Genomic DNA, 144,179 nt, shown 5'->3' with positions numbered 1-144,179 from the left:
GCTTAAACTGCAGCAAGGGAGGTTTAGGTTGGACATTAGGAAAAACTTCCTAACTGTCAGGGTGGTCAAACACTGGAATAAATTGCCTAGGAAGGTTGTACAATTTCCATCATTAGAAATATTTAAGAGCAGGTTGGATAGACATCTATCAGGGATGACCTAGATGGTGCTTGGTCCTGCCATGAGGACAGGGGACTGGACTTGATGATCTCTTGAGGTCCCTTCCAGTTCTAGTGTTCTATGATTCTGTCTAATTCTGAACTCTTAACTCCCTGACAATCTGGGCTACTATCAGGAATGCTTGGAGCTATGAAAGCCCCTGGGAGAGTCTCTTTATTTGAAGACTAATACAAGACATTTTTTTCAGATTGCTTTTTTTAACAGTGTCGCTAGAACTCAGTGGGGATAATCTTGATTACTGGGAGGAACAATTGGCAGAAAAAATCCCTAAGGCAGCGGTTGTGCAAGTTGTTCTGATTAAAGAGTTCACAGCAAGGGCATAATAGAATGTCATCTTGGGTTCTGACTAGTAACTTACTGTGCTAATAGTTCCATTGGACTAGATCGTCTTACTTGATTGAACAGGCAATAGGGATCCTCTCCTGTTGCCTGGGTGACTGAGACCTAATTGGTTTGTGGCTCTGCCTGAGGGCATAGCCTCTGCTCCCCAGACATTCTCTTCTGTCCCACTACATCTGAGAGCAAGAGGGCAAAGAGGTATAAGCAGTGGGTGGAACATTGGTCACAACCTGGCCCAGTCCCCTGTTCTGGATGGACACCAGTCTGTTGTGAGTGGACACAACCATTAGATCCTCTGGGCTTCTGAACCACCTCCCACTCTGGGCCCAGGCAGAGGCTGGTGGTTCTAGCTTTGGGTCACTTGGGCACATTCCCAGGTGCAGACCCTGTATCTGACACCCTTCGGGGGCAGTGAGATGCCATAGTCCAGTTGCCATAGATCCTGCAACCAGTGTCCCGCCCTTTAAAACCTGCCGTTGATTAGACATGTTTTCCCAGAATCCACCTGGTTATGTGAGTTCTGGTTTCTAGGTAAAGCCTTTAGAGACAAAGGGGAGCAAAGCCAAGAACAAGGCTTCACTAGGAATTTCTAACTATAGACACTTTACTCTTAACCAAGCACACTAGTGTGACAGCTCTTTGAAAAACAACTAATAGCCTAGAACATTCCCTCAACCCTAAAATTAATACCTATTCCCTCCTCCCGGTAAGTCCTGGTGTTAGTGTGTGTCCTTAGGCAAGGCAGTCCTTCCTGCCTGCCTTAGCCTGGCCTTCTTACATATATGCCAGTGTTCTGGCCTCTTGCTTAGAGAAGCAGTCACCTTTTAAAACAGTCTCTCCCATCTTTTGTATGTGCACCTAAATTGGCAGAATTCTGGGCTCAGTAGCCAGCCTCTTACTCCCATTAGCATCTCTGCAGAGTCATTCAAAATCATTGGCCCTACCCATAGAAAAGCCATTGTTCCAAGTGGGAAAAGTCATTCAGTTCTGACATGGCTCTGCCAGAGATTTTCAGATGTTGGCTATGTATACAATACCACTTACTCTGGTATAATTACATCCCTTGTGGTTAAGCCACCCTCTGACAGACATATTACATCAACCTAAGTGACAGTGTAGACAGAAGCTCTTCTGCTGAGGTATTTACTTTTGCTCATGGTCGCTGGAATAATTAAGTTGATGGGAAAGTTTTCCCATCAGTGGGTGCAGCTACACTGCTGTAAGCTCTATAAGTGTAGCCATAGCCATAGTCTGTCTACTCAGTGTCAAGCATCTGCCACAAAATGATGCTCTAATTCACAAAGGAGGTTGCAACACACCATCTAGATCACACTTTCAAATGAAGGTGAAACAAAATGGAATTCACAAAACGGAGCTCATAATCGGACACAGACATACCTATCAGGTCTTCTCTACTTGCAGGCTAGAGCTGCTAGCCAGGTGTGAGGAGAGAAATTAATTGGGCCCTTTCAAGATCTGCAGTAATTTCCTTCTCCCTCACCCCTCCTCCATCCCCATGAGATGATGGCAAAGCCAGTCTGTCTTATGGCCTTCTTATTGATGGACTGACACACTATTTCTTTCTCAAGTGAGTCCTAATCTCCTCTTATGGCACACGTACGTCTACTGTGATGAAAGTCTACAGCCTATAACACCTGATCAGAACAATTATTAAGTTTGTTATCCTCTAGGTAGGGATTTTGTCTGAGGCAACTCTGGATCCTTGGAGCTGTAGGATTCAAAAAATGCAATGTGATACAAGGGAATCATGTGGTGTTCTGGAATTATGTTTATGTTTTTTGCATTAAGTAGCTCTGGGTTTATGTACTTTTTTCATCTTGTGTACAGCTCAAGAGCTGCTTGTGGTAAGGATTCCAAGAGCTACGTTTTGAGAAGTCAATGGGTATTCCAGCATTTCTCAGGTTTCGCCCCATGGAAATTAGAGATCAATTACTTAGACCATCCTTTTAGCATTAAAGGATTATTCCCTCTATGTGTTCTCCACTGCTGTGTCCAGTCCAGTTTGGGATGATAGCAAGCCTAGCCTTAGGGCAAGTCAAGCAACGCGGTGGCCTTTGGCCCTGCAACTTCAGGGCCCTGTGTTGCCCGGTGCCTGCCTGCCGGGCTGCTCCCTTGCTTAGAGACAGCCTCAGAAATGTTTAGGCACCTAATTTCATTGATTTCAATAGGAGTTAGGTGCCCAAATACATCTGAGAATCTGGCTCTAAGTGACTTGCCCAAGATTGCACAGGAAATTTGTGGCAAATTAGGGAATTGAAACCCAGGTCTCTTATAATCTAGGCAAGTTCCCTAAACACTGATCTCTCCTTCCTTTCTCCTCCATCTCAGGGGGTCATCAAGTCCAACCCCCTACCCAAAGCAGGACCAACCCCAACTTTGTAAAGCCAGGACTTAAAAACCTCTAGGGATGGAGATTTCACCACCTCCCTAGGTAACCCATTCGAGTGCTTCACCACTGTCCTAGTAACATAGTTTTTTCCTAAAATCCAACCTAGACTTCCCCCACTGTAACTTGAGACCATTGCTCCTCGTTCTGCCATCGGTCACTACTGAGAACAGCCTCTTTCCATCTTCTTTGGAACCCCCCTTCAGGCAGTTGCAGGCTGATATCAAATCCCCCTTCACTCTTCTCTTCTGTAGATTAAATAAGCCCAAATCCTTCAGCCTCTCCTCATCAGTTGAGTGCTTCAGCCCCCTAATCATTTTTGTTGCCCGCTGCTGGACTTTCTCCAATGCGTCCACATCCTTTCTGTAATGGGGGACCCAGAATTGGATGTAATATTCCAGGTGTGGCCTCACCAGTGCCGAATAAAGTGGAATAATCACTTCTGTACATCTGCTGGCAATGCTCCTCCTAATGCACCCTAATGTGCCATTAGCCTTCTTGGTTACAAGGGCACACTGTTGACTCATATCCTGCTTCTCATCCACTGTAATCTCCAGATCTTTTTCTGCTGAGCTGCTACTTAGCCATTCGGTCCTCAGCCTGTAACAGTGCTTGGGATTCTTCCGTCCCAAGTGCAGGACTCTGCACTCGTCTTTTTTAACCTCATTAGATTTCTTTTGGCCCAAACTTCCAATTTGTCTAGGTCACGCGGGACCCTATCCCTGCTCTCCACCCTATCTACTTCTCCCGCTAGCTTAGTGTCATCTGTGAGCAGATCTCTGTGAGTAATCACCTATTTTTCCTCATTATACCTCCTCCAAACTCCACCAAAGAAGTCCTCTCTTGCTTATACCCTTCAAGTACTAGTAGACAATGATCACTGGTGATGAAATATTTAAAGATTCAAGCCCTAGCTCCTTGTTACATTCAAGCACAGCTGAGGTACAGCACAGAGCGGTGGCTGCAGGGAGCTGACTGCAGGTACTTGATTCAGGACTGCCTGGCTCTGGTGCACATTAGGGCTTCACAGAGGCAGTGGAGGATTGATCATAGTGAAGCTTTGCAGTGTCATGGCTCCTCCCTGCCCAGGCCTCACCCCAGGAACAGCCTTGACAAAACAAAATTGATGTGTCCCCACTTCCCTTTGCTGTGGATTGGAGTGGCAGTGGATGCGGGTAGTAGCTAAGCCGTATGCTCATAGAGGGAAAGGCTGCACAAGGGGACTTCTCCGCTGCCTAGGTGCTATAAGGTCACTTTGTGCTCCTTAAGCATTGTGGTGTTAGCAGACAAGAGAATCTGGTTTTAGTTCAGTGGGCAAACTTAGTAGGACTGCTGTGTAAATAGATATCTGGTGAGTGAAGTGATAAGCTCAACCTGCTATTTTTCTCCCCTCCGTTCCTTCCCCACTCATGCTTCTTTTTCTCTTCTCACAACAGGCATCAGCTTTTTCTAACTAGGTGATAGATTTTCTTAGTGGGCAGAGATCCTGCAGCCTGCTCCAGTGTGCTTCTGCCTTTTAATGTCTGGTCTCTTCTTCAGGTGACAATTGGCTGATCTTCAGGGATCTATTCAATCAGAGGAGCCCTTTCATTGCATCTTAAGGTGGCTAGTCTGCAAGTTCATATTCTTGTAACCCACCTTCTTCTGGTGATTGGCTGGCCTGTTTCCTTCTCCAAAACATTAGGAAATCTCTAGTTATCCTAGCTACTGTATTTGTCGTGGTCTGGTAGCATAGGGATGATTCTTATCTCTTTTACAATGGGTCTAAACTAGTGACGCTCCACTGGCTTCAGTGAAGTGACTCCCAATTCATTCTAGTGTAACTGAGGGTAAGGTTTAGCCCTGTTTACTGGATTATCTTTACTTTTTCTTATAAATAAATCCCTCTCGTCCCTTGTATTGTTGCTTCTTTCTGAACACACTCTGTTTTGTTGGAATTTTTTTCTGAAAAACCGCCGCCCACCTTAAATGGCTATGCTTATACAGTTGTAAAGTAGGGACATGATTGGTTAACTGGTTAACCAGTAAGATTACCCAGCCCAGATGGTAAACATTACCCCAGCTAGCCAATGCTTACTGTTTATGGTTAACCAGCAGCTTGTCTGGGCACGGTGGGGAGGAGGACAGACCTACCATGCCACGCCACAGGTGGAGGGTGCTGCAGTCTAGCTGGAGCAGCCTCCACCTTGCCCACCCCACTTAATTCGTTAACCAGCCAAACATAAGATTGAACTAGTTAGCTCGATTAAATGGGATTTTACAGCCCTATTGGAAAGAAGCATGAACCTGACTGACAGCTGGTAAAAGGAAAAAAAGCAAGACTGGGGTTAAAATATGGAGCAGGCTATCATTCTCTTTTTCAATTTGAGCACACGTGAGCATTATTCATGGTCCAGTGTCAGAAGTGCCATCCCAAAAAGGGATTATTGCTTCCCTGATCTATGACTTGAGGATTCTGAGTATGTAACCCAAAATAGTATTGGCTTTTTTATTTCCATATATTTTTGCTGGGGAGGCAGTGGCTTGTGGGTTTGGCTATTTAATAAAGAGAGCCTTATTTTTTCTACCTCTCAGTGAGAAAAAGGAGTGTTTGCTGATTTTATTTTGGCAACTTGTATGCATGCCCCCTTCATTTTGTGGAAAGTACATTTAAAAAAAGCTAATAAATGTTGCATTGCAAACTCATGTCTTCCTGTCCATGTTTACTTATAGGTATCTCCCTTTAAGTTTGGCTGAATATATATTCCACATCAGTTTCACTTACAGGTGATTTTTTTCATCTTATAATATGCAATATGCAAATGTTCTTGCATAATTTGTTACTTTGCACCTCTTAAAAATGATAAAAATGCTAAGGGTAAATCAGAGTAATCTTTTGGGATGCTGTTAGATGGTGCACCACGGAGTTACTTGAAAAGTCAGTTGCTTGAACAAAAAATTCAGTTGCTTGAAAAAAGATCAGTTGCTGCAATTATCTCATCTCAGACATTCTTAGCTATTGCCCTACAATTTTAACCCTAATACTTGACTGCTTATTGCATGAGCAAACTATACAGTGCCTCAAAAGTGGCTTTTAGTTTTATGTATAAGTGCTTCAACTTGTTTTTTAAAATTTTAATATACTATTTACTGACATTTTTATAACAGTTTGTTAAATGTATTATTAGTGTTTAGGAATTGGGGATGAATGTGGCTTTGGGTTTATTTCAAGTGTGTTTCTGTCAGTTTTACAGCCTTCCTCCTGTGTCTCCGTTCCTTCACCTTTTGTTCACGTTGGATATCTATGTTTTTCAGAGTTGCTTGACTTTTTGGACCTGGTTCTAGGGCTTTACTCATCGTGCTTATTCCTTAAGTAGACCAATTGACTTCAGTGGTATAATTTTTGGGCTAAGTGAGTAAGGGTATCAGAATCTGCCCCTCAGAGCAGAAACTAGGGGAGAAAAGCCGGTAATTTGTTCTGTAGAGTAAGTGTCACTCCTCTTTATGGGCTAGACTTTGCATTTTGAATAGCTTTGAACAAGAGGTGATGCACCATTCCAGGAGTGCCCCAGAGAGTCATAGGTACTCAGAGAAATAAACCTGAGCCCCAGAGGAAGTAATTTGCCTCGATCATGCACTTGCAGCAAATTACAGCACTTTCAATTACCGAGGCCAGTGTGTATGTGTGTGTGTGTTGGCTGTGTAGCACCTGAATAGTCTGGGAAGTTAGTGTAGGGATGCATAGTGTGTTCTTAAACTCTCTCAAGGTATTTCTCCATTTGGATCTGAGGTTGTGAATCCCAGCTCGAGGAGACATGCCCATGTAGTTGTGTTCAAACTACATAGCAGGCTAAAAATAGAATGTAGCACTGGCAACACAAACAGTGGGAGGGGCTAGTTCCCCAGAGTATGAGCCTTTAGAGACCCGAGGTGTGTACTCATGACAGCATATCCTACTGCGCATACTCCCATGGCCTCACTCTATTTTTAATGTACTAGCTCAGAAGTCAGGTGAGTATGTCTCCTTGGACTGGGAATCAGCCCTCCAGCCCCAAGTGCAAACATATCTTTGCTTCCTTGCATACGGCTGAAATCTAAGCCTCAACTAAGCTCTACATATGTCCTCACTGCCTCTAAAGGACATCTCGTCTCATAAATGGGCTGATTCTGATATTCATGCTAGCGCTGAGTAGCATCTTATTCTACAAGTAGTCCTGTTGACCAAAAATGAGACTACAGGTAGTCCCCGGGTTACGTACAAGATAGGGACTCTAGGTTTGTTCTTAAGTTGAATCTGTATGTAAGTCGGAACTGGCGTCCAGATTCAGCCGCTGCTGAAACTGACCGCCAGTTCTGACTTACATACAGATTCAACTTAAGAACCCCAAGTCAGCTGCTGCTGAAACTGATCAGCCGCTGATTCCAGGAAGCCCGGGGCAGAGCAACTGTGCCTCGGGCTTCCTGTAGTCAGCGCTGGTCAGTTTCAGCAGCAGCTGACTTGGGGACGCCTGGGGCAGAGCAGCTGGGGTGCTGCTGGGTTGCTCCAGTAGCGCCGCTCCTCTGCGCTACTGGACCAACCCAGCAGCACCCCAGCTGCTCTGCCCCAGGCGTCCTGATTCAGCCGCTGCTGAAACTGGCCAGCAGCGGCTGAATCAGGACGCCTGGGGCAGAGCAGCTGGGGTGCTGCCGGGTTGGTCCAGTAGTGCCCAGAGCGGCGCTGCGGGACCAACCAGCAGCGCCCCAGCTGCTCTGCCCCAGGGTCCACAAGAAAAGCCTGGTCTGCTGGGAGGGGGGGGCCACACTAGCTGCGCCCCCCCCAGCAGACCAGGGACACGGGGAGCAAAGCCGCAGCAGCAGGGTGCCTCGCCTCTGAGGCTTTGCTCTAGCGCCGGACCCGCCGCCTCTGCGGCTTTGCTCCCGGTGCCCCTGGTCTGCTGGAGATGGTCCCCAGCAGACCAGGGGCACCGGGAGCAGCTTTTCTCGCCCCGAAGGTCGAGGTGGCTGACCGCTGCCTGTGAGCTCCGGGGCGAGAAAGCCCCGTTCATAAGTGCGGATCCAACGTAAGTCGGGGACTGCCTGTACTTACTCTGTAAAGAGCTAAGGAATATTAGTAGGGGAATCTGGCCCTTAATAGTCTGACCTGTACTGAGATGCGGAGGCCAGCTTTAAAGACAACTAAGTAGAATGATTTTTGTGTAAGTATGTAAAAAATGGAGATTTTAAGGCCCTAACTGATGGAGGAATATGATTCCACTATACACAGATGCATGGATTCTAAAGCCACAAGAAACCACTGTGATGTAATTTGACCTCCTGTAGAACACAGGCCATAGGCCTTCCTGCAGTCTGTTCCTGTTTGAATTAGAGTAGACCTTTAGAAAAATTTTCAGTCTTGATTTCACAATTGCCAGAGATGGAGAATTCCCCCAAATGATTCTTTGGCTTAACCATAGGTATGTGCTATGGCAGTGGTCCCAAACACGGTGCCCGCGGGTGCCATGGCGCCCGTGGGGGCATTTGTGTGCGCCCGCCAAGTGCTTGGGGCTGGCCCGGCCCTGGGCACGTGGCGCATGCACAGTGCCGGAGCCGGCCCCGGGCGCATGGTGAGCGCCAGCCCCGGGAGCGCCGCGAATTGGCCGCCCGCGCTCTGGGCGCACGGTGCTTGGAGGAGGCGCTGGCCCCGGGCGCGCGGATATGGGGGGCCCCGTCCTCTGGCGCTCGGCAGGCGAACGGCCATGTCCCGTGGCGCCCAGCAACCTCCAAAGGTTGGGGACCACTGTGCTATGGTCTCCAGATTTACCCCAGGCCTGCTAAGGATGGGCACAATCCTGCAAGGTGCTACAAGTCTTCCACTCTCTCTGAAAGAAATGGAATCAGAAACAACATAGACTCATGGATTTAAGGCTAGAAGGAACCATCACAATCAGTCTGACCCTCACCTGTAACTGTAGTTCAAATAAACAAGTGAAACTTTGATGCCCAGAAAGGTGAAAAAGCCACAGGGTCTCTGCCAATCTGACCTGAAGGAAAATTCTTTCCTGACTCCAAATATCAGTTAGACTCTGAGCATGTGGACAAGACTTGCTAGCCAGATTCCTGTAGTAACAGAGCCCTGGTCTACACTAGGGAGTTATTTCAAAATAACTCCCCTTATTTCGAAATAATAAGCAGAGCGTCCATACTACCATGCCTGTTATTTCAAAATAAGGGGCTGGTTATTTTGAAATAATAACTCTTGCTTTCCACAAGCTTTTTTCAAAATAGTTATTTTGACATATAGTAGTATGGACGCTCCACTGCTGCTATTTCAAAATAACAAGTCCCCAGAGTCATTCAAAGTAATTACTCCCCAGTGCTTCCTGGGGTTGTACGTTGAGGTATCATGTCCACATTAAGGCTATGTCTAGACTGCAGGCTTCTTTCGAAAGAGGCTCTTTCGAAAGCATCTTTCGAAAGAGCCTCTTTCAAAAGATCGCGTCTAGACTGCAGGCGGATCTTTCGAAAGAGAAATCCGCTTTTTCGAAAGAGAGCACCCAGCGAGTCTGGATGCTCTCTTTCGAAGACGGCCTCTTTACATTGAAGAACGCCTTCTTTCGAAAGAGGAACTTTCGAAAGAAGGCGTTCTTCCTCGTGAAACGAGGTTTACCGCCATCGAAAGAAAAGCCACGTTCTTTCGAAATAATTTCGAAAGAACGCGGCTTGAGTCTGGACGCAGGGGAAGTTTTTTCGGGAAAAGGCTACTTTTCCCGAAAAAACCCCTAAGTCTGGACACGGCCTTAGGGAGCCTGCCTTGGACTAATTTCAAGGCTTTGCTGTAGTGTGAACACGCTATTTCGAAAGAGTTATTTCGGGATTTATTATTTCAAAATAAATTAATTTCCTAGTGTAGACATGCCTTTAGAGCCCTCCCTAGCTAGTCTTACACAACATCTCATGGGATCAGAGGTCCTGTCCCTGTGTTCATGAGAAACAAGACCCTTTGGAGCAAATGCCTCCATTCATTTCTGTTATTTAAATAACATGACATACACTCACCACTGACATGCTCCTTTCAATGCCCTTGATTGTGTCCAGTTCTGAGCACTCCATCCCCAATCTAGCGAGAGCTTAATTTCAAGCACATGCTTAAGGGCTTCACTAGATTGGAGCCTGAGCATTTGGCAGGATCACACTTCCCTGGGTCAGTCCCAAGGGAATGTGCTTGCATTCTATGAATTTTCTCTCACACTTGGCCGGTGAGCTCCCTTCACCAGGCAGGTGTGAGAGGAATGCACGGAATGCAAGCACTTTCCCCTCACTCCCTTAGCATCTGGGGAACGGGATGAAAAGCAAGCCGTGTCCTGGAGCGCATGGCTGCTGCCCCCCTCTGTGCCCAAAATGGTGCCCTTGGTCAATCCCATAGTTAAATTTTGGACCCACATCTTCCCTCTATCCACACTGCTATAGTGCTTCCCACCTTTGGGATGGAGGGAAATCTTAAGACCTCTCTGCAATGGATGAGGAGATTGAGGCACAAAGAGATTAATTATTTACTCAAGGTCAAAAAGCTAATCAGAGATGGAGCCAGGAATATAATCCAGTTCTGAAACCCAGTCCTTGTGCTTTGGTGGTGTGATGGTGCACATCCACCCTTTGTTGGTCTGGCTGGCTAGTATCACAAGGCTAGAACTATAAATGTAAACCCCACTTAAATTACTAAATGATGTGCACCTTCCTGCCTTATTTTTTTTTTTTTGCCGTTTGCCCCACCTTTTAGAGGACAAGTGTCGCAGAGCTAGTGAGTAGGCTTTTAATCTAATTTATGTATCTCTTTATTAAAACGTAAACTGCTTCCTATCCTCTTTGGAAAAAACCTACTCCTGGAGATGTAGTAAAGTCATGGTAATTTCCCCCCAATTGTACCTCCCTGACTTTGTGTCTCAGCATCATATACACCATAATTTATAAAAGTGTGAGCAACTGCAGAATTGTTCTCCTAATAGATTCTGAAGATTTCAATTTCTGTTCTGCCACACAAGACTGAAAATCCACTTGTGCTCAGTTATCTGTGTCTTTGCCTCATCCTTATACTGCATCAAAAATCAGGTTCAGGTGCAGGTTAAGAGCATGCATTTACCTCAGGAATATGGGACTTATTAAATATCTCTATACAATTAACATCACCATATCAATAAGAATTATCATTATGTCCTGTCAATCAGATGCTGAATTTCGCTTCAGGGAAACAAAACAATTTAAATTATAGCAAATACACCCCTTCTTTTTTACATGCTTCTCTTAAAATTGGATAATTATGTGGCTTTTCATTAGATCCTTCTAAGCGTAATAGATCACGATATTCACCCTTTGACCTTGGTGATGAATGTTTCTGGTGAAAACATGTGACAAGCAGTGCTCTAATGAGAATAAAATACTGACTAACGTGGAATCTCACATAATGAAAGAACAAAGCAAAAAAGAAGCACAACTACTTTTAAGGTTGCAATGTAAAATCTGTTCATGAAACAATTATGGTACAGATGCAAGGAGGAAACCCTTTTAAATTTAATTTTAATAGACAGTAGCAACTAACTTCAGTATCAGGTCCAGACACAAAGAAAAAAAGACAAAGGGAATCTTTGTATTCTGAATCTATGGAAACATGCAAAGTATTCTCTTCAGATGGTGTATATGCAAGTCAGTAGATAAGGCTCTGTCATTCCATTTTTTAAAAATACCTCAAAACAATACCCATCAATTTACATTTAAAATTACCATAATTTTTTTTAGAGACCAATATAGAGTGGCACTCAGAATGTTATTAAAAGACGCTCTGGGTCACATTATTCATTGGCATAAGTGTACTGCAGGGGAGCTATAACGGATAAATTTGATCCAGTATTTTATATAGTCAATGGTTTTTGACCCAATCATTTTATTTTGATAATCAAGTAGTGAAATGCCAAAACCAGAACCTTTTATCAATGCCCAAACGTTGTTAATTGGAATAAAGTGGAGCTTTAATGCAAACTTTCCCTGGTTTTCATTTTGCAATACCAAGAGCAACTTGAAATTTTTGCTAAATCAAAACTATAATACAGTTTTTGTCTCAAGCTATACAGAATCGGATCCTGCTTGAGAAAAGGACTTGTGAAAGCGTTCTAGTTGATTTATGATGTTCCAATTTTATTAGGTTGTTTGTGTTTATTTTATTTTTGGGAAATGTTTGTGAGTGTGAAGATTAAGAGACTATTATTTCTCGTAAACAAGTTCCCTCTCTACCATTGTCCATGAACAATCTGGTGCTTTCCAGTAAAGGCTGAGCAAATATCACATCTCTTTGTAACATCACCAATTTGCAAAATATTTCTTTAAAAGTCAATAGACTGCTAATTTTTCACCTTGTGGCTAGGATTCATGTCTGGTTCAAGCATCTTTCTTCTCCAGAGCGTATGTTAGAAGTGGTTTCTTGACCTTGGTTGAAACCCTGGCCCCATAAAGTCAAAGGGTATTTTGCCATAGACTTAATTGGAGCCTGGCTTTCACTCTGTGCCAAATTCTCCTTTCAGTTACTCCACAAACATGCTTTGAACACTAATCCCAATATTTAGGTGCCTAGGTAGGTATCATTTTTAGGCACCAGTGCATCCACAAAACCCTGCTTGGCTGCCATCTTACCCTGTATGTGCCAAGACTTGCTCAGTGCCAAAGCTTTTGCAATGAAAGTTCCCTTGATATCCACATTTTTGCCACTATAGGCGTCTGGGTATTTTATTTCACATATAAGCCCAACAGGATCCATGAACGGGGAAAAGATAGACATTCCCAAGTCTGTCTTACTTAGAATAATAGAATCATAGAACACTAGAACTGGAAGGGAACTTGAGAGGTCATTGAGTCCAGTCCTCTGCCCTCATGGCAGGACCCAGTACCATCTTCAGCAGTTCTCAAACTTTTTGGGATCTGAAGCCCTTTACATGCATAAAAATTTATGCGGAGCCCTAGCGGTCCACTGATTGTATGTGTTGTACTTATCCATGTTTCCAGTTTGTCAACCTCACGGAGCCCCTGGAGATGTCTCATGGAGCCCTGGGGCTGTGCGGAGCACTGTTTGAGAAACACTGATCTAGACCATCCCTGATAGATGTCTATTTAACCTGCTTTGAAATATCTCCAGAGATTTAGATTCCACAGCCTCCCTAGGCAACTTATTCCAGTGTTTAACCATCCTGACAGTTAGGAAGTTTTCCCTAATGTCCAACCCAAACCTTCCTTGCAATTTAAGCCCATTGCTTCTTGTCCTATCCTCAGAGGCCAAGGAGAACAATTTTTCTCTCTCCTCCTTGTGACACCTTTTTAGATACCTGAAAACCACTATCATGGCCCCTCTCAGTCTTCTCCTTTCCAAACTAAACAAGCCCAATTCTTTCAGTCTTCCTTCATAGGTCATGTTCTCTAGACCTTTACTCATTCTTGTAACTCTTCTCTGGAACTTCTCCAATTTCTTCACATTTTTCTTGAAATGCGGTGCCCAGAACTGGACACAATACTCGAGTTGAGGCCTAATCAGCGCAGAGTAGAGCAGAAGAATGACTTCTCCTATCTTGCTCACAACACTCCCATTAATGCATCCCAGAAACATGTTTGCTTTTTTTGCAGCAGTGTCACACTATTGACTCATATTTAGCTTGTGGTCCACTCTGACCCTAGATCGCTTTCTGCAGTATTCCTTCCTAGACAGTTGCTTCCCATTCTGTATGTGTGAGACTGATTGTTCCTTCCTAAGTGGAGCACTTTGCATTTGTCCTTATTAAACTTCATCCTATTTACCTCAGACCATTTCTCCATTTTTTCCAGATCTTTTTGAATTATGACCCTATCCTCCAAAATAGTTGCAACCCCTCCCAGCTTTGTAATATCTGCAAACTTAATAAGCGTACTCTCTATGCTAATATCTAAATAGTTGATGAAGATATTGAACAGAACCGGTCACAAAACAGACCCCTGTGGAATCCCACTTATTATGTTCTTCCAGCAGGATTGTGAACTGTTAATAACTACTCTCTGAGAATGTTTATCCAGCCAGTTATGCACCCACTTTATAGTAGCCTTATCTAAGTTGTATTTGCCTAGTTTACTGATAAGAATATCATGCGAGACCATGTAAAATGCCTTACTAAAGTCTAGGTATACCACATCCACCGCTTCTCCCTTATCTATAGGACTCGTTATCCTATCAAAGAAAGCTATCAGATTGGTTTCACATGATTTGTTCTTTACAAATCCATGCTGGCTGTTACCTATCACCTTATTATCTTCCAGGTGTTTGCAGATGAATTCTTTAATTACTTACTCCATTATCTTTCCTTGCACATAAGTTAAACTGACTGGTCTGGAGTTTCCTGGGTTATTCTTATTTCCCTTTTTATTCCCTTTTATTTTTACTTGTGGGGCCTGATCTGGTAGATATGCTCTGAGGTTGCCTATCTCCACACAAAACAGTCAGAGTGGTGGTGGCAATTTTGGGCTATAGAATCAATCTCACACTTTCACTGATCCAATTAATAGTTAAGTAAAGTCAAACAACTTCAACTGGAGAGATTGAGGGAGACCCACATCAGAATGTCTCATGTAGCCCCATGGTAAGAGTTCTGTCCTTAAGCAGCTGCAAGCATTTGGCTATATTCTGTTCTTTTTATAATCCACTCTGTGTAAAGTGCATTGCACAGGTCCTCCACCCCACCCCCTGCACCACTGGAGCAGCCAGGGAAGGAAATACATCTCAGCAAGGCATCCTTCAATGCTTCCCTCTTTGTTCCAGGAGACTAGCAATCTGCTATTGGCTCTTTTCAGCTGCAGGTTACTATCCTTTCCCTTCTGTGCTGGCTCAGTACCACTGGCTAGCCCATGGAGGTGAGACCAAGTTTCTTTCTACTCTCCATCCCTTTCTTCCCATCTAAGTGGGGAAGAGCAGAAGAACAGAGAACAGGCAGTGTCAATTCAGCCCTGTGGAGCCAGTCCCAAGGCTGAGGCTGACTGTGAGGGTGGGGGCGGAGTCTTACTTCATTGACATGCTTGTGTGGTCATGTAGGCCTGCCACAGTGTGGCCCACTGTGTTATTAGTATTTTGAATCATTCAAATGTTTGGTCCTCTAAGACTTGAGTGACTGCTTCATCAGCCTTGAAAAGAGCAGGAGGTAAAATGCGTGTCTATGGTAGGCAATGCTAGTGAAGAAAGCAAATTTAGTTTCTCGGGCTGGTGGATCAGTAAAACAAGATCATCTTATTGACTCTTTGTTACAGTTGTCAGAATTTGAAAGTGACATTGCTGCAACTTGAACCTTCCAGCAACTGATGTGAGCACAGAAAAGCAGACCAGGAGCAGAATAAAAAAGAATCACTTTTAAGAAAATTACCACAAATACAAAAGTTAGCATCAGAAGCAACTCAATAAAAATATACTACAAATGTTATCTATTTATCCAATGTCCACTATTTAAATTTGCCAAATTTCTTTCTTTCTTTCTTTCTTTCTTTCTTTCTTTCTTTCTTTCTTTCTTTCTTTCTTTCTTTCTTTCTTTCTTTCTTTCTTTCTTTCTTTCTTTCTTTCTTTCTTTCTTTCTTTCTTTCTTTCTTTCTTTCTTTCTTTCTTTCAAAAAAGGAGGGCCCTGATCCTGCAAATACTTATAATGAAAACATAAAAACGATCATACTAGGTTAGACCAAAGGTCCAACTAGCCAAGGATCCAGTGATCTGAGAAAGGTCAATGCTAGGTGCGTCAGAGGAAATGAATAGAATAGAAAATTATCCGGGAATCCATCCTATGTTGTACACGTCTAGCTTTTGGCACTCAGAGGCCAGGGACGCTCACCGCATGGACTTGCAACCTTGACCATCTTGGCTAATAGTCATTGATGGACCTATCCTCCATGAATGGTATCTTGTTCTTTTGTGAGCCCCATTATAGTTTTGGTCTCACAACATCCCTTGGCAGCAAGTTCCACAGATTGACTGTATTATGTAAAGAAGTACTTCCTTTTTTTTTCTAAACCTGCTGCCTATTTTCTAAACACAACTGCTTGTTGTGTTATGTGAAGGAGTAAATAACACTTCATTATTCATGTTCTCCACACATATCACAATTTATAGCCCTCTATATATATCCCCTCTCAACTGTCGCTTTTACAAGCTGAAAAGTTCCAGTCTTTTTAATCTCTCATATACTGCACCCTTACTCCTAATACTTTTTGCTGCCCTTTGTTTTCCAATTCTAATAGATCTTTTTTGAGAAGGGGTGACCAGAACTTCACGGCAGTATTCAAATGTGGATTATTTTTCTGCTCTTTGCCCAAGTAGTTCATTTGCTTTCTGTCAACTTGAACATAAGCATGTGGTCAAAGAGGCTTTCATGCTGGTCGAGGATATGTTCCCAGTGCTGCATAACTAGCTATTGGATGTCTGAAGTGTCTCCTTTCTGGAAATGCTTTGAGCTACTGTGATGGACTACTGTGAGAAACACAAGTCATGTGCTGGATTGACCAAGAGTAAATAGTGGATTCTCTGTAACTTGAAATCTTCAAATCAAGATTTGAGGTCTTCAGTGACTCAGCCAAAGATTACAGCTATAATGCAGCAGTGGGCAAGTGAGGTTCTATGATCTGCGATGTGCAGAAGATCAGGGCAGATGAGCATGATGGTCCCTTCTGGCCTTAAAGTTGCCGAATCTCTGAAGATATTAATTTGCTTTCTATCAATTCCCAGATGCAGCATGGGACGTCGAGGGGATGGATCTTCTAAGCCCTCAGCTGCATTTGCCCAAGGGTCTGCTATATTCGTGGTTTGAGGACATGGGGACAGCTGTTTCAGGAATAGAAAGGACGTACACAGAGGATGGAATCAGCCATCTGTTCTGTTTCCCTTATTCTGTAGGCATCTGAGAATCAAGGTGCTTATAGCAAAGCTGCTTATAGCCAATTTAAAAAAAATTAAAATAAAACAGCATGTCCCCTTTGGAAAGATGGTTAGGGGTTATTGTGAGTCAACAAAGCTGATGGGCTTTGTTTCATCTATGTTAAACCTATTTTGGGTACTGCAATCAATTTAACTCTGGGTGAACCCTACTTTCTTGCTATTAAGGTTGGCATTTTGAAGGATTTAGGATTGGTGTTTTTGATTTGTGGGGCCTGGAAATAATCATAAATCCTTATTAATAAATACCAATGGATCATAAGATAATAATAAAATTACCAGTAAATATAATTTATACTCTGTTGCACCAGACCAAAGCTTTTAGGGTAGTGCAACTAACACAAACAAATATAGTAATGGGAAAACAAAACAGCACACTTCCAACTGAAACACGCTGAAAACAACAGAGAGGGTCCAATATAAATATAAGGAAATAAAGAGTTTGGGAAGGTGATAAATTCAGGGCTAATAGGGATTGCTTTGGAAACACTCGAGAGAAACAAACACTTTCAGGGCATGTCTACACTAGGAAATTATTTTTAAATAATATTTTTTGAAATAATAACTCCCAAAATAACTATTTCGAAATAATGTGTCCACACTACAGGGAAGCCTAGAAATTAGTCTGAGGTGGGCTCCCTCAATGTGGATGTGCTACCTTGACTTAGAGCCCCAGGAAGCACTGGGGAGAAATTATTCTGAATGACTCTGGGGAGCAGTTATTTCAAAGTAGCAGCAGTGGAGCATTCGTGCTACCGCTATTTTAAAATAAGCATTATTCCTTGTGGAAAGTAGGAGTTATTATTTCAAAATAACCAGCCTATTATTTTGAAACAACGAGCTTGGTAGTGCGGCTGCTCCACTTGTTATTTTGAAAAAAGTCATATATATAGTAGCCCATTGTCTGTGAGTCTGTAATGCTGACCTACACAGCCACGCCCCCTGGCCGGGTACGTCAGCGCCCCGTCCCCCTTTCCCCTCCCTCCATGGTTTAGCTGAACGCTGCGCCGCTCAGCTGGGCCCCGGTGAGGGAGCAAGGGGTGCCAAGCGGCTGTTTGGGGCCCAGCTGGGCCCGGGTTGGCAAGCGGCCGCCGCTCAGCTGGGCCCAGTGGGAGCGCCGCAGCACACCATGGGAGGAGGGGAAGGGGGGCGGGGCGCCACGCAGGGAGGGGAAGGGGGTGGAGCTGGCCAGAAGGGGGGCAGGAAGCAGAGCTGGGGAGGATTGGGGGCTGTGGGGCTGGAGGGGGACCTGGAAGAAGGGGGGAGGGAAGCAGTGCTGGCTGGGGGGAGGAAGGGAGTGTCCGGGGGGCCGTGGGCCTGGCCGGCAGGAAGAGGGGACGGGAAGCAGAGCTGGGGGGGATTGGGGGCTGTGGGGCTGGACGGAGGAGGGGAGCGGGATGCAGACCTGGCGAGGGGGAAGTGCAGCCACTGGCCACAGCCGGACCCCAAGCAGCCGCGTGCCACCACTTGCTCCCTGGCTGCGGCACAGCTGAGTGGTGCTGGTGCTGCACCGCTCAGCTGAGCCCCGGTGGGGCAGGAAGGGCGGCAGGGCGGTGATGTACACAGCGAGGGGATGGGGCCATGTACATCACTGCCCCCCCTTCTTCCTCCTGCCGTGGCGCTGAGTGGTGCGCCCCTCGGCCGGGCTGCCACAGGAGTGGGGAGGGCGGGATGGTGACATAGACTGCCCCACCCCCTGGCCGTGTATGTTACCGCCCCGCCCTTGCTCCCCTGCGGCGGCCCGGCTGAGTGCGCAACACTCAGCTGAGTTGCCACGGAGGGAGGGGAATGGGGCGGGGTGGTGACATACACAGCCCCGGGGCGGGGCCATGTACATCACCGCTCCCCTTCCCCTCCCGGTGTGGCACTCAGCTGAGTGCTGCGCCCCTCAGCTGGGCCGCCAGGGGAACCAGCAGCACAAGGGCCTGTTTGGGCTCCCCCAGGGTGGGAGGGGAAGGGAGCGTGGTGACGTACCCAGTCCCGCCCCCTGGCCGTGTACATCACCGCCCCGCCCCCTTCCCTCGTGGCAGCCCGGCTGAGCAGGCAGCACTCAGCCCAGTCCACGGCGGGAGGGAAGGAGAAGGGGACGGGGAGTGGGGAGAGACAGAGGGGAGTGAGAGGCAGGAGAAGGAGGAGAAGAGAAAGGGAGAGTGAGAGGCAGGAGGGGGAGAACAGAAAGAAAGAGACGGAGAGAGAGGCAGGAGGCGGAGGAGAGCTGAGAGGGGTGGGAGAGGCAGTAGGAGGAGAGAAAGAGAGAGAGAGACAAAGTGAGAGCGCTCAGGAGAGAAGACTTGAAAATCCCGTCTTATGACGGGCTAATTGGCTAGTTTCAAAATAACTCCCTAATGTAGATCAGGGCTCAACTACTTTTTACAAGTGGCAAGAGCAGAAATGAGACAAATTTCAGAGGGGAACAAGTTGTAAACTGTAAGGTCACTACAGCAAAAGAGAGATGGTAAAGACATTGAGATATAAGGCCCTATGCTTGTTTAAAGAATAGTGATATTCATATGCTAGAAACATGTTTTAAACAATGCTGAATGCTGCATTGAAAAGTAAGAAAAGTTAAAAAAGAAGGTGTAATTCTAAACTGGACCAATAGGGAAACTGTTAATTGTGGGTGCTATTTTATAAGATCAAAATGCTGCTCAGGGAAGTAAGAGAATCGGTGGGAAACCTGTTCGGGGTAGAAAATAGATATGAAACAGAAAGGTGTATCAGATGACCAAGGCCTTCAATATGACCATAATTCTGCTTCCCTGTGACGGGGCGCTTTGGCCCTGCATGGTAGATCAGTCTGTGGGCTGGGCCCAGCTGGCTGAAAGTGCCCCTCCCCTACAGCCTTGCCGGGCATGCTCACTGGTGAGCTAGAGTATAAGAGGCCCAGTGGAGTGCTCTCTCTGCAGTGCTCTGAAGCAGAGGTAGTCCCTGAAGCCTGTAGACTAGCTCTCAGGGCCGTATTTACCCCAGTAGGGGAGTGCTACAAAGACTAGGCTTGAGGACCGCATTTACCCCAATAGGGGAGCCTTACAAGGACTAGGACTCAGGTCCATATTTACTCCGATGGCAGAGCGCAACCAAGACTAGGCTGCAGGCCCATATTTACCCCAAGAAAGGGGCCTGCACTACAGACTGAGCTGCAAGGCCGTATTGACCCCGATAGGGGTGCATCACAATTACTAGGCCGCAGGGCCGTATTCACTCCCAGAGAGGGACTTGTTTTAGAGACAGTTACAGGGCTGTATTGACCCCGATAGGGGGGAATCCCAAGGACTAGGCCGCATGGCCATATTTACCCCAAGAGAGGGGCCTGCTTTAGAGACTGGGCTGTAGGGCTGTATTGACCCTGATAGAGGGGGCACCATAAGGACTTGGCCTCAGGGCTGTATTTAACCCCAATAGAGGGGCATCAGAGACTCAGACACCGGCCATTGGGCCGCGCAGACCACAGTAAGTGGGCCCGTGCAGGATTTTAACCACGGGATCTTGCACAAGGGGAACACACTCCTCGACACTCTCCTCAATTGATTACTTCCCTAAGAATTCCACCAGCAGGCTTTTCCATTGTTACCACTTTCTGCTGGGCCAGGGCCTCCTCCTCTTTATTGTCAGCCACCTCTTCCACCTCTCTCTAGCTCTAAGTGTAAGGGTATGTCTACACTACAGTGCTAATTCAAACTAACTTAGTTCGAATTAGTTAATTCGAACTAAGCTAATTCGAATTAGCGCAGCTAGACCTAAAAACTAGTTCGAATTAGCATTTTGCTAATTCGAACTAGCATGTTCACATTGAGTGGACCCTGAACAGAGGTTAAGGATGGCCGGAAGCAGTGCCAGCAGGGCATCAGAGTAGGACTTAGAGCGTGGAGCTGCTGTCTCAGGCTAGCCGAGGGCTGTGCTTAAAGGGACCCGACCCCCACCCCGGACAGACAGTTCTCAGGGGTGCCCCGCTTGCAAAGCAGTCCTTGCTTGGATTGCCCGGAGTACTGGGAGGGGGGCAATAGAGTTTCCCTGGTGTTGGCCAGAGTGGCCACCAGGGAAAGCTGGGGAGGGCTAGCCTCCCACTAGTTCGAATTGAGGGGCTACACACCCCTTAATTCGAACTAGTAAGTTCGAACTAGGCTTAGTCCTCGTAAAATGAGGTTTACCTAGTTCGAACTAAGCGCTCCACTAGTTCGAATTAAGTTCGAACTAGCGAAGCGCTAGTGTAGCGCCTATCAAAGTTAATTCGAACTAACGTCTGTTAGTTCGAATTAACTTTGTAGTGTAGACATACACTAAGAGACTTTGAGAAGAAATACCATAAGCTACATTGCAGTCCTACAGCTTCAAAATTCATGAGTCAGATCCTTCTAAAAAACCATGAGTTTGGCTTAAAGTGCATAAAGCAATATATTCCAGGGTGTGTGAGACAATCTCCTGATTTTTTAAGGCTTTAGAGGGAAAGCCCAAATGTTTCTACTGTAGTTAAAAACTAAACCTTAAATGCCCACACGAGGCATTTGCAGACCACCTTGTTGGTTGTATTGTGAAGGAGTGCTTGTGGGGTGAAGAGTTTTTCACTTTCCCCTAACTTCAGAGCCATAAAAGTTGTCATTGTGGTGTTCTCCATACATGTCCCCTATCACAGACCACCCTCCTTCCTATCCAGCAATCCTTTCTCCTTGGTGTCTTGCCCACACTTACTCATCTCTAACTCCGTTAGTCTGCTGTCCTTCTGTTCTTTCTTATACTTATCTGTCAGATTTCATCTATTCTGTGAAAATTGCCTGTTGCTGACAACTGGTACAGATGACTTGGTGCTAACATGATCTAACTGCATATGAGGAAAAAGGCAAAGTGCATCTTGTTCAGAAGCCAGGGATTCATCCAGTGTGCATTGATTTAAATCAAAGCAATTTAAATGATCAATTTGAATCATGATATAAATAGTCAAGCAGGAATCCTACATTTAAATCACCAATTTTAACTGTGTTTTGCATTTTAGCTGTTTACCTGAAGAAAGGTGTAATTGGTTGATTCTCACTGGTAACCATTAAAATCTGTTGCTTTGCAAGTACTGTAAACTTATTCTTTACATTTAATTTGGTGGAGTTTTTTTGCTCACCCGGAGGATATATTATATGCCCATTTATTTAAATAACAACTTACATGTTATTCAGATGATTATTTTTTACATAATTAACTATTTTTGGAAATAGTTTATTATGCACTTCTTATTTACTAGATTATTAATTTTTTACTTGTAATTTGTGTCAGGCTCTATTTGGATAGAAATTCAAATAAATTAAAAATGTGCAGAACAGCAGTCAGTTATTTTTTATTAGTTAAATCAAACTACCTCCAATGTGCTGGATACATAAGAAAAAAATCAAAATGTTTTGCTTTTAAGACCAATTAAATTATCAAAAAAGGCAATATTATCCAGCACTGGTAAAGCAAACAGGCAGTTTCTGTTCACCACATCTTTCAAGATTTTAGAGGTAGCAGATCTCATCCTCATACACCTAGGCTACGTTTAGACTGGCATGATTTTCCGCAAATGCTTTTAATGGAAAAGTTTTTCCGTTAAAAGCATTTGCGGAAAAGAGTGTCTAGATTGGCACAGACACTTTTCCGCAAAAGCACTTTTTGCAGAAAAGCGTCTGTGCCAATCTAGACGCGGTTTTGCGCAAGAAAGCCCCGATCGCCATTTTCGCGATCGGGGCTTTTTTGCGCAAAACAATATCGCGTTGTCTATACTGGCCCTCTTGCACAAAAGCATTTGCGCAAGAGGGCTTTTGCCCGAATGTGAGCAGCATAGCATTTCCTCAAGAACACTGACAATCTTACATGAGATCGTCAGTGTTCTTGCGGAAATTCAAGCAGCCAGTGTAGACAGCTGGCAAGTTTTTCTGCAAAAGCAGCTGCTTTTGCGGAAAAACTTACCAGTCTAGACGCAGCCCATGTGTTTATTCATAATTTGGAAAAGGAAAAACAAGCTTTTTTGCTTTTTCCGTTATCAAATGGATTCTTAACTTTGAATGTATTACTCAATGAACTGAACTAGGCGAGTAAACTAAAATGAAGAAAACATTCTAACTGCATCTTCAGAAGAAGCTCCTGCTGCTAAAAGCTAGTTTAGCCCTTCAGTGAACTTTGGTTGCAGGTGTTTAGCCAATGACTTCCACCAGTTCAGTGCTTTTACTTTGTTTAAAACTTGGCAGCAAACATATACTGCTTACTATGATTTTTTGTATTTCATTTACTTTATTTTAATATAAGCTGGGCCTTAAAACAAGTTTTCAATTTCATATTCAATTTTAAACAGGATTATTTAAAAAAATACATAATTTTAATAATACAAAACTTAAACACTCCATTTTATTTTTTTAAATAATTGATTTTTTGTTCATTCTGGTTAAAACCTGCCAGTGTAAATAAAAATTTATGTTTTGTGCCCCATACTCTCCCTACCTAGCCCCCAACATTTCCCTGTCACCATAGTTGCCCTGCCTGCATATCTTTACCTGAGGGTATCCCAGCCTTATTACTACTGGCAACAGGAGGAGACAATGGCCATCTTTAATAGGGGCAGCCTATCTTCTGCAAAGCCTTGCTAAAGGGCTACTTGTGGCTTTAGGATTATTGACAATAATAGGAGACAGTAGCTATATTTGATTAAAGCAAAACATTAGATTAATGAATTCATTAGTATCTCTGTGCCAAACTTTAAAATTCTGAAGACAAAAAAGCAGTGACTCTCCTCCACCACTCTGTGATAGCATTGCTCTTCTGCATATTCTCTGCGCTGTAGCCAACAGGAGCATTTCCACCACAGTGCTCAGTTACTGGGTTATACTGGTATCTGTGCTATGTGATTTTCCTGGGGTATGGAGCCTCTTCATAAATAGGTTGTTTGTGTAATCAAGCAGTTTATTCTATGCACATTTTCCTCAGTGGATAATTAATGTAATGAGACTCTGACACAGTGCAGGCCCGCAAAGGTATTTGCACACCTAACTCCCATTAAAATCAATGGGACCAGGGCCATAACAAGGGTGAGGCGAGTGAGGCACTTGCCTTGGGTGCATAGCTGAGAGGGTGCAGAAAAGACAGCTACTATGCTGTTTTCACTTGTGCCTCGTGCCACATCAGCACCCCCGCCTGTGCCGAGGATGGTCTTGCCTCAAGTACCAAATTAGCTAGTTACAGCTCTGCAATGGAAATTAGGTACCAAAATACCTTTGAGGATGTAGGCCCAGGATACTCCTGCTCCCCTTTATACTCATAAACCCCCACCATGAGGTTCTGATTCTGCTGTTCTGGAGAGAGTTGGGACAGGCTGGTTTCCCTCTTATATCTGAGGGAAAGCTGGGTCAAGTGACACAGATTCTAGCTCGATTTACTTGTGTCAAGCTTCCCCTTCACCTGAGAACCTTCCCATCAGGGGGATTCTGGGGGCAAGCATGGTAGCAGAAGCCTGTGGGGCACCTGCAGAGATGCTTCTGCTGATTTCCCTTGGGATTGTTCACTAGCTGCTTCTCTAGGGGGAAAATCATCCCTCCTCTCTCCTACCTTCAGCATCAGAATGAATAATAATCTCTGGAAGTTGAAATGCATAGTGTTTTCACTCCCCTCTATGGGTTATTCCGTATAGGGAACAATGAGTTCGTTGTTCTCCAAGCTTCCCATTGCTTCAGGGGCAGATAAGCCAGCCTCAGATGACTTTACCCCTCTTTAGTCTCCATAACCATCAGGTCTGATCTGGCTTGTTAAAACTTGCACACTATTGCACACATTGCACCCAGCATTTGCAATGTGTCTTTTTCTATAAGAGCTTACGTCCTCCCTAATCCCTGTAGTCAGACCTGGAACATAGTCAGCTCCTGTGGCCTCAGAGAACTCCATCCGTACAGTCAAGAAGACGCAGACCTCATACAAAGAAGGATGAGTGCTCTTGCTAAATGTCAAGAGCAGTACATTAATACAATATGGATTTGAGAACGCTAGAGGGAGCCGAAGGAAGGAGTCAAGAAGTGAGGAAAGAAAAGGGCAAGATGATGGAGCTCTGTTATCACTTGTGAATTGGTATAATAAACAAGGAAAGGTTGATCCTAATGACAGCTTGCTTACTTCAGCCACAACACACCATGGAGCACCGCCAGACTACATTGAAATAAATGGCAGCTGCTAAGATCTCAGAATCTTCCAAGTGTTATGTACCCTGTTTCAATGAAATCTCAAAATGATAAGGGCATCTAGTCTCTCTCAAACAGAGCCCACCAGGGGAGCAGGGGAGGGAGGAGCCAAAGGTATAGATAGTGAGATAACAGTTATATATCACCAGGCCAACACATGGTCAGCTATTAAATAGCTTTTGTGGCATTAGAGCTATCTTTGCTCTAGATTAGCTCAGAATTTTAGAGTATTGTTAATTATCTATACCAGGAGATCAGCTTTCTGTCAACTTGAAGGTGAAAGAGCATGTCAGGTGTGGGGAGACTTGCTAAAACTTGGTACCTGACAGCTCTTCTCCCTGCTCAAAGTTTCAGCCAGCTGGCAGACTTTGGGATATAATAGCTGTTAATGTTCCATCCTCCTAACTTGTCCTCACTTTGGCTCATGTGACTATGTCACATGGGTGGTCATGTCACCAACCATTCACTGCTGGCATGGGCTCCCAAACAGTTTGTCTGGAGTTGGGGTTTTGCTTGAGTCAAGGATTGGTGGATGTTAGTCATAATATGGCAGGGTACAGGCTGGGTTTAGTGAATGGGATAATTGGTAAGAGTTGTTTTAAAGTGTTCTGTTAACTTTCACAAGTAGATTTTGAAATAGTGGCATGGAAAGTTGTGCTGCAACATCTATTAAAGTTACTGTACCAGAGACTTATGTTATTCATAATAAAAAAATAGGCTTGCCCTAATAGTATAGCTTTATCTCGCTCACCATCAGAAATTGGTCCAATAAAAGATTTGACCTTATTCCCTTGTCTCTCTAATATCTTGGGACCAACATGGCTACCACAACACTTCATACAACATATAGTATATAGCACCTCTTCCAATCCTGTGTCCAGCAATTTTTTCCTCATCATTCTTCCTAACTAAAGGTAACAGTTATGCCCACTTTGGAAACAGTTTTGCATAGACTAAGAAGCTGTCACAATTTTTAAGAGAGCTGCAGCTTGAACTAGATTTCATCTTTGTGTATCACTGCTCATGTCAAAGTATAAATGTGCTCAGACATAAGAGTTGTCCTGCTTTCATCAAGGGAGCCAGCCTGCCTTTGCCTAGTTCTGCTTGGTTAAGCTTGTTATTTAAATTGTTAAAATTGAGACGTTGGCAGTAAATTTCAGAGAAGATATAACAATTATTAGATACAAGCAGGGCTCTTGTACTTGGGAGCATATCAGTGGCCGCCATCCACAGCAGAATTAGCTGCAAATAATTTACAACAGTTTCTTTAAGAAGTGTGCCCTGTAGTACTTGGATGACATTAAATCAGCGTCATTCCCCAACTGGATCATATTTCCAAGTGTAAGAGAGATTTGAGGCAAGTCAGCACAGTGGCTCAGCACTCCAGGGGCTACCTTTTAAAGCTGATGACTCTCGAAGAACGGCACTTTGATTCCCGATGCTGCCTTCTGGCCAGGAGCGGTGAGCCTCTGTGTCTTTGATATGTCAGGCAAGGGAGCCACAACAGTACAATAGCCCCTTAGGGGGTGGGGAGTAGAAAACAAGGAGGGTGTCTGAGTGACCTTGTGCCGTTCAGCTCTCACATGACTATTACTGAAAACTGGTTGACACTGGGGGCGAGGGAGGGCCATGTGGGGAAGCCTGAAGTCCTGCAATATATAGGCCAGGGTTGCCAAAAGGTGTCACTACTGGTGCTAAAAGAAATAAGCACAGTGGGAAGGGAGTGGAGAAAATAAAACTGGAGTAACATCAAATGAAGTGCACAAACGTCTAATTTAAACAAGTGACTTGTTGGGCTCAATCAGTGTCGGCTGTATAGGAAGAGGAGCATTTTTGCCAAACAGGCTTCATTTCCCTGCAAGGGAAATGAATTTAATCTACTAAAAGGCAAAGGCTTATAATATAAATGGACTAAGGAGTCAAAAGCAAGGAAGTGAAAATACGTATGTTAGAAACTGAAAAGAGGAAGAGGTGTGCATCACAGGGGTAGGGAGCTCTCATGCTGCTTTCTACCCCCTTTGGGTCTGTATGATGTTTCTTTAGACTGTTAAGTCTATGATAATATGGGGATGAAGAGTGCAACATAAAAACGTCGAGACATGCAGTGGACCAGTAAGGGCAAAGATTTGTCTTATTGCGTGTTTGTAAAATGCTCTGAATGCTTTTGGGCACTATGCTCTCAAACCTGACTTCTGCTGTGTGCCTGTTTAGGGGAATAAGAGAGAATGTGATGTCTCTTTTCATGCCTTCCGGGGGTTCACACACAGCTGGAGCCAACCCAAGAGGCAGCGCCCACAATCTACAACTTCTTTTCTTTCCCTTCCATGCACATAGGTGAAGAGTAGAAGGAGACTTAGTTCTACCCTCTCTCTATGCTGGCCAGTGTACTAGAGAGGAAATGATCTGTCTTAGGAAAAGGACTAGTGCAGATTACTTCCTCCCTGGAACAAGAGGGACCAGCCTGTGACTCTGAAAGTGCCAGGCTAGTTTCTGCTCTGCTCCTGCCCCTTACTCAGGTTGGTTTGTAAGGTTTCAGCCCAACCCTCTACAAACAAGCACCAGTAACACTGAAACAGAATGTTAAGCTTTCCATGATGAATTGTAGCAAATCCCTTCTCATAAGGCTTAGCAATGAATTTCAGGGAATATTTTGAGTAGTTTGAGAATCACTCAAAGTCACACATGTGAGGTTTTTACTTAATGCACAAGAACAAGAGTGATTCTTTCCTCATTTTTTGGAGCCACCCTCTTCGGCATCTGGTTCTCCTTCTGGTCCCAATGATTAATGGAAAGCTTTGGTTCCAAAGACCTGCAAACTTTGAGAGGAGTCAATTTCAATAATACTGTGACAGGGTCAGAGCAGCAGGTTACAAAAAAGTAGTAGAGGGGAACCTGGAGGGGGCAGGTTCCCCTCAACACCCACTTCCCCAATGCAACGTGGGGAAAAGACTTGAAGTTAATTCTCCCCTTATATCATACTCTAGCCAAAGACAAAAAGAACTCAACAAACATCAAACTAACTCCCTACAAGTGGTGCCTAAAATTGAGGGCTGCTGTGAGCCTCTGAAAGCACAAGTCCCACCGAGTTTAAGTAGGAGCTTTTTCACAATACCTAGCTCTTATCAGAGGATCTCAAAGCTAGAAATATTAAATGTGATATTCTCATCAAATTCCAGCTAAGGTAATTATCCTACCTACCTAATACTCCTTGAAATCAGAGTCTTCTTCACACAGAAATTCTTCACTCATCTGAAGTCAAGACTTTTAAATAATGTTGCTCTGGATTGTTAAGTTATTGTATTTCATCCCAGAGGTGTCTGCATTGCCATAGTAAAAGAAATGCACATTTATTAAGTTTGCAAGGTGTTTGTGAACTTTCTATATCAAAAGAGGTTTTATTTCAGAAAGTGTGTGGATGTATTTATATGCATGAACGGTGCGAGCATTTGGCATCCTGAAATCAGGCTGAGTTTGGGCTGTCTTGTTGGTGAACATCAGTGCAGACTCAAGAATAAATTAGGAACCTGAGTTGATGCTGATCACATGGCCCCGTTGCAAAATATGCTCCTGTGCATTTCTCTTTTCATCTCTGTTGTGGGATTTGATGACCCCTATGTAGTCTTTAAGGAGTGACAGGTGGCGGCTACTTCTACTTCATCTTCCAAGTGGCCACCTTGCAGAAGCCAGTCCCCCTCTGCATGATGAAATATGTCTTTGAAGGGCAGGATACAACTCATTTTTATTATTTTTAATTGAATGGCCCCAAATGTGTTAGAAGCCTAAACAACAAACAAACAGAAAAACCAGACAAACCCCAATCCCAAGTCAAAGGCACATACTCCAGATAGTTTACCATGTAGAGTATACATGACACACGAGGACCACAGGCCAACAAGAAAAGGGAGAGGGATGACAGAGGTGACAATAATAAGATCATGTGGGTCTCTAGGAAGGCATGAATACATTTAGATAGATGGCTCCATTAAAACTTGTACTGTTGTTCCCTTTTCTCCCCACCTACCTCTCACAGGTCTCACAGGGGACGGCTTGGGAAGTAGGAGGTGCTCCAGGCATAAGGGACAATATGTAAGAAGACCCAGAGATGGTAAGATAGGGTCACAGAAGCTGGTGTCATTGCCAGAGTAAGGTGGGAGGGTGACAGCCAACAAAAGGAGATCAGGTCAGAGAGCGAGGCAGTGGTTGCATGGTGCAGGTCCTTGAAGGCATGGACAATACCTTTGAGTTTGTTGTGATACATAATGAGGAACCATTCAGGGATCCACTGGGAGGACAGGTAGGGGCATGGTTAAAGTAACAGACAAGACAGATGACTTTGGGTGAATGGGAGGGGACCCTGTATGGAGCAGTTGGACTGCAAACAGCCATAATTTGCTCTATTTCCAGATTGCAAAACAGAGGTCTGAGAGGTTAAACAACTGGCTTATGGTCACACAGTGAGTCAGTGATGAAGCCAGGGACTGGATTATCCTGTCTCCTGGAGCACAGTACAGACCACTGGCAGAAAAAGTGTTTCCCTACTTCCTTTGCCCTCACCCCTTTCTACCCTCTCCAAAGACCCTTGTAGGGACTGAATAGGGGAGAAGGTGAGTGATCCCTATCTAGGAACCTCCAGAAGAACCGGCTGTGGGGAGTGGCTATTTGTACTTTATAGACTAGAGATATGCAGAGTGGAGCGGGTGACCTAGCTACAGGATGAAGAATGAATTAGGAGAAAGGCTTCTTCTCAAAGCCAACAAAGGTAAGGTAAGGAGAGGTACTGGAGGCAGAGGGAAGGGAAAAGCATGGATGTATGTTGGTGAAGAGGGGCAGAGGGAGAAGTCCGAAGGGAAGAAATGGTCATCTGGCCTGTGTGGGGCATTCTTGGAGGGTTAAGTGTGTTAGAAGTTGACCCTCCAAGGGACCCTGCAGTGTTTGATTCCCTGGCAACCCCTGTGAGTGAACCTTACAGGATTTGTGCCAGTTTCCAGAAATGAAGCTGATGATTTTTGCTCCTGAAACAACCCTGCCCACTGGACTAACTTCACCGGAGGTGCGTCTAGACTACATTCCTCTTTCGAAAGAGGAATATAAATGAAGAAAATAAAAAATGCAAATGAAGCACAGATTTACAAATCTCACGCTTCATTTGCATAATCGCATCCTATTGCTTTTTTGAAAAAAGTTTTTGTGATAAAAAAAGCAGTCTAGACATGGTTCTTTTGAAAAAAAATCCCTATTTCGAAAGAACCCTGTAAACCGCATTTTTTCAGGAATAAGGGTTCTTTCGAAAAGGCATTTTTTCCCAGAGAACTGCATCTAGATTGCTTTTCTTTTAATTGAAAAAACCTTTTTCGAAAAGGTGATCAGACATGATTATGCAAATGAAGCCTGAGATTTGTAAATCTGCGCTTCATTTGCATTTTTTATTTCCTTCATTTACAGTCGTCTTTCGAAAGAGGAATGTAGTCTAGACGCACCCCGGAGAGCATAACTCAGAGATTCCTTTCTGAACAGATTGTGCACTGTATATTAAATAGGAAATGTCAAATATACATATATTTTTAAAATATGCTTTTAAAAATTGCCCACAAAACCCCCCCAACTGTCATTCTGAAGGGAAGGTGCTGCTAACGTGGTCTGGAAATGCCACTGTTCTCAGTTTCATCTTTTTCTCTTGGTGTGACTGTGACATGTGCTGGTATTTCCTTTGCAAGATAACAATAGACGCAGGACATTTCAGGAAATACAAGGAGACAGCTAACCATAGTATCTGCAGCATTATCAAAGCTGGCATAATGCTGGGCGGAATCTAACCAGAAGGCTGCAGTGGCCCAAACTGGACCCATAACTTCAAAAATGTAATTTCTCATCAGCAATGTGACTGGTCAATCCTTGGTTAAAAGTGTACAGGCAGAATGCAAAGCTGTGCTCTCAGCATACTTAATATGTGTTTCCAGAATAAGGAACCTTTTTTAAAAACACCGTGTGAACCAAATATGAATGTTGACAGCAGTCCAAAAATTCTTATTGCAGGATGGCATCTGAATGGAGAGTGAAAGCATTGGTCTCCTTTTTTCTGGCTGGCCTTCCTCAGCATTGTCTTCTCAGGGAACACCACAGCGCTCTAACTACAGCCTGAGAGCCAATAAGCACATTTTATGATTGTTCGCTAGGTTCAAAACACTTGAAACATTTCAAAGTGCCTGACATCCTTTCAAGTTAGCTGCTATAAAACCAAGTGCAAATAGAGTGGGTTTCAGAGAAGCTCTGTCAATCAGCGCTCAATCTGTATGTTCTCCAAGACATTCCTTATCCTGGCTGATTTATTTCATATTAAAAGGGCTGTCAATCTGTATCACAGGAACAGGTTGAAAAAACGTGAGTGATGTTTGTGATTTTTATTTTGTTTTGTCTCTCTCTCCCTCTCTCCTTCCTTTACCCATCCCCCCCCTTTATTTTTCTTTGAGTATGGCATTGATGTTGTATACCACATGCATTTAAATTGGAAATATATTTTGCAAAGCTATAGTAGACCCTTTTTTATTATCAATCAAAAATATCCCTTTTACCATCTGATGGCTTGGCAACAGGATCATCCCTCTTTCAGTTAAAATAAATGGGCCAGGAAAGTGGTGGAATATTCACAGTGCTGAAAAAGGCTTTACACTGGTTAATGTACATTGTGTGGTGCAGGCTTCATTAGAACAGAATACTAATGATGCACTGTATGTCTCCCCATGGTATCGCTTTATTGTACCAGATGCATTATTGTTTTATATTAATATATTGATTATTGTCTTATTGTCTCATATGTGTTTTGTTTCCTAATTTTTGCCTGGTATTGTTTGTCTATTTATTGGGTAGTTTGTTAATACCACATTTTCATGACACACTTTTGGAACAAATTTTGAGGTGAACTTAAGTTCTCATTTTGGCTCCTGCAATTTTCCCCTCACAAAAAAGGGGGTAGGGTAGAGATCCCCGTAGTGGTTTTGGAGCCAAGTGAGGGTATAATGAGCTCCTCCAAAAGGCATAGCACTTTGCTGGGTTTGGTGCCCCTGAAAGATACAAGTCACCCCCCAGCTATTGGGGAAGGTCCCTCCCACATGATTTTAAGTGTAGAAATCTCCTCTGCAGTAGGGGAAAAATATTTCCCCCCTCCCCTTTGTTCAAACTGTTTGCAGATGAAAGGATTGGAAGTAACATACCTTTTCACTAATTGTTTATCCTGATACTCAGAGAAAAAGGTTCTTCAGAATACCCTCTTACACTAGGTTTAAAGAAAAAACACCATGTTGCTATGTGATAGTGACTGGTTCCACTGGACACAGCGATATGGAGGTAAGTTCGAATGTGAAGCTCCAAAGGATTTTCCATTACAATCAGCTGGCTTCATACGAAAAACGAACATACAGTGGTTTGCACCACTTTGAAATATAAATAACATACTGGAACAGTGTGGCCATGATAATCATGGATCTTGCAGACTCTGGATCCGTTTTGTGACATGGTGGTTGTGGTGGGGCAAAGCACTGAGAATAAATCAATGAACAAGAATCAGAGGCTTTTCCAAAGGATGTAGCTTCTTCTACTATGAAATAACACTTAGGAGCTGAAAGCCAATAAATTAACTATTGCATTGGGATTATAAAACTGAGGGGAGCACAAAAGGCTACTGTCCAATGAAATACGAAGTAACTACAAGAGTGTATTGTGAGCTCTCGTGAAAAAGTATTTCCATTTAAATGATATTCCGTATGAGTTTGTTTTGGAAAAAGGAAGGGGGGGGGGGTCGTCTCATGTGAGGAGGGCCCTGGGGTTCAGTTTCTGGCTCTGCCACAGACTTCCTGTTGATTTAAATTAATTCATTTACTCTTTCTAGGGCAGACCCACACAGGGCACAACTGAAGTTAGCCTGGCAGATCCTCAGTTGATGTAAACTGGTATAGCTCCATTGAAGTCTATGTCAATTTTCACCCATGGAGGATCTAGCTTTCTCTGCCTCAGTTCCCCAGCTGTCCAGTGAAACTATTGATTTCTTTCTCCCACCCTTACTGTCTCTTGTCTGTTTACATTGTAAGCCCTTTCAGGCAGAGCCTGTCATTTATTATGTCTTTGTACAGTGCCAGGCACAACAGGACCCTGATCGTGGACCTCTAGAAACCACTGTAATTCAAACAATAATTTTTTACATGGCCAACTCTCCTTTGGATATCATTCTGCACCCACAAATAATTGCAGCCCCATTTCTGCCTCCACAATGTGAGTGAGCACAAATGACAGGTTATCCATATCTGCTTAACTGATTTGTGGACTCAGGCACATAGTTCACCTGTGTCTCATTCGCATTTGTGCCGGTGGTGTCATGATTTGTGTGCACAAGGCTTGCACCCACCAAATCAGAGGCCATTTACAAAATCAGTCCTTTAATTTATATTGTGAATTGTGAATGTGTGAGGTCTGATGACATATTATAAATTCAGTCCAAAATACCAGCGGGCAACATTAGCAAGGAGCACAAAAGTCAGAATTGGACTGCAACATTTTACAATAAGGACATAATCACTGTGATAGTTCCTAGTTCCTCACTAATTCCCATGGAACTTGCTCACAATAACATTTCTCACAATTACCTCATTTAGTATTAATGTGAATGTAATATGCCATTCCATAGGAATTCCTTTGTAATTTAGCATTCATTAGTGTCCATTTATTGAAAAGTGTTAGTGAAAGCACTTTATTACCTGCAAACTGCAAAAAGCAATTTTTTTATTGTACATTTTTTCCTTTTTAATGAGGTTCTTGTGATCTTGAACAGTGCTACTAAATAAATATATCCTTCATGGAAGGTCCCAAAACATAAATCAAGCTGGTAGCACAAATGGTGGTAGCAACACTAGGTCAAACGCTTTGTATAATGGTTCATCTAATTACTTTGATCCCTTGCCAGTGCCAAACCTAGACTTTGCAAAGCTTTGTTTAAGACCCCGTGGAGTTGGTACAGTGCAAGCCTTCTCCTCGGTGGTTTGTTTACCTAACTCATTTCAGACACAGGGACTACCGATTCCATCAGTTTGTCATTTTCCACCCTTTAATTTTGATAGCCCTTCAGACATGTAGCTGCATCTTACCATCTGCAATTGCTTTCTTCCTTGTCATTCCTGAACACTAACTGAGCTAAGACCATTTGAACTCATTCCACTTATGAGCTAGCAAATTTCTATCACAATAGTTTCAGCTAGATTTAAGAGCCAAGGCAGAGGTAAAAGTCAGTGTAGCGTGGCAGCGCATTAATCTACGGTGTCAGTCTTTCCTGGTGTGGCTTTTTTATTTCTACAGCTTGATAGACAATTCATTTATGGGCAATAGGAAAAATTTACTTTGCTTCATGCTGCACATTTATAAATGCATCATAAAGAAATAGATTTAAAAAAGGTTATTGCTGCTTTGAAAAAATATCCCAGATTTAGCTTCATCCGTTTGATACCGTTTTCTCTGTGATGTAACTGAGTGATTTTGCAGCAGAAAGCTCCAAAAATTAAACCTGAACTTTCCAAATAGCTTCCTAATAACCGTTGCCCAAATCAATGGGGCTCCATGAATATTTTGACACAGTTTAAATGGGTTTGTATCCTCACCATTGAGATCTGGTGATTTAGCCTGTCAGGTTGCAAATGTGGAAATATCACCTCTCACTGAGCAAAGTCCAATATCTCATTAGAAATGAAAATAGAAGAGAAGGAAAGCACAAATGCTGTCAGTGGCAGTGAGGAAAGAAATTAAACCTCCGGAGGCCTGTATATCTTATACAAAAGATTATGCACTGCCAGGCTGTATAAATCATGCCAAGGCTCTGGGGCTGCAATGGGCTAGAAAATAAAAAACCATAAAAGTGTCATATTGAAATACAGTCACTGAGAATTCTTTTATGATGAGTCTAAATTTGCCTGACATTCTCGCAAATTCAGGGGCCTGCTTGGATTGTTTATACTCAGACTTTTGCTGTCAGTCACGAAGTCCCAGTTTCCACAGCAAATTATTCTAAACAGGGCTTATTATCAAGGCATAAAAAAGTTAAAACACAGATGGCTGGAGAGTTCCTGTTTAATTTAAATGCCCTGTGGCCCACATCAATGTGAGTCTGTCTTGTCCTAGATTTACTATCAATAAATTGGCTACACTTATTAGATAGCAGAGTTCTAAAATGATAGTTGGGAGTATTTCAAATAGAATTAACATGAAAAGCTGTATAGCAGTATCCTATCATCTTTGAAATATGTATAACAACAAGATGTATATAAAAAGGTCTGATCGTTTATATACACGTGCAGATGAAACCAATGCTCAGATATGGGAAGAAAAGAGCCACCCATACTGAAAACTATCATTCAAAGATTTGGAGTCCAATTCTGCTCTCATTGAAGTCTGTGGCAAAACTCCATTAACTTCAGTGGGAGGAGAGGCAGGCTTTTAACAAGGCAAGTTGTCATTATTATTTTTTTCTTTTTTAATGGAAAGGAGAGAATCTGAAATTTCAGGGAGATTGCTAGAACATTATAGTCTCACATATTGCTACATACATGTTCATCTAGCACATGTAGAACATAGATTTAGTATACAATGTAAAATAATCTTTTACTGGACTAATGTCTGCCATTGTTTCCGTGAAGTGCAGTATAACAATATATACCTGTGCAGGTGGACTGGCTGGGTCATAGCTTTACACTGGAACATAGCTTCAGATTTTAATCTTGATGGTTTGAGAAATACGGTTCTTTAAAATGGTCCCTTGCACCTAGTATAAATACAAGTCATTATAGGCAATTTGCCAAAGCAAATCAGTTGACATCAGTTAAATAACACTGGTGTAAAACTGATGTAAGTGAGAGGAAAATCAGGCTTGTGAAGTTCAAAAACAGATCAGGAGGCTGGGGGTGTTCAGATTTGGGGGGTTGATTCAGGCCCATCTTTTATTAGAGAAAGATGGGAATTAAGAAGAAGGCGGCTCTGAATTCTTACAATGCAACAGCCCAATTTTGTGGGTCCCTGAAATTCCTTCTAAAATCAGCAAAAATGTAGACTCAGTACAAACTTCTGTACAGTTTTTATTATATACTGTAAAAATTACATAATTACAACTCCCCTCCACCATGTTGGGATCCATCTTGAAGAGTAAGGGGTTTTACTCACATCGGAGGCAATTGCACAGTTAATGTATTGGAATTCTGTTAAGAAAATAATGTATTTTTGAAGGATGTTCTTGCAAATGTGCATCTGAGTATATTTGACTTGGAGCAGCCTAGACCAGAAAAATGTTAAGATTTTAAATTTCTTCTGCTAGTAACAGTGAATTGCTAGTGGCTCATCTTATTAAATACAGTATTGTACAATCACTGATACATGAGGGTATGGGATAGTATATTAATGACTAGTTGCATGTCTATGAAAGACGTGCAGTGGATTATCATACCAACTGGACTATCCCACTGTAAAACATTTGAGCTTTGTAAGGATAGCCAACTGAAACATTTCTTCATTCCATTTTTAATTTGTAAGAGACATGTCTTTTCAGCATATTGCAATTAATTGTATTGATAAACCCAGTCATGAATCTGGTATTGATTCTGTACTAGAAAATGTACCGTCAGAAACAAGCCTGATTGGTAGGGATATAGACTTGATTATCTAATTCAGCAATGAGCAACCAAGGCTAGTGAGTGGGTCGCATGAGTGGCCCTCCTCTATCTCAGTGGGCCGCAAGATTGAAATTTGGCATGCGCACTAACCATGGCCCCAAGATTAAATACACTGTACTTGATTCTCCTTTATCATGTCTTTCCAACATAAAGTGATCCATTGCTGAGGCAAATTAAATTACCGGCAAAAGTAACATAAAAAAGCAGAGGGAGTACACAACTCTCACAACGTTGTGTGCAATCAATGGGCACCTCACACCTGCCCTTGATTGAAATGGGTGTCACTTCTCATTTTGTCAGAGACTGGTCGACTCTCTCCTCTGCAGCAGGCCATGCCCCCCGCCCCATCCTTTCCTTCAAACCCTGTCCAGCCTTTTTTCTGCCTCCTCCCCTGTGCGTGCCCCATCCCTTCTCCTTTCCCTTCTAGCATTTCTGGAGCACCATGAATCAACTGATTCATGTGCTTGGAGGGAGGGGAAGAGTAGGTAAGGCAAGTGTAGGTCATGCAACAAGTACTGAGGAAAGGGGCAGAGGGGAGTTGTGTGGGCCTCATGTCAAACCCTGATGGGCTGCATACGGTCCAAGGGCTGCAGGTTGCCCAACACTGATCTAATTGATCTTTTCCATCTCTACTTTCTATGATAGTGCATTGTCCAAAACCAACCCTGACTGGTACTCTCAGTCCTTCTGAAAATACACATTATATATTGAATCAGTGCATGTACCATGCGGCTATGTCTACACTGGCATGATTTTCCGGAAATGCTTTTAATGGAAAAGTTTTCCGTTAAAAGCATTTTCGGAAAAGCGCGTCTAGATTGGCAGGATGCTTTTCCGGAAAAGCACTTTTTCCGGAAAAGCGTCCATGGCCAATCTAGACGCGCTTTTCTGCAAAAAAGCTCCGATCGTCATTTTCGCGATCGGGGCTTTTTTGCGGAAAACACTACTGTACTGTCTACACTGGCCCTTTTCCGGAACAGTTTTCCGGAAAAAGACTTTTGCCCAAACGGGAGCAGCATAGATTTTCCGGAAGAGCACTGATGATTTTACATTAGATCGTCAGTGTTTTTCCAGAAATTCAAGCGGACAGTGTAGACTGCTGGCAAGTTTTTCCGGAAAAGCTGCTGATTTTCCGGAATAACTTGCCAGTGTAGACACAACCTACATGTACAATAGGCATTGTTAGATTACATATCTGGGACACCCACATATTCAGTGTGTTTACTATGTTTGCTGTTGTATATTAATATTTTTAATTATTTATACAATGCCTTCGAGGTGATTGGTGCTTAACTGACAATTTAAAAATGACAGAAAGACCCTGCCCTGAGATGCTTACAGTTTTATTTGCTGATCTGCATTTATTATTCATGCTGGGATAGCAAGTGCATTGTCCTTTTCTTTATATGTTGGTTACATATTTAAAGATTCATTAAGAATAATTTTTCAGAAGGATATAGTCTGGGAGAAGCAGGCAGATTCATCCAAGGGTATTTTCATCGGTAATATCTTTAAAAAAAAAAGGGGGTTTAGGAAGTCATGTTTCATTCAGGCCTCATTGCGAAGGTATATTTGATGTGTCCCTTTTGTGGGATACATCTGAAAGCAATTCTTCTTGCCAACTATAGAAATAAATGTTTACATGACATGGTAGAGGTCTAAAGGACAGGCCCATGTCTTCATTAATACTCCATGTCAGCTGGGATAGATTGTTCGCGGACAAAAAATGTATGTTGCTAGACATCAGAATTTATTATATTTCACCTGTGTGGGCTATTCATTTTGAGGCACATTAAAAGAATGTAGGGCAGAAGAAGAATCACATCCCTTGAAATACAATTGGTAGGATTAATTTAAATAGAATCCATTCTATTCCATTCTATTCAGGGTTTTATGCCATGCCCCTTCCTGTGCTTTCTGACTGTTTTCAAGCCTGCAGGCTGTCTGTGTCTCCTTCACTCCCTTTGTCCACCATTCTCTTCCTTCATGAAGCTAAGGGCTCTCCTTGCCATTGATTTTCTGGGAGAGGATTGAATTTAACTCTAGCCACTCTTGAATCCTAAGTTCTAACAACCTTCGAATCATAGAACACTAGAACTGGAAGGGACCTTGATAGGTCATTGAGTCCAGTCCCCTGCCCTCACAGCAGGGACCTTGATGAACCTTTGTTTCAGTGCTGGGGTGCAATGAGGCTGGAGGCCAAGCCTCCAAACCCCAGTTGGCTGGCTCTGAATAGAGACCCAGCTATGCTACCTCCCTTCCTGGCCATGCCCAAGACAGCAGCATGGTGGCCTCTTTGTGTCTGGGGACTCACTGCTCACATAGGAGGTAATGGGCTGGGGCACCTGCATTCATGCACTGAGGACTGGGAAAGGAGGCCCTGGCGCTTCTCTAAGCCCCATGCTGTGGGCAGGGTAGTAATGAAGATGGAGGTTACAGCCTGAAAGATAGGGGAGGGCTAGTTCTGTGCCGGCGGGGCTTCAATCTGTGCACTCCAGGCTGCAACCCTGCCCTGACCCCAGCAGTCCAGGCTCAGCACATCACAATGCTTCCTTCCCTGCCTGCAGCTTCTCTGCAAACCTACCTTAGGCTGGGTCTGTCCTCTGAGAGCCATGAACAGAACATGTGCCCACAGAGCACCTTGTGCCCCACCATCTTCTCTGCCTAGGATGCCTAGGTCTTCTCTCTGGGCCCCCTCCTTAGAAAAATTCTGGTTGAGCCCCTTGTTCTGTTGCTGTGCAAGGACTCACTATAAAGGATAAAATCCTGTCCCCGCAGAAACTGAAGGCAAAACTGCTATTGATTTCAATAGGGCCAGGATTTCACCCCTAATGCTGAATTACTCTCCTAGCAGATGAAAAGACAATGTTTAAATTAGAACCCACACAATAGTGCAGAAGTATCCAGTTCCACTGTCTATTATGCTTTGAACTTGACTCTGTTTCACTGGATAACCTTTAGGCTGGTTATCTCATCTTAAATTAAAAAAAAGTCCTTGTTATGATTGTCAGATCTACCAGATCACACTACTTTTCCTATAGGTCTATGGCTTAATGTGCCATTATAGTGGGGATATTAGGGGCAGTGGATTAGAAACAAGCTTGCAATGCAATATGGCAACCAAGAAGCCAGGTGATTGAGCTGCATGTAGCAGGGAGGTAATAGTCTGTCTTGCTAGAGTTCTGGCAAGACTGCACCTGGAATACTGCCTTTAGTCCTATGCAGCATTTTACTTGAAAGATGTAGACAAATTGGAGGAAGATCAGAGAGAATAACAAAAATGATTAAGGTTAGGCTATGAGTAAAGAATATAAGAACTAAAGGTACGTCTACACTGCAGGCTAAAGTCAAATTAAGATACACAACTTCAGCTACGTTAATTGCGGAGCTGAAGCCCATTATTTAAAAATTATTTCAAAATAACGGGCTTGCTGTGTAGACGCGCACTCTGTTATTTTGAAATAACGTGAGTTATTTTGAAATAATGCTGCTGTGTAGACGTGCCCTAAATGTTTATAGTTGATGCAAACAATCATTAAGGAGAGAACACAATGAGTTATATGTCAACAGTGTAAGAACCGAGGAGGAAGAGGGAGGAACTATTTGGCTTGGCACAAGAGAGTGTAGGAAGGAAAGGAAAATGTACACAGCAGATCATTTTTTTTCCAGGGAATGAGTTTAAAGTTTTGTATAGTCCTCCAAGAAAATTAGTGGAAGCTTCATCTGGAGAGATATTTAAACTTGCATTGTGAAGGGATGGGCCACAAGATTTAACACATCTTTTCCATTTCTAATTTGTATAATTCTATGGCTCATTAATTGCACATCATATAAATACAGTAACATTTGATGGGGATTTTTAAATGAATGCGCACGTTGAGGGAAAGCTGCCAAACCAAGAATAGACAATACCATAGTCCTAAAAACTCAGTAGACAAGTACATCTCTCCCCAGTGTAGTTATTATTAAAGTCATTCTATTCATATTTGTCTTTATGATTTGCATGTTGTGTGTCACTAGCTGCAGGTTGGCTGATGGTTTCTGTGAACCCACCTCATGTAGCACAATTGTACGTGGTAATCCACAGTGGTATCTAATCTGAGGAATTCAGGGGGCACCTAAAATTTGCAAGAGTTACATGGGACTCAATCATGTTCCCATCGCAGACAATTGCAAAGCTACTATTGATTTCAATGGGGGCAGGCTCCAGGCCCCAAGGAGGACATGGTTAAGAGGTCTGTCTCTTGTATTCAATGTTAAAGAAAGGAAGGCTGAGTTGTGGCTCAGTCTGCATTCCCAATATACCTGAATGAGAGTGCTGGGAACACATGGTCCAGCTCTGTACTGCCTCAAGACTTTGGTGCTGAGGTTTTACATCAGAAAGCTCTTGCTAGCAGCTCCTATTTCTTTTTTGACTTTCTTGTCTAGGTTCTAATGTTTAAAGAGGAACCCGGTTGGATACAGCTGGCCAGTAACTCAGCTTTATGACATCTTTGCTGAAAATTGAGTGGCAAGGCGTGGTGGGCTGTACTAACATCATATACATAATACATATCATTTCACTAACATAAAACTCATCTGGTTCTGCTGAAAGTTAAGTCTGTCCTCTTAATTCTGAACCTTGGTCTATTAACTGTCTCCCTTATGAATCTTCTCCCTGCCCACATAAACAGTATGTGTTCCTCTGAACTTTTTTTTGTATTTTTTTATTTCCCATCCCCAAAGATAGACAGATTCCTCCAATATTTTAGTGCTAAGGGCTGCCTTAAGAAATGTTATGATAATGCGATAATAATGAGATAATCCTGAAGCTGGGTAAAAGTTTTTAGTCTGAGAATGACACAGCATGAAAGAGCCCTTGTTCCGTAGTATTACATGATCTTCTGGCACTGGCCAGTACATAAAACAGTAACAACTATATACTGTAAATAGGAAAAACTCATTAGATCTAGTGATTGTCCAGGGAAACCACTGGCATGAACATATTCAACAATTGCTCTCTTGTTGGCATTTAAATAAGGAACTGATATGTAAGAAAAGGGAAATATCAGTGTAGCTCTCAGTGGGTATGTCTACACTACAGCGCTAGTTCGAACTAACTTAGTTCGAATTAGTTAATTCGAACTAAGCTAATTCGAACTAACGCATCTAGAACTAAAAACTAGTTCGAATTAGCGTTTTGCTAATTCGAACTAGCAAGTCCACATTGAGTGGACTCTGAACAGGGCTTAAGGATGGCCGGAAGCAGTGCCGGCAGGGCATAAGAGGAGGACTTAGAGCATGGAGATGCTGTCTCAGGCTAGCCGAAGGCTGCGCTTAAAGGGTCCCGACCCCCACCCCGGACACACAGTTCTAAGGGGTGCCCCGCTTGCAAAGAAGTTCTGGCTTGGAGTGCCCAGAGTACCCACACTGGGCACATCACACCACTCGGCCATCAGCCCGGCTGCACTTGCCGCAGGCTGCCATCTGGGGAGAGAGGGCAATCGGGGGGGCTGCAGGAGAGCTTCCACCCCCAGAAGCCCGCAGAGCCAGCCCAGTCCTCCCCATCGGGGGCTCGTACCCCATTCCTCCCTCACCTCCTTCCACTTACCCTTCCCTAGCCCCCCTTCTTATTGATGTACAAAATAAAGATAACGTTTCTTCCAACATTGACTCTGTCTTTATTGAACAAAACTGGGGGAGACTGGGAAAAGGAGGTGGGAGAGGGGAAGAGAAAGGCTGGGAGAAGGGAGGGCAACTAACATGATCAGGGGTTGGGAACAGGTCCCAGATGAAGAAAGGCTACAGAGACTGGGACTGTTCAGCTTAGAAAAGAGGAGACGGAGGGGGGACAGGATAGAGGTCTCTAAAAGCAGGGGTTGGGTGGAGAGGGTGCATTCAGAAAAGTTCTTCCTGAGTTCCCATAAAGAAGGACTAGAGGACACCAAAGGAAAGGAATGGGTAGCAGGCTTGAAACTAGTAAGAGAAAGTTGTTCTTCTTCCCAAAGCAAATAGTTAACCTGCGGAACTCCTTGCTGCAGGAGGCTGTGAAGGCTACAACTAGAACAGAGTTTAAAGGGAAGTGAGATCAAGTCATGAAGGTTGGGTCCATGGAGTGGTCTTAGCCAGGGGATAGGAGTGGTATCCCTGCCCAAAGTTTGTGGAAGGCTGGAGAGGGATGGCACAAGACAAATGGCTTGGTCACTGTCTTCGGTCCATCCCCTCCAGGGTCCCTAGGGTTGGCCGCTGTCGGCAGACAGGCTACTGGGCTAGATGGACCTTTGGTCTGACCCAGGACGGCCATTGTAAGCTCAGGGCTCAGGGTCGGGGGTCTCAGTGGACCCCCTTGATTTTCATGCCAACCTGCTCCTGGGTGGCCAGGCTGGCAGCTATCCTGCCCTAGACAGCCACTTTCCTGTGCCTAGTGCGTAGATCGTGGACAAGGTCCACGATGTCCGCACTAGCCCAGGAAGGTGCCCGCCTCTTGCAGTCCAGGGCAAGCTCCTGGGAGCCACCAGCCTGGTCCCAGGAAGAGGGGGTGGGCTGGGGGGCATCGGGTGGGTGGCTCTGTGCCGTGCCAGGTGCAGGGTCTGCTGGCTGGGTGCTGGCAGGCTTGCACCTGGCACAGGCACTGTAGCCAGCCCGTGCCCCTTTAAGAGGTCCGGGGCCGGGAGGGGGGCATAGAGTTTCCCTGGTGTTGGCCAGAGTGGCCACCAGGGAAACCTGGGGAGGGCTAGCCTCCCACTAGTTCGAATTAAGGGGCTACACACCCCTTAATTCGAACTAGCTAGTTTGAACTAGGCTTAATCCTCGTAAAATGAGGTTTACCTAGTTCGAACTAAGCGCTCCGCTAGTTCGATTCAAATTCGAACTAGCGCAGCGCTAGTGTAGCGGCTATTAAAGTTAGTTCGAACTAACGTCCGTTAGTTCGAACTAACTTTGTAGTGTAGACATACCCAGTCAGTGTACATACACTACATAGCAGCTGGGCATCAAACATAACAATAGGCCAGCTTTGAGGAGCTGAATGGATTATCCCGTTTAGAAATGTTCTTCATAAGCTTTAAAGTTGTCTGCCTTGTCACACAGAAAGCGTCTGCTCTAAACTGTGGCCAGTAGCCTGGTGGGCTGAGATTTTGAATCTTCCTTGGTGTACTTCCAAGCTGGTTATATACGACAGCATTGCTACCAGACCATGACTACTTGTGTTTTGTTAGAGAACAATAGTCCAGCAGCCCCACTCTAGCTATGGTTAAGAAGGCATTGCTATAAAATATTTGCTTTCAAAGGCCTGTAATGTTCGGCAAAAATTACCTTTTGGCATGAGGTTTCAAAAGCCCATTTTCAACACAAAGGTGAATTATTTTTCTCCCCATTGCTCCTGAGCCTTCCTCCGCATTCATCTGTGGCTCTATTAGTCCCTCCATGGTCGGCTCCAACTCTTTCCTACTCACATTCGCCTCAATTTGGAGTCTGTCTCTCCAGAAGAGAAGGGAAGGGGTGATGAGCAGGGGGTTGGAACAATGTGTAAAGTGGGGATGCTAAAAGTTATTGTACCAAACTATAAATCTTGTATAAGATGGAAACTGCTTCAAGCCAAAGAGTGCTACAGCAACACCAGCACCTCTAGTTCCAGTACCTATGGTGATGAAGCCTTTTTTTACAGCCTCCTCACTATCCAGCATGGATGGCACTGCGCAGACTCTCTAGAAAGGGGTTGATTTCACCCATAATCTGTGCGTGATTGATGCTGAAGCTGTTTTGTAAAGGGGAATTCTGAATGCAAAAATACAAAAAATACTAAAAGGCAGGCAATTCTGAGTTTTCCCCCACAGCACCCACAAAGCACACATACACAGCCATCCTTGTTCAGCCTGAAACATTCATCGTTAACTTCAGTAAGTATATGCAGAAAAGTCATTAGCCTATACAGTAATGATAATCACTTCATGAGCCAGTCGTCACTCAGCCCTTACTGAAGTCAGTGATGGCAGTTTTGGATGGAGTGAGGACTGCAAGAATATGGCCCCTTATCTACAAGTGGCTAAGTTATTCTGGCAAACTTTAAGTTCCTAAAGGCTAAAGCCTGCCTTTCCATTATGTGGGTGTGGGAGTTAGGCACCTCCACCTCCTCTCATGGTCCCATGTAATGGTTGGGCAGAAGTGCACGTAGATAAGCCCAACCTCGGGACTTCTCCCTAATTTCTCCCCTGAAGGCAAATGGAATCCTAAAGAGATTGGGTAGGGCACTAGTGGAGAGAAGGTGGAACCTTCATGACAGCCAGGAGCACTGGTCAGCCATGTGTCAGGGAGCATGGTGGACCTCTTACGCCAGGCTACTCAACTTTGGAAGCCCCGGAGGCCACAATGATACAGCACATGCCGAGGGCCACAACTTAAGTTTGGTTGCATATACATGCAAATATATACAAATAGCTTCTTTCACACTGACAGGCACGAATACAAAGCACTTCCTACAATGCCCCAGTGCTCCCAGTACCTCCTACTTGGGGGCTAGAAATGCCAACACCCTGTACCCGTCTGTTCCAGCCAGACCGTCCGCTTGCATCTTTCAGTGCTCACTCCGCCTGGGAGACTCCTCACCATTGTGGAGCATGTTCCCAGTGGAGGCCATGTTCAAAGGATTCCACCCATGTGCCGCGTGTTGAGCTGCGCGTAAACCTTAACCACCCCGCATATTGAGTAGTCCTGTCTGCCCCTTACACAACGCTCTGCCTCCAAGGCACAAACCGGCTCCACTCAAATCATTAATGCACTGTTATAAAAAATTAATAAGGGTAGATGAAAAAAATTGATGCTTCTACAGTTACGGGAGCTGAGAGGTGCTAGAGTTCCTCAAATCCCTCAGGTGTTGTAGGCACTAGCACTGGTGGGGCCCAGTAGCCACTCAGACACAGTGAAAGAGCTTGTGACTGGGGCTGGCAGGAAAGGGAAAGGTTGCTGATACTGTAGGCATAGAGACTCAAACAGTTTAAAGTGAGCAAGAGCAGTTATTGCTTGAGTCCCTGGGCAGGCCAATTGCGAGCCAGGGGCTCTTCAGGCCTAGTGCCTCGGGTGCCCTCTCCAGTCCAGTCTCTATTCAACAAATAGGAGCTTGTCTCTTATTGGGTCCCCTCTGCCCTGGCTCCCTGCCTAAGTGCTGCACACCCCCACAAGTCCTGCCAAGACCTGCACCTGGTTCTAATGTCCTACAGTTGCAGCCTGCTGTACACATGGATTTGCAGGCAGTTCCTGGGGAATCTTTTCTGCATGCATCAGGCTTCTCTGCAGCTCCTGGCTAGCTATGCAGCAGCTGCTTCCTAACAGAGCCTAGCCACTTTGTGATTCAGGCCTTACCTGGCCAGGAGAAAGGGAAATGCAGTGGAGTCCCCTGCTTAGTGGCATCTTGGATGGTGAGGACCACAAAACTGAAGTAGACCCAGCATTGTTATGTGGCTTTTCAGACTGGTTCTGCCACCCTTATGTATGGTGAGTAGTATCTTACTCCAGGAATGGTTTCATTGAAATCAATGGGATTGCTTAATGTGAATAAGGGGGTTAGCGTTAGGCCTTTCATGAACATGTGGGTCTCAGGTTCATCAAACTCACGGACACAACCAACTGAAACCACAACCAACTGAAACTGCATCCTGTTGGAAGTTGGCAAGTCTTTCCACCTGCTACACATCAGTGCCTTTCTGCTCAACCCCCTCTCTTTACTTGGCAGTATTACAAGATGGAATAAAAACATACAGTTCTTCCCAAACCCCTGACTGCTTTCATTTACATACAAGATTAAATGCTTTTTGCGTTGTTATGATTCCTCTTGTCTTCCTATAGTACACGTTGTTTTAGGCATAAATCATTTATAGCAGACACACTGCTTTTAATTTTCTCCAGAAACCAGTAATTTCTCATGCAGTAAATTCCATATAATTTATAGCAGAAAATGCCTTGGAATTGCACATTCTTCACATACAGTCATAAATGGCTGTGTGTGTTTTACCTCAAAGGTGGCTTCATTTCAGTGAAGTGACTAACCAAACAACCAGAAAGACCCATCTATTTGCACATTATGTTGGGATCTTCCAGATTGAAGGAGGCTGCTAATTTGTGTGTCTGTGGGATCATTTTATATGTTGATTGGATGTGAGATGGCCCCTCCCTCTCCCCCTCAGTTAACTCATGATTTAAAAAAATTTCATGTGCCCCACATGCAGCATTTATTCGAGGAGACAAATAACTTTCTCAGTCACATATGGTGAATCCCTGTTTGCTTTTAGCTGTATTTCAGAATTCTCTGGGGTATCTTTTTGGTGGTAGTCTCCTGTAAAAACACACATTTCATCCTGATTTATCTGAGAACTTTTCATGGCAGGCCTGAAGCTGTTCAGCCATGCTTCTCTTGTATCAGTCGTCCACTTGTCCAGTCAAGTGATAAGCCGAAAGCTCTTGACTTGTAATAATTGCTACAGAGGCTACTACTCTTGGCAGCTTTGCCAATGTAACAATACTGGTATATTTTATCAGCAAAGCACGCCCAGCCCAGACACAGTTTATTCCAGCCAATCGGTGCTGCTCCAAGTGGTGGTAAGTGAGGGGACTGGGTTGTACATTGCTGCGCTGGTGCAGATGGGTGAAAGTGTTCATGCTGTCGGCTGCAGGGCTAATGCTGCTGTGGAGAGCAACTCCACAGGCCTCAGCTCTGACAGTTGTGGAGCGTCTCTGTGAGAGCGTTTGAAGCAGGCTCTATAGCCCCGTGAACTTCTGCTTCCCCAGTCTGGGCACTGAGTACGGGTGGGTGGGGACAAAGACAAGGAGGCAGGTGCTGAGGAGCTGCTCTGAGGACTGAGTTGCTGGTGGGAGGGGTTCAGCCGTGGGGGAGCCACATCAGTGGTAGCAGTGATAGTTGATCCTTCCCTGCCTGTGATACGATTGGCTCCTAGACATCCAAGGGTCTTCTGCTCTCTCAGACACAGGGCCTCAGACCAGGTTTGGGAGCCCCCTTGCCATAGAGTTCCCGGTTGCAGCTCAGGTGCTAAGAAATGCTGCTGGAGAGCACTGCTGCACGACTGACCGCCAAGAGGGTAGAGTCCTGCATAGCTGCTCCATCTCTGGCTCTCCTCACTCAAAGGAACTAAGCCAGTTCTGCTGCCTTTCAGCCCTTTACACAGGCTGCAGGATGTAGTCAGTAAAGGTGGTTTCCAGCTGGTCTACAAAGCAAGTGCCTTCTCCCTGCTTTAAGGGTCACTTCCTCCACACAACCTACCAGAAACTTAGCCCTGGTTCAATCATCTAGTTATCAAGTTCATTTCCCTATCTGATGAGTGAGCAACTCATCTGGCTGACGGGCAGGGTTTGAAGACAAGGGAGCTCAAGGTGGAGCTCAGCCTCAGGGAAAGACAAGAGAGCTGAATTGCAGAGGAAGGGTGGTGGAGGGACATGCAGCATGTTTTAGCTCAAAGAAGCCCACATGCACTGACACCACCAAGAATTAAGATATGTGCCTGTCACACTGCCAACCACAGGCATTCAGAAATCACAAGCCAGACCTCAAAATCATGGAAACATCAAACGATGGGATATTTTTTCTAACAACTGCTTTCAGGTTTGGGGTCTATATGAAAAGTCTCCTATCTGGTGTGTATGAACATTTCATGCTCAAAATGTAATCTGAAATGTGACAAAATTGTGGTCTGGTTGTGGAGGGAGGGCTTTCCTGCTATTCTATCCCTTTCCATTTCCATTTCCAATTTAAGCTAACACCCTCCCTAATCCCTGACCAGGAACTTTCTATCTACTACCCAAAATACACAAACCTGATAATCCTGGAGGGCCCATCATCTCCAGCATCAGCACACTTACCACAGGATTATCCGGCTATATCGACTCCCTCCTCAGATCCTATGCTACTAACACTCTTAGCTACCTCTGGGACACCACTGACTTCCTGAGGAAACTCCAAAACATCAATCACCTTCCTGAAAATACCATCCTGGCCACCATGGATGTAGAAGCCCTCTACACCAACATTCCACACGAAGACGGATTACAGGCCATCAGGAACACCATCCCGGATAACAACACTGTACACCTGATTACAGAGCTCTGCGACTTTGTCCTCACCCACAACTACTTCCAATTCAGAAACAATTTCTATCTCCAAATCAGTAGCACAGCTATGGGTACCCGCATGGCATCACAATATGCCAACATCTTTATGGCTGACCTTGAACAACGTTTCCTCAGCTCTCGCCCCCTAATGCCCCTACTTTACTTACGCTACATCGATGTTATCTTCATCATAAAGACCCACGGAAAAGACACTCTCAAAGAATTCCACAAGAATTTCAACAACTTCCACCCTACTATCAATCTCAGCCTAGACCAGTCCACAAGGGAAATCCACTTTCTAGACACTACAGTACAGTTGAATAATGGACAAATTTCCACCACCCTATATCGAAAACCCCTCTGACTGCAACACTTACCTTCATGCTTCCAGCTCCCATCCCAGACACATTTTTCAGTCGATTGTATACAGCCAAGCCCTATGATACAACCGGATTTGCTCCAACCCCACAGACAGAGACAATCCCCTACAGGATCTTTACAGAGCATTCCTAAAATTGAAATACCCACCTGGGGAAGTGAAAAAACAAATCGACAGAGCCAAAAAAATACCCAGACATGAACTACTTCAAGACAGACCCAAAAGAGAAAATAACAGATCTCCTCTTGTTGTTACCTACAGTCCACAACTCAGACCCCTCCAACGCATTATACACAATCTACAACCCGTCTTAGAAAATGATCCTTCACTCTCAGAGGGTATGTCTACACTACCCCGCTAGTTCGAACTAGCGGGGTAAATGTATGCATACCGCACTTGCTAATGAAGCCCGGGATTTGAATTTCCCGGGCTTCATTAGCATAAGCGGGGAGCCGCCATTTTTAAATCCCCGCTGCTTCGAACCCCGTGCAGCACGGCTACACGGGGCTCGAACTAGGTAGTTCGGACTAGGTTCCTATTCCGAACTACCGTTACTCCTCGTGAAACGAGGTGTACCGGTAGTTCGGAATAGGCACCCTAGTCCGAACTACCTAGTTCGAGCCCCGTGTAGCCGCGCTGCACGGGGTTCGAAGCAGCGGGGATTTAAAAATGGCGGCTCCCCGCTTATGCTAATGAAGCCCGGGAAATTCAAATCCCGGGCTTCATTAGCAAGTGCGGTATGCATACATTACCCTCCTAGTTCGAACTAGGAGGGTAGTGTAGACATACCCAGAGGCCTTAGGAGAAAAACCTATTCTTGCTTACAGACAACCCCCTAACCTGAAACGTATTCTTTCTGAGAACCATGCCACACAACCACATCATAAGCCTCCAGGAACTCAGCTCTGCAACCAGAAAAGATGCCAACTCTTCCCACATATCTACACTGACAAATTCATCACTAGAGCAAACAACATAAGCCACAAAATCAAAGGGTTTTTTGACTGCACATCTAGTCATTTGATCTATGCAATCAGATGCCAGCAGTGCCCCACTGCTATATATTGGACAAACTTGGACGGTCTCTGTGGGAAAGAATCAATGGACACAAATTGGATATATGTAAAGGGAACACAAAAAGCTCTTGATGAACATTTCTGCCTACCTAGCCATACTTTAACAGATCTGAAGGTGGCTGTCTTGTCACAGGCCAGCTCCACAAGCCAAATACATAGGGAAGGACTGGAATCTCACTTCATCCACAAATTCAATCACTTGCTAATAGACTCAATCAAGATATGGGCTGGTTAGGACACTACCTACTTCATAACCACTGAAGGTGCTAACAACCCTGTCTTAGCATCTATATATTTACTTTGATCTGGTTAGGTTTAAGTACCCATTCTCCAGATACTTTAATGATATCATTTGTTGTTGCCCTTCTTCGATTCCCCTCCTGTTCATGCCCAGTCTTCTCCCCCCATTTATAGCCTCCCGCCTTGTTGCTCCACAATCTCCTGTCAGCAGCTCACCCCCTGCATTCATTCCCACTCTCCTGCTCTCCAAATGTTCCCTCTGAAACACTGATTCTCCTACACAGGAATGCGACTGTGGTGAGATGCAAAGTCGTAGAAGTGATGAGACAGATGGTGATCCAGAAGGCTCTAGTCTATCCCATTCCTGTCATGCCAAAGTATCCCAATGGTGCGATCTTAGTATAGGCCATAGTTAGCTCTCTTATAGAGTCAAGGGGACAGATACCATGAATATTTCTGGGTATGTCTACACTACCCCGCTAGTTCGAACTAGCGGGGTAATGTAGGCATACCGCACTTGCAAATGAAGCCTGGGATTTGAATTTCCCGGGCTTCATTTGCATAAACTGGGCGCCGCCATTTTTAAATCCCTGCTCGTTCGAACCCTGTGCCACGCGGCTACACGCGGCACGAACTAGGTAGTTCAGACTAGGCTTCCTAGTCCGAACTACCGTTACTCCTCGTGGGGTCGAACGAGCAGGGATTTAAAAATGGCGGCGCCCAGTTTATGCAAATGAAGCCTGGGAAATTCAAATCCCGGGCTTCATTTGCAAGTGCGGTATGCCTACATTACCCTCCTAGTTCGAACTAGGAGGGTAGTGTAGACATACTCTCTAAGAATATGCAGCCTCCTTTGTCCACAACTAACTTTGTCAACCTAATATTATTGTTGGGGTGCCATTATCCTGTACGTTAGTATATTAATTATCTCAAACTTATTAACATACATATCAGCTGGTTCTAGAGCCATCTTGTGGCTGAACATCTGCTGATCCTATCTTCAACATCCTACCTAAAATACCCCAAACTGACATCAGCTGATTACTCTCTGTTACCTATCAGCAGTTAAACATACTAGGTTATTACAGCAGTATGTTTTGTGTTATCTTGTAACTTAAGGTCACTTCTAGTTAGCTAACTTATGCTAAGGCCTCATGTGATAAGTTATAAGGTAATATCTTGAAGGTTTGAGTCTGTAGGTTGCTTGCATTACTGTCTTATACTGATATATCTTATAGTTATAGGCTGCAAAGCAGTCATAATGAAAAGTCCAATCATCTTCTTCACACCCTCACCAACCTATTCATCTCATTCCTTTTGCTAGCTGGGTCAGCTTTTCTGCCCCACCCCATTTTCTTATGGTCTATCCTTTTCTGTGTTTGGAACACATCTTATCTATTTTGTATGCTATTATAAAGAATGCAGCCAGTCTGGGTCCCAGGGCAAAGTCTGTGTGGGACACCTCTGCACTCTTGAAAGGGGTGGGGCTTCACGTGGAAGGGATGGGACTGAGGAAGCTTGCCTTCCCCCCCCCCCAGCCTAAAAGCTACCTCTGTCATAGTAGCAGAAGTGGCCAGAAGCCCTGGACCCCTTAGAATTGCGAGGGCAATTACCCTTCCCCATCTCCATCAGTGGGCCTGCCCCCACTACTCTCCTATGTGGCAAAGCTCTAGAAATCTTGCTGCTGTTAGTCCTCCATGCAGCCCTGGGGCTTAACTTGGCATCTCTCAACTTTCTTGGTGTAATTCACTTGTTTACTGCAATATTCACCATATGCAACAAGGATTTCCCTACACCCCCCCGTGGGGGTGTATACCCCCCTGAATTTCCCCAACCCCCCCCAGTTTTGTGAACTATGGTGCCATACAGCCCACCTTCACCCTCACGGTCTCACCCCTCATCGGCCCTGACACCCCCCCTTGTAAATTTGAACCCCCCCCCCAATTTCAGTTCCTGGGGAGGCTACTGAATGGAAGCTCCTCGAAATGTCAGAAGTCACATATGATTAAAAAATAAAACATGGGGCTCCCAGATTATGAGACTCCTGTGGCAGCCATGACAAAAATGCATCCTTAATCATGTAATTAATTATTTACTTTTGCCCCATCAAAAGGAATGCCGTGTAATGAAGGGCTAGCTCTTTAGCACACCTTTTCAGATCAGGCATTTTTCTCAGTCCTGTTTCTGCAATATGTTTAAAGAATCTTCTCTCTTCTTATTTGTTTGCAAAATGTTTTCCATTCCAGTATTAAGACTCAGATCACTGCATATTCTCTAATACTGTCTGGCGCTCTGTAATAAATGTCACAAGAAAAGGGATAAGGATGTGGAGGCTTTGATTTGAGCTGGTTAAGAGGATGGTTTGATTTTAGTTTACTATAATATTTATACACTAAACTCAGAACATCCTCTTCTTCCATTCCTTCCAACAGACTTTATACCAAATTCTTTCAGGTATGGTGATATAAATCTATAGTAACTTCACTGAAGTTAATGGAGTTACCCGGCTTATAAGCAGGAGCAGAATGTGGCCCCTTTTGTCACAAAAATAGCATGAATTAGACTTATTTTCTCCCCAGCACTTTTGAAACTGGGGGATCTAAGCATTTTAAAGGAGATTCTCTGTTTTGTTGCTAACACCTTTTTATTTGATACATTCCATGGTTTGTCTATGAAGCCTAAAAACATTTTTTTGCAAATACTGAGGCCAAGATTTTAAAAAATAGATGCTTAAATTCAGTGTCTAAATCCATATTTAGGCACTTCCACAGGAGCTCCTAGGTATTCAACAATTTTGAAAATCAGTTCACTCTTCAGGTGCCCCGGGTGGTTCTTTCAAAAGCACCTAACTGGCTTAGGCACATAAATCTTACTGGAAGTCAGTTAGGCACTTCTGAAAATCCCACCCTAAACATGGGTTTAGGAGCTTCACTTTAGTCTCCTATTTCTGAAAAATCTTGGTAGTTTTCCCTTTTTCCTACTAACTGGAAATGGGCATGCGATGTTGTGAGCATGTTGTTGTTTGCGTCATTTTGGAAGCTATCATCCATACATTGAAACACAGAGGCATTGTGAGAGGTGGTGGTGTGAATCCGTAGCTTAGACCTCCAGTGGGATCTGGCAGCAAAGGCCTGGCAGAGATGTACAAGTGCTGTTTAGAGTGGGGGAGAGTGTGAAAGGCCTGGGCAACTCTTCCTGCTGAATGCTCCTAATGCTGGTGGGTTTGGACCCACCTGCCAGACCCGTGTACTTTTTCTAAGCTCCCTTGGATCTAGTTAGGTTTGAGGCCCTGTCACTTTCTTTGGCCTCTAGGTTTATTTTCTGGGCTTAGACTCTCTGTCAGATATCCCCACTCAGAAGTGCGACCCCTTGTGGTCCAACTACCTTAGCTACAAGACCAGTGTCGCACCACTTAAGACTCCCACATAACACCCTTGCCAGTGCTCCACCCTTGTGGGATACTCAGTGTATAGTTTAACCCTTCAAGGACATGTGACAGTGGACACACTTAAGACAGACTTTGCAGAGGAATTTCTAAACTAATCCCTCCCTCCTTCAGACAGTACAAGAGCTATACAGATCCATGCAAAATAAAATAAAAAATCTGTACGCAGTTCCTTCCCTCCATTTTCTCACTACTCCTGAACATTCCCTAAGATTTGGTCAGTGTCCTTGCATGGTCCTAGGTTCCCGCTCTTGCATTTCTCTCCTTCAGCTCAGGATTCTCTTGCACATAACAGAATCTGCCCTCTGACTCCTGCAGCCAGCTCCCTTCATCTTCAGCCTCTTGGGGCATCAAAAGGTTCCCTCTAGCTGAGAAAGTTTGCCCCTTTGACCTGACCCTCCCAGCCTGTGTTTTAAAACTCAGCATTACCAGGGTGTGTCTAGACTACAGGGTTTTGTCGACAAAAGTGTCCTTTGGTCAGGGGCTCAAGTAGGCCACCTCCAAGATGTTGTGTTGGCCCATTTACAGCCATGTGAGGAAGCAATGGCACCTCCCTTTCAAACGGCCGAAGGCGCATTCCACCTGGATGCGAGCCTGGCTAAGATGCGTGTTGAAAAGCTCCTTGCTCACATCCAGGTGGCCAGTGTAGGGCTTCATGAGCCATGGCATCAGGGGGTAAGCCGCGTCGGCCACTATGCACACTGGCATCTGCACGTTCTCGAGTGCAAGGTGCTGCTGGGGGGAAAATGTCCCTGCCTGCAACCTGCGGTACAGGTGGGAGTTGCGGAATATGCGGGCATCATGTGCTCACCCCGACAACCCGATATAAATGTCTGTAAAGTGTCCCCGGTGGTCGATGAGGGCCTGCAGCACCATGGAATAGTAGCCCTTCCAGTTTATAAACTGGGCTGCTCGATGGGACGGTGCGTGGATTGCGATGTGTGTCCCATCGAGGCTCCTCCACAGTTTGGGAATCCAAGGGAGGCAAACCCGGCAATGATGTTGTCCAGGTCCCCAAGACGGATGAACCTCTTCAACAGTTCCACATTGAGGGCCCTCACCACCTGCAGCATGAAACAAATAGACAGACAGAAACCAGGGAGTTAGACAGGTTACCTAAGCACTTGGGAAGAGAACCCCCCCCAACCCACCCCTTCCCTTGTCAGGATGCCCCCCTCCCCTGCATCAGTGCAGGGGTGGCCGAGGAGTGGCCTCTGAGTGCCACTCATCCCCCACTCCCTCTTGCCCTTGCCTGGCAGTCCCCCTTTCTCACCCCCCCCCACTCAGCAGGGCCTGTTCCCAACAGTGACATACCTTCATCAAGACGGCCCCGCCGGTAGACCTCCCCATGCCAAACTGGTGTCCCATTGAGCGGTAGCTATCGGGGGTGGTCAACTTCCACAGGGAGATTGCAACCCGCTTCTGCAGGATGATGGCGGGCCGCAGGTGGGTGTCCTGGTGTTCCAGAGCAGGGGCAAGCCAGGCACACAGCTCCAGGAATGTGGCCTTCCACATCCGGAAGTTGAGGAGCCAGTGGTCATCATCCCAGAGCTGCATGACGAGCCGGTCCCACCAGTCCGAACTCGTCTTGTGCCTCCAAATCTGCCTGTCCCCAAAAAAGTTTGGGAGCAAGGGCAGAACTCTTGCATCCCAGAGGAGAATCTCCTCGGTGTGGTCTCGGTCCATATGGGGCAAGAGATTCATGACAGAGTCATGCAGATGAGCAGTATGGCAGCGTGGGGCCATCGCCTGCCTATGGGCAGCTCAGGCTCCATGGCCAAATAAAAGGTGAAAAGCAGAAAAAAACCCTGCAAATAAACTGCTGTGATGTCCGAGGAAGCAGGGCAACCAGAGCAAGCACTGCAGCAGCCTTGCTTTCCCTCTAGAAGGTAGGCAAGCCCAGAAGCAGGAACAGAGCAATTGCTGGTCAGGGGGATCCCTTTAATCATGCGTCTCTGCAAAGGGCATGCAGCAGCACCTGGAAATAAAGGCTGCCCCCATGCCTTGCCAGCAGCACTTCCGGGTGCCTTCTTTTGTGGACAGAGCACCCAGCAGTCTGGATGCTCTTTTTCGGAAAAGTGGATCGATTTTTCGATCCGCATAATGTAATCTAGATGCTCTTTTTCGACAGAGGCTTTGTCGACAGATACTGTCAACAAAGCCTCTGTCGAAAAAGGCGTGCAGTCTAGACATAGCCCCAGGTTGGTGCTTTGTTCCTTCCCCTGATGTTCCATTATTCACCCTTTTGCAGACAAGCCGGAGAGAACTGTTCTACCCAGGTAGCAGCTAGTAGGACTGCAAGATACCTCCTTGCCCATGAGATCACAGTATAGAAGAGCCACATTTGAACTTATGGTCAATAAAATCTGTCTTCCCTCAACAGCTGATACCTTACTTATGATTTCGTGGTTTATACATAAGTAAGCAAGCAAGCTAGTATCTGTTTATCTGCAATCCTTGCAATGATTTTCACAGAATCCAATGGATCCTCAGGTACAATTACTTGCTGCAGTTTCCTTGTGTGCTATGCAATGAATGCTTTGTCTAATGAAAAGGGTGATGCTTGCATTAGCTGGTCATAAACAAAATCAGGCGTAAAAGTGGAATGAAAGTGAGGGACTACCGATTCACTACTTCTGTCTTTTTCTTGAATGCCCCCAGTTGTTTTCCCCCTCTGCGATCCTTATCTTTACTCTTCTCATCTTTTTCTCCTCTGCCATTTTCTGATCCATTGGCTTTGTCCCCTGTAGTGCACAGCATCACAGTGGCTGTGAAGTAGCTCTCTTGTCACCCTGTGACCTAGGGAGAAGATTCCTTCCCAGCCCAATGCCACAGATCCCTTTGGGGATAAGCCCAATCCTTGTGCTTAGTACGGAACTTAGTACTGGGATGATATGGCCTGATGTTTTATGGCCAGCTCCGAATATAACTCAGATGGTGCTCCTATTTCCACTGATAATACATAATTCAGAATTTAATGGTATAGCAGAGATGCTCACTCTAGTGGAAACTGGCTCCCACTGATTCCAATTGACGATGCCATGGGTCTGTTAGTCAATTGGCTCCGGAACACTGGCTCTCCATCAAAAGCCAACAGAGACCAGCTGGAAAAGTCTGATGGAATCTATTAGTATTTGTAATAAGAGGTATATGGGGAAATATTAATCTTTCATTTTTAAGCACCCACAATGTGCTAGCTGCTTGGTGATCCACTGTACAGTTTCCAAAGTACGGACAGTGTCTGTCTGGAAGAATTTGCATTTCTCAACAAGACAGACATAGGCTAGACAGAATGTACCGGGAAGAGTGGCTGCATTAGTAAGGGCATTCATTTAACTCTGTTGCATGGGGGATGCAATACTGAGGACTCAGCAGTTGCTAATAGAACTAGCGTGAGATCATTATATGAACCAAAAGGATTGTGCTAATTTCTGGCCTTTAGAGGTTACTTATTGATTAGACTAGTAGTCTATTAAAGAGTTATGATAACTATTATGGCTTTATTAGCTCTTTCTTGCTAAAGTTACTATAACTACTAAGCTTTTATGTATTGTTATAATTTTGCGCAAATACTCAGAAAAGTCCAAACCCTAATTTAAAAAAGCAGAAAAAGAACGTGAACATTTGATGGTGTCCTTAGCAAAGCCCAACATGCTCCCAAAAGCACTGTGTGGGGGTGGGCCCACTGAAATATATGTTGATGTTTTCTACTGATTGGTAGTGAATGTTTCCTTTACATTTAGAAGGGAAAAGAGATAATCTCTTGGCTTGGGATGTGGCAAATGGTGTGAGGCATGGATCTACAGCTGGACTGCTTACCTATACAATTTCTTTTCTGCATGACAGAATGTCTGTGCTGCAGTTGCACATGGCTTTCCTTGCTGCCCAGGTGGTGTGTCTCTGGGGTGGAAATGATAACATGCTATGTGGATAAAGTAACGTGGCAAATAGGCCTGGTAAAATTGGGCAATTGTGCACCTCTCAAAGGTATAAATAACTGTTTCTCAATGGACATGTTGGGACTATAATATATATCTGTTCTCTTGACCAAACTCCAGCAACATGCATCAATCACAGTGTTCTTGACCTGCTTCCTGTGTGCAATCTCAATGGGAAAGTGGCAGGATGTTCCCTCCAGCCAATTCTCTGAATATTAAGCCCCAAATGAATATTCACAGTAGAAAAATGATTGTATGTTATGAAGATTCTACAGCTTCAGTCCTTCCATGGGAAATCTGTCAAGGGCAGTGTGGGAAATCAAGGCACAGGAAAGAGACACAGAGACCAAGTGATATCATACTTTGTTTAAAAGGGAGCATGTTCTGTTCAGGTAAACAGGTGTCCAGAGGGCATGTCTTGAAAAATGAGGATGCTATTTTATCATAAACCTAAAACCGGACATCTTGATGCTGGGTTGAAGACTTAGGTTGGATATTTCCCTCTGAAATACATGATGAATTGTTGCTTTCCAAGTAAGACTGGATAAAATCACAAAGATCTGGAGCTCCCAAAAGGAGTAAGACTCTCTGAAATGAACAAGACTTGACAGATTTGCTAAAAGGTTAATAATCAGGAGAGATACAAATATATATTTGTTGAGACAGACCTTTGATGCAATAAGACAAGAATTTTGGATAAAATTAATGTCAGTGATACACAAAAGCCTGGGGGAGAGGAGGAAGAAGCACCAGAATATAGAATTCAGAAAAAAAAATCAGTGAGCCAGATATTTGATTGTCCTCGTTTTCATTATGATTTTTGGTTGGGTTTTTCTAGCGTTGCTGGTGTGTGTAACACAATCATTCTGGATAACAATAATACTGTACTTTCCCTTTGCAAAACCATTTCCTTTCAAGGATGTGAAAGCACATCATGACTGTGATGTTGTGTTTCCCCACACAGGTCCGAAAAATGGTCCGTATGGGCCTGAGGGTACTTTTATGGGGCAAGCTGCAGCCCATGACACCATGCCTCAGAACTCTGGTCTACACGCTTGGGCTTGAGCTGTGGTGCTAAGAACAGATGTGTAGACATGAAGTCCAGATGCTGATGTGAGAGAGTGGGCTTCACAACCTGACTGCTAATGTCAGCACACCTATTTTAGCACTATCACAAGAATCCCTGCAGGAAAGGGCCTTTAGCAATAGGCAGGTCCAAACCTGCCCTTCCCCAGAGCCTCAGTAGGGATAGCACAAGCACCACAGGCCCAAGTCTGGAGACTGTTGGGAGCTGCAGCTTGCTGGATAAATGTACCTGGGGGTACGTCTACACCGCTCGGCTATTTCAGGATACTGGAGGTATCCTGAAATAGCTACCCTGTGTCTACACAAGCAGCCCATTATTTTGAAATATTTTTCAAAATAAGATAAGAGGCACGATATTTCACCATCCCGGTTAACCTCATTGCACAAGGGTTAAGGGATGGCTCGAATTAGCATGTCATTTTGAAATTTGGTACTGTGTAGTCGTGCCAAATTTCAAAATAAACTATTTCAAAATAGCTTCAACTTAAGTTATTTCGACTTAAGCTACTTAATTGATGTAGCTGAAGTTGCGTAGCTTAATTCGGTTTTAGCCCTGCTGTGTAGATGTATCCTAAAGTGCCACAAGACCACTTGTTGTTTCCAATTTATAAAGGCACGTTGGAATTAGACAAGACATATGGCTCTAGGTAGTAAGGGGGCTAAAGACAGCCCCTTGAACAAACTGTTGTCTTTTTTTCCAAATCCATTTTCTCATGGAGTGGGCATCTTAAAGCTGAGTTTAAATGCAGTGGAAGCTCAGTACGTGAAGCTCTTATCTTTTACCTGTGCGCCGGACTCAAAGTTCACTCCTGTCCTAAGCAATCTGAACTTGGTGATCAGTCCCTATTAACCACTGATTCATGTCAGAAAGTCTCCCAGCATAACTCAGCAATTATTTGGCATTGTTGTGAGGCTAGTTGGCTTCAGGAAATGCCCCTGGCTATGGTTGTATAGACCTTGAATGTATGCCATTGAAGGAAAAGCTGAGTCCAGCATAACAGAGTCTTTTGGATTGAGTAACATCCTTTGTCCTGGAGCCAACAACAAGTTTTGTGCCTCAGCAACCAGATATTCCAGTTTAACTCACAGTGATGGCTCCCTATTAATAACTGCTTGTGTATGTCTGTGGTATTGTGATGAATGTGCCCTTTGAGTGTGCGTTCCTTTAAGGGAATCCTTTGCCTCTTACTAGCATTGTGAACTTTGCCCTTGAATGCTGCACGAGGCATGAGAAGCCAGTAAGAATTGGGCCTAGGGCAGGGTTTGTGTTCTTGTGTAGCTCATTATGCAATACTTTGTGTGACTGTTGAACAGTTAGTTTGAATGGCAAATGTGATAAACCATAACCTGCTAATATAAGAACCTGAAAGTAATGAAGGCTTGGTTCTGCTTATTCTCTTGTCGCTTGGGTGATAGTCCAGAAAATCTGCTTTATCCAGGACATGGCCAAAATCCCATGCCTTACAGTGCATGTGAGCCTGCATGTGTGAACGCTAGTAAGTTGCATATGTAATTGCCTCTGGATGCAGACAAATGCCTTTGTCTTTGCCTCAGAATCTTCACTTCTGTTCCTAGCAACTATTCCAAGGGGTCTGTGCATACACTTGGGGATGAACCCTCCATTAACCAGGAAAAAAGAAAATGGGAGCATCTGGGTTAAATATTGCAGAATTTCTGCCGGCCTCAGCAGTGCTGCTGCTTTAGATGAACAAAACAGCACTTCAAAAACATCTCAATTCTCACTCCAGTGTTGGCCCTCCCCTCTAGTTAATTAATCAATTTGGCTTAGAGACTAAGTGAATTTGGAGAATGAGCAGAATTGGGTTCTCCTAGAGTTGCATACATTTGCCATTTGTGGTTAGGAACAGAACCCAGAGTCTGTTTATTTCATGCTAGGAAAAACAGTTTTTACTTTTCTTAAACACAGCCCACTAGTTTATGGTTCCTGGCACGAGAGCAGTACATTTGAGCAACTAGTTTGTTTGCTCCAGCTAATTTATAGAGAGTTACGCCAATTTTCTTTTCCCCTTAGAGGGGTTCTGTCATGCAATATAGTCCCCACATTAAACATTGCTTACTCCTTATTCTCCAGATTCCAAATGGCTAGAGTGTGCTAAATCCATCACTTTAGCGACAAGATATTTAAAGCCATAGCTACTGCTCTGTTCCTATAATATTTTAGTTTTCCAGCATAAGAGGCAACAGAGGGGTCCAAGATAATGAACAAATCTCCTTCTAAGCTTTGGGCCACCATTATTAAACAAATCTTTTGACAAGCTCAGGAAATCAGGAGGGTTGTTTTATCTGCCTAGTTCTCACTGGGTTGTGTCAGCAAGAACTAGATGGATAAAAAATGTTGTGTCCAAGTAGGCATCTGAAATTAAAACAAAAGCTTTTTTTTTTTTTTTTTTTTTTGCTTCAAAATTGGCCATGGAGACTTGCTTCTGTCCTTCCCCACATTTTGGATTCCTCCCATTTGAGGGGAATCTAACAAGTGCTCTTTAAAGGATTAGCTTTATAGGTACTGTATGTAGGTAAAGAGGGGTTTTCAGTAAGAAGAATGATGTTTGTAAAGACTTGAAGGGGGTTTCTCTGCTGAGGAGACAAAATTCAAAATAGAGGCAGGTGGGTTCCAGAGGACATGGTAAAACCTTGCTGCTTGTCTCATCTGCCCACAGTGCAGGACAATGTAGCACTTTAAAGACTAACAAGATGGTTTATTAGATGATGAGCTTTCGTGGGCCAGACCCACTTCCTCAGATCAAATAGTCTATTTGATCTGAGGAAGTGGGTCTGGCCCACGAAAGCTCATCATCTAATAAACCATCTTGTTAGTCTTTAAAGTGCTACATTGTCCTGCATTTTGCTTCAACTACCCCAGACTAACACGGCTACATTTCTATCACTATCATCTGCCCACCTTATCTTACAACTGACTGCACCAGCAGGCACTGTATCTTGACTGTCCCTTTCACAGTTGCTTAAATTAGGTCACGCTAGATAGAGCCTTCATGGTAACAGTAGGCAGGGCAGGCACCTGCCTCGTTAGTCTGGGAGCTAAAGATGCAGGGAGGATTATAGACCTTGACTATACCTGGCAGCCAGAGCAAATTAAGAAAATAACCAACCAAAAACCCAAGCTTGCTATTCATCACTTATCTTCTCCAGTTAGGGTTGCCAGATGGTTTCAACAAAAATACCAGACACATTTGACATTATATCACAATCTACATTACAACTTACTTAGAAAATACCAGACATTCATATTTTCTCAATTTGTTTCCTGAACAGAAAGCTCAAATACTGGACTGTCCGGTTCAAAACCAGACACCTATCTCCAATGTGCTTCTCCACTGTGAATAGCACAAGCAGAACGGTCTCTGAACAGAGAGCCCTCCTCATCAGGTCATGGTGCTTCTCCGATGAAGTGAATGAGATGTTTCCCAAGGGTACCCACGGCTATGAGGAACCTCACTACCAGATGCAATTAAGAGCGGAGACCTTGTGTGCGCCTGCCATGGGTCAACTCCCCAGCTGCACTGGCAACGGGCAATGCAGGCCTTTCCTGTAGGCCTATACAGGCCCTGCTGTTACCCTGCAGGTTATTGAGAGGTACAATCAAACCTAGAAACCCTCTGAGCATCTCTCTGAGCATGCAGCCCTTCTTCTGCTGGACACTTACTGTGTTCATACACTCGCTGTTTCCAAAAGAGTACAACCCCCCAGCTTCCCAGTTCTCCCCTCTGACCAGGTCTTTTGTTATTAAAGGGTGGCCCGCAGAGCATCCTCTGAACCCTTCCATTCACCACCTACCAGACTATGGGTGAGTTGGAGCTCAGGACTTCTGCCTTGCGGCAGGGTGGTGGGGTGAGGACTTCTGCCCAATGGAGATGGGGGACGTGGGGTTTCAGCCCCATGGGGCACACCTGCCAGGGTTTGGGGCTTCAGCAGATGCAGGGCAGAAGCCCCAATCCTCAACAATCCTCCCGTGGTGCTGAAGCCCTGAGCCCCAGCAGGTGTGCCCCGTCTCTCAAACTTCTGAAGATTGTCCACTGTGGTTCAGAGGGTCAGTAAGCTTGGCCAACCAGGCCATAGAGGTTTAAGGACTAGCAAGTAAAAGTATGGGAAGCAAATGGTTACCTTTAAAAGAAGATCAAAACATACATTCTATAACCTTGACATGCCAGAACTCCTCTGCATGACCATGACATGCAATCGCTAGGATCCTGAGAAACTGATCTTGCCTGGTCAATGGGAACTCTGCCGGCCTTTATCAGGATTGGTGAGCATGACACTGTATGCTTATCATGGATATTCTGCTTGCTTGGTAATTGTCAATAAATAGAGAATAAGAATATTGTTGTGTAAGGCTCTTTCAATGGCAAAAGATCTTGCAGCCTCACTGGAAGTTATGCCCTGAGCTCCAGGAATTGGGTAAGGGTGGGTGTTTAAATTAACAGGGTTGCACCTTGAGCCCTAGGAATTGGGTAAAGGTGTGTGTCCCTGAAGAGTGGAAGGGATTGAGAAATTTGTACAGGTAACACCTCAGTTTTTGTGTTTTGCAGACACACATTTTGGTTTTAACACGGGCACATGGAAGCCTTTGCATTTTAAAAATCCCACTGGCCTCAGAAATGCTTCATACCAAGCATCATAAAATGATGAGGATGAGGAAAGAGGAATGCTCTCTCTCTCTTTAGCATTTGGTATAGCCATACAGCAAGGCAAGAAAGGTGAAATCCATGCACAACGGCAAAGAAGGAGAAAAGAAAGAGCTGGATGTGTTGAGGGGGGAGGAAGGAAAGGTTTCTAGAAGAGCATTTTCTGTGAGGCATTTGCTTTGTTCTCCATCTTCAAGAGCCTGGATTTGTTGAACTTCTAGTCATGCTTCAGGGCCCATCTGTCTTTCTTGGGGCCAGGCTGGTTTGAGGGTGGAGAGGATAATGGTTAAATGAAAGGGACTGTTAGTTTGAAGGTGATGGTATGATGAGGGTATCTCTTTTGACTGAGGATTTATTTTGTCCTCTGCTGGGGAATATTTTAAAGTACGAGCAACAGTGGAGAGGCATTTAAATCAATTGCATTTGAACTGAATGAGTAATAGGGAAATAAAATAATTACCATTGTCTGGTTTGGTGATAAATTGTATGTGCGCGTATGTGTGTGTGTATGTGTGGGAAGCAGCAAAGAAGTAGCTGTTTCTAGTGTAACACTTTATTTAAGCGACTTTATACAAAGATAACCCTGTATGCCAGTTAAATCAGCAGCATGTCAGTCAGCACTTCTGGTTACTGACGCTTCCAGAGCCATTCATCATTCAAAGCTATAAAAGCCATTTAGCCTCGTTCAGCCAACCAATCAGAATCAAGAGAAAATGGAGCAGGAAAGAAGCACTAATAATTGTCCTTAGTTTCCTCTTAACTTCAGTAACAACAATTCGATACATCCTGTGTGGTGGGATAGTGGAGAATTTCCGCTGAACTAAGCAGCTTCCTTCACTAGGTCATTTGGGTTGGGGGTGGGACAAGAGAAAGCAGAAACTTAACCCCTTGTGTACCAGTTTCACTCTCATATGTTTGGTTTATAAGTTGCCTTATACTAAATGGGAGTGGAATCCAAAGCCCTGTGCATCAGTTAAAGTCTGATTAATTCCATGGGGCTAATTCCTTCTCACTGTGGTACATGAAAACTCCAATTGATTTTCATACTGGGCACACGGGGTTTTCGGAGGGTTCTGCACTGGGGTGATTTTCACCTCCTAGAATCCCACTGGCCTCAGAAATGCTTCATACCAAGTATCACACAATGATGTGGATGTGTCAAGAGCTCTCTCTCTTTTTGGCATGAGATTATTCTTTGTGGATGTTCTCTGACTGTTAAATATGAAATAACAGAGGTTGGCAATTACAGCAAAGCTCAGCATGCTTCGCAGCTTCATCTTTAAATGATTGCAATAGTGAGAGGTGGCAAATATCCCAGGGCAGTCTTATCGTATTTAGGAATCCTTACTTTATTTGATGTCTAACTTTAGATAGTTTCTTCCTATTGGCACTGATGCAGAGCCTGGTCCTGCGACCCTTGCCTTTCATGAATAGTCTGTTCATATGCGTGAGGAGAAAGTATGGGATCCCAGAAGTATCAAAATAAAATAATATGCAAACCTAATCAGTTCTCCCTTGCAGGGAAAGTGTTACGCACCTGCAACCCATTCAATCACACAGAGGGCCCCTGGACAGCGAGAGGGCCCTGACATGGTGACTCAGCGACAATTGAAAAGCCAATCCCATTCAGCTACGCAAACTCCACCCACCAACGTGGGCAGTAACACTAGGGACCCTGGAATTGAGGTTTGACAGACGTCACTGCTCCTTTGAGTTTATAGTAACAATTCTTTCACCATAAGTACTGCACTGTGTGAACAAGAAGAAGGCTGTCTGGCAAGATGATGTTAAATGGACACATCTAATTCCATTTTGAATATCTCTTTTTTTATTTTGCTAATATTGTATGTGCTCTCTAAAGCCCAACCCGTCCCTTCACATTTATTATTAGTTATCTATTTCTTAATGGACTTCTGCATTTAGGAATAAAACTCAACAGCAATTAGAGCCCCAGTGGAGTCCAGTACAGCGCCCATCTGCTCTGCTCCTTGCTTTCTGTATTGACATTCAGTACGACTTCCAGCCTCTCTCGTCTTAACGGGCTAGGATCAATTTTCCAGTGGCAGCTTGGAAATAATAGTACAAAATATATATTAATACAGAAATATATTGTGAAACTGCCCTTAAACAAACAAATGAGCCACTTTAAAATATTACAGCTATAAATGACCATGACAGTAGCACAGCACATATAATAAAAAATAACTACTGAAGAGAAGCTGCTGAATTACTATAGTAATAAACCAGATGTGATTATTATCATTTAACACGGTCATTGAATACCATGAATCCCTGAAGCCATTAAAATATTTATGATTAAACATTTGCTATTCCTTATAGCAGAACATATAGTCTGGTACTAAAAGAACTGTTAAAGTATTGTTTTGGCTAATATATGCCAATGCTGTAATAGAGGTCACTGACACTGTCCAAGCTTTGTGAGAGGAAGAGCTAACAGCTGGGTGGTTTTCTGATTTTTTTTAAATAACCAGATTAACTACATCTAAATTATACTGTTGCATATAGTCAACATAGCTATGAGCAAGCAAATGCATATATCTGGGTTTTATTTTGGGGGAGGTAGTGGATTTATTTGCAAGGATCGGTAAAAAATACCTTTTGCTAGGAAAAATATTTGAGGATGGACAATGTTCCTATGCAAAGACAAATTCTAATGGTCTCCAAGAGTCTTAGCTTGTAGGGATCATATTATCTATATTCTGAAATCATAAGGGTTTCCCTGCCTGTTTCTTTCTGATATTTAAAAGAGCTCTTGTGAGCTATTAAGTGATATCATGTATCTTACATTGTAAGTGAAGGATTCCTGATATAGGTGCAAAAAGTGAATGAAAGGATTGTAATGAATTGGCTAGTCATTTGGGTAGGGATGGGACACTCAGGGTGGGGGCAAGGGAAAGGAAGAGATTAAACAGCCTTAAGGAGGCAGAAAGCTAGCTCACCTGTATAGTCAAGTAGTATGGGCCCTACATCCCTCTGTTGGATGGCATAATTGCTCAGCTGTGTTTCATATGGCTAATATTGCCACCGGCTACTGGGGATTCTCTTTGATCTCAAATGTTAGGAATCTGCACCATTGCAACGGAGCATCTGAGCATTATGTTGTTACTGGGCAATTTTGAGAGGCCGCTGTGGGCATCATGGTGAAGAATGTGAAGTCCTGCATGGTCACGGTTCTTTAGTATGTGGTTGCTTACCCAAATGGGGATTCTGACATTCTACAGCAGTGTTTCTCAGCTGTTTTGATACCAGGGATTGGCTTGCTGCCTTCCTAAATTATATCAAGGAAATCACAGGGACCAGCACCAGTCCACAAACCAATCGTTGAGAAATATTATTCTACAGCACCAGCAGTTAAAAATAAATCAATCCCTGAGACCCACCTTTTTTTCCCTTCCCAACAATTAACAATTATTCTGTTCGATATTTCAGTATCCAAGGTAGCACCTGCTCTTAAAATAAGAGTCGGAATGGCTGAAGAGTCTTTGAATGAAATATCAGAAGGAAGGTGGACATAGGAGGAAAAGTCATATGGGGAATTTCAATTTGGTTTGACTACCATGAGTCTGAATATTAAAACAAAAAGGAAATCACTTGAGCTTGGTTTTTTTTAATAATTAACTTGTACTAGGGTAGGATAGGGTGAACCCCTTTCCATGCCGTATGCAGAAGACACCTCCCTGTCCTGTCCTCTCAGTGTATGCTCACTTTGCATGGCTCTGTGCCTGAACTGTCCCAATGTGGAGTTGAGGGTGTGGAGGACGTGGGTGAGTTGCACCCTTAGCAGTGGTGTCAGGAATGTTACTGGGAGCACTAAAAATTGACAGTGCTGTAAGTCTTTTTTCTTCACTGTGGCCTGATGTGATGTGGTGTGATGTGTGTACCCCACAAGACTTCAAAAGAGGTAATGAATGTGGGCCATTGAGGCCAACCAGCTGCGACTGAAGGTGGAGCTAGACTTAACAGAGGACAGAAGCCTGGCTGAGAGAGGGCTGTAAACAGTGGAAGCGGAGAGCAGAAAAGGGTTGCTGGGACAGAGTCTGCAGTCACTGTCTGGTATTAGAGAAAGCAGAGCTATCAGGAGGGTCAAGAAGGAAGCCCAGTTGGGGTGGCGGGGGGCAAGCCCTAGGATATTCTCCTGAAGTCTGGCAGGAGACCAGGAGAGAAACAAAGTAGCTACTGAGAAGGGAGCAGGCAGATGAAAGGGCATGGACTGTACTTCTAGGTGGAGAGCCTTGGGAGGTGATCAGTTCAGAGGCAGCAAGGGGAGTTAAAGAGGCGTGAAAGGCCAAGCCTGAGGAAGGCAGAAGTTGCTTTGCATATGTACGGGTACGTCTAGACTACAGGCTTCTGTCGACAGAAGTTTTGTCGACAGATACTGTCGACAAAACTTCTGTCGACAAAGCGCGTCTAGACTACATTGAGTTCTGTCGACAAAGCAAGCTGCTTTGTCGACATGGTAGTGTAGATGCAAAGGACAGTTTACATGCAATAACACCTTCTGTCGACAGAAACTCTGTTGACAGAAGGCGTTATGCCTCGTAAAATGAGGTTTACCAGTGTCGACAAAACTGCTGAGTTCTGTCGACGTTATGTTGACAGAACTCAGCGGTAGTGTGGACGCAGGTATAGTTTTGTCGACAAAAGTCCATTTTTGTCGACAAAACCCTGTAGTGTAGACACACCCTACCTTTTGATTCATTAGGAGATTCCAGGGGAGGGTTCTGAGAATCCCAGTCCTGAGAGATGGGTGAACTTAATCTAGAGGCTGTGGGTAAGAAGGCATGAGAAAGGCAGGTAGGAACAAACCTGGGGAAATAGCAGTAAGCGGCTGGGCTAAGTAGACCTTGGCTGCTGGCTATAGGGTCCCTGACTGGATGTTAATGTAATGGGAGGGCTCAGGTTCTTCTGTCAGCCACTGTTGAAGCAGTATGAGGCCAGAGAAGGGGATGGGGATGAGCGAGAGCCCTGAGAAAAGGAAGCGAGGACCATGGAGCCCAGAGCTTGGACCAAAGACCCGATACAAAACGTGAATATTAATTTGTTAGACTTTGTTAACCTGGAAGAGGTGGATTTAAATTCTCATGAGGAGAGGTGGTCCAGTAAAAAACAGAGCAGTGCTCAGCAGGTGATGCCAGATGAGGAAAGAGCCCTTGTGTCCCATCTGACCACAAGGTGGCACTCCAGCAGTTGATCAACCTCTGTAGAAAAGAACAGAGGGGAAGTCAGAAAGTGGGCTTGGTGAGAGTGGAAGAGGAGGAGGGAGAGGAAGAGCCCAAGAAGTTGTAAACAAAGAGCGTAATGAAAGAACTCCTGGCAAGCAGATTCATTTAGCAAAGATGATTGCAGGTATGGGATATATAAAAATGCCAGTGTTTTAAGTTCTGCAGACTAGAACATGTAGAACTTCTGAAAAGCTCTACAAGCTTCACATCGCTCCAAACTTCCCTGATATCTCTAAAAGGAACACACATACAAAAATGCTAACATGTCTGTAGGTTTTACTTGAACTGTTTAGAACAGATTTAGGGGGCCTTGTTCTCCTGTCCTTACTCAGGCACACCTAGGGTTACCAGGTAGCTTCAGAAAAAATACTGGACACACTTGATGGGGGTGGGGGACAGTGGGAAAGGGACCAGCTGGGAGGGGAGCAGGGCTGGCCGGGGGGGGGGGGAGGATGAGAAGCAGGCCTGGTGGGAGGGGAGGGCCTATCAGGGCCAGCGGGATTGGCCAGGAGAGATTGGGGGGGTGGGGGCGGCCGACGGGAAGCCAAGCTAGTTGAGGGGGGTGTCAGGGGCAGTGGGGCTGGCTGGGAGAGATTGGGAGGAGGAGAACCGGATGGCAGGAAGCAGGGCTGGCTGGGAGGGGGTCGGGGGAGCAGGGCTTGTTGGGAGGGGTCAGGGGAGCGGGGGTGGCCAGGGGAGGGGAGCGGGGGGGGGGGAGAGAATTGGCCGGCGGGGAGCGGGACTGCACATGCAGATCCCAGGGTGCTGCCTGTCCTGCGCATGGTCCTGGTGAAGCGCGAGCAAGTCCGGCTACAGCTCCACGACATGCTTAAACAGCGCTCAGGAGCACGGACAGGGCTTCTCCTCCTCCCCAAGGCGTCACTCCTACGTCAGACGCAACCAGAGACTCCCAGCGCCGATCATGCCCCGCCTCCCAGCCACTCCCCCTACCTCCACCAGGCTTCCATTGGGCACCCAAACGGGTAAACCAGAAAATACCGGACATTGCACATGTCCAGTAGTTTCTGAATTTTTTTACCAGACAGAAGGCCCAAAAACCGGACAGTCTGGTTGAATACCGGACACCTGGCAAGTCTAGGCACACCTCTTGTCGAAATGGGTGTTTTTCAGCAGTGGTAAATGCAGAGAGGACCTGTTCTAGGCAGGGATTCATCTTTCACAAAGAAAAGACAAACATTATCTAGGTGAAATTCTGCAGAGCACAGTGAAACATAAATAGTCTAACTACTTCTTCTCCATCTGGTATACAACTTCTGTGCACTGCTTCAGAGGATAGTCTTTTTCAGACCAACTCCACAGTCCACCCTGTGCTTGGATCTCAAATTACTTTATTCTGTATGCCACCAGGAAGAGCTCCTAATGGTCCATGAAATGGCCTGACAATAGCTCGTTAAGGCCCCATGTTATTTTCTCTTTGCAATGTTGATTGGTCTGCTATTTAATTCACCAAATAAACTTCATAAAGTTTCATTTGTCTGCTTTTCATTGGTATTATCACCAGGAGCTTACCTCGATGAATTTTAACAAAGTACATATTGTTGAATCAAGATATTATTACACTGGACCAGGAAGGCTAGTCCATGTGAAAGATGATACTGCCTCTAAGTTTTAGCCATCTGTAAATAAGGATGGTGGTAGGCTATGGAATAGGTTTAGCTTAGGGCTTCTCAGTTTGGGTTTAAGAACAAATCAAGGAGATGTTCAGGTAAACTTTGGATGATGAAATCTTCCCAACTGTTCAAAGTTTCAGCCTAAATTATCAGAAATCTCATATTAACAGATCTCATGAGACTTTCACTATTTTGGATGAAAATTTCACGAGAACCTGCAAGATTTCAGCTGCCTCCAACATACAAAACAGTTGCTTCCCAGTTATACTCCCATCCTGGAACCAGTTGCTGTTTGGCAAAATCCAGGGAGCTGAATCTAAATGACCCTGGCTCACTTCCTTAAAATCTGAAGGAGGCCAAAGTCACTTTAGCCTCCTGTAGCTAAAATCTGAGCCAAATTCTCCACTGAAGTAAACAGAGGTGCACGAGTTAACACCCACTGCGAATTTAAGCCTATTTTAAATAGGGATGTTAAAAAATCATGTAATAAGGTAACAATGTAATCAATGAAAATATCAGTGGTTACACAGTTACTTGTGCTGTGGGCTCTGCAGTATAAAGCTGGGACTGGACAGCCCTTGCCTGCCTGACTCCCAGGAAGAAGGCTTCGCTGCCCTGCTGCGGTGAAGCTGCCGCCCTGGGAGGCTGAGTATAAGCGCCACAATTAACGGATAAGCATTAGTCTAGCTCTAGCAGTTAAACCATTAGTCATTTACATTCTTCTATCCCTAACTTTAAGAAGTCACCACACTCTCATGTACCTCTTTTATTAAATTGAGAGATATACAAGGGTATGTCTACACTGCCACCCTAGTTCGAACTAGGATGGCTAATGTAGGCATTTGCACTTGCAAATGAAGCCCGGGATTTAAATATCCCGGGCTTTATTTGCATGTTCCCGGGCGCTGCCATTTTTAAATGTCACGTAGTTTGAACTACCTGCCCACGGCTACACACGGCACGGGCTAGGTAGTTTGAATTAAAGCTCCTAATTCAAACTACTGTTACTCCTCCTGCAATGAGTAGTAATGGTAGGTCGAATTAGGAGCTTTAATTCGAACTACCTAGTCTGTGCCACGTGTAGCCGCGGGCAGGTAGTTCGAACTACGGGGCATTTAAAAATGGTGGTGCCCGAGAACACGCAAATAAAGCCCAGGATATTTAAATCCCGGGCTTCATTTGCAAGTTCGAATTCCTACATTAGCCACCCTAGTTTGAACTAGGTTGGCAGTGTAGACATACCCCAACAGACTGAGGGTATGTCTACACTACAAAGTTAATTCAAACTAACAGGCGTTAGTTTGAATTAACAGGCGTTAGTTCGAATTAACTTTGATAGGCGCTACACATGCAAACCGCTAGTTCGAACTTAATTCGAACTAGCGGTGCGCTTAATTCGAACTAGGTAAACCTCATTCCACGAGGACTAAGCCTAGTTCGAATTAACTAGTTCAAATTCAGGGCTGTGTAGCCACTTAATTCAAGCTAGTGGGAGGCTAGCCCTCCCCAGCTTTCCCTGGTGGCCACTCTGGGCACCACCAGGGAAACTCTTCTGCCCCCCTCCCAGCCCCGGAGCCCTTAAAGGGGCACGGGCTAGCTACGGTGCCCGTGCCAGGTGCAAGCCTGCCAGCACCCAGCCAGCAGACCCTGCACCTGGCACGGCTTGAGCCAGCCACCCGCTGCCACCCAGCCCTCCGCCTCTTCCCGGGACCAGGCTGGCGGCTCCCAGGAGCCTGCCCAGGTCCGCAAGAGGCGGGCGCCCGCCTGGTCTAGTGCAGACATCGTGGACCTCATCCACAACCTCTGCACTAGGCACAGGAAAGTGGCCGTCTAGGGCAGGATAGCTGACAGCCTGGCCACCCAGGAGCAGGTTGGCATGAAAATCAAGGTGGTCCACTGAGACCCCCGACCCTGAGCCCTGAGCTTAGAATGGCCGTACTGGGTCAGACCAAAGGTCCATCTAGCCCAGTAGCCTGTCTGTCAACAGTGGCCAACACTAGGTACCCTGGAGGGGATGGACCGAAGACAATGACCAAGCCATTTATCTCGTGCCATCCATCTCCAGCCTTCCACAAACAGAAGCCAGGGGCACCATTTCTACCCCCTGGCTAATACCACTCCATGGACCCAACCTCCATGACTTTATCTCACTTCCCTTTAAACTCTGTTCTAGTTGTAGCCTTCACAGCCTCCTGCAGCAAGGAGTTCCACAGGTTGACTATTTGCTTTGTGAAGAACTTTCTGTTGTTAGTTTGAAGCCTGCTACCCATTCATTTCATTTGGTGTCCTTTAGTCCTTATATTATGGGAACTAATGAAGAACTTTCTTTATGCACCCTCTCCACACCATTCATGCTTTTATAGACCTCTATCCTATCCCCCCTCAGTCTCCTCTTTTTTAAGCTGAGAAGTCGAAGTCTCTTTAGCCTCTCTTCATATGGGACCTGTTCCAAACCCCTGATATTGTAGTTGCCCTCCCCTCTCCCACCCTCTCTCTTCCCCTCTCCCACCTCCTTTTCCCAGTCTTCCCGAGTTTTGTTCAATAAAGAGAGTTTCTATTTTTGAACACACATGTCCTTTATTTTATACATCAGGAAGGGGGGCTAGGAAGGGGTAAGTGGAAGGAGGTGAGGGAGGAATGGGGTTTGAGCCCCCGATGGGGAGGACTGGGCTGGCTCTGCGGGCTCCTCGGGGTGGAAGCTCTCCTGAAGCCCCTTGATTGACCTCCCCTCCAAATGGCAGCCTACGGCAAGTGCAGCCGGGCTGATGGCCAAGTGCTGTGATGTGCCGAGTGTGGGCACTCAGGGCACTCCAAGCCAGGACTGCTTTGCAAGCGGGTAACCCCTGAGAACTGTCTGTCCGGGGTGGGGGTCGGGTCCCTTTAAGCACAGCCCTCGGCTAGCCTGAGACAGCAGCTCCACACTCTAAGTCCTAATCTGATGCCCTGCCAGCACTGCTTCCGGCCATCCTTAACCCCGGTTCAGGGTCCACTCTGTGTGGACATGCTAGTTCGAATTAGCAAAACACTAATTCGAACTAGTTTTTAAGTCTAGATGCGCTAATTCGAATTAGCTTAATTCGAATTAACTAATTCGAACTAAGTTAGTTCGAATTAGTGCTGTAGTGTAGACATACTCTTATTTCCAAGATTTAATGTCTCCAGGAAAATGGCATTGAGTCCCCCCCCAAATCCCCATCTGTCCTGTATCTAGTGTTTGGAAAGTATGAGTTGTGATGTTGTCCTGAGTTTTAGGACTAAGCAAAGAGTTGCTTGTAATTACTGGAAGGTAACCCTGACAAATCAAGTTGTGAACTATAATCTCTGTGCGCTTTTCCTGTTTGGACCATATTTTGATCCCTGTTCTGGCATGTGAGAGTGTGGTGCTTCTTCAGTGGGGCTTCACATAGGGGCAGCATCCAAGCCACATTTTTCTACCTGCAGTATCAGGGCCCTGTGTATTATTTAAAAATAAATAAACAGACCTTACCCATTTACATTCATCCAGTGTTTATATGTACAGATACAGTCCCTGACCTACTCTGGCTTCTGCTGGCAAAGGGACATATACTCAGTGGCAGAAAATTCTGCAGGAGGAGAGCTTGTAATGGAGTTAAGCATCCAAATCCATTCCTCTAATGAGGGAGTGAGGGACAGGCATGTCATGGATGTACTTAGTCAGCACATTCTCACTACAGTCTCTCCCTGCAGATCTCTGCCAGTGGAAGTTAAAGCTACTGCCCCAAAGTGCAACCCCCAAAGAAAAGCAGTAGCAGAAACATCACATCAGTGGCGGCCCATCAATACAGGTGAACTAGGCAGTTGCCTAGGGCGCCAAGATAAATGGCCGTTGAGGGCTTTGGAGGTGGGGGCACCGATCGCGCGTTTCGCTTAGGGCTCCAGTTGCCGGCAGCTCGTCTAGGGCTGATTCTGCATCACATCGCTTATTTTAGGGCACAACAGCTCTTTGTGCCAGCAGTGTTCAATCTGTTCCAATGTCTGAAACCCATTTTCTGAACACCGTTAAAACGTCTACAGTAGTCAGAGTAGTAGTCAGAGACAGCAACCTACATAACTCTGTGTGTTTGGAACAGAGAAGCTGGGTTAATCACCTATTTTGTTACAATCAGACAAGGACACTGGTCAAGAGGACCAGATGCAGCAGCAAGCAGAGCTGTCAGAGTGAGGGGATTGTGGATTGCAACCTGAACTGTGGGACCACCGAGCCCTTTGTCCTACCAATCCGGTGTGTCCCTCTTATGCTGTGATGATGTTGCCAAGCTTCACATCTCTGGCAGCTGCTGCAGTTATGCAGACATCCAAAGGCAGGGACATAACAAACTGAGTTGCATGAATGATTCTCAGCCACTCATGAACCATCAATAAGGAGGCTCCAGCCAGTTTTCACCAGCTCCCCAGCTTGAACCCCAGAACTCAACCATCTTGCACTAGTCTGAAGCCTGGCCAGAGAAAATTCATTACATGGTCTGCCTGCCCTCAATGCGGAGAGCACATGCACTATCCTTTGTAAACCTGGGCTGAGATTTCCCAACCAATTCAATCACAACACAGCGTGGCAGGTAAAATATGGAACAGGTTCAGGCCTGTACGCAGGCGGGTGTGAAAGCACCTCCCCTCCATGATCCCCTAAGTAAGGCTATGTCTACACTGCAGGCTTCTTTTGGAAGAAGCTTTTCTGGATGACATCTTCCGGAAAAATTTCTTTCAAAAGAGAGCGTCCACACTACAAAAGTGCATCGAAAAAGCGATCTGCTTTTTCGAAAGACAGTGTCCTCATTGATTGGATGCTATCTCGCATTTAAGTTGTGATTACTATGAACGGAGTGGCCACCAGGGCACATGTGCTTTTTCCTGGAGCCTCTCGTTTAAAAAAAATCCCTCTTCCCCATCCACACACCCCTTTTTCCGAAAGAGCTCTTTCAGAAAAAGGCTTCTTCCTCATAGAAAGGGGTTTACCATTGTCGGAAAACCCCCTGTGTTCTTTCGACTTTCTATCAAAAGAACGCAATTGCAGTGTGAACATAAGTGTAGTTTTTCTGGAAAAACTCTGCAGTGTAGACATACCCTGAGCATGCTCCAGCTGGCCAGAGAAAGGCAGGAGTGGCACGCTGTTCAAGTCTCCCACCCCCATGCTCTGGCCGGCCAGGGGAAGGCTGGGGCTGATTTCCCTGCTTAGTTGGGCAACTATTGGGGGTGCATTCACACCCTTGTGGTCCACATTTACAAAAAAGCACCTCTCCCCCCAACACAGAAATTCCTGTGTACGGACCTGAGGTTGATAAATTACAAAAAGCGCACAAGTAAGTGATCATAAGTAGTGAGCATAGAGATCAAAGCTGGTCACCTAAGAAATAAAATAAATTTGCTGGCTGAGTTCCATAATTGAAACAGGATTTGAATCAAGCAGTGGCTCATCCTGACAGATGGTATAGGTCCTCAGTACTTAGGCTGGGACGCTTTCCTAGCCTGGGACCACCCTCCCCCATCCAAAGTCTTTGTCCTCCAGATGTTTCTTCAGGTGTTGAGTTATGCATGAAGTGAGGCCAAGTCATGATGTCATTTTCCCTCTCATTAAGATGTGGGGGGTCTGACCCCACTGGTCAAGCAGACTCCGTTGCCTATGTGTTCTCTCTGCAAAGTCTTCCAGGATGGCTGTTGGGCAAGTGGAGTCCCTTTAATGGGCCATAATGGCTGCACATGTTGTAGCTATTTCAGTAACATACACCCAGCAAAATGTCCTAAATTCCCATGCAATGATAGCATGTGCAATCCAACAGAATATTAGTGTTCAACAGATCAAGACTTTTAATAAGATACCTCCTTAGGCATGCTGTATATGAAACATCACAGTGATATGACAGAGGTGAATATGGGGGATCCCAGGTGCTGCTTCGAGGTACAGAGTGCAACGCTCAGAAAAATTCAACAGAACTATTTTCTACTGGAAAATGCATTTCCATCAAAATGGAAATGCTTTGTGACGTGTTAATTTAACCACTGCTTTGCTTCAGAGGAAGTTTTGTCATCGGCAAAACAGCCCGTTTTGACAATTTCAGAACAAAACCTGCGATTTTCTTTTCTTTTTGAAATATAACCATTTGTTTCAAATGTTTAAAATATTTTATGTTTTATTAGGTATTAGATAATGTCAAAACCACACAAAATGTCTTTACATTTTCTTTTGAGACATCAGAGTATTACTTCAGAATTGACTTTTGTGGAGAACTTTAAATTGTTTGGCTTCTGTTCCAAATTAAAACAAAAACATACCTTGATCCTTTGTGAAACAGAATTCCATTCTCCTCACAGTCCTAGTAGCAACACTGATTATAGACAGTAACTTTAAGCTGAAATGTATGAAAGGTGCCGGACCAGATTGTCCGCTGTTAATCAGGATCACTCTACTCCAGTCTATTTAGTAATTGAAGTGTTACTCCCTTTCTTTTTACTTCTACTGCACTAACATATGTATAAAATATCAAAGAAACAATACTCTAACAAGCTGGTGTATCCAACCACTTATTCAAAAGGATGTTATTTTCTGAGTGATATTTTGTGTTATTTTCAGAGTAATTTGGAACAGGCAAGCCTGAGCCCACTGAGAATTGATTTTTGTGGCTTCAAATATTTAGAATTATAAGAGGAAATAACCCATTACGTGATAAACAAGGAAACATGGATACAATTACTTTCATGGTGTAATTTTATTCATTCTAGTTGCGCAAATGAGGAGCGAATACTGCCCTGAGCCCTTCAGTTCTGAATGCAAACTGTACAATCTATTATTAAACAAAGTCAAAAGCAATGTGAAAGATCTTGAATCTATTCAAGGCATGCACCTCATTACAGACTTAGCAAATTAAAACACAAATAGGATTAGAAAAGAATAATGTAACAATCTCCCACTATGGTCCCTAGAGCATTAAGTCATAAATTGGGTTTGCATTAAATTGTGCCTGCAGTATTGAATTCAGGAAAAGAGCTATACTCTGAAGATAAACCTTGCTGGGGAGCCAACGCTGGCATAGTGATGTGTTTTTGTGACCATACAGTACATTAGTTATCAACTAGGAGGACCCCCACAAAAAATTAGTATTGCAGATTGTAATTGGAATATATAGGTTATGTATAGCAATCATTGGCTGCAGATTTGTTAATCCAGTCTCTCCCTTGGCTGTTTTGCTGACTTTACTTCTCAGTTAAGATGTAAAGTGTAAATACTTTTCACTAGATCAACCCATGTGATGAACTTTACAAGCTATCTGGTTTGCATGAGTTCCTGCTACATTATCAGCTCTTCTTACCTAGAGGAAAAACATCATAGGCCAACCATAGGTCTGAAGAGAATGAGTTTCCGCACTATTAGATGTATTCTGTTGTTATGGGAACTAAGTGATGTAAAAAAGATTTAGCTAATAAAGATCAGTCTTGGGCAATAGCTATACAAAATGTAACAAGGCCTTTAAAAAGTACTAATTTCTTTTTAAGAAGATACAGATTTTTGAGAAACACCATCAAGAAATAAATTGGGTCAGATTCATCCATGGTGCAGCTGAAATAAAGGCTATGGAGTTATGATAAGGATGAATTTGATTCACTTTTATTAAACAAGGATACCAGAAATATCTGTTTTTTACCAAAGAGTGCAAATAGCGACTCCTACATTTAAATTGCCTAATATTTTCCAGTATAAAGGATTCTTGTGTCCTTTTCTTCAAGAAGCTCTCACAACTCCATATTTTGTCTCATCCTTTTGATGTTTGACAAGAAAAATGCCCTCATGGTAGGGAAGTGCCTTTTCTTTGACCCGTGAATTTCCATGAGCTTTTGCTGCTACAAAATGTTAACAATCACCACTTCCCTTCTCTCATTTGCATTGGTCAGGAACATGTTGGCACCATGCTACAGTGAGAACCACATGTCTGAACATTCAAAATCTAATTCTGTGCCACCGTCAAAGCAGCAGACACTGATATGAGAATGTGTGGGAGCAGCCAGAGCATCTGGAGAGAAGCTGGTCTGAGCATGATGAACAAGGTATGTTAGTCTCCATGGGATATATAAATTGTCTAGGCAGCAGGCAGACCAGTACTGAAGACAATTTTGCACTTACTCTATTAAGTTTAGCCAACATAGCTATATCGGGTAGGATGTGTGTGTGGGAGCGGGGGGGAGGGGGGGGGGGGGGGAGGGAATGGAATCACAGCACTAACTGACATAGCTATGTTGGCAAAAGTCCTGATATAGATGCAGCTATTCAAACAGAAGAATGCTTCTTCTGGCTTACTTAGTTAATATGTACAAGGAGATGTAGCTATGCTGTGTGATCGTACCTTTAACTTTTCTGTTTCTCAGGTTAGCCGCCTGAGAAGGTACAATCATAATAAAGCCTGCTGCACAGGGGTGGTTTGGAAACTACAGGCATGTCTACACATGAACCTTCACCTGTAAAAAGGTAGGAGGTATATTTAAAGCAGATTATCTGTTTGCACTGATGTCCCCGGCCCAGAACTATGCAAGTCTCTCCCCGTGTTTTGCTGCAGGCATTAGCCTAAATACAAACTCCTTTGTAGATAATAACATCCAGGCAAAACAGGAAGCAGCGATAAACTTTCTAGCTTCTGATGGCTAATGCTGCATGTCCACTAGGGGGATTCTGCTAGCATAGCTAATACTGGCATAACTATCCAGCCACAGGAGTTATCATGTAGGCAAGTTCTCCATGTCTGTAGGTGGGAGGTCACAATGCCGGGGCAGTTCTTCTCGGCAGTGTCTAGACTGCAAGCCTCTTTCAAAAGAGGCTTTTTCGAAAGATACTTTCGAAAAAGCCTCTTTCAAAAAAGAGCGTCTAGGCTGCAAGCGGAACTTTCGAAAAAGCAAGCCGCTCTTTAAAAAGGCATTCTTCCTCATGAAATTAGGTTTACCGCCGTCGAAAGAAAAGCCGCGTTCTTTCGATTTAATTTCGAAAGAACGCGGCTGCAGTCTAGACACAGGTGAAGTTTTTTTCGAAAAAGGCTACTTTTTTCGAAAAAACCCCTGAGTCTGGACACAGCCCTCTAGGCAAGAGACAGGTGTCTCGAGCAGCTAGGCACAAATTCTGGGCCCATGTCAGAACATACCTATAGTAACCTCACGAAGCTCTAGAGGTGGGAAGCAGTGCTTATAGCAACCAAAACAAACAACCCAGGACTTGGATCACTAAGTGGTTTTGCTGTGGTCTCTTTCCTTCTCCCCTGGATTGCCAGTAGGGAAATCTTTGGCCGGATGGGGCTGTCTTTCTTCTCCCACCCCTTGGCAGACAGCTCCCTTTTGGAGCAGCCTTTTAACATTTTTCTTGATTTTCTTAAACAGCGAACATTAGACACATTAAGAACAGCAACAACAAAATCATTAAGCACTGTAACATTCTCCTAGGAGCCAGTCTTATCCTTTAATCAGGTTATGGAAAATTCATTCCTCTTCTAGCCATTTATCTTCTTTGTTTATGCACACACCAAGTGACCCACTTCTGAGCAACAGAAACAACAAACAATGAAAGATTCACTATATATGGATTTATGTTCTCTTTGTTTTGTTTTATTGGGAGCCAAATAATCAAGTTCATCCATTCTAATTAAACCTAGCATGTGCTAATTATCTATCAATTCTATCATAAAGCCTGATTCTCTCCCGCTGAAGTCAGTACGAGTTTTGCCAATGACCTCAGTGGGAAAAGGATTGAGTTCAGCTTCTTCTATAATGATTGATTATTTATATTAAAAGGGAGAAGCATGGGCTGAAAGCAGAAGTACGTCGGGCCTGCGAATAGAAGACATACGCTCCAACCAGAGTCTGCAGCTAGGAGGAGTGGCTGCAGAACAGCAGTGTACTCTTGGGGGAATGGGGTAAAATGGGGACCAGCTAGTACCACTCCTATCCCCAGAACTATGCAGTGGAGACTCCCAACATCTGGCGAAACTAGGATTCGGGCGGTGTCTCTTCCTTCCTTCTTTCCTATGACACGTGGTAGGATGGAGGAGAGGGGAGGGGAAAAGAAAGTGCAAAAAGAAACTCAAAAAGAGGCTCAGGAAGCCAAAGGCCATTCAGAGAACTTTCCACAGTTGTGCCCTGACATTCTCTTCCTTGTGCTGTTTGGCTTTTTGCTCCAACCCTCTTGCTCACGTCCCTTCATTTCAGCTTCACTTCTCACCTGCCCATCTTACCCTTTTCTCCCCATCCCCATCCCACTCACCTCTCTTGCCTTCAGCGTCACTTGCATGTAATTTTAGTAACACTGATAGGAAAAAAACTAAGCGGGGGATGGAAACAAGCAGGATCTGGCAAACCTGTGTGTGGGCAAAATACCTTGCATGCCATACATAGAACCCTGTGGGCCACAGGTTGCCCAGCGCTGATTTAAACATTGCAGCATCATGCTAACTAACACATGATGAAGCTAACTAGTAACTGAGCATAAACACAACTGAAATAGATAAGTATCTGAGAGAAATGCAAAAAGTAAACCGCATAAATGGAGGGAAAGTAATTTTAAATTGTCAATACTGATAATAAAAATTGCTAGTAAATAATACAAGTAAGTATTAAAAAAACCTTGAGTTTACCTTTGTTTAAATGGAATATATTGTAGTCTTTTGCAGTTTCCTTGTTGCTCAACATTTTCACAAATAATGAATTATAGTTAGATTTTGACATTTTTGGACTAAAGATGAACTTCTGTTGTAGCCAGTGAAGGTCACCTCAACTGTTTAAATTTTTCATTCTATTACAAAAACTGAAATGTTTGGGGTTTTTATTGTTCCTATTAAATTTTTTTGTTCAGTCCAAAGAAAATGAAAGTTTAAGTTGACTCACTGTTAAGTGTGACTAGAAACCCACCAGTGGCTGATATACAGTATTTAGAGTTGTTGAAAGAGAACAGTAAGAGAATATCAGTAGGATAAAAGAAATAGAGCAAACCCTGGAACAAATAAAACAAATAAAAGGAAGTTCTTCTTCACACAGCACACAGTCAACCTGTGGAACTACTTGCCTGAGGAAGTTGTGAAGGCTAAGACTATAATAGGGTTTAAAAGAGAACTAGATAAATTCATGGAGGTTAAGTCTATTAATGGCTGTTAGCCAGTATGGGTAAGGAATGGTGTCCATAGCCTCTGTTTGTCAGAGGGTGGAGATGGATGGCAGGAGAAAGATCGCTTGATCGCTACCTGTTCTGTTCACTCCCTCTGGGGCATCTGGCATTGGCCACTATTGGCAGACGGGACAGTGGGCTGGATGGACCTTTGGTCTGACCCAGTATGGCGATTCTTATGTTCTTATGTTCTGGAAGATGAAGAAGAATAAATGATGAATATTGGCAAGGGATAAAAAAGGTTTTTTGTTACCATGTATAATATAACCTTGCATTGGCAGTAACTTGGCTCCCAATAAGAAGCTTGTGCTTTTCTTTCATGCTTTATTTAATATCTCCAGAACCAAGTGCATTTCTGAAACTTAGCATATAGGATGCCAAAGTATTTATCCATGGGGACTGGCACTGATGACAGTGGCTTAATCAGTCTCTCTCCTCTAGCAGAAATTTTTCAGTGCAAGGTCTGAAGATACTTCAAGTGGATGCATTTTCTATTTTTATTTCCTGAATTATTACTGGATGTGAATGTCAATAATAGATAAACATATCGCAGACAGACTCAGCAAGTTCTCACTCAGCTGCCCCTGGAGAGCCACCCCTCAAATGATATCTCAGTGAGGGTGACAGATCTCCCTGGAGGGGGAAGGGAGACAAATATCCCTCCACTTGACCAACCCCTGACCTGAATTATCTGATGAATTTACCGTCTTCAGTGCAGCTAGGGGAACATAATTAATTTGTTGCTGAGGACCAGTTACTGTATTTACAGCGAACATTAGAGTAAATCTTTTCACAAATGAAATAATATTGTTTCCTAACAGGAAAATGAGTGCATATTGCATATCAGCGTCCAGCAATTGTGGCTGAGCAGAGCTGGGAGTTGGGGGAGATAATTAGTATTTAATTTAAATCACTAAGAATAATTTGTTACTTGACATGTATTTCAGGATTGGAGGGACTTTTAAAAACTGTCCATGGGAAACTTATTACATGGCTGCATGAAAAATAAAGGTACCAGAAGATGACACGAGAAGGGGTCTGCACTGCAATTGAATCCAGATTCCTATGCAAGTAGCATCCACTGTTCTATTTAAATAGCAATGCAAGGGTCTGTGCCTGGACTCATCCTGATTTACAGAACCTCAAGATCTGGCCCGGTGTTTTCACAGCATTTTCCAAACATTAATTCATTAATTCTCGCAACACTGACATGAGGCAGGAAAGTAGCGATTGTTATCCCCGCTTTACAGATTGGGAAACTGATGCAGAGAACTTAGGTGGTTTCTCAGGTGGAGGCTGGAGCCATGTGAGGATTGTGCCTATGCTGCAGCTGATGGGATATTGCAGCTTGTGGCTAAGCTAGATAGCATGGCTAGAAATAACAATGATACAGTGGCACAGACTCTGTGCAGGCTAGGAGTGTGAGTTTGTACTCAGGTTCCTGGGCCACTGCATTATTTGGCTGCTCTAGCTGGATTAAAGCTAGTAGTGCCACTGGCTGAACTGCATTAAAGACATACCTTTAATGTTAGCAGGCAAAAAGTGCCTGAGTTCCAAAATGCCTGCAGAGTCATTCTACAGCAGCAGGTAAAGATAAGAATGTGTCAGCATCAAAATCAGGCAGGCAAGCCTGGCTCTGAGGGGTCTCCTCTTGATTTGTCCAAGGCGATAGAAGAGGTCAGTAACATCCAAGGTGGGATTAGAACTGAGCAATGCCTGTCAGGCTCCACTGCCAAGCATTATGCTCAGCTCACACTGCCTGATTGATAAGGGTGGTGTATTTAGCTACCCGAAGATGTTTTCTGTGAACTACACTTGGAAGTGTATAGTGGGTCTGTTAGCCAGTTTCCCGTATGACTTTGTGCTTATGGAGCAAATCCCACACACTATGCTCACACATGGAGACTTTGTATTTGTTCTCATTTATGCCATTTCCCTTAACCTAAAAGAAACTAGGCTGAAGTTATATGTTTACTAAGTGTCTATGGAAGAACAACTTTTCTCTCTGCCTCCAAGAATAAGAAATTATTCTATTTTACTTTGTACATTTTTGATAGGAAAATCCATTATAGAAGAACTATGAAAGAGAAATTTTAAGGAACAGACACCCCAAGCCTGCCACATTTGGGTACTTGTGATAATAGTGTAGTTGTGTATGACACATTCAAAAGGAGCCTTGATCTATCATCACCGATGTAGTCAGTACGACAGTGCGTAGAAAGGGAATAAACTATGTGGGATTTATGAGAAAAATATCTGTGGTTTTCAGCATGTGTTAGTATCTCACAGTTATTTAGCTCCTTTCATCAGGATGGCTATGTCTCAGGCCTGTGGGGTCAACATGCCACCTTCATGTGGAATTATGAATAGGTCACTAGTTCACTTTAGACATAAAACATCAATATAGGGAAAGGAACAGTAATATCAATGGAAGAAAGTGTTTTGATTTCGTTTTCCTTCTGGTACCATTTTGGCTTTGAGAACATCAGTGGCAACTTTCCAAGAGCCAGGGTAACCCCCTTGTTTTATTGTTCTCCCTCTGTGCCGAATACACAGAGGATATTAGTTAGTATGGCCTTGGTTACAGAGGTGAGGCCCTATAGCTCAAGCTATAAGGTTACAACTACATTGCAGCCTACGTATGTGCCTTTTGAGCATGCCTGTTATTTCGAAGTATAATGGACTCGCTATTCCGATGTCCCTGCAAACCTCATTCTACGAGGAGTAAGGGACATTTCGGAATAACGATTTATTTGAAATAAGTACTGTGAAGATAGTGCCAAATTTTGAAATAAGCTATTTTGAAATAACATTGAAATAAGCTACACAATTTGTGTAGCTCATATTGCTTAACTTATTTCAATCTACAGTGCAGTGTCGATGCACCCAAAGAGTTTATATTTTTAGCTTTGAAAGGCCCCAATGTGTTGACCCAGATGGTGGCTGTCACACAAGCAGAAGTAGTCCAGCTTCTTGGGATTTCTCACCAGACTGCAGAAGCTTATTATAGGATGTGGTGTGGAGACCTCATATTTATGGAAGAGAATAAGGAGGAGTAAGAATTTCCTTGCATCACAGTGAAGGCTTCCAGTACCTTGAGTCCAAGGGCATAGCTGCATCCATTTCTTTATTCCTGGAGCAACCTGGGTTATGGGTGCAGCCTTGGTTTTATCCATCCTGTTGCTGGTGTGTGCAGTCAGATTGGCAAAGAAGTGTCATAATTTGATTATGATATAGGTCAATAAAAATTATCCCTCTCCCACTCCTCCCAGGAGCAAGATGGAAGAAGGGGAGGATTTATGACTCATGTTACATCTCTACTTACTACATGCTCCCATAGCACAGGTACAAATAGCAGTGTAGACACAGAGGCACGGCTTTGTTGAGTAGAATAAAGACATGCCAGAGTCATATGGTATCTACACTATATGACTTGCTATGAGCCCCATAGGTGTCTCCTCTGATGTCATTGCTATTTTAGCAGAGTAGTGTCCTGCTGCCTTCCTGCTATCAGAAACTTTTCCCCGCTGGGGGAAAGGCTCTAATGAGAGATGGTGGAAAGGAATGGCTCCAGCAAGTCCACACTGCCCCCTCCCCCACTTAGAGCCTTTCCTAACCCCAGTTAAAGGCTTCAGCAATGGAGAGCTGCTGGAGGTGTTCCCCACAGCTTAGCCCCTGCTAGAACCTTTCACTGACATGTGTTAGCAGCACAGTGTAGTGTGGAGGCAGGCAGCCTGCTTTTTCATACACACCCCACCAGTGTAGACAAGACATTAGAGTGGGGTCTCTGAGGCGAAAGATTGTGATGGGTCAGATCATAGAAATCCCCTTGGGATTGTGCCCTGGTACGCTGACTAAGCAGCTGAGCACATCTTCCTGCTCTCTGGGGGTCCCCACCATCCTGTCCTGCTGGGCCAGAGGCTCTGGTCTCTCGCAGGCAAGGCACAGAGTTGGGGTTACTGCCCCCAGCAGAGCAACACAGACGCTGCACTAGCTCAGCTCTGGGAGGGCTCAGCTATAGGGCTGTTGGCAGCACCCAGGAACCCAGCTCCCAAAAGGGACCAAAACCCCAAATAAATCCTTTTTAACCTTTATAAAAGTTTTATGGAGAAAGTTCATAAGGTCATGCCCCTTTATCCATGAAAGAGAGATATGCACAATGGTTGCTCCCCCACTTCCCCAGTAACAATTATTTACATTGTTCTTGATAATAAATAAAAGTGTTTTATTAAGTATAAAAAGTAGGATTTAAGTGATTGCAAGTGATAACAGACAGCTCAAAATAAGTTACCAAGTCAAAATAAAGAAAACACTGTAGCTAATCCTAATACACTAAGGGGTGTGTCTAGACTACAACTCTCTGTCGACAGAGAGATGTAGATTAGGCACATCGAAATTGCTAATGAAGCAGGGATTTAAATATCCCATGCTTCATTAGCATAAACATGGCTACCGCTTTTTTCAAAACGGAGATTTTTCGAAAAAAAAAAACCTGGCAGTCTAGATGTGGATCTGTCAAAAATAAACCCTTTTTTGACAGATTCTGTAAACCTCATTTTTTGAGGAATACAGTATCTGTCAAAAAATGGTTTATTTTCAACAGATCCGCATCTAGACTGCTGGTTTTTTTTCGAAAAAACTCAATTTCAAAAAAAGCGGCGGCCATGTTTATGCAAATGAAGCATGGGATATTTAAATCCCTGCTTCATTAGCAACTTTGATGTGCTTGATTTTGCATCCTTCTGTCGACAGAGGGATGCAGTCTAGACATAGCGTAAGAAACTTGTTGCATGCAAATACCTACCCAAACAGTTATTTTAATCATTTCCTTCACAAGCTAATCAGCCTCCTAGCTTGGGCCTGATCCTTTGCCTTATTCAGTCTTAGGGTATGTCTACACTACCACCCTAGTTCGAACTAGGATGGTAGTGTAGACATACCCATAGATGTTTCCAGCAGGCCTCTTCAGTGGTAAGTGCAGGGTCTCCTGACGTCTTCTTGGTTCCCCCCTTTATATCCATAAATTTTGCCCAAAAGTGTGAATTATTTGTAGTCAGTTCAAATTTCTTCTCACTTTGAGTACCAGATCCAAAATGGGTTCCAACACTAGGTGGCCTGGCCACATATCTTTGTAGGACCAATCACCGGTTGGGCTTACAGGAAAAACAAAACCATTCACAGGTTGTTGATTTGAATGTCAACAAGTTCCTAAAATATCACTAATAGCTTTTACTAGAATACATTGACTAATAAATCAGGTTTCTACTTAATATTTTTAACTTCACATACAAGAAAGAAACATGCACAGAAATAGGATACACAGAGTCAGTGGATTACAACTCTTAAAATGACATGTTACATGACCTGCATTGCATAAAGAATCTTTGAGTTATGCATATTCATATTCATAAGCCCGTTCTCATAAAGCATGGGGCGGCCTTGATAAAGGCCTCCTGGGGTTACTCGTGGAATTGAGGAACACATGTATTGTTCAGGGCTTTGCCTAAAAGCACAGTCCAGCCCATGATAAATAGGGGGCTGAGAATGATTTAGAAAATAACTTGAAAGGACATCCTAGTCAAAGCAGGTGTGTGTGTGGGGGGGGGGGGGGGGGAGATAGAAAATGTACAAGAGGGTAAGAGAGGCATATAGTGCGGTAATATGTCACCTTGATTAGTATCAGAGTTAAATGGTAAAACTGAGGGGGAAAATGGTGAGGAAATTAGAAATACAAAGAATGTTGAAAATACACCATCTTAGAGCAAAAACTTCCACATCTGGATACTTCACAAGTGTTTCTTCAAACTTCTCTCTCTTTCTTTTTACAATTCACTCTCCCCCCCACTTTGTCCATAATGAAGATGGGATGGTCTACAGCTTTATGACAGTTCCATTTATTTCTACCATTTTCATATAAACCAATGCCACAAGCAGCAGGTGTTCGATAAATGTCAGTATTAATTAAAAATTTTCAGCATGGGAGTGTTTGTTCCTCTCCCTGCACCAGACTGACAGAGGAGCTGAAGCCTGACTGGCAGCCGCAGCTGCAGAGCTGTTGACTGGAAATGTTGTCACTGAACATGAGGCACAGCCGCAGCAGTAGCCTCTTTGACAAAGTATTTTGGAAAGAGTGGAAGCATTTTGTCACTTGCAGCGGGCTGCCACTCAGCCTGATGCAGGGGGAGGGGTTTGAGTAGTAGTCCTGAAAGGAATCCTTTGCTCCCTTGGCTAGGAAATCTGCAGAAGCAGCTGTTTAGCCCACACAGAGGAGAAAGCGCTTCCACCATTGTTATCTAATGTGCCTTCCCTGAGGGACTGGAAGAGTAACATTGGCAGCTCTGGGGAGAGCCCTTGACTTGGGAGGGAAGATCACCCAAACATGTTGCCTGTGAGGCTGCAAAAAGGGAAAGGCTCAGAGGATCCCACTCAAATTCCCCATTCCAAGTTGTATTTATGTTCTTTTTCCTTTTGGATTGATCCTCTGCTCACCACAGGCCCTGTACCCCACACCTAGCTGGTCGTGGATAGCTCTGACAACCACTGGGGTTACACTTCAGTTGTCTCAGCCATGTTCAGTGCCCTTCCAGTTGTGGCAGGCTCCAGAGTCCTGTGGACATGATGTAAAGCACATCTGATCACTACACGTTTTAATGGAAAATGCTGAGAATTCTTCTGATTCCAATATATTAAGAATATAGGATGGACATTTCAAAAGTGTGAAAGTGACTCAAAAACACATGTCCTGGGGGTTGTGCTCCTTTAGATGCTTTTTAAGTATCCCACCTCTAATGAGGTCTTTGGTGTAACACATGTACAAAAAAAATGTTTATTAAACATTTGTAATGGCTTTTTACCAGCAACTTGTTTAAAAATGGTTGAACTGATTCTCCAGCCTCTGTAAGCTTCAGAGGGAAATAGAAAGGGAAAATAGACAAGAAGACTCCCTTTCCAAAGCAAAGGGTAGGCTCTGAACACCTAGAACTCCCAATGAAATTGAAGAGTCGATGTATGATGTGTAATGAGCTTCTGCTTAGGTTTTCTTTCAGGTTTCTGGTCCCCCCAAAGCAGCAAATGCTGCCAACTCTAGGCCCTTTAGGATTACTTACATGTGTTTGTTTCTGTCTGTTGAGTCTGTATGTCTGTATATCTTTCAAGTATCTTTCCAGATGAGGGCCTTAGGTCAGGTCTACACTAAATGGGAAAATCAGCTTAAGATACGCAACTCCAGCTATGTTCATTATGTAGCTGGAGTTGACGTAGCTTAAATCGCGTTTTTGTGCTGTCTTCACAGTGGGAAGTGGCTTCCATCAAATGCTCCCATCAACTTCCTTTGCTCCTCATGAGGAACAGAACTACAAGCACTGATAGGGGCACCATCTCAGTTTGAATTAGCGGAAATCGAACCCCGGAAGATCGACAGTGGTAGCATAGATCGTCCATGGAGCATAGACATGGCCTTACAATGCACACAGAACACTAGGGTCTGGCTTCTAGTCAAATACTTTGCACAGCCCTATTCCTCACTCCTATTTCACTAAAGCATCCAGCTTCCATTCATTAATTACATTGGCAGTACTATTTGTTGTCTAGTTAAAAGTTTGAGCTGACAAAATAGATTTCAAAAGACAGTGGAAGTTATTGCTGCCAAAAATACATTAGTTGCACCAATTTCATTGTGCATCAGTTAAAAAAAGTTTAAATAGAAATGTCTTTTTGCCAGACTAAAAAAACAAAAACCAAAAACAAACAAACAAACAAACAAACTCCCACAGCTTCCCTCTCCATTCATTTTCATGATCTAATCTTACAATTGGTTAGAATCTCTGTCTATTGGTTGAAGGAAAACTTGGTTTCAGTAAATTTGTTTTTAATAAAAATGTGTTATCTATGATAAATATAGATTGCTTAAGTCAAATGAAGCTGATTGTGAGAACATATTGAGCAAAAGTATTGGTGGGATTTAATTTCATTGCTTTTTTAAAAAAGCTATTGAATGCTGGCTTGAATTAAATTCTATTTGTTTTAATAAAAGTGTAGTGGCCTGAGTGTACATATATTTGTTTTAGTGCCAGTGCATTGGATCCAATAAAACTATATTGGCTTCACTGCTTATGTCTCCTTTTCAGAGAAAATGGATTGAATGGGAAAATGAAACAGGCATGAATCAGCCAGCCTGCAGGTCTCTGCTCAACTCTGGCATCCAAATAAACTAGAAAAAAATACTTTATTACAAAACATTGCTTTTAAATTTAAATAAGCTTTAATGTCAAGGATGCACATGAGGAGCTTAATTGCTCCCATAAAAGACTGCGATTTCCTGAACCAGGCTTTGCTGTGGACAAACTGTGCAACTGCTTCAGGCTACATCTGCAGAGATTCCACAGTCATTCAGATAACAGGCTGGCTTCTGCTCTCAGTCACTCTGGTGTAAATCAGGCTCATTCTCAATTTGAGGCAGAGACAGTGACACACTATCTTCAAGCATATATGCCAGTGTATGACAAGAGCCACTGACCTCAGCACATTGGGGCTACATCCAAGTGTGGACACTTGCTGCACCGATATAAGTCATGTCTTATAGCTAAAACTCTACTGGTCTGTCAGCAAGGCCAGAGTTCAGTGTTTTTTTTCTTGTAACTCTCTCCTAAGTTTTTGCACATAATCCCAAAGAGAAAATTGGTCCTGTTAGCTGAAGACAGATTTCTGTCCTCTTAGGGAACTTTACACCTGTTGTATCTGCTTGTCACATGATTGGCAGTCCAGGTATCGTTTATCTAACACACCTGAAAATTTTGCTTAGATCAGAAAGGCCGTTCAAACCAAAGGCCTGAAACTTAAGCTTGGGGTTTGTACACAAGGGATTTATGGAGTGGCACCCTGTATAGAAAAGAGAGTGCTCATTGAGGGGTGAAAAGAAAGCAGAAGAGTGTTTTAGTCATTTGTTTTTTTAGTGAAAAACAAAATATTACATGTTTTAACCATTTGGAAGAAAATATCCTCATGAGCAAGTTTGGTCCTGCTTGAAGGTGTGTTGAACCATCTGAATTCAGATCAATAAACTGTGAGGTGCAGTTATTTGTATCATAATTTTCATCAAAGTAACGAAACCACTGGGAATGGCAATAAACAGCCCCTTGTGTTACTTAAACTGGATGGAATAAAAAATGTTTCCTTCCTTTTCACAAGCATGCCAGTGCACCTACTGTACCCAAGCCAAATCTCATCTGATAAAGTGGATCTTATACACCATATACTGTATATTTTCATTAGCCTTTAAGGTGCCACAGGACTACGTGTTGTTGGAAAAGCCCGTGATGCAACAAATCCCCAGAGGATTTTAAACGAACAGTTCACTCTCAGTCTTGTTACTGTAAGACAGCTTCAAGCTGAAAGGACTGAACTGCTGTGTGTCTAAGTTTTTATATATTTAAATATACAGTATTAAATCCCCGTCACCCTACAATGCTCCCTGAAGAGAGTCCTCTCTGTGTAGCTGTGCTTCCTCAGAGAGAAACCAGATTGTGTTTCTGAGTCTGAATCTGCTTCCCACTCCCCTCTTTCCCGGAGGGAGAAGGTAATCTGTTGCAACTCTTTTCTATCTAAGGGACTGGTGCAACTCTCTCCCCTTTCTGCTGTGGTTAGGATGCAGGTTTGATGCTGTGTGTAGCTGCTGGACGGCTGGAACCAAGGCTTTGTGTTGCTGCTAGCCTACACCTTGTTTACTTGCTTGGGACTGGAGGAGCAACCAGTCACAACAGATCTCCTGATCTACACAGGCTGTGGCTCTGTACGTAGCCTATGCAAAGGCCTAAGGGGGCTACTTCTGTCCCCTCAGTCCCTTGCACAGACACTAGGACAACTCTCGTTTGAGTCTAAATATGTAGTACTTAAGCTTTGATGATGGGCTTTTTTTGCAGTGCCTGAATCTTTGTTAGATTGCTTTTCAGGGACATAATTACCACGATAAGTTGTCTGAACCAGTTCTTTATTAGTAACCCTGACACCAAAACACCCCATCATGTTTTCCTTCATGGGCAAACTCCATGGCTACGTCTAGACTGGCATAATTTTCCGGAAATGCTTTTAACGGAAAAGTTTTCCGTTAAAAGCATTTTCGGAACAGAGCGTCTAGATTGGCACAGACGCTTTTCCGCAAAAGCACTTTTAGCGGAAAAGCGTCCGTGCCAATACAGACGTGCTTTTCCACAAAAAAGCCCCGATCGCCATTTTCGTGATCGGGGCTTTTTTGCGGAAAACAAAGCTGAGCTGTCTACACTGGCCCTTTTGCGCAAAAGAACACTGACAATCTTACATGAGATCGTCAGTGCTTTGCGGAAATTCAAACGGCCAGTGTAGACAGCTGGCAAGTTTTTCCGGAAAAGCAGCTGATTTTCCAGAAAAACTGGCCAGTCTAGACACAGCCCATGTGTAAGGTTCCTTGCCCCGTGCCATGGGTTCTTTGTTTGTGATCAGTACCTGCTCCTCACCGTTATCTCCTCACAAGGCTTGTACTGATTCCCTTCTGAGCTAGAATGCTGGCTAGTGGCTGCTTGTGACATTAGCAGTGGTTAGTCTGTTCTGCAAAATCCACTAATGCTCTCAGGGTGATTTGAATTTGAACAAGGGCTTAGACTGGTACATGTAAATGCTGCCTGTGCACAGAAATTGAGGGGTCTGCCTGTTGCACAGAACAGAAGGCCCCAGGCGCCATTGTTTTGTGTCAGGCCGCAGCCTGCATTGCATTCTAGCTCTCTGTGAACAGACCAGCATTTGGATAGACAGAGTCACAGAATGGCATTACTTTGCATGCAGCTTTCGTGATCAAGCCATCAGAGGAAGAGTGTTTATTACAACTGCAGAAGGTCAAGATAGTGTGTAGGTTAACCCAACACGTCTGGCGAAGGAGTTACAGAGAATAAATTACCAGTGGCCTTTTATCTTGTCCATTTAAGGAGGCAAAGAAGAAAAGTGACGAGGAAAGAGATTGATACTCAAATGTTAAGGCAGAAGTACTGTGATGGTGTTGGTAACTGATACCAGTAACTCCAGACAAGTCTGGATTCAGGGAGGAGTTTTGACTACCCCAGGCAGGGATTTGAGGGACAGCTGTGAAAAGCTTTGTCAATGTTTCTGGCAGACAGTATTAAAGCAATTGGTCACTGCCTCTGTTTAAACCATTAGTTAAAAGCTTTCTCACGCATCCCATCTGAAAGTTCTCGATGAGTGCCACGGTCATCGTCAAACTAATAAACTCCCAAAGCTGCACTGGAAAGACCAGAATGTAAACAGAGAGCAAAGTCAAAAAGCCGCAGTCTATTATGCCACAGTAATATCAAATCAATGAATTCACAGTTTGACTGCTTATGGCAGATGGATGAACATTCAACGGTTACCTAGTGCTGAGTGAGAGACAGATTTATTTCCAGAGCTTGTTTCTATCCTTTCTCCTGACTGATGCTGCAAGGCAAAGTGTGCATCTGTGAGTTTTCAAATGGGAAAGATCCCCAACTATTTTATGGTGAACCGCAATGAACTCCATTGGCAAAACATTCTAGGACTTTGGGCTTATTTTATTTAAATAGGAAAAAATGAATAAGCCCAGCACCCTAATCTGCCACTGGCAAAAATATTTGCAACAGCTTCTCTCTCTGCGGTATGAGAAGCTCCTGGAGCTGTTTTCGTGAACTGAGTTTTCAGAGATCAGCCACACTGTGGGTGGATGAAAAGTTGTTTTTCTATTCACAAGACATTTGAAAAATCAGAATCTGGAGCAATGGGGCACATAGATCTCCAATCCTAATCATACAGGAAGGTACGGATTGCTATAACTGAGCAGTCCATCTAGCCCAGTATCCTGTCTCAGACAGTGGCCACTAGTACCAGATGCTTCAGGGAAAGGTGTAAGAAATGACCCAATAGTCAATTTTTCAGATTTATTTAATTAGGGTGGCTTACAAAGAGAAAGGAATGTATTTGTTATAAAAGGAGAACAATTGCATTAACCTCTGCTGTGTATCAAAAGTGTACACTTGGTGCCATCTTACATTTGTTCAGCAGCTTCCACAAAAAGCATTGCCAAGCTCAGTCTGGGACTTGCAGGTCGGTTTCAGCATTAAGGAAAGGGTAGCATTACAGCCAGTACCAGCCGGCATGAGTTCTTAGCTTGAAACAAGTTTAGTCTTGGTGAAAAGTCTGAAATTGCCCAGTAACCTGAAATACTTTATTTGTTAGTGATGAGCCAGAACCAAGCTCAAGGATTCAGACTAAGGATGTTAAAATGTGGTTAATTGACTAGTCGACTGGTTGATGGAATTTCTGCTGGAGCTCTTGTACATTTCAAAGGAGGAATGTGGAACTCCGCATACAGCCCAGGACCAGCGGGAAGTCCCGCTGACTCCAGGCTGCATGTGGGTGCCTGCTTTGAAATGCACAAGAATCCCCAGCAGGGGCTCTTGTGCATTTTAAAGCCATGGAACTTGAGGTCAGCAGGGGACTCAGAGTCCCCCACTGATCCTGGGCTCCATGCTATGCTGCATGTCGCTAGGAGCCTGGGGTTAGCTGAGGACTCCCCAGCTGACCCCGGGCTCCCCACAGCACTTCCCCAGAACCCACCCTAGGTTCTGGGGAAGTGCTGCACAGAGCCCGGGATCAGCTGGGGAGTCCCCAGCTAACCCCAGGCTCCACTGCCCCTTTGAAACGCGTGACATTTCCCCAGAACTTGGGCTATCTGGGGATGGGGAGGTGTCACATGCTCCCAGCAACTCTGAGGGGTGGCCACCGCAACCCTGTCCCTTCCACCTTGCTATGGGACCCAGCAAGTTTATCAGCCCCACTCCACCTTGCTCAAGGGCCCAGCAAGTTCTTGAGCCCAGCTCTGTCACTTAGTCATCCACATGTCAAGATTGTCTGCAGCATTGCAAGTTTCCCCGCATGGTCAAATCATTTCTTTTCCCCTCTCAGCCTCTCTGCTTCTCTTCTAATTGAAAAGAGGTGCCCACAGAGGAAGGAAGAATGCTGGCTGCTGGTCTTTTTGCAGACACTCTGGTTGCCTTGTTCTTGTGCTGTCATCTAGGTAACATAACAATGAGACTAGGACTGGATTAGGCAGACAAGATCATTGCTGGGCATTACGGCCAGATGCAGATCTTTGTGTGGCTTCTGAGAGAGCAGCACTAATGGAGATTAATCTGGAAACCTGCAAGCCATATTTGCTTGAGTAGAGATAGGACTGGAGTGGGCATCCCAGGCAGTAGGGCTGATGAGCCCATCTCTCGACTCGATCACCTCTGTTGCTAACTTTGAACTCTAACTGTATAAATGTTTGGACCTAAAGGATTTGCAACCTGTCCCTTTTCCTGACAGCCTTAGTAAATTGCTTTTCCCTTACATTTGAATGGCTAGTGAGCCCCACCTGGATTAATGCCTATAAAGACTAGCTGTTGAAGCACCTACATTGCAAAATTCCATCTCTCACAATGGATAATTATTTAAATCCTTTTCTCTAGTGGATACCTACTAAATTAGGTAACCAGTTTAACAAACTGGCAGTATCTGGTATATAATGCTTTCCTCGATTTTCCTGTACAGTCCCATCTAGAAATAAAATGTCGTTCAATTCTCATGTTATTTGGGCTTCAGGAATATCTTATTTGGCTCTATCTGGTCAATGGCAAATAATAAGAACTCAGTCATCTTCCTGCTTAAAAAATTAGCCAAGGAGCAGAGTGAATGCATGGATTTATTATAGTGTGCAACACTGTTACTCACTTGAATTGAGAATGAGCAACTTATTTCCCTTCTCTCCTGCTTCCATTTATCATTGAGAAATTCAGTCCACGGCTGTGTCATTGTTAAAAAAATCTCAGATTTCTGGACACCAGTCAGATTACGACAATCACACAAAACAAATGTCACATTCATCTTGGACAGGGTTGGCTTCAGAGGTATGCCTTCATTTCCAGTGGACCTGTTCTTCTGCTGGCATGTTGACTTCCAGCTGTTATCTCTTGTGGAATTTTAGGGCCTGTCTGCACTAGAAATACAGTGTAGGAAGAGGATCTGTACAGTTGCCTCCTGAACTAATCACAATAAGGTTGCAGTTTGTAGTGTAGACAGGGAATTACCTGGGTTCCATCATCTGTATAGAGCATTGCCTGTGTCTGCTCGAAATCGATTCCCTGACTCAGTTACATTTGTAGTGCAAACAGGGCTTTATTTGGCTAGGGTCCAGCGCGTTTAGCATGACTCAATGAGAATCAAAGTGCTTATTTGAACAGTAGAGGTATATTTGCCTCTACATGCAATCAACATTTTTTATAAAACAATTCTTTGCTGCAATATTGTTAAGAGTTAGTTTATTCTTTTCATCCCCACAGTTAAAACTCTCATCTAGACTCTCATCATCTACCAACTTGATTTCCATCACCTCTTTGTGCTCTTTGGCTCCTGAGACATCCACTGAAATGCAGCTGTGAAGGTTAATCATCTTCTGAGCTCGAAAGCTTGTCTCTGTTTCACCAACAGAAGTTGGACCAGTAAAAGATGTTATTTTCTCCATCTTGTGTATTTAGCAGCCTGGGACCAGCACAGCTACAACAATACTGCAAACAATTTTAATGCATCATTCAGATCATATCACCCCCTCTCTCTGAATCCCTCTACTGGTACTTCCTTCTCCATCACATCATGTTCAAACTTCCTGTCCGCACTGCAGGCCCACTGATGGAGGGTTGGAGGGGTGGAAAGGGGGGGAAAGGGGAAATTGCACATAGGTCTGGTGTTTCAAAGAGGCCCAGAGCTCCTGGCAGAGCAGTGGTTGAGAGCTCTGGCCCCTGAGGGGTGGTGGGAGGGCCCAGTGCCACACTCTAGGAGACACTAAAGACTGACTGCCCTCGGCCCCACCCCTTCTGCCCTTGGCTCCGCCCCTTCTGGGGTTGCAGAGCCACCCCTCCTCCCACACCTTGCCCCTGGGCCCACAGTGGTTGTCGGTCCTGCTGCTTCACTGTCAAGGCCCTTCTCAACTTTGCCCCTCCTTGCTTATTGCCTTCCACTCCACCAATGAGGCCAGTTTCCACAATATCCACTTCTCTCACAACCATCCTCATACTTTTTCTCATGTCACTCCTTGTTGCATGGACTGTCCTGCCCGAACTGATCCACAGGGCCACTAGTCTCTACTCCTTCAAATGCCTCCTTAACACTTTTATCATAAGGGTTTCAGAAAATTAACACATAAGAACGGCCATACTGGATCAGAGCAAAGGCCATTTAGCTCAGTATCCTCTCTTCTGACAGTGGCCAGTGCCAAATGCCACACAGGGAATGAAGAGAACAGGTGATTGAGAAGTGATTCAGCCCCTGTTGCCTGAAAACAGAGGGTAGGAACACCCAAGAGCATGGTTTTGCCTCCCTGCCCATTTTGGCTAATAGCCATTGATGGACCTATCCTCCATGAACGGTATCTAGTTCTTTTTGAAATCTGATGTCGTTTGCACCATCACAACAGCCTCTGGCAAAGAGTTCCACAGATTATTATCTGACTGTTTAATGGCTTGGTGGAGGGGTAGCCGGGAAACCTGATAGATTTTAATATTTGTATTGCATATATTCTTCCTCTCGCTCACCTGCTATATGTTGCTTTTCTTAGACTGTATGTTTTCCTGGACAGGATCTCTGCCTTCCTACATGTGTTGACAGAGTTGCCATAATTCACATATGAATGCTGCCATAATACAGATATAAAACAATCCATAATGCATATAAAATATTTGTATTAGATTTCTAAAACAAGGTTTTTGGGGATGTGAATATTATCTAGAAACAAATCAAAGAGATATTTTCCCCAATAATAAATAGCCCTAAGGTTGCTGCTGTGGGGAAGAATGAAGGGAATTGAGAACAGGCTGAAAAGAGTGGGAAAGATATTTTAGGGCTGAGTTGCAAAATCACTGTGAGCAACTTAGCCATCCCTCACTGATGCCAGCTAAGTAGGTAGTTCAGCCAGATGGCTCAGTCTTCTCTCCCAGCATTTTGTGAGTGCTGTAGAAGGGAAATACTGCCTTGTTAAGATCCCTTCTGGCTGCCTGTCAACCTGCCGTCACTTACTAAACTCCAAAAATAATTTATTCCTGGCTCAGCATCTCTTATGTAATTTCCCAGAGCCCAGGTGGAATAGAGTCTGATTCCATGCCCCTTTGCACCTGTTGTATGGTCACAGGAATAGTCCATACCTGTCCTTGACTAAGAGTGATTTAGGCCGAATAGTTCGAATTAACTTTGTAGTGTAGACATACCCCGGTGTGGTCACGAAGCCATGCAGTTCAGGATGGCTCCCCACCTTGCACCATGATTTTGCCATTAGACCAAGAACAGTGATGGCATTGTGGCCTCAACCCTTGTTTACAAAACAGGGTTTCATTTCCTGTGTTTAGTCACATCAGAACGACCAATGGCCTCTATTGTGTTCTTTCACTTTGAGTCCTGGCCAGAACTGAGAAGCATAGAGGTGCATTCAAATGAAGAACAAAGAGAGAAAGAGAGAAAGATAAACTTCAATGGTGAGGTCTGTTTGTGCCCATTACTCACCTTAGCTCTGGTTTGCATGGAGGCCCATCCATTTCAGTGGCACTACTTCTGGAGTAAAGTGTAGCTCATGATAAAGTTGGCTGAATGAGCTCTTCTTTTGTGTTTTGAGCAAAGGTACAGGTTAGTTCTCAGTTAATCTGAAACCAGTTACTGAGTTCTACTGTAAATGCAGATGCTCTGTGGAGTGCCTATCATTTAGGAAGCTATCATTTGATTGTTGAGACTTAAACACACATGCTCACTGCTATAGCTGTCATTTTTCACTTACCCAAATAACCATCTCTTGTTTACAGTGCGGTTGTAGCTGTGTTGGTTTCATGACATGACACTCACAGGGTAGGGGAAATATTATCTTTTATTGGTCCCATACAGGGTATTTCCTCACCTACTTTGTCCTTTAACTATCTCTTAAAAGACGAAGACTATAATATTTTGTTAAGCAGCAGTTTGTAACATCAGTAAATGCAAATCCAGAATGAACATTCTACCTATTAGCTGAATGATTCCACATTGATTTTTGTTCTCCTCTTCCCTCCAGAGGATGAGATGTGAATTTATTATGTAGAAATGGACAAATACCACAAAATGTTTGGTGATTTAGAAAATTAATTCCCTTTGCTCATGCGTCTGCCCTTTTTTGTGTTTGCTTTCTGCAAACATTAAAATGATCAAGATTTACTAGCCTAATGCTCTTGGAAAGTAAATTTGAAGCATGCGCGTTTTCTGCCAGAAAGCAGAAGTGCCGGGTTGCAATGACAAAGCTATGCTGATGCCTTGAGCCTAAACTTGCCTAATGAGGGACAACATTCTTCATCTACTGCAGCAGTGACCATTTCTCTTCATTGTGCGCTGGGCAATTAGTGTGTTTGAAAAGGACACTGCTTAACACAGCAGGGGTCAGGTTCCCAATAACCCTCACTAGAGTCCTGGCACACAGGCAATTAAATGGGGATCTGACTGTGCTACTGGCAACTAGGGCTGCGTGTGCATGTGCAATTATTGGAGGTGAATGTGTTAAAAGAAAATGTAATTGCAGCTGTGCACCTAGACAACTGATTTTACAGTGGCATATTTTTTCTAGGACCAGTGCCTCAGGCAAAGCCAATCTGGCCCAGAAAAAAAAAAAGAATAAACTTCGTGTATTCTCCTTATTTGAAAAATTCAGAGTCTTGGTGCCTCTTCAGGCCCTCTAGCCAATCATTAAAGTGTCATTCATCCAATTAGGATACAGATACACTATCATGTGACTTCCACCGCCTTTTGTAACTCACATTACTCTAATTTTGAATAGTGAGTATCAGATACTTGCAGCAAATTCTTCATGGCCCATCTAAGTTTTAAAAAAAGAGAATAAATTGGTCAAGTACATTTGAATTACAGATAAATCAGAGGAAACCACAAGCTGCAGCTCTTCTGCGAGAGAGAGAAAAATACTCACACAAAATAGCTTATTTTATTTGCAAAGAATGACGGACTCAGTTCTGACATGAAGATCTTATGGGGAAGAAGGGGGGTGGACTGGAAGCAGGTACTTTGTTTTCTGGTTCAGACTTCTAGTTCCAAACATCAATCTTCACCCATTAAAATAACCACTCCTGCCGTTCCAACTGTAATTTATTCAATAAGATTCTTTTTGAGGAAGTTGCAGGGATTCTTGTTTTTCATTTGTCTTTGTCTGGGTCTGTGAAATAAATTTGCCATATTGTCCATTTCATGCTAATTTCACAATATATTCATGTATTCATTTCATCTATGTAATCTGGGAAGCACTCTGCTGACAATCAGACTCTGCAGTTAAAAAATGGAGATACACAAATCAGCTGATGATAACCAAATACAATGATTTTACATAACAATAATGAAAAGACTGGAAATATTCAAGGTAAATGGAAGTGAGTTGAACTGGCTTTTAGGCTTGATCCTTTTAAATTATTTGTAGAAACTCCCAAGGTGACAACCAGGACAGCTGAGTTCTGTTCCATCCTGCTACTGGTACAATATGTGACCTTGGGCTACACATTCAGTGCCTCTGGCCTCAGTTTTTCTAGGAGTCAAGATATTAATGTCAGGGTAAGTAACAGGGTTTTCAGAAGGTGTGCCAGTATGCCTCAGGTTCCATGCTATCTCATATATAGTTAGGGATGAATATTTTATGCCCTTTATATCTTTACCTGTCTAACTTAGCACACATTTTGGGTTGCCACTGGGTTTATTTTTAGGTCATTCCAGGAATATGTATCTCTGCAAGTCCTATTTCTGGGACTTATATCAGATTGGGGTAGTGGACTGCTGCAATCTACATGGAACCTGCAGGGATATAGACAAACTAGTCATTGGTAGTCTCTTTCTTGTCATTCCTTATGGGCCCTAAAGGGAGAGGAACATCAATTTTATAGGAGGAAAAGAGTTTTTAAAAAACACTGTGCAGTGAAATGAGGTGGGAGGGGGGACATGGAGGAACTTCAGGACACTGATGTGAGTTACTAAATGGCTACAAGACTGCGGACTAAAAAGGATCCATGCTCTAAGGTGAAGGACACTTCCTGCATGGTGCTGAGCCTTCTGAATTCCCTCCAGCAGCTCTTGCAAGGTATGGAGGGAACAAAGCACCTTGTGGAGCCTTAGAACACTGGGTTGCTATTAATCAACTTAGAGATATGTGAGAAGAGTTTACCTACCTTACCCAGCCTTCCCATTTCTTTGTGAAAGACCCTAGTGGAGACAGCATATTTTGGGAGTGAACATGCTGGTGATATCCCCAGAATGACTTAGATGTCTGCAAGTACCAGGCACGTGCAGAGCTGCAAGCAAACAATTGTATTGTGAGCAGTAGATTTACACTGGCCACATACAGCAGTGCTGTCTGCTTTGCCATATTTGGACACCATTTCTCTAAGAGGAATGGGATGAGCAGAACTGGTTGGAAGTGGGAGGGAAACGGTGGGAAGAGGGACTGCTAGGAGTTGTCTCCCAGAAAGTGCTTCTGTTTTGTGTTCTGCTTTGTTGAACAGAGCAGGATGAAAGCTATTCCCATACAGAGCTCTCTAAGTTTACACTAAACTCCTTATCAGCCACATAACAGCAGCTGTGACTGCTGATCTTACGGCTTTGATTGTTGAGTTTCTAAAGTTTTATCTTAGAACTGGGAGCACGAGTTTGAAGGCCTTGAAGGCTGAAAATATTTGGATCCCAATAGTTTTTATGTGGCCACGTCTTATTGTGACCATAGGGGCAATCTTAGGCTCAGTGGGTCTGTGGACAATTGCATTAATTTGCTACAACTAGAAAATACTGTTGCCGCTTTTTGATGCAAGCAGCTAATAAAATTGCAGGGCCATGGAGTTGTTCTGACTGAAAGCAGAAATAGATGGAGTCTGGAATTCTCTTTGTATTCCTTGCAAACAAACAAGATTGCATTAAAATCCTGCTCCCCTGGACACAGGAAAAAACAAGAACAATAGGAGCAGCTGCTTAGCTTGCAGCCCTTAACCTCTTTAGCCAACAAACCCAAAAGTTATCTCTCTAGCTTTGCCTAGACTAGAGTCACACTGTCATCACAGGCTGCGGCTTAGCTTTCTTCCTTTTTCGCATGTGCCTCTCCCTCTGTTCTTGTGTGTTCTCAGTTTCTGTGTGTTCTTTCATGGCAATCTCCTCCTTCCCCAAACCTGATCACAATCCCCATACTCTGCTTGCATAGTGCTATTAGATATTGATATAAATCTGGATCTTCTATAATCTCTTGCAGCTGTCTTAAATGAAGGGCACATGCAGTTTGAAGGAGCCTTTAAATCAGCCCATAACATGGTGTCACCTAGTTCAGAACAATACTACATGGCTTTTCCTAGTAAACATGGTTCAAATTGCAGTTTCAAAATGTTATTGAAATCAAAGAAAGGATTTTCACCCAGCTCATGAACATAAAAGTAGCTTTAACATCCTGCTGCTGATTTGATTGAACAAATGTTCTGTACTTTGGGGATTGTTGGATATTTTTTTACTGCTCTCTTGCCTCCTTGATATGTATTGACATGACTGCAGTCCTTTGAACTGTGGTCAAAGGCCATAAAATATTGCTGGCCTGCCATTCTGTTAACTGGCAGTTCTGTATAATTAACAAAATATAACAAATTTTATTAACACAAGCCTTCACCTTGTCTGGAGTCAAGATTGTGCTCAGTGCATCTTATCAACAATAATGGGATATCATTATGCAACTACCAGCACTAGGGACTGATTTTCTTCTTCAGTCACTGGCTCTTTTTTGATCAGAGATGGTACATGTCGCAAAACTATGGATCAAATGTATCTTGTGGTCAGAAAGGTGGCTTTTCTTGAACATTACTCCACAAAAAAGAAATAAAATTAAAAGCTAAATTAACCCCCCCACATTCTGGCCTACCATGGTATGTCCAGAAAAAAAACATTTGTTAAGAGAGTGTTCTATAAGGAATCTGTGCTGGAAAAGATCTACTATCTGATAGATAAGTAATGGGCTTCATCAGTCACGTTTGCGCATGAAAGGGTGCAGCAAAGCAGAAGGGAAGGGAAAGAGAGGAGAGAAAGAGAGAAAGAGAAGTGGGGGAGGGAGGAAGGGTGTCTCTTGGAAGTATTTCCCAGACAGCCAGATTTCAGCTCTGCAGTCAGACTTGAAAAGACACAGATCATCAGATACCAATGCAAGCCACTGAAAACTGGTCATAAATATTAGAGAAAAGGGTACAATGATAAAGAAAGTGATGTTTTAAACCTCCGTTGTTAATTGACAGTGTGTGTGTGTGTGTGTGTATGTATAGAAATTGACAGTGTGTATGTGTTTGTGTGTGTAGAACCAATCAGGATAAAGAACTGCAATTTGTCAGGCAGGCATGCTGTTGAAAGCCCTTGTCTATAATATTAGTGATAAAGAATCTGCCCTCTGATCTATATGATTACATTTAATACAGAAGCATCCAAAATGTTCTAAGAGCTGAACAGACACAGGAAGACCGAAGTTCCTGACCCCAAAAGATTGCAAGTCCTTTACTTTAGTATCAAAGCATGGAGGGGTTAGTAAATAAGTTTTGTTGATGTGACAGAATGGTAGTGGTTGGTTAAATAAGCTTCTGGCTTATGACACAGAATCTACTTTCTATACTCTATCTGATTTGCATGTGAAACAGACATTTATACCTTTGGTTTGCACTCTGTGACAGCAGTGCACTGAGCAGGAGCAGGAACTCAAAAGATCTGACTTCTTTTCCTACTCTGCCACTGATTCATTATATGGCTGTGTCTAGACTACATCCCTTTTCTCGAAAAAGGGATGTAAATTAGACACTTCGATATTTCAAATGAAGCCGGGATTTAAATTTCCTGTGCTTCATTTGCATAATGGCGTCCACGGTTCTTTTCGAAAAGGGGCTGAGAGTGAGGTCTGGTAGCTGTAAACAAACTTTATGGGACCATAGGAAACTTGGCTATACCCATGAAAAGTGGACATCTGGATAAATAAATCATTCTGGATGTCAAATATTTCTGGACCTGAGAGTTCTGAAGGTTCAACATGTATAACTATTACAATACATAGAACAAATGTGTGTGTGTGTGTAAGCGTGTATAATATATTCCATGCATATCCCACACATGTGGTATATATTACATTTTACATTTCTGGTTATGAACATTCATAAAAACACAATGCAATATAAAATATATTTTGCATTTTCTCCAAAGGAGGTAAAAAAATCTCATGTCTCCAGAATTTCAGCACATTTAAATCACAGGATAGGTTTTTGTTCCTGAGCAAACATCATGGATATTCTTTACATTCAGAACAAAATGGCAAGGTTTCTATCCTGACTTTCATTTCACATGATGCCAGAACTTCAAGGTTAAAAACAAACAGTGAAAGCACCTTGAATAGATACAGATATTTTCTGGCTTCAGTCCTCCCATAATATCATCACACCCTTCAGAAAACAAGTCCCAATAGAAGTGGCCACACAAACATTTATTAGAAGAAGCAGCAATATGTTCTGTTGAAGTATTTGACTGAAATTTAAGTAGCTGGTGAACTGTGGTGTCAGTGGGTTTATAGAAACCCATGGCATCTTGCTATGAGCAGCATTGCTTTTTTCCCCCTTGTGATTCAGATATGGGAATGCAATAAGAAAATAAGACAGTTCATTCATGTTGCAGTGTGTCATAAACTGACACTAGCAAATATCATGTGACATGTCCTAAGTGACATAATGTGATGTGATGCATCAGAACTACATCATGTTCAAACCCCAACAAAAATGATTATCTGCAGCAGTTTGAATTAACTGTGGATAGATAGAATCTGTGAGTCATTTGCTAGTGCTGTGACTTTATTAGAAATGGTGCAGCTCCTATCCAAAATATTCAGCCCATGGTGTGATTAAAAGGTAAATATAATATATTTTATGCCTAGAGTTTCTAGGTTCAGGTTAAAACTAATACAAAAATCTAATATAATGAAGCAAAAAATGTAAGGCTAGATTTTTTTTAAAATACATTGAATATACCTCACATTAGCATTTTGAAGTCTTGAAAATTGTTTGTGGATGGAACCTATATCTCACACATACCCTGGGATATTATTCTCAAAACCAGGGGACTTCAATGGACTTAATTTTACACATTAAGTTCAACTGCCCTAGACATGCTGGTTACAGTTCACTATTATATTACCAATCTTCATCACATTAAATTCCAGGAGACCATCTGTTGCCTGTTATTTTGGGGGCAGAAAGAGCTGACTAATTTTGGTTCCCATGCATCATATAAGAAATCTTACAAATTTGATACAAATAGATCAATAAGAGCTGATCTTTATTATCTGCTTTCTTCCTCACTTTATTTTTATGGCTATTAAAGGTGTTATCACTGCTAGATTATTTTTGACTGTCTCAGAATAATGTGTCCAGTGTCACTGATATTTGTGTAAAATGCTGGGGTATTGAATGGCTCAGGAGATCAGTATAATCTTTCACCCTTTGAGCTGTAGTTCAAATCCAGTCCAGGTCAGTAGTGCATAAAATTTGTTCTCGTCTAATAGGTGTGAATTAAGTTTGGTTTCAGTTCCATGCATTTGTCTGATTTTAAATGTGCTGGAATTTTCTGTAAGGTGAAACTTTAGTTAGGATTTCCCAGGTTTTGTGAAAATAAAGTCATTCTCCTAAGCTTATCTTCACTAGGAAATTTAATTGTGTTTAAACAAGCCTGTGTAGGTGATACAATGCTGATCACAACTGACTGCTCATCTTAGAATCATAGAATCATAGAATCATAGGACTGGAAGGGACCTCGAGAGGTCATCGAGTCCAGCCCCCCGCCCTCAAGGCAGGACCAAGCTCCGTCTACACCATCCCTGACAGATGTCTATCTAACCTGTTCTTAAATATCTCCAGAGAGGGAGATTCCACCACCATTTTTTCCTAATGTCCAATCTAAACCTCCCTTGCTACACTTTAAGCCCATTACTCCTTGTCCTGTCCTCAGAAACCAAGAGGAACAAATTTTCTCCTTCCTCCTTGTGACACCCTTTTAGATATTTGAAAACCGCTATCATGTCCCCCCTTAATCTTCTTTTTTCCAAACTAAACAAGCCCAGTTCATGAAGCCTGGCTTCATAGGTCATGTTCTCTAGACCTTTAATCATTCTTGTCGCTCTTCTCTGTACCCTTTCCAATTTCTCCACATCTTTCTTGAAATGTGGCGCCCAGAACTGGACATAGTACTCCAGCTGAGGCCTAACTAGTGCAGAGTAGAGCGGCAGAATGACTTCACGAGTTTTGCTTACAACACACCTGTTGATACAACCTAGAATCATATTTGCTTTTTTTGCAACAGCATCACACTGTTGACTCATATTCAACTTGTGGTCCACTATGACCCCTAGATCCCTTTCCGCCACGCTCCTTCCTAGACAGTAGCTTCCCATCTTGTATGTATGGAACAGATTGTTCCTTCCTAAGTGGAGCACTTTGCATTTCTCTTTATTAAACCTCATCCTGTTTACCTCTGACCATTTCTCTAACTTGCTAAGGTCATTTTGAATTATGTCCCTATCCTCCAAAGAAGCTGCAACCCCACCCACTTTGGTATCATCTGCAAACTTAATAAGTGTACTCTCTATCCCAATATCTACATCATTGATGAAGATATTGAACAGTATGGGTCCCAAAACAGACCCTTGCGGAACTCCACTTGTTATCCCTTTCCAGCAGGATTTAGAACCGTTAACAACAACTCTCTGACTACGGTTATCCAGCCAATTATGCACCCACCTTATCGTGGCCCTATCTAAGTTATATTTGCCTAGTTTATCAATAAGAATATGATGCTAATATTAGGTAAGTGTGTTCAGCAACATGCTAGATGGTCATGGGCAAACAATGGTGCCGATAGCTTTATACAAGACTAAGGTTAACATGACTCATCCTTGTTTACACTGATGAGTAAGAGTCCTATAATCTAATTTTATTGTGAAAAATAGAGTTTAAACCTGATTAAATCTCTTCCTTTACATGAGGTTTTACAGGCCTTTAGGCTGAAGTGAGTCAGAATATTTTGAACTTAATTCCAGAATGTTCATCTTTAAATTTTACAAAATGTTTATACACTGCAGAAATACAGGCTCTGGGGGCTATGCTGGGATTCAGGTGGCCCTCACAAGCAATGCAGTAATGGATCCCATTCCTTCAGTGCTCATGTTTGTTTTCTTCCCTTTTCTTCACCCTAATATGAGGTTTTGCTTTGTCCATTGTATCCAGACCTACAATCACAACCCAGTGTAGTTTCAGACTGGATATTGCAGCCATCATATTTGTGCCTTTTTTCCAAGGCACCCATTTGCAAAATACTCATTGAACCAGGCACACTTGGCGAAGTAGGCAGCAAGCTGAAATGTGTATTCAGGGCATGCATCAGTGTGAGACATATATTATATAAGATGTACATATGTGTATAAAACCCAGTGCGTTTTCCATTTTTATGATAGCAACTCTTAAAAATTTCCACAATTCCTTCATGCACCCCAACATTTCTGAAAGGCACCTCTGCTCAATGGATACTAGGACTTTTGCCAAAGAAATGGTTTAAGTTCCTCGATGAATCATTTTTGGCAAGATAGCATTGGTGGCTAGTATACTATGTGAAGGAAGGCAAGCCGCCAGCCTGGCCCCGCCCACATTCTGCCCCCAGAACACCTACTGTAGGTGTTCTGGGGGCGGACTGTTGCTGCCTCCAGTGCCTACCCTCCTTGTGCTCCAGACTGGGGAGGTGGGAGCCACCTGCTGCCCTCCCTCCCTGTGCCCCAGGGCTGAGGAGGCTTGGGCTATGCATCCACCCACCCTTTCCATGATTGAGGCCGGGGCTCATGCGTGTGCTCACCTGACCTCCTCCCCACCCCTTGGTGGTGGGGGGGGGGCGCACACACGCGCGGTGCACTGCCCCTCTCCCCATGATGGGGGGAAGCAGATTAGCTCCGAGGGGGGCAGGGCCTCAGCAAAAGGGGTGGGGCTTGCCTCCCCCAGCCCTTCCTTCACTGACTGCCCATGCAATATAGTATGACAAGCCAAAAGACATTAAGAAAATCTTTGCAGAGTAAATAGAGGGACAAGGGGGACAAAGGAGGCAGTGGCAATGCCTGGAGCCCCGGGCCCTTTAAATGGCTGCTGGAATATTGTGTCTCTGGATGTGGTGCTGAGGGCTGGTGGGGTGGAGGGGTATGGTGTGCTCCTAGTGGCACTTAGGGCTGGCTTTCCCAGCCCCACCCCTTCTGCCCAAGGCTCTGCCCTTCTGGAAGCATGGAGCTGGACCCTCCACCTTGCCCAGGGGCCTGCAGAGACTGTCAGCACCCCTGAGGAAACGACAGGAAGATTATCTTGAAAAACAACAAATAGTACGGTAGCACTTTAAAGACTAACAAAACATGTAGATGGTATCATGAACTTTCATGGGCACAGCCCACTTTGTCAGATGACCAGAGTGTTATATGTCCAGAACCAAAATAAACAACGGGGGGGGGGGGGGGGAGAAAAAAATAGGAGGGGGGGAACAAAAGGAGGCAGTGGGTATATAAATATCAAAGGGAAAACCGAGCTAGTATGTAACAGGCAAAACACCATCTCCTTCATGTCACCCCCTCTCCCATTTCTGAGACTACAGGCAGTCCCCAGGTTACAAGATAGGGACTGTAGGTTTGTTCTTAAGTTGAATTTGTATGTAAATCGGAACTGGTACATATTATAGGGGAAACTCTAGCCAAACATTTCTCCAGAGCTCAGTTTTATTCTCCCACACCTCACTTACCTCAGTCCTTTATTCTCAAGCTGAGGTGTCTGCTGAGAAAAACCGCTCCGCGTCTCCCTGATCTGCTGGGGGGGGGACGCTAGCTTCACGTCTCCCTGGTCTGTTGGGGGGAAGCAGCTAGTGCGGGGTTGCCTCACCCCATTTGTAAGTAGGGATCTGATGTAAGTCGGATCCATGTAACCCGGGGACTGCCTGTACTTGAGTGACTTGCCCTATGGCATTTCTAGAAAAAAAAGTTACCTTGAGATACCAAATTTCAGGTGGATTGGTTAGGTTTTTGGTGAAGTCAGTAATGCAGAGCAGAGGAATTAAGAATTAGACTTGTGGGACCAGGTTTTCAGGAAAGCTGAGCTCAGCTCTCATTGAAAACCAACATAAGAGTAAGATTTTCAAAGTTGCTCAGCACCCAGTACTGATACTTGTGGCTTGATTTCCTTTTGGTATCTAATGAGAGCTGAGATTTTCTGAACAGTTATGTGTGCTGTGCAATTATGCAAAACTGGCACATCTGGGCAACCTTAACTGCCTATAAGGAAAACAAACTGTGTTGTATTAAAATCTGGCATAGTCAGATACAGTGCAAGGAGTAAGACCTAACTATGCAAGAACATTTTACTGTAGTGCCTCAATTTGCTAAAAACAAATGGTTAACATGGAGACATCTCTCTAACGGAAGGGAACACCTCTAGTCAGTTCTCACCTCTATATTTCAATGCAACAAAGGCTGAAGCATGGCATTTACAGTTACAGTGGGTGATTTCATCCCTTCGAAATGTCCTTAAAGATTAGCAGTCATAGATTATTTATTAACTCTTAGTTGAATGTATTTCCAGGAATGGAAACAACATATTATATCAATGTCTAGTTTCCAAGTTTAACTATTTGAATTAACAGGAAAATGTACGCTACCGTGAAAGCTCAGCCCACATACCACTTGTAAGACATTTTCTTTAGTGTTTCCTTTTTAGTACAAAGCCTTTGTTCTTTTTAAAGCTGGTGTTAATAATGATCATAACACCGGAATCTACTTGTGATAGGTTGTAAATAATAGTTATAGCTGAAATCAGGCTTTTGGCAAAACCATCTAATGCAGGCAGTACAGCAGTTTAATTGAGCTGTTTTGATAGTGAACAACTCATTCAGAGGCTGGCAGAGGGAATTGTATCAGAGTGGCACTGACTGTTTCACTCAAACACTCCTGCTGCCTAGATAACAAAATATGTTGTGTAAGTCTATGATGATAGCAACTGCTGCGCGTCTGGTATTGTTTTCCTTAGTTGTGGACTTTGGTAGCAAATCTATCCTCCACTAAACCCTTCATTTAACTGTTGAATAGTAAAACAGCAGGTCTAAAAAGTGATTAAAAACAGAGAAAAACATAAACATGTTCCAGGCCTCCAAATCTGGGATCAGTGAGGATTAATTATCAACCTGATATCTACAATTAAGTGATTCTAGTTCCCTGACAAAGGTTGGTTGGTGTAAATTGGAATCTGGGCCTGTTTGCTTTTAAAAGAATGTTAAAGCCTTCCAATAAAGTATGGAATGAGAAAGAGGTAAACAGCAGCCTGAAATGTCTGTGACTGGATATACAGTGCCAGGGAGAGATGGAACCAAGCTAGATTCTTCTATGGCAAAAAGAGATTGATGTCTGAAGAGAAGTAGCTAAAGTAGATCCTACTGTACATTGCCAATGTGTTGCCCCAAGAAAAAAACCCTAAACCAAAAATAATTTAAATACTGTGAGTGTATGACCTTTAAATAAATTGTATTTGAATTATGATTCAAGATAGTATCAGGAAGTCTGGTAAGGAATAATTCACAGATGAGATGGAAAATGAAGCTTGAACCAGTCTATTTTAAAAACTGCAGAAATGAATTCTTTCTTAGTGCTATCACATCAGGTTTTCAGATAGCTAGATCACGTGAGGTTTAATTACTGAACATTTAAAACTACATACATATGTGTTCACAAGTCCCGTATGAAGTTTAATTATATGAAAAGAGAGGGAACAATCCCAAGCTGTCTCACTGGGCAGTTGGCAGAGGGCTATTCACTTCAGTGAGAGTTTGCAGTGGGCGGTGGCATGAATGTAAGAGGGACTTGTAATCTTAAATCACTAAGCCCTCAGAACCTCAAAGGTATTTAGGCACCAAACTCCCACTGAGTCATTGGGAGATACTTTTGAGAATGTGATCCTTAGGGGCTCTTTTGAATCCTGGGGCGGGGCCAACCCAGATGTTCCAGCGGGCGCCCAGAAATCCCCCGGCGGGCGCCATGGCGCCCGCGGGCACCACGTTGGGGACCACGGCTATAGAGGTTCAACTTGTATATGAGAACTCCATCTGGTATATCCTATCTGAAACCAGAAAGTACAGGATTTCTCTCCAAAAAATCTGGTCATCAAGATTTGCTGCTTGATTTTGCAAAAGGAAGGAAATACGCATATGTGTGAATAAGCAGCCAAACTTTTAGTACTTATCTGAAGATTTATCCATTGCTCGCAGTTATAATGAGGCTAATTACAATTATAAAAGAAGGTTACTTACTACTGGAGAGGCAAGCATGAGTCCTGGTCCCACTTGCTTTCAACATGAGTCATCCCATTGGGTCAAATCCTGAGATCCTCTTCTTTAGCCCTTCTTTAGGAATACTTGCATTATCCCCAGGGTTTACCCAGTTAAATATAGTAGGACTGTTCTTGAGAGTAAGGGCTACAGATTTAGAGCTACTGGGCTGTTGTAAAAAGAGGGTGGCCAAACTGCAGCTTGTGAGCCCACGTAGCTCTTTTACAGTTAAAGTGTGCCTCGCAGAGCTCTCTGCCCCTCACCAAATCTCCAGACTGGGGGTGAGGTGCTTGGAGCTTCTGCCCTGAGATAGGGTTGTGGGGTTAGGAGCTTCTGCCCAATGGGCTGGGAGAGTCTCAGTTCTCCTGCCCCATGGGAGACGCCTGCCGGAAATCAAAGCAGAATTCCTTAGCCCCATATCCTGCCGCAAAGCAGGAATCTGGGCAGGGCTGAAGCCCTGAGTCCTCCCCCCCCCCCCCCAGCAGGCACTCCCAGCTCCTGAACATCCAAAGATTATTATACGAGGCTTGGACGGTCAGTAAGTTTGGCATCCCATGATAAAAGAACCACTTCTCTATTAACGGTGTGTGCTTTAGGGAAGAGCAGCAGTGGGTCAGTCTAATCTGTAGAAAAATCCAGGCATGTGTGTGAATTCCCCATCCCAAAGAATTGAGAGTTAAAGCTCAAGCTGTACGCTTCTTACTACTACTCCTGAAACAATCACAGATTAAATAGGATGAACTGATCAGCCATACTTCTTGTAAAGATATCCCTAGAGATAAATGTACAATGTTGTTATGGAGGCTGTGGTGGTGTCTGCAGCATAACTAAGGCTGACAGACTGCTTGCATGTGGGTGGCTGTCTTCTTTCCAGCTGTGACCAGCTGAATTATATCACCTGTCCCACTTGATATATTAGGATATGCCCAAGCTCAAGATGCATGTTGCTGCAATAGGGAAATTAATGTCCACCACTAGAGGCAATTAATAATGATTAGGAGCAAAACAGCAGGGTTAAATCTGTGCATTTAACAAAGTGTTCATACAGCTTTTTTATACTATACTTCAGCCAGGGAGTTCTCTAAAATTTTGGCTCCTTTTTTGGGGGACTAGGACAGTCAGTTCTTAATTAATGTGTAAACTTAGCTGAAATGTCAAAGTTGTTTCAAAGAGACATGTTTATTCATTACAGCACTATTACAGTAAAGCATCAAACACACGCGCACAGTGTTCGGCAGCAAAATGTTCATCATGTTCATTCTATGTCCACCTCCATTCCCAGCAGCAGAAACCCTGTGTACACATTTCTGAAGTCAATGTATCTTCTATTTTTGTATTCTTCAGTTAATGTACTAAAAATGGCACATGGAAAATAAGTAGTGTTCCTTAGGGTAAGATCTTTAATTCTCAAATAAAATGGTCAGTGATGGGTTATTAATTTCTCTTTTATGCAGAGCTGAATATGGAAAGCTTAATAAGAACAAAATGCTCTTGAATATATGAAACCTAAAAAAAATTATATAGTCAGCAGTACTGTGTGACTCGGTAAACATAAATATAGTGTTACTAGCCCCAAGAACTTGAAAATCTTGAGTCAGGCTGCCAAAATCATGAAACCGTTTTAAAAATAATGAGATTTTTACAAATATGTATGTATTGCGATCTTTTTTTGTAAGAAATAAGGACAAATGGGATCATTGTGTTCATTTAGTTTTATCTCCTGCACAGGTCATCGGATGTCCCTGAATTAATCCTTGTTTGAACTAGAGCAAGACTTTTAGAAAATCATCCAATCTTGATTTAAAAATTGCCAGTGATGGAGAACCATCATAACTTGTGGTAAGTTGTCCCAGTGGTTAATTACCTTCACTCTGAAAAATGTGTACCTTATTTCCAATCTCAATTTGTCTAACTTCAACTTCCCGCAATTGGCTCTAATTACACCACCTTTGTCTGCCAGACCAAAGAGCCCGTTATTATCAAATTTCTCTTCTTCATGTAGGTGATCAAGTCACCTCTTATCCTTCTCTTTCAAACATGAAATAGATTGAATTCCTTGAGTCTTTCACTATAAGGCATGTTTTCCAATCCTTTAGTCATCTTGGTGCTCTTCTACGAATTCTCTGCAATTTATCAAAAGCCTTTTTTAGTTATGGATACCAGAATGGGACACAGTAGTCCAGCAGAGGTCTCATGAGTACCAGGTACAGAGGTAATATAACCTATGGTTACCAGGTAGCTTCAGAAAAAATACTGGACACACTTGATGGGGGGGGGGGGAAGAGGGAGAGAAAGGACCGGCCGTGAGGGGAGCAGGGGTGGCGAGGGGGAGAAGCAGGGCTGGTGGGGAGGGAGGGGAGTTGGGGGCAGCGGGGTTGGCCGGGGGAGATCGGGGGTGGGGGGCGGCCAGTGGGAAGCAGGGCTGTTGGGGGTGGGGGCAACGGGGCAGGCCGGGGGAGATTGGGAGGAGAAGAACCGGCCAGCAGGAAGCAGGGCTGGTCGGGAGGAGGTCGGGGGGGGGGGGGGGGAGAGAATCAGCTGGTGGGGAGTGGGACTGACCTGGACGCAAGCAGATCCCAGGGCGCTGCCTGTCCTATGCATGGTCCCGGCGAAGCACGGGTGAGTCTGGCTACGGAATGTGCTTGAGCAGCACTCAGGAGCATGGACAGGGCTTCTCCTACTCCCCAAGGCATCACTTCTATGTCAGATGCAACCAGAGGCTCCCAGCCACTCCCCCCGTCCCTGCCAGGCTTCCATCGGGCGCCCAGCCGGAAAACCAGAAAATACTAGACATTGCACATGTCCGGTATTTTCTGAACTTTTTTACCGGACAGAAGGCCCAAAAACCAGATTGTCCATTTGAATACTGGACGCCTGGCAACCCTAATATAACCTATCTCAACTACTCAAGATTTCCCTGATTATACTCTTAAGGGTGACATGGGATGCGAGTTCTATGGGCCTGTGGTGCCCAGGTTCCAGGAATATTCCTGGTCTAGGGTGTGGCTCCACCAAAGTTCAGGTCCTGGTCTCTCTCCTGGACCTGCCTGTCATCCCTATATGCTCCTCCTCCCTGTGCATTCCCTGCCTCGCCCACCACCCCTGGGCAATTTAAGATGGCCTGGGAGCTCCCGCAGCTACTGCCCACAATGCAGTGGGGCTAGACCTGCTTCCTTCAGCAAAAACTGTGATTGCTAGCATGTCCCTGCAGCCTGGGGAAGATTGTCTCCCTGTGCTGTTCCCTGGACTCCACAGCAGACGCAGCACATGGAGACACCCCCCAATCCTGGTGCTTGCATACTTCACTCTCTCCCACACCCTTTTCCCTCCCAGAGCCTGATCCCTCACACCTTTCTGCACCCAAATTCCCTCCCAGAGACCTTCCCCCTCCTACATTCTAATTGTCTTCCCCAGACCAGAGCCTATACCCAGCACCCAAACTCCTTCAAAGAGCTTGACCCCAATTCCCTGTTTCAGCCCAGAGTCTATACCCAGACTCCTAACCAGAGCCTGCATCCCAGACCTCCTCCTGAACCCAACTTCCTCCCTGAACTCCCTGCTGCTCCCCAGTCCTTGGCCGCAGCTCAGAGCTTACACACAACACCCAAACTCCCTCCCAGAAGCTTAGGCAAGTGGGGGAGAGAGAGTTTTAATGGGGGAGGAGTGTGGGCTCTGTGCATTCTGGGAACAACCCACATTTCTGCAAAAGAGCTGCCCCCTGACAGATGCCCTTTGACCTGGAAGGTCATACTCAGTTGGTTACCCACCATGATTTCCCAAGTCCTTTTCAGTCCCTGCTTCCCAGGCTAGAGTTCCTTATCCTGTAACTGTGTCAAATATGCTCTTGGTTCCTAGATGTGTGACTTTACATTTGGCCATATGCAAATGCGTATTGTTTGCTTGTGCCCAGTTTACCAAAGATCCAGTTCAGTCTGTATCAGTGACCTGTTCTCTTCATTATCCTACTACTCCTTCAGATCTTTGTGTCGTTTGCAATTTTTATGTTTATCAGTGATGATTGTATGTTTTCTTCCAAAGTCATGGATAAAAAATAATAAATACCACAGGTCCAAGAACTGATCCATGTGTGACTCTACTAAAACCACACACATGTAATGATGATTCCCATTTAAAATTACATTTTGAGCCCTAGCAGTTAGCCAGTTTTAAATCCACTGAGTGTGTACCATGTAAATTTTGAATAGTTCTAGTTTCTTACTCAAAATGTGTGGTACAAAGTCAAACGCCTTACAAAAGTTGAAATATTTTACATCCACACTACTACTCTTATCAAACAAGCTTTTTGTCTCATCAATAACATATATCCAGTTCATTTGACAAGATCCATTTCCTATAAACCCATGCTGGTTTGTACTAATTATATTACTCTCTTGTACTTTTTTGTAATAATCAAGTCCCATATCAGCCTGTCCTTCATTTTGTTAGGGATCAGTGTCAGGCTGACAGGCCATTAGCTGCCCAGTTTATCCATTTACCCTTTTAAAATATTGGCATAACATTAGCTTTCTTCCAGTCTGCTGGAACTTCCCCACTGTTTCAAGATTTATTAAAAATCAATGTAAATTGTCCAGAGAGCTCCTCAGCCAGCTCTCTTTTAATGTGCCTTGTGGTTTTGAAACTTTAGGCCACACGTGGCTCGCATTTTTCCACTGTTCTCGGCAACCATCTGGGTAAAAAACTTGCTTTTTCACAAATTTGAAAGCTGAGTTTTCCCAAAATCACCTGAATCTAGGAGCTGAAACTTCCCAAATATTGTGATACTCGTAATAAAATAGTGGGTTTGTTGTACTGTGTCTAACGTCAGATGATAGACCTCTTTACCTCAGGCCCCCGCCACAAGCAACATCCTCCCTTTCCTCTCTCATCATCTCATTTACTTCTATGAATTGGGCTGTGGAGACCTGCAAAATGCAGGACTGCATTCATGGATCTCATTGAATGCAAAGGCTAAGGCTGGACAGTGGCAGGTGTTAGGGAACTAAATCTAAATAAATCACATATAGTTTTTAGGAATAATCACTGGCAAGTTTTCAACTTTAACAATTGCTTTACCTTTTCAAGGTCCTTCTGTAATTATAAAGGGTAACATGATTTACTTTTCCATTTCCCTCAGTGAATGCTGTCATTAGCCTTAACGTCTGTAGACTCCCCACACAAAGCTGTAGTTTGTGGGAGGTAATAGCTGATTCTATGTAAATCTGATGTGCAATTGCTCCTCAAAATCAAAGCATTAATGACTGAATAGTAGTATTCCTCCCAATCCAAGCTGTGTGCATGCATCACAGCTCATCTCATGTGCTACACATGAATGAAAATATGGAAACCCTTATTTAAGGTGGGAAAGGAATCACAAATGCACTCAGCTAGAAGTGTAGGAAGAGTCTTTAACAAGATTTAGCAATCTGCCTAAACTACATATTTTGTACTGCAATCTAATGAGAAAACACTTCGACTCTGCCCGCCTCAATGTAGGTGAGAAATTAGACATTATGAATGTTTTTGTGTACTTTGGTAAATGTCAGAGAAGCGATCAGATTAGCTGGAAGATTTGCTGATGGGAAGATGAGCAGGAACAAAACATCAACAGGCAATAAGAAAGGGAACCGAGGACTCCTGCATGGCAGGCCAGGACACATGCCCCATCAGGCTGGCCCTATGGAAACATTTTATGCTTGGTGTAGACTCTTCCACACAAGATGGTTGTTCAGAATGCACTCCTGTTTGTGAGGAGGAAGTGGTATTGAGAGGATAAGTGAAGCTATAAATATAATCTCAACTCAAGAGGAAAGGCCCTGAAGGAATAAAATAGGGCACAAAGGCACTTCCTTGCATGTGAAATGGTGTGCCATGAGAAAAGGGTCTCTAGATTTGAATTGTGGTTGAATGAACCAAGAGGATATGTGCTGTAATGGCTCCTATAATTGCTGCAGTTATATTAATGTCAATAAAAGGAGCAGCCTGTTGTAATTAGAAGTGTATATAGGGCAATAAATTATAGGAAAGTACCAATGACCAGAGGGACAAGTTATCAAAATGGATAGGATATTAAAAAATTAATAGGAAAAACATATTCTTGGATCATAAGGAATGAAATTCTGAATTGATTCAAATCTACCATCTAAATATCTGCAAATCCATGCTTTCATGCTCCCATCCAGGACACAACCACCCAAAGGAAGCTATATAAATCTTAATATTATTCCATGATAACAATAATAATGAACTACACTTTTGCTTAGTGCCCATTGATCTCACAGAAAACCTGGCTTTTCTGACAGCTATCACCACAAATTCATGTGCTGCCTGACTTTTAACAAGAATTGCATTGTTCATTTACTGAATTAGTCTTTCGTGTACAAATGAAACCAGAAAAAGCTAGTTTTCCCAGCCTAAAGTTAATTTTCTTCGCTATTATTATTTTGACTTCGTTGTCTTTTAGCAATTATTTATGCAGGCATATCTTTCCAACCTAATCAGTTTCAACACATTTTTTCTCCAACACTCAACCTTGGGTAGCAGGGGAAAAGCTATTATTTTAGATGCTGTTTTATAGGATGACAATAAAAAGCCTATTGGGAATAATTGCTTAATCTTGTTGTTGGTGTTTAGATAGGAACTCTGCTGTGCTAGGCTGGACTGGGGAAGCAGCAGACATCTGTTCCATGGGACCTCAGGCTGGATTTTCTTGATCTTCAGCATCATAAGACCTTGGTCTTAGCACATGGAGTTCTGCTTGCATTTTGAGACTGAAAACAACATAGTATTTTTCTCTCTCCATTGATTTGTACTAATTGTACACAAATCTGAAGAAAGTTGAAGTACCTTCCCAAAACTCACCCAAGTCTACTTTTGCTAAAAGAGTAACATATGGATCCATATTAACATCATGAAAATATCTGGCTGGATCATGGAACTAATAAATAGATGGACAGACCGTGCTTGCATTACAATGATTTAAAAAAAAATGTTGCCAGATGTTTATTTGAAAAGCACATGAAACAGAGTGAAAGCAATTCCAGGGTTTTTTGCAACTGGAAATTGGAATTCATCATTGCCGGGCACTAAATGATCAGATGCTTTTCAGAGGTTCTTAAATCTATTTCATCTCCACGATGACAGAGATATTAGACAGCTGTTGGAAAAATCTGTCCTTTCTTTCAGCGCTGCAAACAAGAAAGCTTTCCATTTAACTACAAAGGGCCAATAAAGCTCTTCAATGTACTAATCAGTGTAGAAATGAGTAGTGGCAGAGTACAAGGAAGGACTTTTCCACTTAGGTTAGAATGAAGTTTAGTTGGTGCTTCTGACCTGTGATTAGCACACATTGGGGTTTGTATTTATTGTTGTTGTCTGTGATACTGAAAAGATAATCAGAGGATTGAAGGCAAGAGCCCCTTTTCTGAGCAGCTGTGCAAAATGTTGGAATATGCCCTGTCAAACTGTTGTGGTCCAGCTAAGGGGTTCAGCAACTGGTCCTCATGCCTTATATGAGTGGAAAGAGAAACTACACTGCCCTAGAGGCTGGGAGGCAGGACTGGCCTTACCATGAGGCGAACTGAGGCGGCCGCCTCAGGTGCCAGACTGGGTGGGCGCCACAAGGACCAGAGTGTAGAAAACTGTGTCTGCTGCTGGTGCATATGTATTCTCTCTGCTCTAGATGCACAGAGATGGAGGAGTGCTGTGCTGGAGGAAAGAGGGTACAAGAGACATAACAGGCAGGCAGGAGAAAAGGTGGCATGGGAGCGTCATTTGAACTCCCCACCTCAAGTGTCAAAATGTTGTGGGCCAGCCCTGCTCGGAGGCCTTAGTTTGGTTACAAAAACATGGTTTCGGTCTGGTCTGTACTCCGAATAAGAACTATGTTTGTATCTGGGTTCCAGTACAGAGGTGCTGTAGCCCAGGTTATATGCCATAGCTAAATATGTCATGAATCTAAGACCTTAGCTCCTGAATTACAATTCTACCAGCTTGTCTGACTGGAGCTGAAACCTCTGTTTGCTCCGACTATGTCTCACACACATTGTCTTCTCTCTTCCCATTGCCTACTCACTGTTTCTTCAGAGACATACTGCAGGCAGGGGACTGTGGGTTGTGTATTTGCGTTTTTTGTGTATGTAACACAAAGGCTTTCAGACTTTTTCACAGGGCAAATCACATCGTAAGAGACACTGTCTTAGAGATAGCTCCCCTCTCATTTGCGATCGTGCAACATCACCATGGCAACTACGTACATGAAAGAGCAATATTAGGGAAGTATGTATGCACTTTAACTCTCTGTATTGTGCCGCATGTTTTATCCTTTTCCCCAAGTGTTAAATCACTCTCTGTTTTGCTATCCATGTGATCTCTTCCTTCTGCTTGTTTTGGTTTTATTCTTCCCTGAACTTACCAAGCTCTTACTGCCCTGCCACTTAGTCCTCCTCTCCCTCCATATGTTTCTTGCCTCTTTAATTCCTTGCTCCCTGGACATGCTACATGGTTCCTTTCTCCACGTGATGTTCCTTTCCTACTGGTAGCACTGGTCCCTCTCCCGGCCCATCTCCTGTTGGTGGCTCTTGCTCACAAGCTGTGCTGACACGTTGCAGTCCCACAGGTGTCATTGCTCTGAGGGTGTGTCTAGACTACAGGGTTTTGTTGACAAAAGTGGCCTTTTGTCGACAAAACTAAACCTGTTGACATAACGTCAACAGAACTCAGCAGTTTTGTCGACTCTGGTAAACCTCATTTTACGAGGAATAACGCCTTTTGTCGCCAGAGTTCTGTCAACAGAAGGCGTTATTGCATCTACACTGTCCTTTGCGTCTACACTGCCATGTCGACAAAGCAGCTTGCTTTGTCGACAGAATTGAATATAGTCTAGACGCTCTTTGTCGACAGAAGCTTTGTCGACAGTATCTGTCGACAAAACTTCTGTCGATAAAAGTCTGTAGTCTAGACATACCCTAAATCATAGCAGTTCAGTTGGCCCAAGTGGAGGTGGTTGGGCTGTTTCCCCTGCTTTGTTCACTGATGCTTTACAGCTATTACACCTCTTCACCACAAAGTGACTGAAAACTGGAGGAGGTGCTGGCATCTATGAACCGTCAGGTCACCAGCAAGTGTCCTGAAGACCAGCAGTGATGGACGGTCCTAATATCTGCAGGGGTTTTCGGTGCCTGGACAGGATATTCATTATTGTGAAAATGAGTGATCTGAAGCATGTGCTTGGCTATCATGATGCACTGACAAAATGTATGTATAAGAATACAAAGTCTCATTTGTAGACACATCATTGAGCAAATAGTGTTAGTCATCATGCTAGTGTCAAAGAGAGGGCTTTCTCCATCTCATAATACATTACCTGACATTAAGACATATTTGTTTCATTACATTTGACATTGAAATGACAGTATTTTAGTTCTGCTCAATACAGTTAAAGTGCATTCTCTGACCATGCATTGCTTTTAACATACCCTCAGATTTAAAATAGGCAAGTCTCTTAATTTCATAGTAAACTACCACTACCCTAAATATATATATATGGGTAAAAATATGTATGTGTGGTACAACAAGTGACTAAGGATACCTGATTGCATTCCTGACTCTGGCTTTCAGTGAGATTATGAAACTGAGCAAAACACCTAGCCTCTTTATACTTTTGTTTGCCCCTATTTAAAGTAAATCCAATACCTGCTTCACAGAAGTTAAGAACATAAGAACGGCCATACTGGATCAGACCAAATGTCCATCTAGCCCAGTATCCTCTCTTCTGACAGGGGCCAATGCCAGGTGCCCTAGAGGGAGTAAACAGAACAGGGAATCATAAAGTGATCCCTCCCCTGTTACCCATTCCCAGCCTCTGACAAGCACAGGCTATGGGCATCATTCCTACTCATTCTGGCTAATAGCCATTGATGGACCTATCCTCCATTCATTTATTTAGTCCTGGACTTCACAATGTCCTCAAGCAAGGGTTAACTGTGTGTTATGTGAAGAAATACTTCCTTCTGTTTGTTTTAAATCTGCTACCCTATTAAAGTTCATGGCTGTGTCTAGACTGCATCCCTTTTCTGTAAAAGGGATGCAAATTAGATTTATCACAGTTGCAAAATGAAGCGGGGATTTAAATCTCCCCCACTTCATTAGAGTAAAAATGGCTGCTGCTTTTTTTTGGCACGGAGCTTTGCCGGAAAAAAGTGCCAGTCTAGACGCGGATCTTTTTGAAAATAAAGCCTTTTCCGAAAGATCCCTTATCCCTCTTAAAATAAGGGATAAGGGATCTTTCGGAAAGGCTTTATTTTCTGAAAGATCCGCGTCTAGACTGGCGCTTTTTTCCGGCAAAGCTCCGTGCCGAAAAAAAGCGGCAGCCATTTTTACGCTAATGAAGCGGGGGGATTTAAATCCCCGCTTCATTTGCAATTGCGATATGTCTAATTTGCATCCCTTTTACGAAAAAGGGATGCAGTCTAGACACAGCCCATCAGACTTAACTAACAGCACTCTTAAACTCCTAGGGTGAGAGACTCCATATAAACTCAAAATATTATTACAGCTAACAGACTTTAATTTATAGAGTTTTGATGGCAACTGATTTTGTGAATTCAGTTTTTGAACAGAAATTATATGTATTTGTTATGATACATTACAAGGGATTGTCTGGTCTTAGAATGAGTAATTGAAAGCAGGGTGTAGAAAAGATGTAAATACTTTCTGCTTGTGCAGTGAATGAGTGCATTAATGTTCAGATTTATGTCTTAACACTTTGCAATTGTTTGCTATTTAAGCTTTTAACTTGGTTCCCCGCTAGCTTTAAATACTTGAGTAAAACCTTATAATGGGTTAGGTAATCATTTTAGCTTGTATATCATAATGTGAACTCAAACACATGGTTATGCTAAAATCCTTCCCGGTTGCATCCCCCTTCCATCGATTACAGAGGGAATGTGTTATTGACAATAAAATCTGGGGAAAAGAACGTCATCCCGTTTCAGCAATGCTATTAAGCATAGAAAGGATGATGCTGGCTATTGCTTTGTAAAGGAAAAACGAGAAGTTTACTGTTCCTCATTTCCCATGGTAAACAGATTGCTTATTTTAATTTTGAAAGTAAAGAGATGAAAGCTATGTGGGTCTGTAAATAAGAGTGTGCATCTCAATTTTCTGCAAACGCTTAAGTGGTTTACATCTGTTTCCTCCCAGTTGTATTTCTCAAACATGAATTTCCATTTTAAAAAGAGTCGTAAAATCACTACTGTTTCTCTGTGGATCTATTAGCAATAAAATAGCCTACAGAGGTTTGCACAGCCATGGAAAATGTACAGTGATAATAGGCTGTCCTGCTGTTACATGGCTTATGCAAACTTTACATTTATCACTGCAGAACCATCTATCCGCAGGGTTGGAGCACAGCAAACAACTGAATAAAAAAGACCAAAAGAAGGAAGATGATACAGAAAGCTGTATATACACATCATTAATCAGACATGATGAATTCTCAAACTTGAAAATGCGTTTACTCAGAGCCAACCAAGGGGGAAAAAATGCTGATCACAATCTGAAATGTAAAACTTTACATAAAATTAATCTCCTGCAAACTGGTTTTGCATTCTAAAAAGAGAGAACTTATTTTCATATTTGTCAATTCCCTTTCGGTGTTTCCTACTTCCACAAAACAAAGACTTAACTTTATGCAATAAACCTTTAGGCTTGCAGATACTGGAATTGCTCTGTTCTTCGGGGATGTCACAGTTGCAAAAAATGTGAATAGATTTCCTTTGCCAAACCTTGTCGATAGATGCTCTAGGTTGCCCTAACTTGTGACTAGCTGCCTCTGGTCCACAGTGGTTCTTATTGGAACACTGAAGGACATTGGTTGGAACACTGAAGAATAGTTGGAACACTGAAGGACATTGGTTATACTTACTTTTTCTTCAGCTACTCAGCCAACATGCCCTCTATCCCACAGAGCTAATAGTACCATTAACCAACTCTACCATGTGAGGACTCCTCAAACAACAATCACTTTTGTATTGGGGCTGGGATGTAGATTGCCCTTTTGTGACCACTGACACTAAAACCGTGATACTCTTGGATTGCCCCTCTCAATTTCTAAGAACTGAGCTTTTATCCAGAGATAGTGGCCATTTTGCTCTTAGATTGGCTGTAGCTTGTTCAAGAATAAGACCTGTATGTTATGCTAGCTCATGGAAGTTTTACTTTGGCTCTTTTTTTGTTTTTTCCCCAGTGGGCAGGTGGGGGTGTCCCTCCGTGTCCATGTCTAAAGGAGGCCACACTACCTCACCCTTTGGTCTGTTAGAGCCTTCTCCAAGCAAACGGAAGGGGGAGAAATTGGTCATTTTCAGTGTCCTCAACCAGGGCAGAGCCATAAACAGTCAAGGCTCTGGCAGTCAGGCAGAGCTGATGAAGTTTATTCCTCCATCTTAAAGCAGAGCAGGGCAGCAAACAGTTAAGGCCAGTGATGGGCAACCAACACTAGTGAGTGGATCACGTGGATGGTCCTGCTTCATCTCAGTGGGCCACATGATTACCAGTGGTCGGCAATCTGCAGCCCATGGCCCAGTGGAATTCCACATGCAGCCCATGCACCCCTTTTCTGCCCCCCTGCCTCTCGCACACTGGGGCACTGAAGTAGGTTCAAGGTCTGGAAGGGTAGGGGAGGAGCAGGGATGGAGTATGAATCAGCAGATTTATGGTGCTCCAAAAGTGCTGGGAGGGAGGTGGAGGAGTAGGAAGTACAAAGCACCAGTTCACGAGAGACGCATGAGCAAGGGGGGCAGATATGGGTGCGCAAGCCACAAATAGAACCCCAGTAGGCCTGTGGGCTGCGGGTGGCCCACCGCTGATCAAGGCTCTGGCCTGCAAATAGAAAGTGCTGTAGAAGCAGCCCAATCTATGAATTACACGTAGGAGTGAGTAAGGAGCATAGGTGGTGTAAAGTGGAATAAGGAGGGAGAGTATTGCCTTCTTTAGGGTAGGGTGGCAGGAGGACACGGGCCTACCCAACTTCACCATGTCCTATGCCAGGCCCTAACAATGGTGGAGTGGTCTGCCACGGGGTCAGCAGGGATCCTCCCACAACACGCTGACCTTTTTTCAGGCTCATTCTCAACCAGACTCTTACCTGGTTCCCTGAGCTACTTCTTACTCTCGCTTTTGGGTGTTCCTGTATCCAGGGTTCATCCTCAGTTTCCCTGGCATATATTGCAAAGGAGAGTGGTATCAGCTTTTTGGGAGCTCAGCTCGGGCCCTGGGGCAACAGCAGTTCTGCTTGGCATCCTGCTCCAACAGCAGGGAAGAACCATTTGTCTCCTTCAGCAGCTCCTTCCCAAATGCGTGCTGAGATGGCCTTTTATACTTCTGCTTTTTGTCTCACCCCCCCCCTGTGCCTGAGGGAGGCCACGCCTCCTGCTACATCTTCCCTTAGTCTAAGTCTTGACCTACTAAAACTTAGCTTGATATAACTATACCAATATATGTGGGAAACGCCCACATCTTGACTGACATAGCGATGCCAATACAATCCCCAGTATAGACACAACTGTGCTGAAGGAAGAGCACTTCTGTCAACACAGAAGTCATTGTTCAGGGAGTGGCACACTGTTGTTCAGGGAAGTGGTGTTCATATGCTGGCAGAAAAAAAATGCATCTGTCGACACAAGCGGTGTTTAGACTAGGGAGTTATGCCAACAAAGCTATACCAGGGCACTCTCTGTAGAGTAGTAGTCATTGACCGACATTTATACTGGGCTGACTGAAACTGTACAGTGACTCTTTATATATGGCAAAATGTGAAGTAGTGCCACCGCACACTGCTTGGCTAGGAGTGGAAGCAGCCTCCCTTAGTGCAGGGGTGACGACAGGAAGAGTAAAGAAAGAAAAATGTGGGGATCCCTTGAGGGTCCTAGCTGAGTCTGGAGGAGTGGTGGAGAAAATACAAAGTTACAATTAAAATAACTGCAGGAAACAATATTAACTGCAAAATTCACAGCATGAAAAATATAAAACACAAAATCCAAGCAGACAAAAATTAAAACAGAATAGAAAGGTGAATGAAGAAGAATGATTCATCCTAAGAAATGCAATGCATCTGAGCTCTGAATGAGCAATGAATACCTTCAGCTTTTTTCCCTTGTACATGATTCTGTCTTTCCACTGCACCTAGGCCCAGGGTGCCAAAAGGGCTCGGTCCAGCCCTGCATGGGACAATGAGCCACACTAGACGTGTGAGTTACATGTGTGTCAGAATAGCAGCCTCAACTTCTGGCTGTTCAATTGTAAAATGACTCTCAGAAAAGTGGGCCAAATTCATGGTGTAATTTCATTTCAGTGGAGTTAACCAACAATGCATTGGGCCTTATAAATGTACACTAGTATGTTGGTGCCAGCTTTCGGCAGAATGTCTGTGAAAGCACAAATTTTAGCTTTAGATTCAGGGACTCATGGGTTTAATTCCATGTTAGGTGAAATACTCACATCTTGATGATAGCACACTTTACACAGTTTTCAGCACCAGCAAATCAGTCTCAATCAGAGTATTACATGGAAGTTTTAGAAGACTGGAAGAAAAAGTCATAACTCCCTCCACTCAGTTGATGGACCTGATGATTTCACTTTAATTAAGATGGTCTGAAAGTTTGCTCCTTCCAACACTGCATAATGTGGTGGATTATGGTTTATTCATGGACATAACTGAGGGTATGTCTACACTACCACCCTAGTTCGAACTAGGGTGGTAATGTAGGCAACCGGGGTTGCAAATAAAGCCCGGGATTTGAATTTCCCGGGCTTCATTTGCATAAAGCTGGGTGCCGCCATTTTTAAATGTCCGCTAGTGCGGACTCCGTGCCGCGCAGCTACACGCGGCACGGACTAGGTAGTTCGGACTAGGCTTCCTAGTCCGAACTACCATTACTCCTCAGTTCCTGGACCCAGGTGGCTTTTGTTATTTGATTTGGAGTTACAGAGTTTAGGAAGAATTTGCTTGAAACACAGAGAGCTGCAGCAGTTGCAAGTTTCCATTTTATTCCATAACACAGAGCTAGTTAGAACCAGCCAAAACTGTCTGGGCTAATCCCTAATGACCTAACTCAGTTACTATAACAACAAGAAAATCTATCTCTTCAACAACCCAATACACAACAGCTTTTAGAAAACAAAACTCTGACACAACATCACTCGCTTGGAGTGGTATTTCCACCACCTGATCATTTCAGGGGGCACCTGGGTACTTCCTGTCTAAGAGGTGCCATGGAATCCAGAAGACCCAACCCTAATCCCACAGTAGGGTTGCCAGATGGTTTAACCAAAAATAACAATCCCCCCCCCCCAAAAAAAACCCCACCAGGGAAAAAATTCTGTTGAGGAAAAAAAAGGGGGGGGGGAGACCAAAGTTGTTGAGTGAATATATATATATATGAAGCATTAAAACAGCATGGCCCCTTTCAGAAAAGTCTTTAGGCTTTTTGCTGGTGGCCATCTTGTTTTCTTGATCGGAGCCAAAAGGCAGCTTCCCTACAGAATCAGTAAGCAGGGAGGAGAGGGGTCAGGGGCTGGACCCAGTTGTTGAGCGTGTGTAGGGATATTTAGGTGTCTGGTATTTTCTGAATTTTTTTACCAGACAGGAGGCAAAAATACCATACTGTCCATGTCAATACTGGACACCTTGAAATCCTATCTCTCAGTCTGAATGCCCATTTGTGGGTAATGGCAGGGAAAACACCAGCTTGAAGGGACCTTTTCTCTGCCTAAGCTCAGCAATGCAGCCACTCAGATATACGATGACAGCCAAACCCCCACCACAGGTTATTCTCTGGCTGATTGTAGTCAGCCCAATAAAGAATTCTTCTTTGAGCTTCTTTGAGTTGCCAAGGCTTGTGATTTTATTGCAAGTCTCATTATACTTGGTGTTTTTCTTAAATGGCATGATGCTGGAATCAGCTTTTTACCTGAGAATCTCAACTTAAATTTAAAAAAAAAAGTTTCTGTCTTCACAATTGCAGAGAAAAACTTGACAAGATGAACTCTACATTCACCAGAAACAGAATGCAAGAAAAATAACCCCCATTTATTATTTTTAGAACAACATGGTTTTAACGAGAAATCCTGTGGCACCTTAAAGACTGGGGGTATGTCTACACTACTACCCTAGTTCGTACTAGGGTGGTAATGTAGGCAACCGGAGTTACAAATGAAGCCCGGGATTTGAATTTCCCGGGCTTCATTTGCATATTGCCAGGCGCCGTCATTTTTAAATGTCCGCTAGTGCGGACTCTGTGCCGCACGGCTACACGCGGCATGGACTAGGTAGTTCGGACTAGGCTTCCTAGTCCGAACTACCGTTACTCCTCGTTCCACCCTGAGCGAGGAGTAACGTTAGTTCAGAATAGGAAGCCTAGTCGGAACTACCTAGTCCGTGCCGCGTGTAGCTGCATGGCACAGAGTCCACACTAGCAGACATTTAAAAATGGCGGCGCCCGGCAATATGCAAATGAAGCCTGGGAAATTCAAATCCCGGGCTTCATTTGCAACTCCGGTTGCCTACATTACCACCCTAGTTCGAACTAGGGTGGTAGTGTAGACATACCCTAACAGATTTATTTGGGTATAAGCTTTCATAGATACAAACCATTTCATCAGATGCAGTGGTTTTTACCCAGGAAAGCTTATGCTCTAATAAATCTATTAGTTTTTAAGATGCCGCAGGACTCCTCATTTTTTCAGATACAGATTAACATGGCTCCCCTCTGAGATGTGTCACATAGGTTTTAAGGCAATCTCGTTATTTTTGAGGCCTTGTTTGTTCTATTAATACACAAGGCTGAGTGGTAGGGAATACTAGTTTAGAATCAGTCCATTTGGCCTAAAAGAGTCTGGTTTTGATGGTACAATATAGCTAGAGCCCTACCAAATTCATGGTCCATTTTGGTCAACTTCACGGTCATAGGAAGTCAGGATGCACAGAAGGATGAGATGGTATGGTACTGCAACACTGACCTCTGTGCTGCTGCCTGCAGAGCTGGGCTCTCAGTCAGCAGCTGCAACACACAGGCTGCCCAGCTCTGAAGGCAGCAGTGCAGAAGAAAGGGTGGCATGGTATGCACTTACCTCTGCACTGCTGCTGCGGGTGTGCTGCCATCGGAGCTGGATGCCCAGCCAGTAGGAAGGAACAATCAGTTGCTCACATATGTAACGGGAAGTGACGGTCTAGGAAGCAGTACTGCAGAAAGAGCTCTAGGGGTCATACTGAGCTCCAAGCGAAATATGAATTGACAGTGTGGCACTGTTCCAAAAAAAGCAAACATCATACTGAGATGTATTAACAGGAGTGTTGTAAGTAAGACACGAGGGCTGTGTCCAGACTCAGGGTTTTTTTCGGGAAAAGTAGCCTTTTTCTGAAAAAACTTCCCCTGCGTCCAGACTCAAGGCGCGTTCTTTCGAAATTAAATCGAAAGAACGCGGCTTTTCTTTCGATGGCGGTAAACCTCATTTCACGAGGAAGAACGCCTTCTTTCGAAAGTTCCTCTTTCGAAAGAAGGCGTTCTTCAATGTAAATAGGGCTTCTTCGAAAGAGAGCATCCAGACTCACTGGATGCTTTCTTTCGAAAAAGCAAGCCGCTTTTTCGAAAGTTCAACATGCAGTCTAGACGCTCTCTTTCGAAAGAGGCTTGCAGTCTAGACATAGCCGAGAAGTCATTCTTCTGCTCTACTCTGCACTGATGAGGTCTCAACTGGAGTATTGTGTCCATTTCTGGACATCATATTTCAAGAAAAATGTGGACAAAATGGAGAAGGTCCAGAGAAGAGCAGCACAAATGATTAAAAGTCTAGAGAACATGACCTATGAAGGGAAATTGAAAGAACTGGGTTTGTTTAATTTGGAAAAGAGAATGCTAACAGCTATCAAGTACTGATGATAGGACAAGAAGCAATGGGCTTAAATTGCAGCAAGGGAGGGTTAGGTTGGACATTAGGAAAAACTGCCTAACTGTCAGGGTGGTTAAGCACTGGAATAAATTGCCTAGGGAGGCTGTGGAATCTCCATTACAGGAGATTTTTAAAAGTAGGTTAGTCAAATACCTGTCAGGGATGGCCTAGAGGCTGCTTGGTCTTGCCATTAATGTAGGGGACTGGACTCAATGACCTCTCAAGGTTCCTTCCAGTTCTAGTATTCTATGATTCTGTGATGCTAACAGCCATCATTCTTCAGTTACTTGGCTCTGAAGGCATCACAGAGGGGTGGCAACACTGTGACCATCCTAAAATAACCTTGTCTACCCCCTGCATCTCCCTTTTGGGTCAGGTTCTTTAAGAAATGTTGGTTTCCCTCAGGAAATGTGTATAGTATAAGGTAAAATCACACGAAAGGCCAGATTTCATGGGAGAAGATCAGATTTCACAGTCCCTGATGCATTTTTTTATGTCCGTGAATTGGGTAGGACCCTAAATATAGCAAAACAATAATCTCCACAATATTTTAAACAGGTAATAATTTACTGTCATTCAGTCCAATTAGAAAAGATGTTGAGCTTCTGCAGGTCCCATTGACTTCTATGTTGCTATAAGCTTCTCAGGATGGGGATGTGTCATTTTACCACGCTGGTGCACTGTAAATAATATCCGTACTCTACTCATTAAAATGTAGCTAACAAAAACTGAAGAGGAAAATGTTATGTTCTTGAAAAGAGCAAAAATGATCAGTCTGCCAATTTTTGCTCATACTCTTCACTACATGCAATATCAAAAGGACATAGTATGTGTATTCAAGTGATCTAGGATACTATCATTTTTCCCAAGAATATTTCCTCTTTCAATAATAACTGGATGCCAGAGAAAAAAGGCACAAGTTTAAAAAACAATTAGTGGGACATGTGGTGTCATTCTTGGCTGAAACTGCCTATCCTCAGCTGCCTGAAAATACTTAGCAGGCTTTCATGAAAAATGGTTTTGAACTAATGAGCTATATTTGCATTCCCCTTAGAATGGATTCTGAATTTTTCATCTACGCTGTGCCATGAAAAATGGCCGTGTTTTTCACGCAGGTAATTTGAACATAAACCTCTGCATCAATGGAAAGACAATCTTTGCAGAAACTTTTTAACTTTGCAACATTCCATTTGTTTTCATGGGGGAAGGTCAGACTTACGTGAGGGATGTAAATTTCATGCACAAACCTAGATGCTGATGAGATTTGTTTTTGTAGATAATCTGCAGCAGAGAAATTTTTCATAATGTCACTGAAAAATAAATTAAAATGTTCATCTTCATATGGCTGGTTCCATTGCATTAAAATAAATGTTGCAAGCTCATTTAATTAGTATAGTTAGGAATGTCTCTTCCCTGCTTCACTGACTCTCAAAATCACAAGTTAATTTGTCAAAATCAGACCATTGTTTTTCCTTCATTCTTCATTACTGAAAAGACAGCCCCATTTAAATAAATGTTTATGCTACAGAGAGCAGAGCACTGAACAACCCCAAATATTTTTATAAGCCAATGTTAGAAAAGTTTAGAGTGCAGAGAGCACTCTGATGCTTGTGTATGTGTATGCGTGTGTGTGTGTGTGTGTGTATGCGTGTGTGTGTGTGTGTGTGTGTGTGTGTGTGTGTGTTGTTATTGGATATTTGACTAGCTGGAAAGGTATAGAATTGAGCAGACTGCTGTAACTGATTATGTGGTATGCACCATCTCTCATGCTGGCGGCTACATGCACTTGGAAGCAGTTTTTTTCTCTATGTTTTCAAAGACAAATGATGACAAAAGATACAATCTCTATAAATTACCCTAATCAAATCATTCTCCTCAAGAACCCTTGGTTAATCAATTAGTCAGTGTTTGCAATTCTTATGAATGTACCTCCTGAGCCAGCAATAGTATTGCCTGCCCACATTACCAAAAATTACATGCGTTCAATTTTTTTTCTAAACCCCAGCAAATAGGCTAACAACCGAAGCCCCCATATGGGTTCTATTATGTGGGTAAAACTAATACAGAATAAAAGCATTAGGTATATGACATTGTTGAGGGAGCTGTTAATGATAACGTTTAAAGAGAATTTTGGTTCCTTCGTTGGTTCAGGTATCATTTATACAGAGGTCTTGTTGGAAGGCATCTATCAGTAATGAATGGAAGAGATTATCAGATAATCATCAGAGTCCTACGCTAATGTGATGTTACATTGCAGCTTGGCAGAGGTGCCTTCTCTGTGAAGATGTTTTGTAGTTTACTCTGCAAGCTGTAAACCTATGGACTTTAACCATCAAAGCCATCATGTGTGAGCACAATGTTCCTTCTGCAGCCAAGAAGTTGAAGACACCTGTCATTTCTTATCTTGAATTTTCCTACAATTCCCCTGTCTTTCCCCTGTCTTATTTCATTGTGTGACTTGCCTTGGGAGTGGCAAATCAGAAGCAGTAACAAGTTCTGTTCATTAGATTCCTTGGCACAATTATACTTTTTTTCAGTCTCTGACCACCATGAATCTGATGATGGTGTGTGGGGGAGAGGGAAGTTCTTTTCACTGCAAAATCCTTAAGACCAGCCTTGTTTCATTAATAAATTAGCTAATTACCAGGAGACTTTAATTGCAGTGGCACTTCATGAATGCACAATAAAAGCATGTTGTACATAATGTGTGACAGCTTGACATTCAGAAATGGGAACTCTTGGAAATGGTGGGAAATTGATGTGTGTAGCTCTTAGAAAATCCCTCTAAGAACATCAGACTAAGCATCAAAGACAAAGGGAATCAAAGTTAAGGCATATGAGGACCTTATGCTCTCCAGAACAACCCATCTGATTCTGCATCCTGATGTGGCCATGTCCTTGATTATGCTTATTTATTTGTGTAGCACCAATGAGCCCTAGATCTGGGTGTGGGCTCCCAGGTGCTAGACACTGTACAAACAGTGCAAAAGCACCCTGCCCCAAGAAGCTTACAATTTGAGGATTAACTTCACACAGGGAACTGGGTCATGCAATGCTCACTAATTTGGAGGTGCTGAGAAAGTCATCCGGAATCACAAGGTCTGAATGATGTGCTCAGGCTTCCTAAACAATGCTCGGAGGGAGAAAGTGGCCTAAGAATGAGATTCACAAAGACAGATTGTGGTGCTCCTGGCCTGAGCTAGCCACTGGGTGATGCTGAGGAGAGGATATTGAAATAACAAGCGGAGCATCCACACTACCAAGCCTATCAGAATAACAGGCTGGTTATTTTGAAATCTGTACTCCTGCTTTCCTCAGGGAATAATGCTAATTTTGAAGTTGTTATTTTGACATACTGTTAGTGTGGATGATCCAGTGCCAGTAATTTGAAATATTACTCTCACAGTTGAACTTGTGGCTCCTCTGGCCACACCTGCCATCTCCACCCTCTACACTGCTTCCCTTCTCCTGTGGAGCTTAAAACTCCTGGCTGCAAGAGGAGGACTTGTGGCACATGGCCAGCTTGACAATCCTCATGCCATACAGCAGGAGCCGATGGAACCATGGAAGACCCCAACACTCCCTTAGAGCATTCCACGGCTGCCCGCACTCCTGCAGCATTCTCGGCTGCCACTGGCCTGGGATGCAGGAGAGCTAGGTCCTGAATTGGTGTGGAGCTCCTGCACCTTATCAAGGTCTGAGGGGAGGAGATCAACCTCCAGGATCTCTGCACCAGAAAGTGGAATGCTGACATCTATGGCTGGATGGCCACCAGTCTGCCCAACAAAGGCCCCACCCAGACCCTGGACTAGGCCCAGATGAAGATTAAAGCACTCTGGCAGGCCTAAAACAATGCCAGGGAACAGAGCAGACATTCCACGGCGGCACTGCACATGTGCCGCTACTACGAACAGTTCGATGCCATCCTGATAGTGGGGCTTGTCACGCCACCCCTCCTGTCATTGTTGAGTTGCCTTGGCGTCAGCCTCCCTGAGGGCGGGGTTGCAGACAAGGAGGATGTGGAGGAGGAGGCCAGCCAGGTGGCCATGCCCACCAGCCAGGACCCGCTCCTCACCTGGGAGCCAGTTCTCCCTCCCAGGATGTCTCCTAGGCCTCAGACAATCCTGGGGAAGGCATTTTAGGTCAGTTCTATAACTTTCCTTATGTACACATGGCAGCAGGCGATGAGCTTCTTGGGGGCCACACAACAGCCTGTACATGTGGGTGTATATGGAGAGCCAGTCCAGCGCACTCAGCCCCATGACGCTCTCACACAGGAACTCCCTCAGTCCTTCTCACAAGGTTCCTGGAGGGGCCTGCCTTATTCCGGCCTCCGTCATGGGACACTTTCCCACAACAAGTCACCACTAAAGAGTCTGGGGTCATGGAACCATATAGCAGTGTTGCACATAGCACAGGGTCATGCTTGCACTCAGGTAGCATCTGCTCCTGGTCAAGTGCAGTAATATGAAGGAGACTGATACCATGCTTGAGAGCCTGCTGGTGGGGGGAGGGGGCAAGGGGGAAGAGGAGAGGACCCCAGTAGCACTCTCTCTGGTAAGTAGCATCTGCTGCTCACACACACTTTCTCCAATAGCCCCCTTCTGCAGCAGGGAAGGATAAAAGTTCTCTCTCTACAGGACGCCACCACTGGTGGACCTGATGTGTGCAGGACATCGAAGGAAGCTGAGCCGCCCTGTCCCCTCCTTCCACCTGCAGACTCCTGACCTGGCTGGCACCTTCCCATGCCTTCTTGTCCCTGGGCCATGGGTGCAGTGATGCTCCCCTGGAATGTCTGTGCCCCTGCGGGAAAGTGCCCACTGTCTAGGCAACATATGGCCTTTCTTGAAGCACTTCACCATCATCTGAACTGAGACCTTTGGTATTGGCTCACAGATGGTGTCGGCTGGTCTTCATACACAGTGTCTCCTGGGATGACTGACCTTGTAACTTTTCTTCACAGCTAGGCCTGCTGCAAGCCTGGTGTGTCCCCCACGTCCCATACCATCTACGGAACTCCACAGGATTTTCAGGCAGAAGAGAACACGTGAGGACCTGATGCAGGAGCAGATGGCCAGGAGTGATCACCAACTAGGAGGAGCACAGAGCTAAGCAGGAGCAGAGGAAGAATGCCTGGGATCAGCTGGCATGCCAGCAGGAAGCCATGTGCTCCTCCCTCACCTTGGTGATGGAGTGCACGGCCTCATGCATGGAGTGGCCCACCAACCACCCCCTCCAGTCATGCTGGTATGGGTTACTATCCAGGATGCAGATGGACATGTCCACCAACCCGACTCTGAAAGTGTACTTGGGAACAAAAGTGCCAGTGTACATCTTTTAGATCAGGCAGGAGTTCTGGAAGATGTGTGCATCATGCGCCTTCCCCGACCAGCCAACGTTGATGTCAGTGAAGTGTCCCTTGTGATCCACAAAGGCCTGCAGCACCATGGAGAAATTCCACTTGCTGTTGATGTAGTCCGAGGCCCGGTGGTCACTGGCCAGGATTGGGATGTGTGTGCTGTCTATGGCCTCCCACAGTTGGGGAAACCCATGGCAGCAAAGCTCTCAACAGCGCTCCCCAGAGTGACGATGCTCTGTAGCAGCATCTGGTTGATGGCCTTGGCTAGGTGCAGGAGCATGGCCCCGGCCCCAACTGTGGATTTCCCCACTCTGAATTGGGTCCCAATGGAGCGATGGCTGTCCAGTATGGCGAGCTTCCACAAGGAAACGGTGATGCGCTTCTGCAGGGGGATGGAGGGTCTTATGCGGGTATCCTGTCACCTGAGGGCAAGGGCAAGTGACCTACAGAGTTCCTAGACAGTGGCCTTCCACATGTGGAAGTTCTGCAGCCACTGCTTGTCATCCAATAGCTGCAGGGATGTGGGCCCATCAGTCCGAACTTGTCTCTCACTGCCAGAAGTGGCGTTCTGTGTGTCTAGGGGATTGAGGGGCATGCGCAGCACTAGGGGCACAAGGACCTGGGGGATTAGATCCTGCAGTCCAAGCTGGTCCTCATCTTACTGCAGCAGCATGCGGGCGGTCTGCACGAATTGCACCATGAGGCAAAGCACAAGGTCCATGAGCCTGACACCGCTTTGCAGCAGCTCTGGCTCCAGGCTTTGAGTGCTGTGGTGTCCACGAGGGCAACCAGAACACACTGCATCCCTTTTGTGTCCTGCAAAGCGGAACGCAGTAGAGGAGTGGTATGTGACATGCATCTGTGGAGAGAAGCCACTGAAACCACAGCTTGCCTGACCAAACAGCTACAGAAAGCCTCTGCCTTCCTGATGCCCTCCCCAGAGTGCTTCCAGGTGCTCTAAGTCTGAGTCAGGCTCCAATCAGTGTGAATGCACTATTTCAAAATAATTCTGACTAATTCCGATGCTCCCCTGCAGTGGAGGCAAGCTATTTTGATTTTGTTACTTCTGGAGGATTTTTTTCAATGTTAGTAATTTTGAAATAATTTCCTAGTGTAGATATGCCTTCAGAGAGTTCAGTGCTTCCATCCAGGCTGCAGAGGGGTGCCTCTCTCTGCTGTGAACCCCCTCCTGCACTCAGCTACCTAGGGCATTTCTTGCACCGTCCTCATTTATAATCGTTAGCCCAGCACTTTGGGTGCCCACCACCGATTTCATATAATTTTCTGAGTGGGTCTCCCTCAATCTCTCCCAGTGAAACTGTTTGGGTATGTCTACACTACAAAGTAAGTTCGAACTAACGGACGTTAGTTCGAACTAACTTTAATAGGCGCTACACTAGCGCTCCGCTAGTTCGAATTTAATTCGAACTAGCGGAGCGCTTAGTTCGAACTAGGAAAACCTCATTTTACGAGGATTAAGCCTAGTTCGAACTAGCTAGTTCGAATTAAGGGGTGTGTAGACCCTTAATTCGAACTAGCGGGAGGCTAGCCCTCCCCAGCTTTCCCTGGTGGCCACTCTGGCCAACACCAGGGAAACTCGTCTGCCCCCCTCCCGGCCCCGGACCCCTTAAAGGGGCACGGGCTGGCTACGGTGCCCGTGCCAGGTGTAAGCCTGCCAGCACCCAGCCAGCAGACCCTGCACCTGGCACGGATCGAGCCACCCACCTGATGCCCCCCAGCCCTGCCCCTCTTCCCGGAACCAGGCTGGCGGCTCCCAGGAGGTTGCCCGGGACCGCAAGAGGCGGGCACCCGCCTGGGCTAGTGTGGACATCGTGGACCTCATCCACGACCTCCACACTAGGCACAGGAAAGTGGCCGTCTAGGGCAGGAGAGCTGCCAGCATGGCCACCCAGGAGCAGGTGTGCATGAAAATCAAGGTGGTCCACTGAGACCCCTGACCCTGAGCCCTGAGCTTACAATGGCCGTCCTGGGTCAGACCAAAGGTCCATCTGGCCCAGTAGCCTGTCTGCCGACAGCGGCCAACCCTAGGGACCCTGGAGGGGATGGACCAAAGACAGTGACCAAGCCATTTGTCTCGTGCCATCCCTCTCCAGCCTTCCACAAACCTTGGGCAGGGACACCACTCCTACCCCCTGGCTAATAGCACTCCATGGACCCAACCTCCATGACTTGATCTCACTTCCATTTAAACTCTGTTCTAGTTCTAGCCTTCACAGCCTCCTGAAGCAAGGAGTTCCACAGGTTGACTCTTTGCTTTGTGAAGAAACTTTCTGTTACTAGTTTGAAGCCTGCTACCCATTCCTTTCCTTTGGTGTCCTCTAGTCCTTCTTTATGGGAACTAATGAAGAACTTTTCTGTATGCACCCTCTCCACCCAACTCCTGCTTTTAGAGACCTCTATCCTGTCGTCCCCCGTCCCCCCCCGGTCTCCTCTTTTCTAAGTTGAAAAGTCCCAGTCTCTTTAGCCTCTCTTCATATGGGACCTGTTCCCAACCCCTGATCATTTTAATTGCCCTCCCTTCTCCCACCCTCTCTCTTCCCCTCTCCCACCTCCTTTTCCCAGTCTCCCCCAGTTTTGTTCAATAAAGACAGATTCCATTTTTGAACACAATTGTCCTTTATTTTGTACATCAAGAAGAGGGGCTAGGGAAGGGTAAGTGGAAGGATGTGAGGGAGGAATGGGGTACGAGCCCCCAATGGGGAGGACTGGGCTGGCTCTGCAGGCTTCTGGGGGTGGAAGCTCTCCTGCAGCCCCCCAATTGCCCCCTCTGCCCAGATGGCAGCCTGCGGCAAGTGCAGCCGGTCTGAGGGCCGAGTGCTGTGATGTGCCCAGTGCGGGTACTCCGGGCAATCCAAGCCAGGACTGCTTTGCAAGCGGGACACCCCTGAGAACTGTCAGTCCGGGGTGGGGGTCGGGACCCTTTAAGCACAGCCCTTGGCTAGCCTGAGACAGCATCTCCACGCTCTAAGTCCTCCTCTGATGCCCTGTCGGCACTGCTTCCGGCCATCCTTAAGCCTGGTTCAGGGTCCACTTAATGTGGACATGCTAGTTCGAATTAGAAAAATGCTAATTCGAACTAGTTTTTTAGTCTGGATCCGTTAGTTCGAATTAACGTTGTAGTGTAGACGTACCCTTTCACTTTAGATAATAATTATGTGTGAGAGAGAAACAGAGGCTATGTCTACATTACACTTCTTTTTTGCAAAAGGTATGCAAATTGTGCTCCATAATTTGTATACCTTTTTCCATTTCTTTTGTCGGAAGAGGTTTTTCTGAAATTTGGCCTGTCTACACTGGGCCAAATTTCAGAAAAGACTCCTTTTTCAGAAGAGCCCTTCTTCTTTCTTGTGAAACAAGGTTTACAGGGCTTCCAAAAGAGCACGTCTGCTCTTCTGAAAAAAAATTCGGAAGACGTATTCCCTGGATGTGGCTGAGTTTTTCTGGGATACAGGTATCCTGGAAAAACTCCATAGTGTAGACATAGCCAGAGTGAGCCTCCAGAAGAGTGGTTCTGTAACCTGGTAATTAGAGCACTCACCTCAGAAGGTGGAAACCCAAGATCCAGTCCTCCTTCTCCAATAAGTCTGATTAGTTTTCAGAGACATCAAAGGAGCCCCCTCATCAGACTATCCCACTGCTCAGTGCTCTCCCACAAAAGTTGGCAGATCCCTCCCTGTTCAAATTCCTTCTTCTCATAAGGGAGGACTTGAACTGGTGGCCTCATAAAGCCTGGCTGAGCCCCCTAACCTGTTAGCTAGATGGGAGGGCTTAGTGTGTCAGTGGCGTCATCTTGTGCAGTTAGGAGAGCTCTGAGTATGCCTACTGGATCAGGCCCCTCACATGTGCTAGATGGAGGAACATTTCTCTTTCCCCAATTTGTGAGTCACACTGGAGCTTAAGTGGGAGACAGGCAGCTGGATGTGTACAATGAATCATAGAATCCTAGGGCTGGAGGAGACCTCAGGAGGTCATCAAGTCCAGCCCCCTGCCCAAAGCAGGACCAACCCCAACTAAATCATACCAGCCAGGGCTTTGTCAAAACGACACTTAAAAGCCTCTAGGGATGGAGCTTTCACCACCTCCCTAGGTAACTCATTCCAGTGCTTCACCACCCTTCTAGTGAAATAGTTTTTCCTAATATCCAACCTAGACCTCCCCACTGCAACTTGAGACCATTGCTCCTTGTTCTGCCATCCGTCACTACTGAGAACAGCCTCTCTCCATCCTCTTTGGAACCTCCCTTCAGGAAGTTGAAGGCTGCTATCAAATCCCCTTCACTCTTCTCTTCTGCAGACTAAATAAGCCCAGATCCCTCAGCCTCTTCTCATAGGTCATGTGCTCCAGCCCCCTAATCATTTTGGTCGCCCTCCACTGGACCCTCTCCAATGCGTCCACATCCTTTCTGTAGCAGGGGGCTCAGAACTGGACACAATACTCCAGATGTGGCCTCACCAGAGCTGAATAAAGGGGAATAATCACTTCTCTAGATCTGCTGGCGATGCTCCTCCTAATGCAACCTAATACTCCATTCACCTTCTTGGCTACAAGGGCACACTGTTGACTCCTATCCAGCTTCTCATCCACTGTAACCCCCAGGTCCTTTTCTACAGAACTGCTACTTAGCCAGTCGGTCCCCAGACTGTAACAATGGTTGGGATTCTTCCTTCCCAAGTACAGGTTGAGGCAGCAGTGCATACGCCCAGAGGCCGAAACAGAACTTCTATTGCAAAAGCGTAGGCACCAAGTGAGTTTAAGAAGCTAGTCTTCAGGACTGAGCAGGGGCTTTGTGAATACCATTGGAGCCTGGATCTGGGACTTAGGACCCTAAAGTTCAGTGAGGCACTTGAGTCACTTTGTGATTGTAGCCCTAAGTATGAGACAACAGATGGATAGAGCAAGAGACAGGGAATACATGGAGTCAGCATGAAAGGCTGGCATCTCTGTGCAGCAGCTGCCCAACCATTCTCAAACTGTTCATAGGCATCGTGGCAAAGGAGAGCGTGGAGGAGGGATAGGAAGGAGGAGAATGAGGTGGCTTTGCAGAAGTTTCCAGGGAACTGCTCCCCACCATGAGGGGTAGCACAGGAGAAAACACAAAGGTGCTGGTTTGAAAATAGAACAAGCAGGCCCACTGGCATCCAACACGGATGTCTCGATAGCAGAAGAGAGGTGGTAGTTGGGTGGGGCTTAGATATGCAGGGTCTTGAAAGGGAAGGCACAGCATTTATGTCCAATGTACTAGAGAAGGGGGAGCCAGTGGAAGAACACAGAGAGTGGGGTGACAGGGTCAAGCTGGTGGGTAAAGACAATGATCTCTGTGGCGTCATTCTGAATAGATATGTGAGGGACATGTCTACATTTGTCAAAGCCACAGAGAAGGGTGTTGCAGTAACTGAGACATCAGCCGATGAGAGCCCAGAGGAGAGTTCTAGCGTGTGAGTGGATAATAGGCTGTATCACAGAAATGTTATGCAGAAAGCATTGACAAGATTTAGATACAGTCGAAGATGACACCCAGGTTATGGCCTGAGTGATGGGCTCCACCTCCCTATTTGCATTAGTAATGACAAGAAATATCCATGACAGTGAGCATATGTCATACACTGCCAATCTTCAGGCAGCCTGTGGCTTCGGTAATCCCTGTCGAGCTGTCACACTAGGGATGGCTTTGGCTTGGACAGCAGGGATCTATTAGCCTGAAGCTATTGCTCCGATTCAGGAGAGCTGGGATCTCTCTCCTCCCCAAATCACCACTCACTGTTTCTCTATGGAAGGAAGGAGGCTGCCTTGTCCTTTGCCCACCTGATTCTAAGCACAGAGCTTAGGTGTGTGTGAGGCTTTTCCTGCCAGGCGAGCACGGCGCTCTGAGTCAGCAAACCCTCCTGATGTTCAGGTAGAGACTCATCTGGGGGACTGTCAGCCGATGGTCAGGGCAGTGCATGTGGGTGTGTTATACCTGAGTCTTCAACTGCTGGGACACAAGGTCCCGTCGCAGCAGGCAGCCTAGGGAAGGCTGAGGGGTGCCCTGAGAAGTTTAACGTCTGTGTCTTTGACCGCTAGGACCAGGTCCCTTCATGGTGGGCAGCCAACAGGCTGACAGAGGCCCCAGAGTTTACAGGGAGAGCTTATTACACCTCAGATTTTGACTGCTAGGATACATGATCTCTTCACAGTGGGCAGCCTAGGGAAGGCTGAGAGATGCCCCTATGGATCTGTCCCCTGGAAGCGACACGATCCAAATGCCCAGCTCTACCTGTATCTGTGCCTTATTACTGGCTGGAGCTCTTTTAAATTGTGCTTGGTTCTGTTACAGCAACTGGAGGAGTCAGGTTAAAGCTTAAACAGTTACAGGTTTATTAAAGAAGCTTATAAATCATATGTTTCCAATGGCTATTGCTCTATTTCTTAACTGCTACCAAATATAGATCTTAAAAATGGTTACAAAGAAAATAAAAATAGAAAATAGAAATAATGGTACCAAGTGACAGCTTAATCTTTAAAGAGCTCTAAGTCTATGTGTACACTTAAGGTAAAGGACCACATCCAGGTACAATTTGTACCCCCTTCTGTGCCTTTCCACTCCAGCATATCAGGCCAGGGCTGGTCCCTCAACTCCTAGGAAAGACGAATACGAGGTGGGTGTCCCCGTGGAACCTCAGGAGGCCAATCACCTAACCCGACCAGGAGATAGATGGTAGATTGACACTCAGAGTAAGTGTGGTGCTGGACCCATCTTTATACCCATAGGGGCCTGTATCCTCTTTCTTATCTAAGATGCCAAATTGTGTTGGTCCATCTTTGTGACGTCAGTTCTTACAAGGGAGTTTCAACTTAATTTATACTTGCAAGAGAGATAACTAAATTGTGAGTACTGGACATTCTTTACTGGGAGGGAGATTTCTCCCCCCACGGACGGCTGTGTGTTCGTATCAATATAGGTGCCAGCCAAGGCAGTTCTCGCAGCCTCGAGGTCAACAATTGGCGTATCTCTGTTTACAGCCATCCAGGGTCACAGCAGCCAGCATATCCCGGCCTTCTGTCAAGGCTTCAAAGACTATGCTGATTTTACTGCTCTGTGTGCCCTGTATGCTTCCAGGCAAGCAAAGATGGATGTTACGGAGGGGAGGGGGCGGGGTGTTCCTGTCTGGCTACAGGGACTCATCTGCCACCTCAGTAGAGAGCTCAGTATAGCCAGGGAAAGTCAGACCCATCCACTTGGGCACAAAGGTGTCAGCGGAAGCTCCTATCTCACCCAAATTAGTCTGAGGTAGAGAGCTGTAGAATTCTCCTCCCTCACGAGGCCTGAGGAGAAGCAGTTCTAGCTTCCTTCTGCTTCCTCCCTGCTCTTTCAAAGATGAGGAGCAGTGATAGCAATTAGGGAGGAGGAAGATCAATCAAGAGGGCCAAAGAGGGCACCAACAGCATTGGGGTCCCCTTGCTATCCTCAACTGCCCCAGGAGGAAAGAGGCAGTAGGTTTCTCCTCAGGTATCCAGGGGCAAGGGAAAGGTGCCTGAACTCTGCACCAGTAGCATTTGGGGAGGCCCCCTAACTTGCTGTCGAAAGGGGACTAGCATTGGGGGTTCCTTACATTTCTTCCTCATTAGCCTCCATTATGTTTCCTGTGTCAATTTTGCATCATTATATTTGCATCAATGAAATTTAGACAGAGATGGTTTGTGAAAGAAAACGGTAAAGGCTTTATTCTCCTTCCACTAACATTGTATGGAAACATTTTTGAAAAGGAACTACTAGATCTGGACCCTGATTTACCTTCCAGAAATCTAGGAGACAAAATGACAGGTGACTCAGCACGATGGTCTTACACGTTCAAACTGAGTAGTTATTAACTAGCCACATTGTACTCAACTTTTACATAGGTAATTGTTTTTTCTTAAAGAAACAGCTGCTGAAATCAAGAGAAAGTGGGTTACTTATGTTGATGGGAGAAAGCCCCACCCACCAACACAGGGGCTACGCCTAGACTGGCCCCTAATTCCGGAAAAGTCATGCAAAGCAGGTAAGTCAGAATAGGGAAATCCGCGGGGGATTTAAACATCCCCCACGGGATTTAAATAAACATGGCCGCCGCTTTTTTTCCGGCTTGGGGAAAAGCCGGAAAAAAGCATCTAGACTGGTGCGATCCTCCGGAATAAAGCCCTTTCAAGTAGGAATAAGAGATCCTCCGGAAAAGGGCTTTATTCCGGAGGATTGCACCAGTCTAGATGCTTTTTTCCGGCTTTTCCCCAAGCTGGAAAAAAAGCGGCGGACATGTTTATTTAAATCCCGCGGGGGATATTTAAATCCCCCGCAGATTTCCCTATTCTGACTTACCTGCTTTGCATGACTTTTCTGGAATTAGGGCCCAGTCTAGACGTAGCCAGGGAGCGTCTTCACTGAAGTGGTGCAGATGCAGCTTTTTAAGTCTAAACGAGCCTTCCGCTGCAGAACTGCCAAAGCATCATTTTAAGCGCACACATTGCCTCAGAGAAAAGGAAAAAAAAATCCTGCAAGCCCTGTTCTAAGGGGAGAGGGTTTGAAGGAAAAGCTATGCAGAAATTGAGAGCCAGCAACTAGTAGGGTGCTGTCTGTGAAACAGTGACTCCCTGTTCGGATGGAAAGGATGCTGAGAAACTGGTCAGAGGCACTAGGTAACTTGTACTGTACAGGAAAAGGGAATCTAGCTAATATAGCAGTGTAAAGTCTGAGATTGTCTCTTCATGTTTATTTTCTGTGTGACTTGGATGTGTTTGCTTTCCCTTACTGTTGCAGCCCTGAACCTGTGATTTTTCCATTAAAGAAACGGTTTGTTTATTTATACCTGAAGCATATCTCTGTTGTGCAACCTGTGTGGAGTGTGCATGTCAAAGGGAGCTGGTATCTGGAGGCAGGCACACTCAGCGGTGATGAACCAAAATGGGAAAGCATGAACATCTTGTAGTTAAGAACTTGGGTTTGGCACACCCGAGGAAACTTTTCCACTATTTTTAACTATTTCACTAGGAGAGTGGTAAAGCACTGGAATGTATTACCTAGGCAGGGGGTAGAAACTCCGTCTCGAGGGGTGTGTCTACACTGGCATGAATTTCCGGAACTGCTTAAAACGGAATACTACTCCGTTTTCAGTTTTTCCAGAAAAGGAGCGTCTACATTGGCAGGCTGCTTTTCTGGAAAAGCCCTTTTTCTGGAAAAGCGTGTGTGGCCAATGTAGACGTGCTTTTCTGGAAAAGAGCCCCGATCGCCATTTTCGCAATCGGGGCTTTTTTCCGGAAAAGACTACTGGGCTGTCTACACTGGCCCTTTTCCGGAACATTGTTCCGGAATAAGGACTTATGCCCAAGCGGGAGCAGAATAGTTTTTCCGGAATAGCGGCTGATTTTGTACAGTAGAGCATCGTTGCTTTTCCGGAAATTCAAGGGCCAGTGTAGACAGCTCGCAGCTTATTCCGGAAAAGCGGCTGATTTTCCGGAATAAGTGGCCCAGTGTAGACACAGCCTAAAGGTTTTTGAGTCCCAGCCTGACAAAACCTTGGCTGGGATGATTTAGTTGCGCTTGGTCCTGCTTTTAGTAGGGTGTTGGACTTGATCTTCTGAGGTCTCTTCCAACCCTAGGATTCTGTGATTCTATGACTTGGGACCAGACTAGATTGTTGAGGTTCAGACCTCTATGCTTGTGGGCTGGCTATTGGTATCAGACACCATAGCAGCAAGGCATCCAAAGTT

General features: G+C 44.2%; 1 long non-coding RNA gene across 3 annotated transcripts; it reads left to right on the top strand.

Annotated features, from left to right (window-relative positions):
* Positions 1-30,891: 30,891 nt before the first annotated feature.
* LOC106733013 (uncharacterized) lies at positions 30,892-135,824 on the top strand. Of its 3 annotated transcripts, none has more exons than XR_016348954.1 (5): positions 30,892-31,411; positions 78,424-78,576; positions 78,895-78,994; positions 112,865-112,975; positions 117,767-119,823. It is a non-coding gene; the product is annotated as an uncharacterized LOC106733013 (long non-coding RNA). The 3 variants fall into 3 exon arrangements; XR_016348953.1 differs by lacking the exon at positions 117,767-119,823 and adding an exon at positions 134,043-135,824 and having other exon boundaries at positions 30,894-31,411; XR_012901984.2 differs by lacking the exons at positions 78,895-78,994; positions 117,767-119,823 and adding an exon at positions 134,043-135,824 and having other exon boundaries at positions 30,898-31,411.
* The last annotated feature ends 8,355 nt before the right edge of the window (positions 135,825-144,179 follow it).

Source organism: Pelodiscus sinensis, chromosome 2, assembly GCF_052426305.1.
Source record: "Pelodiscus sinensis isolate ZL-2025 chromosome 2, ASM5242630v1, whole genome shotgun sequence".
NCBI classification, from domain to species: Eukaryota; Metazoa; Chordata; order Testudines; family Trionychidae; genus Pelodiscus; species Pelodiscus sinensis.
This window is presented reverse-complemented; position numbering and strand designations above follow the sequence as displayed.